Source organism: Coregonus clupeaformis, chromosome 26, assembly GCF_020615455.1.
Source record: "Coregonus clupeaformis isolate EN_2021a chromosome 26, ASM2061545v1, whole genome shotgun sequence".
Taxonomy (NCBI): Eukaryota; Metazoa; Chordata; class Actinopteri; order Salmoniformes; family Salmonidae; genus Coregonus; species Coregonus clupeaformis.
The window spans coordinates 28,511,622-28,643,307 of NC_059217.1; the positions used below are offsets into that span (position 1 = coordinate 28,511,622).

General features: G+C 45.2%; 2 long non-coding RNA genes across 4 annotated transcripts; one reads left to right on the forward strand and one right to left on the reverse strand.

Annotated features, from left to right (window-relative positions):
- Positions 1-4,400: 4,400 nt before the first annotated feature.
- LOC121540601 lies at positions 4,401-116,236 on the forward strand. 3 transcript variants are annotated; one of them, XR_005995515.2, is made up of 4 exons: positions 4,401-4,593; positions 54,911-54,970; positions 103,379-103,485; positions 114,985-116,236. It is a non-coding gene; the product is annotated as an uncharacterized LOC121540601 (long non-coding RNA). The 3 variants fall into 3 exon arrangements; XR_005995514.2 differs by having other exon boundaries at positions 103,379-103,481; XR_005995516.1 differs by lacking the exons at positions 103,379-103,485; positions 114,985-116,236 and adding an exon at positions 55,602-56,035.
- Positions 99,113-100,316, reverse strand: LOC121540602. The gene is made up of 2 exons (XR_005995517.2): positions 100,153-100,316; positions 99,113-99,938 (listed from the first exon to the last, which is right to left on the reverse strand). It is a non-coding gene; the product is annotated as an uncharacterized LOC121540602 (long non-coding RNA).
- Positions 116,237-131,686: the final 15,450 nt, after the last annotated feature.

Genomic DNA, 131,686 nt, shown 5'->3' on the forward strand with positions numbered 1-131,686 from the left:
GAGTGGTAGCTTTGTAATTGTGGCGCTGTCAACAGTCTCCTCTCCTAGGAGAATCTGAGAAGGTTCTGTTTACAAATAGGCATGGCTTAGTGTGACTGTGTATAGAGAGCCTCCAGACAGTTTGGAGTCAAAGCGGTCATTTAGACAAATATCTCACCATAGTTAACAATAGACCACACTACTTCTCCGAGCTGGAATTCACACAAACTCAATAGGCAAAAACTGGTTCAATCAACATTGTTTACACGTCATTTCGACAAAAACATTATATGTGATGACGTTGAATCAACGTGGACAACTGATCGGATTTTTTCACCCAACTTTTAATCTAAATACAATGACATGGTGACATTTTTGTTTGATTTCACGTTGAATTCAAGTTAGATGACAACTCAACCAAATGCAAATCAAAACTAGATGTTGAAATGATGTATGTGCCCAGTGGGAACTCTATTGAATAGATTTTCAGGGGGAAACTCTGAGGCAGTAAGTTGTAATCCTTAAACTAAATATCTAGTGGTTTTGCATTTTGATATGCAAGCATGTTGTGTCTGGCCTGTTAATTAGGCAGCATAAGAAGCTCATTGTCTATAGTTAGAGCTGCACAGCACATGGAACTAGGGGAAGCATGTGTCCATGCATTGGTAAGACAGGCTTTCTCTTCACCAGAATGATTGTGCAGCTGGGTTAACCATAACAGATATGCATTAGACCTAAATGCACATTTATTTCAATTTCAACATCAAGGAAATCAACAAGTTGGAAATCCTAGATCTCAATCTCCTTTCATTTTGTTCCGTACTTGGCGTTCATTTGTTCCTGCAACATTGACTACAAGGCTTTAATAGTGAAATAAACTGTCATTGAGGCTGAACTATTGATGTATAGCTGGAATCTTCTGAATATGCAACAGCATGTCCTATTGACAGCAGTGCCTTGGTCTGACAAAGTGCTCCACAGTTGTGTCTTTATTCTTCAGGATGGCTCCATGTCTGTATTGGATTGAGGGAGACATGTGTCTGTGGGGTGGGCAGGCTCATGGTGGGGCAAAGCAAAGCCTTGTGGAGCTTCCAAAGTAGACTTTCCCTGTGGAGCCTGTGTCAGCACTCCGTAAATCCATGCTTTCTCCCACCACATGTGTTCCTGGAGAACATGCCAGCATGGGCTAAGACTAGGGCTATAGGGCTTTAGGACTGGGAGACCCTCTTAATCCTGACCAGTGATGACGTGACGCCTCTAGTGTTCCTTCCTGGTCACTCCACCAAAGGACTATAGCACCCACCCTGCAACGTGCTCCCTCCCACCCACCCTGAGCACATCAACAACAACCTGACACATTAAGACACATTCATGCAGTTCTAAGAAAAAATAAAGCTATCAACAAAGGATTTCACAAGAGCATCAGAAATTGCGGCATTGGAATGATCCGAAAGCGATGATAAGCGAACTGTTGATTCCCATGTATTAATTTTTCATTATAAACACAGAGAGACAGAGTGTTCCTTTTAGAATGGCACAGGGTCAGGAATCCCCTACCCTCTAGCTCTGTAAGTCCTTACAGGAAAATATATATTTCTTTATACAGAGCACATGTAACTCTTGCCCGGAGTCCCTGGCCCGACAAACCCGATCACCCCGGGCCCGCCAAGTAATCCCCCACTCCTAAACTCAGTGATCTCATCACATGACCACGGGGCTGAACGGCTGCCTGCATGGGCAATCTGGAGAAAAGACGTCACCAACAAAGAGTCACACTCGGCCTGGGTAATCTCATTCAACCTTTTCTCTCTATGTCGCTGCTAGGGTCAACAGGGTTGTTGTGTGTCCTGCCCTGCGACAGCGGCAACCACTGTATGGCCTATGCTAGGCCAGCAGGATCAAAATCATCATGGATTTAAGTGCAGAAACATGAGTCAGTCAGTTCAAAGCAGCTGGGCGTGTTAGTATTAATAGCATCATGTTAGTTTTAATAGCATCATGTTAGTATAATTAGCATCATATTAGTTTTAATAGCATCATGTTAGTATTAATAGCGTCATGTTAGTTTTAATAGCCTCTTGTTAGTATTAATAGCATCATGTTAGTTTTAATAGCATAATGTTAGTATTAATAGCATCATGTTAGTATTAATAGCATAATGTTAGTATTAATAGCATCATGTTAGTTTTAATAGCATCATGTTAGTATTAATAGCAGAATGAAGAAGCAGCCTGAGTTGGTCTACACCCACTTCACATAGGAGGAAAACATGTCCTATACTGTACACTACTTTTGAAAGTAACCATTTCAGACCTAGCCTTGGACTTGTCCTCCTGCAGGAGATGTCAGCTAGGGCTTGTGTTTTCTGTCATTCAGGTCCCTGGTTAGATTAATGAGGCTGCTCATGCCGCACTATAGCCAGGTGTAGATTACTGTAGGCAAGGTGAAACTATCTGTGTGACTGTTCAAGTCTTCCTCTGAGCTCCCCTTGTCCACATAAGAGGTCCACCCGTGGTCATTTAGTGTGCAGTTTATTGGGTGTTTGAATTACATTGAATAATTGAATAATAGCCAGAATCATTTTAATTAAATCAATATGGCTACTGAAAATAGAATATTCAAACAATAAATATGTATTTTGTAAATAGTAGCAACCTTTTAAAATAAGAAGTATAATAGTGCATGTCCAAAGCTCAGAGTGGACAGCTCAGCTTGACAGTGGATATGATCCATGACAAATTCAATCTATTTGACAATAAAGTAGCCTAAAGTCACAGTAATAGTCACACCAATTATATTATCATAATTACCTAGTCTGAAATACTACTGTAGCTTACTGTGTAGTCATGGGTCATGTTCTTGAAACATTTGCAACATTTCAGACTGTCTGTGTATGTAGATTTTAGCTGTACTGTATTTGTGTCTCTAATATAACCATCTCTGTACCACATTTGCTTGGCCTGCCAGTCCTACAGTAATTGGTTGAGTTTGACATTCAATAAGTCTAATTGCTGATTCAGAAAATCTAATCAAATCTCAGGACCCTTGTGAGTAGGCAAGTCCTGGTCAAAATAGCTATACCAGAACTATTTCTCTGCAACTGCAACAGATTTATATCCATACCTTCACAAATAATTTTTTAAGCGTTCCCACTCATAAACCACATCAAATTATTCACTAGAGAGTTTCTGGGCACAAGGTAATGAAAATTGTGCTTTAATTTAATATAAGTGGTATGACACCATAGTCCCTAAAACAGATGTGTTTTGAAAGGGAGAGAGATCAATGATGTAAAAATAATCATGTATAGTCCTAAATAATAATGGTTTGGTTTATAAATGTATCAATTTGCCTAATAATGTTGAGGCACATGGCAGAATTAATTTATATTTAATAAATAGGCTAATAATAATAATATAATAATAATATAATAATAATATGCCATTTAGCAGACGCTTTTATCCAAAGCGACTTACAGTCATCTTATAGCCATTGTCATTAACAGCATTTTTAGACAGGATTTAGTGAATAGCCTAAATAAAATCTAATGGAAAAAGCTTTATGTACATATTTGATGTGTATGGTATCCAGGAGATGTAACAGGTATCCTATTATGTAAAATATATATGTATTGATGTTTTAAAAAGAAGGGAACAAGGATCAAATAAAAAGTCTGGACGTTTCACTGTTTATTGATCAGCCTCAAAGAGAAAAAATAGATGCTGTGAGAAGCATGTTCTGCAAAACAGGTGCAATATTCCCTCCTTTCAGTTTCACCTGCAGAACACTAAATGTGTCTCTTTTTTTGTTGCACTAATGTGTGTGTGTGTGTGTGTCTATTTTGCGCGGAAACTTTGATCTAATATTTTGTGTGCAGCTTTGCAACGGCACACATCTGTAGATGTCAATCAATGGCCAATTCATGGACAAACATAGCCTGGTCCCCTAGCCTAGGCCTACCATATGCATCAAATTAAAACGTTTTTTATTTTTTTTATTTTCTATAACTGTCGCTTTCATTCGGAGAGAGAGGACATGATCTTGCTCAGGTAGGCTACCCCAGCTCTCCTTTGGTCGTCTGATGATGTAAAAAATAAATGTTCCGTATCATGTGTGACTCTGTGTGCAGTGACCATAGATTGTAGGCTATATAAAGTGACTACAGCAGTTTCAGGCTATGATTCAGTTTCGCTAGCCCATGCATGATTCACTGCTCGTGGGCTATCACACAGAGTCCACTCCGCTAGACTGTGCACACAAAGCGGGATAGGAATAGCAAAGATGAGAAGCTTTCCCCGGGATTAAACCCCCGTTCTCTTAACAGGTTCCAAATCGTCGGTCGTCGTTAGTAGGTGTCAGTCACTTTGGTTACGTGCAGAACACACTGCTCTGCTGTGTCAAACGTCGCGAGGCAATGACAGGGCAATATGAGGCTGCAACACGACAAGACTGCTTTCGTTTCTCTACAGTGCTCTACACGCGCGAAAAGTCCTACAAAGCAAAACGACTTCAGCAATCAAGTACAATTATGTCCTTGACGTTTAAATAAAAAAATCGGTTTTCATTCCAGGTCCTTTTACACATGGGATACCTGAAAATAACAACGGGCAAATTGTAAGTTAATTTATTTTTATTTCACTTGCCATTGGACATTGATATATACTTTTGCATGTTTGCTAGTTAAATAGCCTAACATTTATAGGCCTACATTGTTTTATGTAGATGGGTTTTAAATACAGTGTTGCAATATGTAGATCTTTAGTGCTGAACCAAAGGCTTAGATATGATGGTGGTAGAATAACCTTCTCTCCTCATTTAAAATAATGTAGGCTATTATAATATATTGCATTATGACAATGGCAATGGCCTCTTGTCGAAGTGATTCATTAGTTGTTGTGTAAGGGTTGGTGTGAGGTGTGACCCAGGTGCGGTGCAGGATAGACAGTAGGCAGTAGGCAGAGATGGCAAAACAAGGATCTTTACTGATGGTCCCGAAGCCAGGATACAAAATAACGAACTTTACACAAAAAAGAAAGGAGGAGCAAATAAGACAACAAAAAACAGGCTGCCAGCCAAAATACGAAATACTAACTGTGACTGAAATAAAAATTAACAGGGAGAATACTTCTCACATACCTGTCCATAGGTCCCTTGATCAGACACTGATTAGTACTGCTTGGCATAGTGAAACTAGCAGAGAAAATGGAGAAAATGGAGCAAGGGAACACAGGGAAGTGAGGGCATAAATACACAGGTGAACAGGTAGACATAGGTGACACCAATAGGATCATGATTAGTCCAGACTGTGAGTGAGGAGGTGCCTAAGGTTGTCGGAGGATGGCACCTAGTGGGTGACTCTGGACTCCACGTGGAGGGGAAGATCCCGCGTAGAAAGCCACACCCTCTGTCCCGGGCGAAAGACTGGGGCCGGGCGACACCTGCGGTTGGCCTGATGTTGAGACCTGACCGAGGCCCGCTTAAGCGCCGCCCGTACCTGCCTCCAGGTGCGACGACAGCGACTGATGTGGGCCTGGACCGACGGGACCGCCGCCTCCTCCTCTTGCTCGGGGAATAGTATTGGCACTGGAAGGGGGACAGGCCGGTGGATGAGCAGAGAAGGGTGTTGTGGGCGTACTCCGCCCACGCCAGTCGTTGACTCCACGTAGCTGGGTTGCTGGAGGCGTAGCACCTCAGCACCCCCTCCAGATCCTGGTTGACGCACTCGTCTGCCCGTTTGACTGGGGATGGAAGCTGGAAGACAAGCTGACGGAGGCGCCGAGGAAGGTAACGAACGCCTTCCAGAACCTGGAGGTGAACTGAGGGCCCCGATCCGACACCACATCTTGGGGAAGGCCATGGACCCGGAAAACGTGCTGCACCACCAACTTAGCCGTCTCCCGGGTTGACGGGAGTTTGGGAAGGGGAATGAAGTGGGCAGCCTTCGAGAACTGGTCCATAACGACCAGGATGACTGTGTATCCATGAGAGGGGGGTAGGGCGGAAATGAAATCCAGTGAGATGTGGGACCAGGGGCGCTTGGGGATAGGCAGGGGTCGGAGTAGCCCTGCCGCGGGCTGACGTGAGCTCTTCGTGCGTGCGCACACCGGGCAAGCAGCCACGAAGGCGCGCGTATCCCCCTCAGCAGATGGCCACCAGAACCTCCTGCGCAGGAACTCCAATGTCCTGGCGCCCCCCGGATGGCTGGTGAGGTCGGACACGTGCGCCCACTGAAGCAGTCGCAAGCACGCCCCCTTGGGTACATACATCCTCCCTGATGGACCTCCGCCCGGATTGGGCTCCCACCGTAGTGCTGCTCTGACCAGCAATACATTCCCCACGAAACTGGGGCAGCAATCAGGGCATTGGGGACAATGGGGTTGTCCCTCTCCACCAGGTCCACTGGGTCGAACTGCCGGGAGAGCGCGTCAATCTTGTTGTTCTTCGACCCCGGACGGTATGAGATGGTGAACAGAAACCTGGTGAAGAACAACGCCCACCTGGCCTGGCACGAGTTGAGCCTCTTGGCCCCCTGAATGTAGGCTAAGTTGTTGTGGTCAGTCCATATGATGAATGGATGGGCGGCCCCCTCTAGCCAATGTCTCCACTCCCCCAGTGCGAGCTTGACCGCTAGCAGCTCACGGTTCCCCACGTCGTAATTCCGCTCTGCCGGGGACAGCCGACGGGAGAAAAACGCGCATGGGTGAGTCTTACCGTCCGTGAGGAACCGCTGGGACAGGATTGCTCCCACTGCAACGTCTGAAGCATCCACCTCCACAATGAACAGCAGATGTAAAGCGCCGCTTCAGCACATCAAATGTGTTTCCCGTTTCCGGGGTCCAGTCGAAGGAGCGTACGCTCGTCTGGGTGAGGGCTGTCAGGGGAGTGGCTAGGGAGTTAAAATTGCAAATAAATCGGCTATAAAAATTAGCGAACCCTAAAAACCGTTGTAGTTGCTTGAGGGATGAGGGCTGGGGCCAATCCAGTACTGCACTGACCTTGGCTGGGTCCATCCGTAGGTCCCCCTGGGTGATGATGAACCCCAGGAAGGAGACTGTCTCAGTGTGGAACACACACTTCTCCGCCTTGATGTAGGCAGTTCGGAGTTTTGGACCTGGTGAAGAGGTGAGGACTGGTAGGTGGTCTGGGACTGTGGTTTGGACTGATGAGTGGTCGGTGGAGACCGGAACAGGACAGAAGCGGAGCCTCCCTCCAGGATGAGCCGCCCCGTGGACCAGTCTATCCGGGGTTTGTGGGTGACCAGCCAGGGGTGCCCGAGGATGAGGGGACACTCCGGAGAGTCCACAATGAAAAACTGGATATCCTCCCATTCTCCCCCCCCGCCACCCGGACATGCATGGGGACAGTGCACCGGGTGATGAAGCCCGACCCCAATGGCCCATGACCGGAACCGGCTCGGAGAGGGAGAGTAACGGAACGCTCCACCCTTGGGCCAGCCCCGCGTCCATCATATTTCCCACGGCCCCAGAATCCACCAGTGCATGCGCCCGATGCGCAGCACGGGCCCACTGAACCCTGATGGGAGATACATCCGGGAGTCTCTGGAGTTGGGGTTTTCGGTTCCGGCTCGCTAGCACCCCTCCGATACTAGCAAGCCCTCCCGTTGAACCGGCTTCTCCGGGCTGATAGGGGGACGCGGAGGCGCGCCTTGCGTCATGCCTCTCTCGTGCGCCCTCTCACGACGCCGATTGTCTACCTGTACCGAGAGGTCGACGAGGCCGTCCAGTTGCTCAGGCAGCTCCCTGAAGGAGAGTTCATGCTTCATCCCCTCCGATAGCCCCTCAGCATAAAGGACGACCAGTGCGGCCTCCTCCCATCCTGGTTCTCGAGCCCGGGTCCGGAACTCCACGGAGTAGTCCGCTAACGAACGGTCACCCTACCAACAGGCCGTGAGCCGCCTCCTGGCCTCATGCCCCAACACCACCCGAGAGGTGTCGAACACCGTGCGTAGCTCCCCGGGTGAATAGGTAGGAATTGGAGCACGCCAGAGTTTGGCTCTCCCACTCCGCGGTAGCCCAGGAAAGGGCCCGATAATGTAGGCAACCCGGCCATGCTCCGTCGGAAAGGAGGAGGGTTGTAGGCTGAATATCAGGGAACACTGGGTGAGGAAAGCCCTGCAGCCTTCTGGACGTCCGTCGTACCTCTCCAGAGGTGGTAGGCGGGGTTCCCGCTGCCGCGGCTTCCGCTCCCCTGGCTGCCGGGGCTGGTCGGGTGTCCACCCGGCTCTGCACGGCGATCGACAGCTGGCGGGGATTCTCGGTGATCTGCTGCAGGCTGCGGTCGTGCTGGTTCAGCATGGCTCCCTGCGTTGCCAATGCGCTATGATACTGTGCTGCCTCTGCTGGGTCCATATTGTCTCTGGTTTTCTGTAAGGGTTGGTGTGAGGTGTGACCCAGGTGCGGTGCAGGATAGACAGTAGGCAGTAGGCAGAGATGGCGAAACAAGGATCTTTACTGATGGTCCCGAAGCCAGGATACAAAATAACTGACTTTACACAAAAAAGAAAGGAGGAGCAAATAAGACAACAAAAAACAGGCTGCCAGCCAAAATACGAAATACTAACTGTGACTGAAATAAAAATTAACAGGGAGAACACTTCTCACATACCTGTCCATAGGTCCCTTGATCAGACACTGATTAGTACTGCTTGGCATAGTGAAACTAGCCAAGCAGTACTATTGAGCAAGGGAACACAGGGAAGTGAGGGCATAAATACACAGGTGAACAGGTAGACATAGGTGACACCAATAGGATCATGATTAGTCCAGACTTTGAGTGAGGAGGTGCCTAAGGTTGTCAAGGGATCACACCTAGTGGGTGACTCCGGAACTGCAACCCTCTCCGGTCTTGCTTATTTCACTGGTGTCCATGATTCTGACTGTTAAAAAAATGTCAGTTAATGTAGCATATAATTGTTTCCATGACTAATTTCCTTAGTAAAATAGGCCTATAAGAAAATAATATGGCAACATTGTAAATCTTCATAATGTTCCTTCTCTGGTAGTTTATGGTGTATAGGATATGTTGTGTAACCAAACACAATATGCTGAGGTAGGCTAACTATGCTGTGTGCAAATGTAATGTTTAAAAAGTTTGAGGTGTGCATTTAGAATGTACAAGGCTACTGAAATTATGCATATATTTCATTTACTTAGTATTTCATTGTATGAAGCATGTGATGAAATATAATGTTAAAAGGACCTGCAACTTCACTTTGACCATTCCTCTGACTGAAGTACAGGATACAGGTTTGATATACAGTGTACAGGTAGGTATACATGGTGTACCTCAGCGCCAAATTACCGAACCGGGACACACAGGGCACATGCCCCGCGGCCCCCGACCTCCAGGGGGCCCCCAACCCCCCAAAACAAGTATAATTTAAAAAATAATACTTTGGGTTGGGGGCCCCCTTGAGGTCGGGGGCCCCCCAGATAGCATATGAACACGTCATAATAAGCATTTGAACACGTCAGTATAAGCATTTCGCTGCACATGCAATAACATCTGCAAGGTATGTTTACTCTACCAATACAAACTGCAACATTTTCTTTCAGCCTCATAGTAAAATGTGTAGAATAGCAGGACATTTGCTTTACAACTGCAACATTTTCTCTCATCATGGCAAAATGTGAAGAAAAGCATGAGATTAGTCATTTAGCAGATGCTCTTATCCAGAGCAACTTACAGTTAGTGAGTGCATACATTTTCATACTGGCCCCCCGTGGGAAACGAACCCACAATCCTGGCGTTGCAAGCGCCATGCTCTACCAACTGAGCTACACGGGGCCCAGTCCGGCCATGGTGTACCTTTGTCAAACTAAAGATGAGAAGGAAACCTGTCACATAAACATGTTACATATGGCCAGGAGTGCATTGGTAGATGTTGAATAATCTTAAGCTATATGGCAAGCTGTCAGTTTCCTGAATCACAGGACCTCTTTCTAAGAAAGCCTTAACATACAACAATAAACTTCTGCTGTGTACGGATGACCTGTTCTCCCCTGACACCTCCGTCTAGCATGCCGTGGCCAGGGTGGAAAGTGGAGGGAGACCGCATTGGGATTTATGTCCTGAGAATATTGCTGGCCGCCAAGACATAATAATAACAATAGCAATATTAAAACACACACATTACATTGCAAAGGGAAATATAATCAGTTCTAAACTGTCTATTTTTACATTGTGCACCCACCCCTCTCATGATCCTCATTTACCTTGGGAAAAGCTCTGGCAGACTCACATTTCAATTAACATTTACTGTATATCTGTGGCAACAGAGGAATGGGTGAGGGGAATCTGTTGCATAAAGAGTTGGACTCTTCATATAATTACAAGGATTATTCTCTCATGAACATTGAACTCACTTATCAACTGAGTCAAGACACATGTTGTCAAACAATTATCAGTCACTGAATTTAATTGAGTTGATGGCTAACTAATGTTAATAACTTTGGTGTGAGATATTGATATGCATATTGGTCCTCTGTAGTTCAATTGGTAGAGCATGCCGCTTGTAACGCCAGGGTAGTGGGTTCGATCCCCGGGACCACCCATACGTAAAAATGTATGCGCACATGACTGTAAGTCGCTTTGGATAAAAGCATGGAATAAAATGGCATATTATTATTATTATTATATTATTTCTACTTTGGCTTTTAACTTTCATAGCCATATAATATTATTTCCAGTAAGTCACATTCAACCTCTTTTCATTACTGTTGCTGCCCTTCAGTGGAGAGCAGGGACAGACAGACAGGTAGGCAGACATACAGGCAGGCAGGCAGGCAGGCAGACAGACAGGTAGGCAGGCAGGCAGGCAGGCAGGCAGGAAGGCAGGCAGGCAGGCAGGCAGGTAGGCAGGCAGGCAGGCAGGCAGGCAGGCAGGCAGGCAGAGAGACAGGCAGGCAGGCAGGCAGGCAGGCAGACAGGCAGACAGGCAGGCAGACAGGCAGACAGGCAGGCAGACAGACAGGCAGGCAGGCAGACAGGCAGGCAAACTTATTTTACATTTGTGTAGTTCAGTCCTTCAGCTGTTCTTGTCTAGTGATGTTCTGTATTATGTCATGTTCTATGTTTTGTGTGGGCCCCAGGAAGAAAAACAGACAGACAGAGCGACAGACCGAGCAGGTGAATAGTGTCAGGGAACATTGCCAGACCAGCACATAGACCAGACTCAGACTGTTGACTTTAGCTGACTGGTGGGGCACAACCTCAGTGCAGCCCACTCTCCTTTCCTAATGTCATCTGTCTCGGTGTTGTGTAATGTTAAATAAAATAAGTGTGGAAAGTCAATGCTCAGCACATACAGTAAGACTATTGGACGCTTAGATATGGCCATAAGTGTTACATTGGCATGGTTTTTACTCTGTGTGTTTTTCTTGCTGGGTATCCTTGTGGTTTTCCTATGACTTTGAAAATGGCTTTACAAAGTAGTGCATGATTATCTGAGTGTCTGTGTTACAGGCCTTTATGTGTGTGACCTAATTCTGCAGCAAGCAAAGAATCTGCAGTGAAGGCTTTCCTGTGTGTGTGTCTCCCTCCCTCAACGTTTCCTTGTAGGAGCCAGCAGAGAGATGGATGAGCTACAGGACAAAATACAAACCCTCCAACCCAAAAAGGCCTGTGGTGTGGATGGTATACTAAACTAAATGATAAAATATACAGACCACAAATTAAAATACGCTATTCTTAAACTCTTCAACATTATCCTCAGCACTGGCATCTTCCCCAATATTTGGAACCACGGTCTGGTCACTCGAATCCACAAAAGTGTGGACAAATTTGACCCCAATAATTACAGTGGAATCTGCGGCAACAGCAATCTCGTAAAACTCCTCTGCAGTATCATCGACATTTGGCTTCTTACCAAAATATCGAACGACAGACCACGTATACACCCTGCACACCCTTATTGAAAAACAAACAAAACAAAAGAAAAGTAATGCTTCTTTGATAAAAAAAAAAGCTTTTTGACTAAATTTGGCATGTGGGTCTGCTATACAAATTGATGGAAAGCAGTGTTGGCAGTGGCGTGTATTCATGGATGTCAAGGGAAGCCAGACTTCCCCCAAAAATGTACCAAGAAAAAAGAAAATAACATATAAACATAAAACGAGCACATATATATATATATAAATATTTTATCTTTCATCTCTCTGCGTTTCATAATTTTCAATGTGGCACCGTCATAGGATGCCAACTTTCCAATACGTCAGTTCATCACATTTCTGACCTGCTAGAGCTGCCCCGGTCAACTGTAAGTGCTGTTATTGTGAAGTGGAAACGTCTAGGAGCAACAATGGCTCAGCCGCAAAGTGGTAGGCCACATAAGCTCACAGAATGGGACCGCCGAGTGCTGAAGCGTGTAGCGCGTAACAATCGTCTGTCCTTGGTTGCAACACTCACTACCGAGTTCCAAACTGCCTCTGGAAGCAACGTCAGTACAAGAACTGTTCGTCGGGAGCTTCATGAAATGGGTTTCCATGGCCGAGCAGCCGCACACAAACCTAAGATCACCATGAGCAATGGCAAGCGTCGGCTGGAGTGGTGTAAAGCTCGCTGCCATTGGACTCTGGAGCAGTGGAAATGCGTTCTCTGGAGTGATGAATCACACTTCACCATCTGGCAGTCCAACGGGCGAATCTGGGTTTGGCGGATGCCAGGAGAACACTACCTGCCCGAATGCATAGTGAGTTGGAGGAGGAATAATGGTCTGGGGCTGTTTTTCATGGTTCGGGCTAGGCCCCTTAGTTCCAGTGAAGGGAAATCTTAACGCCACAGCATACAATGACATTCTAGACCATTCTGTGCTTCCAACTTTGTGGCAACAGTTTGGGGAAAGCCCTTTCCTATTTACGCATTACAATGCGTCCTTGCACAAAGCGAGGTCCATACAGACATGGTTTGTCGAGATTGGTGTGGAAGAACGACTGGCCTGCACAGAGCCCTGACATCAACCCCATCGAACACCTTTGGGAGGAATTGTAATGCCGACTGCGAACCAGGCCTAATCGCCCAACGTCAGTGCCCAACCTCACTAATGTTCTTATGGCTGAATGGAAGCAAGTCCCCGGAGCAATGTTCTAACATCTAGTGGAAAGCCTTCCCAGAAGAGTGGAGGCTGTTATAGCAGGAAAAGGGGGACCAACTCCATATTAATGCCCATGATTTTGGTATGAGATGTTCGACGAGCACATACTTTTGGCCATGTGGTGTATCTCACCGGAGAAAGCATCCAAGCAAGCGAAACATGCTCTCTGTATGTGTAGCCCAACTATCTAATGCTCTCTGGTCACAAAGAGTATGACATTGTTGCCGTCCGTAGCATAGATTTCAAGGGAAGCCAGCGAGCATTTGGCCTCGCTTGATAAAAAAGTATAAAATAATAGCCAATCAGCGTTGAGCTAAACTGAGTGAGCTCAACTGTGAATGGTCCTGGCGCACCAAGAAAAAGTGTCAAGGGAAGCCAGTTTGGATTTGGCTTCACACCTATCACATCACATCAAAACAAAACGTAATTGACAAAAAAAACTTGAATTGTTGCACCTCATTGTGTCATTGTCCAACGGTGGCTAGCTAGCTAGAGATTTGGACTTGTGGTTTTACTTAATTCTCTGTGCTGGCCAATGATCGTAACGGCGATTCTGATTCAACCATAAATTCATATATTGTGACCCTGGCCTGAAAGGATGGAAGTTCAATATGTAGCTAGATGTGGTAGGCTAATGTTATCTGGCTCATAGTTGCCCATGAAAGGAAGTTAGGCTAGCGAGCAAGCATTTTAGCCAGGTAGCCTAGGACAACAAAAACTAAAAAAGGGGCGGCAGGTAGCTTGGTGGTTAAGAGCGTTGTGCCAGTAACCGAAAGGTCGCTGGTTCTAATCCCCGAGCCGACTAGGTGAAAAATCTGTCGACGTGCCCTTGAGCAAGGCACTTAACCCTAACTGCTCCTGTAAGTCGCTCTGGATAAGAGTGTCTGCTAAATGTAAAAGCGTGTACATTAGACAGAGTCATAGGCCGTTTCATCAACATGAAAGAGAGGAGGATGGCATTGGCATTTCTCTACAAGTAGGCTGAGCCAATATGTTTTTTCTACTCACACACACACACACACACACACAAACACGCACAGAAATCAGAACCATGGATTTGATGATGTTGAAATGTTGAATTTGAATGGTGCCGGAATAGTGGAGGCAGCTCCTGTTTTCTTTGTGGTTCTAAATCAATAGTTGTTTAGTAATCCGAAAATGTCGGAAACATTAACTTGCTTGACCATGCTGTAGGTCATGTAGCTGTTTGTAACATACTATATGCTTTGTGGACTTCAGGTGTTACTCTTTGGTTTTGTGATGAAACAAAGGTGTGGTTGAATTTATTCTGCCACTGTGTCTTCTTATGGTCTCGGCCTTAGGCCTATATAGCACGGTGGCAAGGCATATGAACTAACAAGTTATAGAGCAAACAACGCAATTATCACAACACATAGGTTGTAATATGGCCTTCTATGCCATCAAAAGGAACATAAAACTCGACATCCCAATTAGGATCTGGCTAAACATACTTAGATCAGTTGTAGAACCCATATGGTTGTGCGGTCTGGGGTCCACTCACCAACCAAGAATTCACAAAATGTGACAAACACCCAATTGAGACTTTGCATGCAGAGTTCTGCGAAAATAAACTTTGTGTAGAACGCAAAACCCCAAACAATGCATGCAGAGCAGAATTAGGACTATACCGGCTAGTTATCAAAATCCAGTAAAGAGCTGTTAAATTCTACAAATACAGTACCTAAAAGGAAGCAATGTCCACACATTTAACCACAAAGCCCTCACCTACATAGAGATAGAGAAGAGTCCCCTCAGCCAGTTGGTTCTAGGTGTCACGGATTCAGCCGAGGCTGCCCCTCCTCCTTGCTCGGGCAGGCTTCGGCGTTCGTCGTCACCGGAGTACTAGCTGCTACCGATCCATGTTTCTATGTTCGACTTGTTCTGTCTTTATTGGTTACACCTGTTTCCCATTATGTAGTATTGTCTTCCCTATGTAACCCTCTGTCTTACACTGTGTGTTGTGTGTGATTGTTTTGTGTTTTCGGCAGTCATTAGTGTGCGGGTTGTTTCCCTCCCTGTGTGGAGGTTGTTGTATCTCAGAGTACCTTTGAGTAAAGTACGTTTTCTGATCAGCTCTGTGTCCTGCGTTTGACTTCGCCTACCGCATTTCACTGACGCCCTTGACAGAATCACACACCACTACATGGAGTCAGCAGGAGCAGCGGTGCCAGCCGGATTGATGGAGGAACGCGTACAACAACATGCGGCCATGATCCAGGCTCTCGGCACCGCCATGGAACGTGTGGTTAACACAATGGAGCGATGGGAGGAGGAGGTCTTCCTATACCTCCTCCGATTACACCACCACCATCATCGATACCCATCGCTTCACCTCCGGGGTCCAGTGGGATTCGGCTCTCGCTCCCGAGAGCGTATGACGGCACAGCTGCCGGGTGTCAGGGTTTTCTGCTCCAGGTAGAACTCTACCTGGCAACCATCCACCCGGCCCCCTCGGGATACGAGAGCGTGTCCGCCCTCATCTCCTGTCTGTCCAGTAAAGCGCTGGAGTGGGCCAACGCAGAGTGGGGGGGAATAGACGCCGCAACTGTCAGCTATGCGGAGTTCACCCGCCGCTTTAGGGCGGTATTCGATCATCCACCAGAGGGGAGAGCGGCGGGTGAGCGTCTATTCCACCTCAGACAGGGGAGGAGGAATGCGCAGGAATTCGCACTGGACTTTCGGACTCTGGCTGCCAGCGCGGGATGGAATGAGAGGGCCCTCATCGACCACTACCGATGTAGCTTGAGGGAGGACGTTCGTCGGGAATTGGCCTGCAGGGACACCAACCAAAGCCTGGACCAACTGGTGGACATGTCGATTCGGCTGGATAACCTGTTGGCTACCCGCGGACGTCCGGATCCGGGGCCGTCCATTCCATCCCCCAGCACCTCCGACCCTACCCCTATGGAGCTCGGAGGTGCTGCTATGAGGGAGACCAGTAGAGGGGCTGTCCCCTGCACCAACTGTGGCCGCAGAGGACACACTGCTGGTCGGTGCTGGGGAGGGCCTCCTAGGATTCGAGGCAGTAGGCAGCGCACTGATGAGCCGTTTCAGGTGAGTAGGCACCCAACTCACCCAGAGCTCCCTGTTGCGCATATGTGTATGAATGTTGTGTTTCCCGAGTTTTCTCCTCAGTCCCAGCATAAGGCGCTAGTAGATTCAGGCGCAGCTGGGAACTTTATCGATCGTCAGTTTACCCATAAATTAGGGATTCCTATTGTGCCAGTCGAAGTGCCCTTCCCTATCCATGCCCTAGATAGCCGCCCTTTAGGGTCAGGGTTGATTAGGGAGGTCACAGCGCCTCTCAGGATGAAAACGCAGGAGGGGCATGAGGAGATAATTAGTTTGTATCTGATTGATTCTCCTGCGTTTCCCGTGGTGTTGGGGCTTCCCTGGTTAGCTTCTCATGACCCCACTATTTCATGGCAACAGAGGGCTCTCAGGGGATGGTCTAATCAGTGCTTGGGGAGGTGTGTAGGTGTTTCCGTAGGGGCAACGACGGTGGAAAGTCCGAACCAGGTTCCCACCATGCACATTCTGCCTGAATATGCCGATTTGGCTCTCGCCTTCTGTAAATAGAAGGCGACTCAATTACCACCCCATCGACAGGGGGATTGTGCGATAAACCTCCAGGTGGGCGCTGCTCATCCCCGGAGTCACGTGTATCCCCTGTCACAGGAGGAGACGGCGGCTATGGAAACATATGTCACCGAATCTCTGAGACAGGGATACATTCGGCCGTTCACTTCCCCTGCGTCATCAAGATTCTTTTTTGTGAAGAAGAAGGATGGTGGTTTACGCCCGTGCATTGACTACCGTGGTCTAAATCAGGTCACAATAAAATATAGCTATCCACTACCTCTGATTGCTAGTATGACGGAGTCATTGCACGGGGCGCGCTTCTTCACTAAATTGGATCTCAGGAGCGCGTACAACCTGGTGCGTATTCGGGAGGGAGATGAGTGGAAGACATCATTTAGTACCACCTCGGGGCACTATGAGTACCTCGTCATGCCATACGGTCTGATGAATGCTCCTTCAGTCGTCCAAGATTTTCCGGGACCTGCATGGACAGGGTGTAGTGGTGTATATCGATGACATTCTAATATACTCCGCTACACGAGCCGAGCATGTGTCCCTGGTTCATCGGGTGCTTGGTAGACTGTTGAAGCATGACCTGTATGTGAAGGCAGAGAAATGTCTGTTCTTCCAGGAGTCCATCTCCTTCCTGGGACACCGCTTGTCCGCGTCAGGTGTGGAGATGGAGATTGACCGCGTTTCGGCCGTGCTTAATTGGCAGACTCCAACCACGGTGAAGGAGGTGCAGCGGTTCTTGGGTTTTGCCAATTACTACCAGAGGTTTATCCGGGGCTTTGGGCAGGTAGCGGCTCCCATTACAGTGGGGAAAAAAGTATTTAGTCAGCCACCAATTGTGCAAGCTCTCCCACTTAAAAAGATGAGAGAGGCCTGTAATTTTCATCATAGGTACACGTCAACTATGACAGACAAATTGAGAAAAAAAAATCCTGAAAATCACATTGTAGGATTTTTAATGAATTTATTTGCAAATTATGGTGGAAAATAAGTATTTGGTCACCTACAAACAAGCAAGATTTCTGGCTCTCACAGACCTGAAACTTCTTCTTTAAGAGGCTCCTCTGTCCTCCACTCGTTACCTGTATTAATGGCACCTGTTTGAACTTGTTATCAGTATAAAAGACACCTGTCCACAACCTCAAACAGTCACACTCCAAACTCCACTATGGCCAAGACCAAAGAGCTGTCAATGGACACCAGAAACAAAATTGTAGACCTGCACCAGGCTGGGAAGACTGAATCTGCAATAGGTAAGCAGCTTGGTTTGAAGAAATCAACTGTGGGAGCAATTATTAGGAAATGGAAGACATACAAGACCACTGATAATCTCCCTCGATCTGGGGCTCCACGCAAGATCTCACCCCGTGGGGTCAAAATGATCACAAGAACGGTGAGCAAAAATCCCAGAACCACACGGGGGGACCTAGTGAATGACCTGCAGAGAGCTGGGACCAAAGTAACAAAGCCTACCATCAGTAACACACTACGCCGCCAGGGACTCAAATCCTGCAGTGCCAGACGTGTCCCCCTGCTTAAGCCAGTACATGTCCAGGCCCGTCTGAAGTTTGCTAGAGTGCATTTGGATGATCCAGAAGAGGATTGGGAGAATGTCATATGGTCAGATGAAACCAAAATATTACTTTTTGGTAAAAACTCAACTCGTCGTGTTTGGAGGACAAAGAATGCTGCGTTGCATCCAAAGAACACCATACCTACTGTGAAGCATGGGGGTGGAAACATCTTGCTTTGGGGCTGTTTTTCTGCAAAGGGACCAGGACGACTGAACCGTGTAAAGGAAAGAATGAATGGGGCCATGTATCGTGAGATTTTGAGTGAAAACCTCCTTCCATCAGTAACGGCATTGAAGATGAAACGTGGCTGGGTCTTTCAGCATGACAATGATCCCAAACACACCGCCCGGGCAACGAAGGAGTGGCTTCGTAAGAAGCATTTCAAGGTCCTGGAGTGGCCTAGCCAGTCTCCAGATCTCAACCCCATAGAAAATCTTTGGACGGAGTTGAAAGTCCGTGTTGCCCAGCCCCAAAACATCACTGCTCTAGAGGAGATCTGCATGGAGGAATGGGCCAAAATACCAGCAACAGTGTGTGAAAACCTTGTGAAGACTTACAGAAAACGTTTGACCTGTGTCATTGCCAACAAAGGGTATATAACAAAGTATTGAGAAACTTTTGTTATTGACCAAATACTTATTTTCCACCATAATTTGCAAATAAATTCATTAAAAATCCTACAATGTGATTTTCTGGAGAAAAAAATTCTCATTTTGTCTGTCATAGTTGACGTGTACCTATGGTGAAAATTACAGGCCTCTCTCATATTTTTAAGTGGGAGAACTTGCACAATTGGTGGCTGACTAAATACTTTTTTTCCCCACTGTACCTCCTTGCTAAAGCGAGGGCCGGTGCGTCTGCAGTGGTCAGCAGAGGCGGACAGGGCCTTTAGGCATCTGAAGGACCTGTTTACTTCGGCTCCGGTGCTGGCTCATCCGGATCCTTCCTTGGCATTCCAGGTTGAAGTGGATGCGTCCGAGGCTGGGATCGGTGCTGTACTGTCTCAGCGCTCGGGAACGCCACCAAAACTCCGCCCCTGTACTTTCTTTTCTAAGAAGCTCAGTCCGGCGGAGTGCAATTATGATGTGGGGGACTGGGAGCTGTTAGCTGTGGTTCAAGCCCTGAAGGTGTGGAGGCATTGGCTTGAGGGGGCTAAACACCCTTTTCTCCTTTTGACTGACCATCGTAACCTGGAGTACATCCGGGCGGCGAGGAGGTGGAACCCTCGTCAGGCAAGATGGGCTATGTTTTTCACTCGATTTGTGTTTACTCTCACTTACAGACCAGGTTCCCAGAACGCTAAGGCAGATGCCCTGTCCCGACTGTATGACACAGAGGAGAGGTCCATTGAGCCCACTCCCATACTCCCGGCGTCGTGTCTGGTGGCACCGGTGGTGTGGGAGGTTGATGCGGACATCGAGCGGGCGTTACGTACCGAGCCTTCTCCCCCCCAGTGTCCGGAGGGTCGGATGTACGTGCCGCTCGAGGTTCGTGATCGATTGATCTATTGGGCTCACACGTCACCCTCCTCTGGTCATCCTGGTATCGGTCGGATAGTGCACTGTCTTAGTGGGAAGTACTGGTGGCCCACTCTAGCCAAGGACGTGAGGGTTTATGTTTCCTCCTGCTCGGTGTGCGCCCAGTGTAAGGCACCTAGACACCTGCCCAGAGGGAAATTACAACTCCTACCCGTTCCACAATGGCCGTGGTCCCATCTATCGGTGGACTTTGTCACGGACCTTCCCCCCTCACAGGGGAACACCACGATCTTGGTCGTTGTGGATCGGTTTTCGAAGGCCCGCCGTCTCATTCCTATGCCAGGTCTCCCTACAGCCCTACAAACTGTTGACGCCCTGTTTACACACGTCTTCCGGCACTACGGGGTACCTGAGGATATAGTGTTAGATCGGGGTCCCCAGTTCACCTCTAGAGTCTGGAGGGCATTCATGGAACGTCTGGGGGTCTCGATTAGCCTTACCTCAGGTTTTCAACCCGAGAGTAATGCGCAGGTGGAGAGAGTTAACCAGGATGTGGGTAGGTTTCTGAGGACCTATTGCCAGGACCAGCAGGGGGAGTGGTCGGGTTATATCCCCTGGGCAGAGATAGCCCAGAACTCACTTCGCCACTGCTCTCCTAACCTTACGCCTTTTCAGTGTGTGTTAGGTTATGAGCCGGTCCTGGCACCTTGGCATCAGAGCCAGATCGAAGCTCCTACGGTGGATGAGTGGTTTCGGCGCTCGGAAGAGACCTGGAACGCTGCTCATGTACACCTGCAGCGGGCTATCAGGCGACAAAAGGCGAGCGCCAATCGCCACCGCAGTGAGGCTCCGGTGTATGCACTGGGGGATCGGGTCAGGCTCTCGACTCGAAACCTGCCCCTTCGCCTGCCCTGCCAGAAGCTGGGTTGGCGGTTTGTGGGGCCATTTAAAGTCCTGAGGAGATTGAACGAGGTTTGTTATAGGTTACAACTTTCTATTAATTACCGTATTAACCCCTTGTTCCATGTATCTCTCCTCAGGCCGGTAGTAGCTGGTCCACTCCAGGAGTCTGAGGTACGGGAGGTTCCTCCGCCCCCACTGGACATCGAGTGGGCTCCTGCGTACTCGGTCCGTTCCATCTTGGATTCGAGGCGTCGGGTGGGGGGCCTGCAGTATCTCGTGTAGTGGGATGGGTACGGTCCGGAGGAACGGTGCTGTGTCCCTAGGAGGGACATCCTAGATCCCTCCATGTTGAGGGATTTCCACCAGAGTCATCCGACCCGCCCTGCTCCGCGTCCTCCTGGCCGTCCCCGAGGCCGGGGTCTGCGCACGGCTGGTGCCGCGCGTCAAGGGGGGGGGTACTGTTTAATATAATAATATGCCATTTAGCAGACGCTTTTATCCAAAGCGACTTACAGTCATGCGTGCATACATTTTTTTTTTTGTGTATGGGTGGTCCCGGGGATCGAACCCACTACCTTGGCGTTACAAGCGCCGTGCTCTACCAGCTGAGCTACAGAGGACCACATCATACTGTCACGGATTCAGCCGAGGCTGCCCCTCCTCCTTGCTCGGGCAGGCTTCGGTGTTCGTCGTCACCGGAGTACTAGCTGCTACCGATCCATGTTTCTATGTTCAACTTGTTCTGTCTTTATTGGTTACACCTGTTTCCCATTATGTAGTATTGTCTTCCCTATTTAACCCTCTGTCTTACACTGTGTGTTGTGTGTGATTGTTTTGTGTTTTCGGCAGTCGTTAGTGTGCAGGTTGTTTCCCTCCCTGTGTGGAGGTTGTTGTATCTCAGAGTACCTTCTAGTAAAGTATGTTTTCTGATCAGCTCTGTGTCCTGCGTTTGACTTCGCCTACCGCATTTCACTGACACCCTTGACACTAGGGCTCTGTTCATAAACAAAAACAGACCCCACAGAGCCCCAGGACAGCAACACAATTAGACCTTATCAAATTATGAGAAAGCAAAAAGATAACTATTTGACACACTGGAAAGAATCAGCCCAGCAAACCAAAATTGGTTCTGTGAAAGTTCCCAGAACATTCGTTAGGTCGCGGTAAATGTTCTTATAACACAAAAACTGTCCAGTCGTGCGGATGATTATACAATGTTTGTATAAAGCATTCTCCTGGTGTTACAAGAACGTTCCTAGAACACATCAAATCTGTTCTTTAAAGGTTCACCAAATGTTTCATTACGTTGTGGGAACCGTCTGGTGAGAACATTGTGTAGACATTACAAAATATATTTTCCAAAACACATAAACTGTCCAGTTGTGAGGATGATTCTACAATGTTTATTTTAGAATGCAAAAAAATTATAATCACCTGATGTTGCAAGAACGTTCCTAGAACACATTTTCTCTGTTCCTTAAAAGTTCCCAGAATGTTTCATTAGGTTGTGGGAACAGTCTAGTGGGAACATTGTGGTGACATCACAAAAGATATGTTCCCAAAACACTAAAACTGTCCAGTTGTGAGGATGATTCTACAATGTTTATTTTAGGATGCAAAAAACATTCAGCTGATGTTACAAAAACATTCCCAGAACACATTTCGTCTGTTCTTTAAAGGTTACCAGAATGTTTCATTAGGTTGTGGGAACAGTCTGGTGTGAACATTGTGGGGACATCACAAAATGTTCCCAAAACACCAAAACCGTCCAGTTGTGCTGACATTTAGATAATGTTTGTATCAGGGTGCAAAAAACATTCCTTTGATGTTGCAAAGATGTTGACAGAACAGCATTTCTGAGTTCCCAGAACATTTAATTAGGTTGTGGGAACAGTGTGGGTGCATTACAAGAAATAGGTTCCCAAAACACAAAATATGCTCAGTTGTGATGATATTCATACAATGTTGAAGCTAGTTTGCACAGGACATTCCTATAATGTTGTAAGAATGTTGACAGAACACCTGGTCTAAGTTATTTAATGTTTTTTAAAGTAATTTAAGTAATTTATGGGAGTTGTCTGGGATATTGCAAGAATATTCTTGTGATATTCACATACAGTGGGGAAAAAAAGTATTTAGTCAGCCACCAATTGTGCAAGTTCTCCCACTTAAAAAGATGAGAGAGGCCTGTAATTTTCATCATAGGTACACGTCAACTATGACAGACAAAATGAGGAAAAAAAATCCAGAAAATCACATTGTAGGATTTTTAATGAATTTATTTGCAAAATATGGTGGAAAATAAGTATTTGGTCAATAACAAAAGTTTCTCAATAATTTGTTATATACCCTTTGTTGGCAATGACACAGGTCAAATGTTTTCTGTAAGTCTTCACAAGGTTTTCACACACTGTTGCTGGTATTTTGGCCCATTCCTCCATGCAGATCTCCTCTAGAGCAGTGATGTTTTGGGGCTGTCGCTGGGCAACACAGACTTTCAACTCCCCTCCAAAGATTTTCTATGGGGTTGAGATCTGGAGACTGGCTAGGCCATTCCAGGACCTTGAAATGCTTCTTACGAAGCCACTCCTTCGTTGCCCGGGCGGTGTGTTTGGGATCATTGTCATACTGAAAGACCCAGCCACGTTTCATCTTCAATGCCCTTGCTGATGGAAGGAGGTTTTCACTCAAAATCTCACGATACATGGCTCCATTCATTCTTTCCTTTACACGGATCAGTTGTCCTGGTCCCTTTGCAGAAAAAACAGCCCCAAAGCATGATGTTTCCACCCTCATGCTTCACAGTAGGTATGGTGTTCTTTGGATGCAACTCAGCATTCTTTGTCCTCCAAACACGACGAGTTGAGTTTTTACCAAAAAGTTCTATTTTGGTTTCATCTGACCATATGACATTCTCCCAATCCTTTTCTGGATCATCCAAATGCACTCTAGCACGGGCCTGGACATGTACTGGCTTAAGCAGGGGGACACGTCTGGCACTGCAGGATTTAAGTCCCTGGCGGCGTAGTGTGTTACTGATGGTAGGCTTTGTTACTTTGGTCCCAGCTCTCTGCAGGTCATTCACTAGGTCCCCCCGTGTGGTTCTGGGATTTTTGCTCACCGGTCTTGTGATCATTTTGACCCCACGGGGTGAGATCTTGCGTGGAGCCCCAGATCGAGGGAGATTATCAGTGGTCTTGTATGCCTTCCATTTCCTAATAATTGCTCCCACAGTTGATTTCTTCAAACCAAGCTGCTTACCTATTGCAGATTCAGTCTTCCCAGCCTGGTGCAGGTCTACAATTTTGTTTCTGGTGTCCTTTGACAGCTCTTTGGTCTTGGCCATAGTGGAGTTTGGAGTGTGACTGTTTGAGGTTGTGGACAGGTGTCTTTTATACTGATAACAAGTTCAAACAGGTGCCATTAATACAGGTAACGAGTGGAGGACAGAGGAGCCTCTTAAAGAAGAAGTTACAGGTCTGTGAGAGCCAGAAATCTTGCTTGTTTGTAGGTGACCAAATACTTATTTTCCACCATAATTTGCAAATAAATTCATAAAAAATCCTACAATGTGATTTTCTGGAAATTTTTTCCTCAATTTGTCTGACATAGTTGACGTGTACCTATGATGAAAATTACAGGCCTCTCTCATCTTTTTAAGTGGGAGAACTTGCACAATTGGTGGCTGACTAAATACTTTTTTTCCCCACTGTATGTTGCACAGAATATTCCCACAATGTTGTCACAATGTTGCACAATTTCCAAATAAGTCAGTTTTTATGACGTTCATAGCATATTTGTTTTAGGTTTAACATAATATTCCATTGATGTTAACGCAATCTACATTTTACCTTCACTTGGAGGTCCTCAGAACATTTCAAGGACATGTAGAAAATGTTATTTTTTTTGTTTGACCACAACATTCACAGCATGCACATTTGTAGCTCCTTAACTCATAAGAAAGCAGTCCCCATTATGTTTCTCTCCAGATTTAATGGCAATTCGCATATGAGGACTGTATTGTAGGCCACTACAAGGTGATATACAGTGAGGGAAAAAAGTATTTGATCCCCTGCTGATTTTGTACGTTTGCCCACTGACAAAGAAATGATCAGTCTATAATTTTAATGGTAGGTTTATTTGAACAATGAGAGACAGAATAACAACAAAAAAATCCAGAAAAACGCATGTCAAAAATGTTATAATTGATTTGCATTTTAATGAGGGAAATAAGTATTTGACCCCCTCTCAATCAGAAAGATTTCTGGCTCCCAGGTGTCTTTTATACAGGTAACGAGCTGATATTAGGAGCACACTCTTAAAGGGAGTGCTCCTAATCTCAGCTTGTTAGCTGTATAAAAGACACCTGTCCACAAAAGCAATCAATCAATCAGATTCCAAACTCTCCACCATGGCCAAGACCAAAGAGCTCTCCAAGGATGTCAGGGACAAGATTGTAGACCTACACAAGGCTGGAATGGACTACAAGACCATCGCCAAGCAGCTTGGTGAGAAGGTGACAACAGTTGGTGAGATTATTCGCAAATGGAAGAAACACAAAAGAACTGTCAATCTCCCTTGGCCTGGGGCTCCATGCAAGATCTCACCTTGTGGAGTTGCAATGATCATGAGAACGGTGAGGAATCAGCCCAGAACTACACGGGAGGATCTTGTCAATGATCTCAAGGCAGCTGGGACCATAGTCACCAAGAAAACAATTGGTAACACACTACGCCGTCAAGGACTGAAATCCTGCAGCACCCGCAAGGTCCCCCTGCTCAAGGAAGCACATATACAGGCCCGTCTGAAGTTTGCCAATGAACATCTGAATGATTCAGAGAAGAACTGGGTGAAAGTGTTGTGGTCAGATGAGACCAAAATGGAGCTCTTTGGCATCAACTCAACTCGCCGTGTTTGGAGGAGGAGGAATGCTGCCTATGACCCCAAGAACACCATCCCCACCGTCAAACATGGAGGTGGAAACATTATGCTTTGGGGGTGTTTTTCTGCTAAGGGGACAGGACAGCTTCACCGCATCAAAGGGATGATGGACGGGGCCATGTACCGTCAAATCTTGGGTGAGAACCTCCTTCCCTCAGCCAGGGCATTGAAAATGGGTTGTGGATGGGTATTCCAGCATGACAATGACCCCAAAACACACGGCCAAGGCAACAAAGGAGTGGCTCAAGAAGAAGCACATTAAGGTCCTGGAGTGGCCTAGCCAGTCTCCAGACCTTAATCCCATAGAAAATCTGTGGAGGGAGCTGAAGGTTCGAGTTGCCAAACATCAGCCTCAAAACCTTAATCACTTAGAGAAGATCTGCAAAGAGGAGTGGAACAAAATCCCTCCTGAGATGTGTGCAAACCTGGTGGCCAACTACAAGAAACGTCTGACCTCTGTGATTGCCGACAAGGTTTTTGCCACCAAGTACTAAGTCATGTTTTGCAGAGGGGTCAAATACTTATTTCCCTCATTAAAATGCAAATCAATTCATAAAATTTTTGACATGCGTTTTACTGGATTATTTTGTTGTAATTCTGTCTCTCACTGTTCAAATAAACCTACCATTAAAATTATAGACTGATCATGTCTTTGTCAGTGGGCAAACGTACAAAATCAGCAGGGGATCAAATACTTTTTTCCCTCACTGTAGACACACAGCCTTTCAATTTAACTCATAGGACATTTGAACAGCATTTAATCATACAGACACTTCACATGTTTACAATCTGAAAATGTGTGATTTGAATCTGCACCACCAGGGAAGCTCGCTCATATTTTATTTTTTTCAGTATATAGCCATGGCATTATGGTAAATCAGGAATGTCATGCTTAGACATAACTAACCCAGGGAAATATTGGTAACTGGGTTATTCACAATCACTTCACCAGTGGAGTACTGGTGGGAGGAGCTATAGGAGGACAGGCTCTTTGTAATGGCTGGAATGGAATGAATGGAACAGAGTTAAACATGTGGTTTCCATATGTTTGATACCGTTCCATTTATTCCATTCCAGCCATTACAATGAGCCCGTCCTCCTACAGCTCCTCCCACCAGCCTCCATTACACTTCACCCATCTTCTTTCTACATTATGCTGCGTACTTCTGGGCCCATATTTACAAAGTATCCAAGACTATGAGTGCTGATCTAGGATCACTTTTGCTTTTCAAATCATGAAAAATAAAACGGGGGACCATATGAAGGATCTAAAAGTAGGAATTATATTGGGTGCGTTTTTTAAAGTTCATTAGTCAATGTTTACAAAATGTTAAATTTTTTACAGTTAGTTTGAATTCTATATTTCTGACTGGATTTATGGTTAAGGAATAAAACCTGCAATATTCAGCTCTGCAGTCAGAGCATTAACCCTCTGCGCCACCGGGGGATAACTGTGGGCTAATATGGTCAATCAGGACACAGAACACAAGTTATTAAAATGTTCTCATTCTATTCATATGCTGTGTACTTGTAACACTGTATTTTCTGATTATCTTTCTTCATCACGTGTTGAAAGACTTGTGAAATGTGATTTTAGTTGGAAAGAGCTTCCTTTAAATAACTTGTATTCTTGCGTATAGTCTAAAACAAAACTACTTTGAAACAAAAGTGTACACCTCACACACATGGTTATGGACTTACCATGTCAGATATAGAGTTAAAATGTATTCAATTTTGAGTTTGCATCCCAATATTACACTTTATATACATCACAGAAGACTGAAATATAACAAAATTGTTTGACATAGAAACAACAGATTTTCATCAGTTAAAAAATATATATATTTATTATACTGAACAAAAATGTAATCGCAACATGCAAGAATTTTAAAGATTTTACTGAGTTACAGTTCATATAAGGAATTCAGTCAATTGAAATTAATAAATTAGGCCCCAATCTATGGATTTCACATGACTGGGAATACAAACATGCAACTGTTGGTCACAGATACCTTAAAAAGGTAGGGGCATGGATCAGAAAACCAGTCAGTATTTGGTGTGACCTCCACTTGCCTCATGCAACGCGACACATCTCCTTCACATATAGTTGATCAGGCTGTTGATTGTGGCCTGAGGAATGTTGTCCCACTCCTCTTCAATGGCTGTGCGAAGTTGCTGAATATTGTCGGGAACTGGAACATGCTGTCGTACATGTCGATCCAGAGTATACCAAACATGCTCAATAGGTGACATGTCTGGTGATTATGCAGGCCATGGAACAACTGGGACATTTTCAGCTTCCAGGAATAGAATACAGATACTTGCGACATGGGGCTGTGCATTATCATACTGAAACATGAGGTGATGGCGGTGGATGAATGGCACGACAACAGGCCTCAGGATGTCGTCACGGTATCTCTGTGCATTCCAATTGCCATCGATAAAATGCAATTGTGTTTGTTGTCTGTAGTTTATGCTTGCCCAAACCATAATCCCACCGCCACCATGGGGCACTCTGTTCACAACGTTGATATCAGTAAACCGCTCGCCCACACGACACCATACACGTGGTCTGCGGTTGTGAGGCCGGTTGGACGTACTGCCAAATTCTCTAAAACGACGTTGGAGGAGGCTGATGGTAGAGAAATGAACATTCAATTATCTGGCAACAGCTCTAATGGACATTCCTGCAGTCAGCATGCCAATTGCACGCTCCCTCAAAACTTGAGACATCTGTGGCATTGTGTTGTGTGACAAAACTGCACATTTTAGAGGGGCCTTTTATTGTCCCCAGCACAAGGTGCACCTGTGTAATGACCATGCTGTTTAATCAACTTCTTGATATGCCACAGCTGTCAGGTGGATGGATTATCTTGGCAAAGGAGAAATGCTCACTAACAGGGATGTAAACCAATTTGTGCACCAAATTAGAGAGAAATACGCTTTTTGTGCATATGGTAAATTCGGGGATCTTTTATTTCAGCTCATGAAACATGGGACCAACGCTTTACATGTTGCGTTTATATTTATGTTCAGTGTAATTATGAAATTATAAAAAATATCCATAACAGTCCAAAGAGGGCGCTTTTGGTCATTGACTGCAGGAAAGGGCTACAGGTCCAATGCAGCCGTTTTTATCTCAATATCAAATAATTTCTGGGTAACATTTAAGTACCTTCCTGCGACTGTTTTAAATTAATCCTTCAACAGGCAGCTCGACCGGGGGTTTGAGCTAATTGTGACAAACATTTTTTTATTAAATTAATTATATTAATTTAATTTTGCATATTTTTATGAAGGAAGTTAGAGGTTGTTTCTCGAGCCAATTCTAACTAGCGTTTGCGCAATGACTGGAAGTTTATGGCTATCTACTAGTATGCTAGCAGATACCCATAGACTTCCAGTCATTGCACTAACGCTAGTTAGCATTGTCTCGCGAAACTACCTCTAACTTCCTTCATACTCGACGCAGAGACATAAAAATTGTATCCACTAGTTCATCTGACTCTGAGGAAGTAGATACATATCCTGAAAATCCTGAAAAATCCCTTTATGTCAAAGCTAGTGATAATGGACAATGGAGAAATATTGTTATGGGATTTTTAAATCTTTCATGTTTCACAATATCATGCAGTACATGTAATTTTACTTGTATTCGTAGCATATAAACTGTAAATGCATTAATTTACATGCATTTGAATATTCATATTTTGACACGCAAATTTATCATATTTAATTCATATTTGATATCAGTCCTCATTTAACTAGGCCTATCTTCCATTATATGTAAATGAAGCAGACAATTTAAATGAATACATAATTTGTTTGATGATTTTAAAAGTCTATGCAAATTCCAATACAACATTTGTTTACTCTAATTGGGCAACTCAAACGGCTGGTTGAGATGTTTGCGATGCATTATCTATCAAAGTTTAAGTCACACAAACAAAATTATTCATTTATAGCCTATACTGAGGCTAAATACTGATATTTTGCAGATTTTTTATTTCTTAGTGTGCCAGTTAAAGGGTTACATTTTTTACAAAAAAAACATCAAATACAGTGTTACAAATACACAGCATATGAAGAGGATTGGAACATTTTAAAACTCAAAAAAATTATAATATGTGTCCTGATTGACCATATTAGACTGAAAATACCCTGCAAGGCCACAGCTAGGCCCTGGTGGCACAGAGGATTAATGCACAGGTTGCTGATCTGAAGATTGCAGGTTCAATCTTTTGAAGAAAAAAACCCAGGTGAAATTGAGGCCCAGATACATTCTACTAAAGTAGAAGATGTCTTTATTTCGTTCAGATTTATAAATCCAGCCAGAAATGCAGAATTTACTGTAAAAAATGTAACATTGTGTAAAAACGTACTGTTTAATTATTATTATTTTTGCACAAAATACTATTCATACTTTGAGATGCTTGACATGGTCCCCCCTGTCTTATTTTTGATGATCTGAAAAGCAAAAGTGATCCTAGATCAGCACTCATAGTCTTGGATACATTGTAAATATGGGCCCTGAAGTACGCAGCATACAGTGGCTTGCGAAAGTATTCACCCCCCTTGGCTTTTTTCCAATTTTGTTGCCTTACAATCAGGAATTTAAATTGATTTTTTGGGGTTTGTATCATTTGATTTACACAACATGCGTACCACTTTGAAGATGCAAAATATTTTTTGGGGTGAAACAAACAAGAAATAAGACAAAAAAACAGAAAACTTGAGCGTGCATAACTACTCACCCCCCCCACCCCCACCTTTTGCAGCAATTACAGCTGCACGTCTCTTGGGGTGTCTCTATAAGCTTGGCACATCTAGCCACTGGGATTTTTGCCCATTCTTCATGGCAAAACTGCTCCAGCTCCTTCAAGTTGGATGGGTTGCGCTGGTGTACATCAATCTTTATGTCATACCACAGATTCTCAATTGGATTGAGGTCTGGGCTTTGACTAGGCCATTCCAAGACATTTAAATGTTTCCCCTTAAACCACTCGAGTGTTGCTTTAGCAGTATGCTTAGGGTCATTGTCCTGCTGGAAGGTGAACCTCCGTCCCAGTTTCAAATCTCTGGAAGACTGAAACAGGTTTCTCTCCAGAATTTCCCTGTATTTAGCGCCATCCATCATTCCTTCAATTCTGACCATTTTCCCAGTCCCTGCCAATTAAAAGCTTCCCCACAGCATGATGCTGCCACCACCATGCTTCTCTGTGGGGATGGTGTTCTCGGAGTGATGAGAGGTGTTGGGTTTGCGCCAGACATAGCGTTTTCCTTGATGGCCAAAAAGCTCAGTTTTAGTCTCATCTGACTAGAGTACCTTCTTCCATATGTTTGGGGAGTCTGTTTGCTTATTTTTTTCTTTAAGCAATGGCTTTTTTCTGGCCAATCTTCCGTAAAGCCCAGCTCTATGGAGTGTACGGCTTAAAGTGGCCCTATGGACAGATACTCCAATCTCCGCTGTGGAGCTTTGCAGCTCCTTCAGGGTTATCTTTGGTCTCTTTGTTGCCTCTCTGATTAATGCCCTCCTTGCCTGGTCTGTGAGTTTTGGTGGGCGGCCCTCTCTTGGCAGGTTTGTTGTGGTGCCATATTCTTTCAATTTTTTAATAATGGATGTAATGGTGCTCCGTCGGATATTCAACATTTCTGATATTTTTTTATAACCCAACCCTTATCTGTACTTTTCCACAACTTTGTCCCTGACCTGTTTGGAGAGCTCCTTGGTCTTCATGGTGCCGCTTGCTTGGTGGTGCCCCTTGCTTAGTGGTGTTGCAGACTCTGGGGCCTTTCAGAACAGGTGTATATATACTGAAATCATGTGACAGATCATGTGACACTTAGATTGCACACAGGTGGACTTTATTTACATTTACATTTTAGTCATTTAGCAGACGTTCTTATCCAGAGCGACTTACAGGAGCAATTAGGGTTAAGTGCCTTGCTCAAGGGCACATCGACAGATTTTCACCTAGTTGGCTTGGGGATTAGAACCAGCGACCTTTCGGTTACTGGCACAACGCTCTTAACCACTAAGCTACCTGCCGCCCATTTATTTAACTAATTATGTGACTTCTGAAGGTAATTGGTTGCACCAGATCTTATTTAGGGGCTTCATAGCAAAGGTGGTGAATACATATGCACGCACCACTTTTCCGTTATTTATTTTTTAGAATTTTTGGAAACAATTTATGTTTTTCATTTCACTTCACCAATTTGGACTATTTTGTGTATGCCCATTACATGAAATCCAAATAAAAATAAATTTTAATTACAGGTTGTAATGCAACAAAATAGGAAAAGCACCAAGGGCGATGAATACTTTTACAAGGCACTGGATGGGTGAAGTGATGGTGAATAACCCAGTTACCAGTATTTTCCTGGGTTAGTTATGTCTAAGAAGGCTAAAAGGTAAGCATGGAATTCTTGATTGACCACACTGTTAAGACTATATGCTGAAAAAAAGAACATGTAAAAGGTGGCACAGAGGATAAACGACCTGTCTTGGGAATCAAACATTGCAGGTTCAAACCCCACATGTGCAGATTGTTAACATAAACTGTGGTTGTGTTTGTGTGATTAAATGCTGTTCAAATGTCCTATGAATTCAATAATGTGCAGTTTGTCAACATATGAAATTAAAATGCTGTGTCTGTATTACCTTGTAGTGGCCTACAACACAGTCCTCATATGTGAATTGCCATTAAATCTGGAGAGAAACATAACGGGATGCAATTCCAATCTGCTTATTATGAGTTAAGTAGCTACAAATATCCATGCTGAGAATGTTGTGGTAATATTAGGTCAAACTTAAATATAACATTTTCTAAATGTTCTTGAAATGTTTTTAGGACCTCCAAGACAAGGTAAAATGTACATTGTGTGAACATCAATGGAATATTATGTAAACCTAAAACAAACATGCTATGAACGTCATAAAAACTGAGTTATTTGGAAATTGTGGAACATGATGCAACGTTGTAGGCATGTTCTGTGCAACCTTCGTGAATATCACAAGAATATTCTTGCAACATTAAGGGAACGTCCTGTGCAACCTAACTTAAACATGAATGTCATCACAAGTGAGCATATTTTGTGTTTTGGGAACCTATCTCTTGTAATGTATCCACACTGTTCCCACAACCTAATGAAATGTTCTGGGAACCATTAAATAACTCAGAAAGGCTGTTCTGTCAACATTCTTGCAACATCAAAGGAATGTTTTTTGCACTCTGATACAAACATTATCTGAATGTCAGCACAACTGGATAGTCTTAGTGTTTTCTGAACCTACCTCTTGTCATATCCCCACAATGTTCCCACAACCTAGAGAAACATTCTGGGAACCTTTTAAAGAACAGACGAAATGTGTTCTGACAACGTTCTTGTAATTTCAGGTGAATGGTTTTTGCACCCTAAAAGAAACATTGTAGAATTGTTTTTGTGTGTTTTGGAAACATATATTTTGTGATGTCCTCACAATGTTCCCACCAGACTGTTCCCACAACCTAATGAAACATTCTGGGAACCTTTTAAAGAACAGACGAAATGTGTTCTGACAATGTTCTTGTAATTTCAGGTGAATGCTTTTTGCACCCTAAAATAAACATTGTAGAATTGTTTTTGTGTGTTTTGGAAACATATATTTTGTGATGTCCTCACAATGTTCCCACTAGACTGTTCCCACAACCTAATGAAACATTCTGGGAACCTTTAAAGGACAGAGGAAATGTGTTCTGGGAACGTTCTTGTAACATCAGGTGAATGTTTTTTGCACCCTAAAATAAACATTGTATAATCGTCCGCACAACTGGGCAGTTTTTGTGTTTTGGGAACATATCTTTTGTGATGTCCCCACAATGTTCCCACCAGACTGTTCCCACAACCTAATGAAACATTCTGGAAACCTTTAAAGAACAGACAAAATGTGTTCTGGGAACGTTCTTGCAACATCAGGCGAATGTTTTAAACAAACATTGTATAATCATCAGCATGACTGGACAGTTTTTTTGTTATGAGAACATTTGCCATTCTGTGAAAGTTTTGGGAACTTTTTTTGGAACTAATTTTGATTTGCTGGGAAAGCATTACTGGTACATTATGTTATTACACTACCTGGAATCCTAATGAGAACCTTTGGGGAATGTTCTGTGGTGGTTGTTACAGATGTGCACAACATTTTAGTGAATGTTAGGAGAACATTCCAATGATATTTCATTTAAAACATAAAAAATGTATATACAGTACCAGTCAAAAGTTTGGACACACCTACTCATCATCAGGTTTTTCTTAATTTTTACTATTTTCTACATTGTATAATAATAGTGAAGACATCAAAACTGTGAAATAACACATATGGAATCATATAGTAACCAAAAAAGTGTTAAACAAATGAAAATATATTTTATATTTGAGATTCTTCAAATAGCCACCCTTTGCCTTGATGACAGCTTTGCACACTCTTGGCATTCTCTCAACCAGCTTCACCTGGAATGCTTTTCCAAGTCTTGAAGGTGTTCCCACATATGCTGAGCACTTGTTGGCTGCTTTTCCTTCACTCTGCGGTCCGACTCATCCCAAACCATCTCCATTGGGGTGAGATCGGGGGATTGTGGAGGCCAGGTCATCTGATGCAGTTCTCTGTCACTCTCCTTCTTGGTAAAATAGCCCTTACACAGCCTGGAGGTGTGTTGGGTCATTGTCCTGTTGAAAAACAAATGATAGTCCCACTAAGCCTAAACCAGATGGGATGGCGTATCGCTGCAGAATGCTGTGGTAGCCGTGCTGGTTAAGTGTGCCTTGAATTCTAAATAAATCACAGACAGTGTCACAGCAAAGCACCCCCAAACCATAACACCTCCTCCTCCATGCTTTACGGTGGGAACTACACATGCGGAGATCATCCGTTCATCCACACCGCGCCTCACAAAGACACGTCGGTTGGAACCAAAAATCTCAAATTTGGACTCCAGACATTTCTACAGGTCTAAAGTCCATTGCTCGTGTTTCTTGGCCCAAGCAGGTCTCTTCTTCTTATTGGTGTCCTTAGTAGTGGTTTCTTTGCAGCAATTCGACCATGAAGGCCTGATTCACACAGTCCCCTCTGAACAGTTGATGTTGAGATGTGTCTGTGATTTGAGCTCTGTGAAGCATTTATTTGGGCTGCAATTTCTGAGGCTGGTAACTCTAATGAACTTATCCTCTGCAGCAGAGGTAACTCTGGGTCTTCCATTCCTGTGGCGGTCCTCATGAGAGCCAGTTTCATCATAGCGCTTGATGGTTTTTGCAACTGCACTTGAAGAAACTTTCAAAGTTCTTGAAATGTTCTGTATTGACTGACCTTCATGTCTTAAAGTAATGATGGACTGTCGTTTCTCTTTGCTAATTTGAGCTGTTCTTGCCATAATATGAAAATAGGGCTATCCTCCGTATTCCCCCCCCCCCCCCACCCCCACCCCCCGTACCTTGTCACAACACAGCTGATTGGCTCAAACGCTTTAAGAAGGAAAGAAATTCCACTAATTAACTTTTAAGAAGGCACACCTGTTAATTGAAATGCATTCCAGGTGACTACCTCATGGAGCTGGTTGAGAGAATGCCAAGAGTGTGCAAAGCTGTCATAAAGGCAAAGGGTGGCTATTTGAAGAATCTCAAATATAAAATATAATTTGATTTGTTTAACACTTGTTTGGTTACTGTCACGCCCTGGCTCTGGGGACACTTGTATGTTGAGCCAGGGTGTGAGTTTCATTTGTTTTTATAGTAGTTATATTTCTATGTTGGCCAGAGTGGTTCCCAATCAGAGGCAACGAGTGTCAGCTGTTGCTGGTTGTCTCTGATTGGGAACCATATTTAGACAAGCTGTTTTCCCACAGTGGTTGTGGGATCTTGTTCCAGTTGGTTTGTGTTAGACCGTGGACGTCACGTTTGTTGTTTTGTTCGGGTGATTACCCTATTTAATAAAAGTTCGCAACTAACGCTGCGCATTGGTCCTCTGTTCCCGACGATCGTGACAGTTACTACATGATTCCATATGTGTTATTTCATAGTTTTGATGTCTTCGCTGTTATTCTACAATGTAGAAAATAGTTAAAATAAAGAAAAACCCTTGAATGAGTAGGTGTGTCCAAACTTTTGACTGGTATGTATATACAGTGAGGGAAAAAAGTATTTGATCCCCTGCTGATTTTGTACGTTTGCCCACTGACAAAGAAATGATCAGTCTATAATTTTAATGGTAGGTTTATTTGAACAGTGAGAGACAGAATAACAACAAAAAAATCCAGAAAAACGCATGTCAAAAATATATAAATTGATTTGCATTTTAATGAGGGAAATAAGTATTTGACCCCTCTGCAAAACATGACTTAGACAAGCTGTTTTCCCACAGTGGTTGTGGGATCTTGTTCCAGTTGGTTTGTGTTAGACCGTGGACGTCACGTTTGTTGTTTTGTTCGGGTGATTACTCTATTTAATAAAATATGTTCACAACTAACGCTGCGCATTGGTCCTCTGTTCCCGACGATCGTGACAGAAGATCCCACCAGAACTGGACCAAGCAGCGGGTCCAGGAGCCATCGCCAGGGAAATCTCTGGCGGATATCCAGCGCCTCCTCGACTGGGTCAAGCCGGGTGAGCAAGAGAGGGGCTTGACGTGGAAGCAGAAGGGCGAAAGGCTGGCGAAAAGAATGGAGACCTGGTCCACGGGTAGGAGAGAAGCCCAGAATTTTTTTAGGGGGGGGCTAACGCCGTGGACGACGGGGCAGCAGGAGACCGCGATAGAGCGGCCCAGCGGGTTGGCAGAGGAGGCCGCCAGGTTACGGGGGCCACTGGTCAAAGAGGGGAAGGAAGGTGTAGAGGCACGGCGAGAGGTACTGGGGTGTGTTACCAATCCGGTTCGGCCCGTTCCAGATCCCTGCGTAGGGCCAGTGGTGTGTGTCCCCAGTACGGTCCGGTCTGTTCCTGCTCCCCGCACCAAGCCAATGGTGCGCGTCGCCAGCCCGGCCCGTCCTGTTCCTGCTCCCCGCACCAAGCCAATGGTGCGCGTCGCCAGCTCGGCCCGGCCTGTTCCTGCTCCCCGCACCAAGCCTATGGTGCGCGTCGCCAGCCCGACCCGGCCTGTTCCTGCTCCCCACACCAGGCCAATGGTGCGCGTCGCCAGCCCGGTCCGGCCCGCTCCTGCTCCCCACACCAAGTCAGTGGTGTGCGTCGTCAGTCCGGCACGGCCCGTGCCTTTTCCCCACACCAAGCCAGTGGTGTGCGTCGTCAGTCCGGCACGGCCCGTGCCTGTTCCACCGGTGCCTGGTCCGGCACCGATCAGCTGCTTCACGCCGGAGCTAGAGTAATCCGCTCCACCAGTGTGCAGTCCAGCTCCGGTCAGCGGGGCCAGACCGGACCAGGGGTACTTTGGGGTGTTGGAGAGGGAGTGGGGATCAGGCCCGGAGATGGTACCGCCGCCAAGGCGGAGTGCCCACCCGGTCCCTCCCCTGTGGTATTTAGTTGGCGCGGTCGGAGTCCGCGCCTTTAGGGGGGGGTACTGTCACGCCCTGGCTCTGGGGACACTTGTATGTTGAGCCAGGGTGTGAGTTTCATTTGTTTTTCTAGTAGTTATATTTCTATGTTGGCCAGAGTGGTTCCCAATCAGAGGCAACGAGTGTCAGCTGTTGCTGGTTGTCTCTGATTGGGAACCATATTTAGACAAGCTGTTTTCCCACAGTGGTTGTGGGATCTTGTTCCAGTTGGTTTGTGTTAGACCGTGGACGTCACGTTTGTTGTTTTGTTCGGGTGATTACTCTATTTAATAAAATATGTTCGCAACTAACGCTGCGCATTGGTCCTCTGTTCCCGACGATCGTGACAGTTACTACATGATTCCATATGTGTTATTTCATACTTTTGATGTCTTCACTGTTATTCTACAATGTAGAAAATAGTTAAAATAAAGAAAAACCCTTGAATGAGTAGGTGTGTCCAAACTTTTGACTGGTATGTATATACAGTGAGGGAAAAAAGTATTTGATCCCCTGCTGATTTTGTACGTTTGCCCACTGACAAAGAAATGATCAGTCTATAATTTTAATGGTAGGTTTATTTGAACAGTGAGAGACAGAATAACAACAAAAGAATCCAGAAAAACGCATGTCAAAAATATATAAATTGATTTGCATTTTAATGAGGGAAATAAGTATTTGACCCCTCTGCAAAACATAACTTAGTACTTGGTGGCAAAAACCTTGTTGGCAATCACAGAGGTCAGACATTTCTTGTAGTTGGCCACCAGGTTTGCACACATCTCATGAGGGATTTTATCCCACTCCTCTTTGCAGATATTCTCCAAGTCATTAAGGTTTCGAGGCTGACGTTTGGCAACTCAAACCTTCAGCTCCCTCCACAGACTTTCTATGGGATTAAGGTCTGGAGACTGGCTAGGCCACTCCAGGACCTTAATGAGCTTTTTCTTGAGCCACTCCTTTGTTGCCTTGGCCGTGTTTTTTGGGTCATTGTCATGCTGGAATACCCATCCACGGCCCATTTTCAATGCCCTGGCTGAGGGAAGGAGGTTCTCACCCAAGATTTGACTGTACATGGCACCGTCCATCGTCCCTTTGATGCGGTGAAGTTGTCCTGTCCCCTTAGCAGAAAAACACCCCCAAAGCATAATGTTTCCACCTCCATGTTTGACGGTGGGGATGGTGTTCTTGGGGTCATAGGCAGCATTCCTCCTCCTCCAAACACGGCGAGTTGAGTTGATGCCAAAGAGCTCGATTTTGGTCTCATCTGACCACAACACTTTCACCCAGTTCTCCTCTGAATCATTCAGATGTTCATTGGCAAACTTCAGACGGCCCTGTATATGTGCTTTCTTGAGCAGGGGGTGTAACGATCCCGGCAGTCTGAGTCGGGTCCTGTCTGTGGACTAGTTTTTTCTGCTCGGGATCTCCAGTTTCCCGAGGGTTCTGGAACGCTCCGGGGAGCTCTCTTGATTTCCGCACCTGCATCCCATCAGCAATCTGCACACCTGGTCCTGATCATCACCCTTCTTAGGCTCTGGCCTAACATCCATTCCCTGCCGGATCGTTAGCCATGAACAGTAGGTTTATCAGAGTATCAGTCTTAGAGCGTCTAGCGTTAGTTTTGTTGTTTTGCACCTTGTTGGTTTGTTGTTTACTTACCTCCGTTTTGTTCCATCTGCAGTCACTCGTCCGGAACCTTCATCCAACCTCTGCCTGGTGGTCGGCGGCTGCCGAGCCATGATTGGATCAACCACTGCACCCCCAACAACTAATCAACGCCGCCCGCTCTGTTCCCTGGATTATTCAGCATCACTCTTGAATTTGTAAATAAACACTCACCTTCGTTTCAACTTACCTTGTCCTGGTCTGCTTCTGGGTTCTGGCTTTGTAACTCGTGACAGAACGATCCGGCCAGTAATGAACCCAGCGGACCTGGACTCTGTTCGCCATGCCATTACCCATCAGGAGAAGATGTTGGGCCATCATAGCACGGAGCTACAGGAGATCGCGTTGGCAGTTCGGAACCTTTCTACCGGTCTGACGGAGGTCCAGAACCAGCGCAAGTTTCCGGTGGAGGATCCACTACCGGTTTCACCCATCTCGCCTGCCGCGTCTGAAGCGGTGTCCTTCCGTGAGCCCAAGGTTCCGACGCCGGATAAATATGAGGGGGAGCTGGGAAGATGCCGTTCTTTCCTTATGCAGTGTGGGTTAGTGTTCGATCTACAGCCCTACTCTTATGCCACAGACAAGGCTAGGATAGCCTTTGTGATTGAGTTGCTGCGTGGTCGAGCGCTGGAGTGGGCTTCAGCCGTTTGGGAACGACAAGACCCCTGCATGGCTTCATACCAGGGGTTCACGGCCGAGATGAGGAAGCTCTTCGACCATTCCGTCCGAGGGAGGGACGCAGCTAGGCGCCTGTTTTCGCTCCACCAAGGAACTCGCAGCGTGGCCGACTTCGTGATCGAGTTCAAGACGTTGGCTGTGGAGAGTGGGTGGAATGAGGAGTCTCTGCAAGCGGCCTTTTACCAGGGTCTGTCGGAGCAGCTCAAGGATGAGCTGATCTCCTATCCGGAGCCTAGTGACCTGGACAGCTTGGTAGCCTTGTCTATTCGGGTGGATAATCGAGTCCGAGAGCGAAGGAGGGAGAAGCAATGGGGTCCGTCCAGTCGATCAGCTTCTCAGTTCCCAGTCGGGTCGGGTGGTGGACCAGAACACGTCGATCATTCTCCACCACAAAGGATTAGTGGAGAGGTCCTCTCTCCCGATTCTGAACCCATGCAAGTGGGGCGGCACGGGTTAACCAAGGAGGAGCGTCAACATAGACGTAAGACCAACTGCTGCCTCTACTGTGGTAGCTCGGGACATTACATCTCCACTTGTTCCCGGCGGTCGTCAAACTGCCCGGCTCGCTAAAGTTGGGAGGACTTTTAGCGAGCCAGTTTCAACCTCTCAGTACCTCTGTCAGACCCCGTTTCCCGGCTACCCTTGTGAACAGGAATCAGAGCTTAGCGATTAACGCTTTTATCGATTCAGGTGCCGATGGAAGCTTTCTTGATGCCGAGTTGGTGGAACAGCTGGGGCTTTCCAAGGAGCAATTGCCGGAAGCCATTGAGGCGACCACTCTGAACGGCAGTAGTCTGGCACGTATCACGATGAGGACTGAACCGGTTAAGATGCTGTTGTCGGGGAATCATTCGGAGATGATTTCATTCTTCATTCTGCCGTCTTCCCATGTTCCTCTGGTCCTTGGATACCCCTGGCTGAAGGAACACAATCCCACGTTCGATTGGGTGACGGGCAAGGTAACGAGTTGGAGCCTTGATTGTCATGCTAACTGTCTCAAGACTGCCTGTCCCCATTCGGTTCCCAGTCAGGTGATTGAGGCTAAACCCCCCAGATTTGTCCCTGGTTCCCGAGACATATCACGATTTGGGGGAAGTGTTCAGTAAGCAGAAGGCTCTGTCACTCCCTCCCCACCGACCATATGATTGTGCCATCAACCTGTTCCCTGGAGCTGTCTACCCCAAGGGAAGGTTATACAGTATCTCCCGCCCTGAACGTGAGGCTTTGGAGACCTACATCAAGGAGTCCCTAGCTGCTGGTCTCGTTCGTCCCTCGTCATCACCCCTGGGGCAGGATTCTTCTTTGTGGGTAAGAAGGATGGCTCTCTTCGACCGTGTGTTGATTATCGGGGGTTGAATGACATCACGGTCAAGAACAAGTATCCCCTGCCCTTGATGAGTTCTGCCTTCGACTCCTTACAGGGTGCTACGGTGTTCACCAAGCTAGACCTACGCAATGCGTATCACATGGTCCGGATCAGAGAGGGAGACGAGTGGTTGACGGGTTTCAATACACCGATGGGTCACTTCGAGTATCAGGTGATGCCGTTTGGACTGACCAATGCTCCAGCGGTATTCCAGAGTATGGTGAACGACGTCCTGAGAGATATGATCGGTCTCTTTGTGTTTGTTTACCTGGATGACATTCTGATCTTCTCGAAGGAACCTTCCGACCACGTCCAGCATGTCCGGCAGGTTCTGCAGCGATTGTTGGAGAATCGCCTGTTCGTGAAGGCCGAGAAGTGCGAGTTTCACGCCCACACGACATCCTTTCTCGGGTACATCATCTCCAGGGGAGAGATTAGGATGGACCAGGAGAAGGTTAGAGCGGTTCTGGAATGGGCCCAGCCCGGTACGAGATTGCAGCTCCAGAGATTTTTGGGGTTTGCGAATTTCTACCGCAGATTCATCCGGGATTACAGCCGTGTGGCCGCGCCGTTAACTGCCTTGACTTCCAGTATCAGGAACTTCAAGTGGAATCCGGAGGCGGATCGAGCGTTTCTGGATTTGAAGAGGCGATTCACCAACGCACCGATTCTCTCTCAACCGGACACGGCCCGTCAGTTCGTCGTTGAAGTGGACGCGTCTGATGTGGGAGTTGGCGCCATCCTGTCGCAGCGATGCTCCACGGACAGTAAACTCCATCCCTGCGCCTACTACTCTCGTCGCCTTTCGCCTGCGGAGAGGAATTACGATGTGGGTAACCGGGAGCTTCTCGCGGTGAAACTTGCCTTGGAGGAGTGGCGCCACTGGTTGGAGGGGGCGGAGCAACCGTTTATTGTCTGGACTGACCACAAGAATCTTGCTTACGTGCAATCGGCTAGACGTCTCAACTCCCGTCAGGCCAGGTGGTCGTTGTTTTTCGGACGGTTCAATTTTTTCCCTGACGTTCCGACCTGGATCTAAGAACGGCAAGGCGGACGCCTTGTCTCGGATGTTCTCCAAGACGGAGGAGGGTGGGTCCAAGACCGAGACAATTCTCCCCCGGAACTGCGTCGTGGGAGCTGTTAGGTGGAAGATTGAGGAGGAGGTGATGGCGGCTCTTCGGACGCAGCCCGGTCCCGGTAACGGTCCACCCGGTCGGTTGTTTGTGCCTGAGTCGGTTCGTCCTGCGGTCCTCAAATGGTCCCACGCCAGCAAGATGGCTTGTCACCCTGGCGTGGCTCGGACGATGGCGTTTCTTCGCAGACGTTTTTGGTGGCCTGCCATGGCCGAGGATACTCGGGGTTATGTTGCTGCCTGTCCAGTGTGTGCGCAGAATAAGGGTACCAATCGGCCCAGCTCTGGACTACTTCACCCCCTTCCTATTCCCCGGCGACCATGGTCGCATCTGGCCCTGGACTTTGTCACTGGGTTGCCCGCTTCTGAGGGGAACACGGTCGTTCTGACTATCGTGGACAGATTCAGCAAGTTCGCCCACTTTGTGCCAATTGCCAAGCTTCCCTCTGCCTCGGAGACGTCCGAGATCCTGGTTAGGGAGGTTTTCAGGGTCCACGGGTTGCCCAGTGATCTCGTTTCCGACCGTGGCCCTCAGTTTACCTCTGCTGTCTGGAAGTCCTTCTGTTTGGCCATTGGAGCTACAGTCAGTCTCACATCTGGTTTTCACCCCCCAATCTAATGGTCAGGCGGAGAGAGCCAACCAGAAGATGGAATCCACGCTACGCTGCCTGGCCTCTTCCAACCCCACCTCCTGGGTCTCTCAGTTGCCTTGGGTTGAGTATGCCCACAATACTCTCCCTACATCTGCCACTGGGATGTCTCCCTTCCAGTGCCTGTATGGCTACCAACCTCCCTTGTTCCCTTCTCAGGAGAAGGAGCTCTCAGTGCCTTCTGTTCAGGCCCATATTCGTCGTTGCCACCGGACCTGGCATCGGGCCAGAAAGGCACTCCTTAGAGTTTCGGACCGGTATCAGCTCCAGGCGAATCGTCGCCGGATCCCCGCTCCCACCTACACCATCGGAGATAGGGTCTGGTTGGCCACACGGGATCTTCCTTTACGGACTGAGTCTAGGAAGTTGTTACCGAAGTTCATTGGTCCGTTTGTGGTGGAGAAGGTGATCAACCCGGTGGCAGTTCGACTCAAACTCCCGAGGACGCTCAGAGTCCATCCCACCTTTCATGTCTCCTGCCTCAAGCCTGTTTTCCTCAGTCCTCTGTTGCCTCCTCCGCCTCCTCCTCCTCCTCCTCGGATGATCGGAGGTGGTCCTGCCCTACACGGTGCGACGCATCATGGATTCCAGACGGCCGGGGCCGGGGTTTCCAGTATCTCGTGGACTGGGAGGGGTATGGTCCTGAAGAGAGGAGTTGGATTCCGCGGCGACAGATCCTAGATGCTGACCTCATCCGTGACTTCTACCGCCTCCATCCTGGCGCTCCGGGAGTCCGCCCGGTGGCGTTCGTCGGAGGGGGGGTACTGTAACGATCCCGGCAGTCTGAGTCGGGTCCTGTCTGTGGACTAGTTTTTTCTGCTCGGGATCTCCAGTTTCCCGAGGGTTCTGGAAACGCTCCGGGGAGCTCTCTTGATTTCCGCACCTGCATCCCATCAGCAATCTGCACACCTGGTCCTGATCATCACCCTTCTTAGGCTCTGGCCTAACATCCATTCCCTGCCGGATCGTTAGCCATGAACAGTAGGTTTATCAGAGTATCAGTCTTAGAGCGTCTAGCGTTAGTTTTGTTGTTTTGCACCTTGTTGGTTTGTTGTTTACTTACCTCCGTTTTGTTCCATCTGCAGTCACTCGTCCGGAACCTTCATCCAACCTCTGCCTGGTGGTCGGCGGCTGCCGAGCCATGATTGGATCAACCACTGCACCCCCAACAACTAATCAACGCCGCCCGCTCTGTTCCCTGGATTATTCAGCATCACTCTTGAATTTGTAAATAAACACTCACCTTCGTTTCAACTTACCTTGTCCTGGTCTGCTTCTGGGTTCTGGCTTTGTAACTCGTGACAGGGGGACCTTGCGGGCGTAGTGTGTTACCAATTGTTTTCTTGGGGACTATGGTCCCAGCTGCCTTGAGATCATTGACAATATCCTCCCGTGTAGTTCTGGGCTGATTCCTCACCGTTCTCATGATCATTGCAACTCCACGAGGTGAGATCTTGCATGGAGCCCCAGGCCGAGGGAGATTGACAGTTATTTTGTGTTTCTTCCATTTGCAAATAATCGCACCAACTGTTGTCACCTTCTCACCAAGCTGCTTGGCGATGGTCTTGTAGCCCATTCCATTCTTGTGTAGGTCTACAATCTTGTCCCTGACATCCTTGGAGAGCTCTTTGGTCTTGGCCATGGTGGAGAGTTTGGAATCTGATTGATTGATTGCTTCTGTGGACAGGTATCTTTTATACAGATAACAAGCTGAGATTAGGAGCACTCCCTTTAAGAGTGTGCTCCTAATCTTAGCTCATTACCTGTATAAAAGACACCTGGGAGCCAGAAATCTTTCTGATTGAGAGGGGGTCAAATACTTATTTCCCTCATTAACATGCAAATCAATTTATAACATTTTTGACATGCGTTTTTCTGGATTTATTTGTTGTTATTCTGTCTCTCACTGTTCAAATAAACCTACCATTGCAATTATAGACTGATCATTTCTTTGTCAGTGGGCAAACGTACAAAATCAACAGGGGATCAAATACTTTTTTCCCTCACTGTATATATATATTTTGTTATCAAAACGTTTTTGGGAATGTTTTTGGGATGTTATCATCCTAATGTTAGATAACTAGATTTCATTGGAATCTTTGCTAATGTTCTGGGAATGTTCTCGGTTTGCTGGGAGCATAAAAAACTAACTGGAATGCTATTTGGCCATAAATTGAGAGTACACAGTGGCAGAATACCTGACCACTGTGACTGACCAAAAATTATGAAAATCCTTGACTATATACAGACTCAGTGAGAATAGCCTTGCTATTGAGAAAGGCCGCCATAGGCAGTCCTGGCTCTTGAGAGAAGACAGGCTATGTGCACACTGGCCACAAAATGAGGTGGAAACTGAGCTGCATTTCCTAACCTCCTGCTAAATGTATGACCACATTAGAGACACATACAGAATTTTCCACAGATCACACAAACTCCCGTGTCTGTTAGGCGAAATTTCGCAATGTGCAATCACCGCAGCAAGATTTGTGGCCAGTTGCCATGAGAAAAGGGCAACCATTTGAGCACAAACAACATTGTAAATACCACCAATACTTATCTGTTTATTTATCTTCCCCTACTATTCGTACTACAAGTATTTGCACATTGCTAAGACACTGTACATAGCTGATAATATAACACTTGAAATGTCTTTGTCTTTTGGAAACCTTTGTGATGTTGTTCATTTCTAATCGTTTTTATGTTCCTTTTGTTTCTTTTCACTTCTGTTTGATGTTTATTTCACTTGCTTTGGTAACAAATGTTTCCCATTTCAGTAAAGCGACTTTGTATTGAATGGAAATAGAGAGTGGGGGGAGGTTAGAGCGAGAGAGAAATAGAGAGAGAGAGGGGGAGAGAGAGCACACGAAGTTCATCTGAGGACAGGGAAATGCGCTTCTTTCCAGTGTGAATCATTTTGGAAAAATTAGCCTCTGGGCTGAATTGCCCCAGCAATTTGGCATGTTTCTCCATTCTGCTTTCTTGACTATTTTGGCTGAACTCACAGTTATTTGTTTTACTGCCCAAGAAAACTTCAGGTCCTTTAAAGATACAGCAGGCAAAGCCAGTTCCTGAGTCAGCCATGCCCTGTAAACAAATAAAATAAATCTCAGTAGAATGCTGCCATAGCTTCCTGTTTAGCTCTGAATTCCAAGGGAAACTGAGCTAGTTCTCTGAGTCTGCATCCATCCAGCGCACAGGGAGAATTCGTCAGTTGGAGTTTGAGAGGCAGTTTGAAGAATACCCTTTTTTAAAGGATTTAGATGTTTGTAAAATGGACGTTACATGTTTAATACGTGGTGTGGGTTTAGGTTCTGATTTTGTATTTTTGATAAGTGAATTTCCACAATTAAAGAAGTTGCCTTTGAATTCAGAAAGAACCTTGGGGCCATCGGCTGCTCATGTACTTATCAGTCAAGCAGTTTGGAAAACAAATGTCTGCAGTACAGTGGGAAAAAATAAAGTGTGAGAAAGGAGCAGTATGAGAGCGGGGGTAGAGAGAAAGGGAGAGGGAGAGACAGGGAGGTAGAGAAACAGGGAGTGATATGGGAGGGGGCAGTGGTGGAAATAGTACCCAATTGTCATACTTGAGTAAAATAAAAGATACCAAGTAAAAGTGAAAGTCACCCAGTAAAATATTACTTGAGTAAAAGTCTAACAGTATTTGGTTTTAAATATTCTTAAGTATCAAAAGTAAATGTCATTGCTAAAATATACTTAAGCATCAAAAGTAAAAGTAAAAATATAAATCATTTAAAATTCCAGACGGCACCATTTTCTTTGTTTTCTTTTTATTTACGGATAGCCAGGAGCACACTCCAACACTCAGACATAATTTACAAACAAAGCATTTGTGTTTAGTGAGTCCTGCCAGATCATAGGCAGTAGGGATGACCAGGGATGTTCTCTTGATAAGTGCATGAATTGGACCCTTTTTTTGTCCTGCTAAGCATTCGAAATGTAACAAGCACTTTTGGGTGTCAGGGAAAATGTATGGAGTAAAAAGTACATTATTTTCTTTAGGAATGTAGTGAAGTAAAAGTAGTAGTAAAGTACAGATACCCCCAAAAAACTACTTAAGTAGTACTTCAATGTATTTTTACTTAGTTACTTTACACAACAGGGAGGGAAGAGAGAGGGAGGTAGAGTGACAGGGAGGTGGAGAGACAGGGAGGTAGAGAGACAGGGAGGTGGAGAGACAGGGAGGTAGAGAGACAGGGAGGTGGAGAGACAGGGAGGTAGAGAGACAGGGAGGTAGAGAGACAGGGAGGTAGAGTGACAGGGAGGTAGAGAGACAGGGGGGTAGAGAGACAGGGAGGTAGAGTGACAGGGAGGTGGAGAGACAGGGAGGTAGAGAGACAGGGAGGTGGAGAGACATGGAGGTAGAGAGACAGGGAGGTGGAGTGACAGGGAGGTGGAGAGACAGGGAGGTAGAGTGACAGGGAGGTGGAGAGACAGGGAGGTAGAGTGACAGGGAGGTGGAGAGACAGGGAGGTAGAGAGACAGGGAGGTGGAGAGACAGGGAGGTAGAGAGACAGGGAGGTAGAGTGACAGGGAGGGAGAGAGTTTAATTTTGCAGTCAGCCCCTTCTCCCACCACACAAACAATGCTGCTGTCTCCCCCCCTGAGAGAGGAGAAGAGACAGGGGGAAGAGGGAGGGAAGGAGAGAGAGGGAGAGGGGAGAGAGGGATTGGCCTGTGTTGGGGTTTGGATGAGTCAGTGGTGAGCCCAGTCAGCAACAGCTGGGTCTCTAGTGTCACTTTGTCTCCCAGCCAGTCCCCATGCCCAGCCCTCCAGCCTTGCAGCCTCCCAGCTTCCAGCCTCCCAGCCTCCAAACTTCCAGCCTCCCAGCTTCCAGACTTCCAGCCTCCCAGTTTCCAGCCTCTCAGTTTCCAGCCTCTCAGCCTCCAGCCTCCCAGCCTCCAGACTCTCAGCCTCACACCTTCCAGCCTCCAAGCTTCCAGCCTCCCAGCCTCCAGCTTCCCAGCCTCCAGCCTTCTAACCTTCAGCCTCCCAGCTTCCAGCCTCTCAGTTTCCAGCCTCTCAGCCTCCAGCCTCCCAGCTTCCAGCCTCCCAGCCTCCAAGCTTCCAGTCTCCCAGCTCCCAGCCTCTCAGCTAACAGCCTCCCAGCCTCCCAGCTTCCAGCCTATCAGCCTCGCAGCCTCTAGCCTCCCAGCCTCCAGCCTCCCAGCCTCCTAGCCTCCAAGCCTCCCAGCTTCCAGCCCAGTCTGAATTATGACAGCTCAGGGATGGCAAGCAGCTTAATTACAATGGCTGATTGCCTCTCTGTTGGCATTTCTTACAAGGTGATTGTCATGTGAGTGAGCAGATCTGGAGACCAGGAGTATGAGGAAAAGGGAGGCTTTTCATTGGCTCGCCTCAATTCCTTTGGACAGAAACAGATGCAGATTCAGAACTGATTGGTTCAGGGCAAAGAGAAGGTGTTTTTTTTATGCCATTTGGCCAGACAGAACCAGTGTGAGGAGGCTAGAAGCCAGGTGATTTTATTGCACAATGGTAGATTATAGCTGTTCAGTCTTTGGCGCTATTACATTTGTGAGTTGTATTAAAGTAATATCACGTAGGGGACAGACTGGATTATGAATGAAATTGTCAGATTTCTTGCACAGTATAATTTCTGAAGTAATTGATCTTGAAACCATCTTATTTTGCTTTCCTGAAAAGGTGGTGACTTCTAAGCAGCAAGAGAAAAATGAATATCCATAGGAAGCCTTTTAGAGGGTATCCAGGCTCTGTCGTAGCCGGCCGCGACCGGGAGACCCATAGGGCGGCGCACAATTGGCCCAGCATCGTCCAGGGTAGGGGAGGGAATGGCCGGCAGGGATGTAGCTCCTGAGTGGCGCAGTGGTCTAAGGCGCCGCATCGCAGTGCTAACTGTGCCACTAGAGATCCTGGTTCGAATCCAGGCTCTGTCGCAGCCGGCCGTGACCGGGAGACTCATGGGCGGCGCACAATTGGCCCAGCGTCGTCCAGGGTAGGGGAGGGAATGGCCGGCAGGGATATAGCTCAGTTGATAGAGCATGGCGTTTGCAACGCCAGGTTTGTGGGTTCGTTTCCCACGGGGGGCTAGTATAAAAAAAATAAAAAATATATATGTATTCACTAACTGTAAGTCGCTCTGGATAAGAGCGTCTGCTAAATGACTAAAATGTAAATGTAAATGTAGCTCAGTTGGTAGAGCATGGCGTTTGCAACGCCAGGGTTGTGGGTTCAATTCCCACGGGTGGCCAGTATGAAAACAAATTATAATAATAATGTAATCACTCACTAACTGTAAGTCGCTCTGGATAAGAGCGTCTGCTAAATGACTAAAAATTAGTGTATTGAAATGAGTGCAGAATTATTATTATTGAGCATATTTCTTGTCAAAAGGAGAGAAGTAAGGCCTTGAATTGCCCATTCTTATGTCAGTCAGTCAGAGAGACCACTGTGAAGTGTGATGTGTGTGTTAAGTGGGAGCTGGTTTGGGTTGGTCTGGACGGCTTTGTCTACTGCTTTGGCTTTTGTTCCTTTAGTAATGAATTGTGGAGGCCTTGGCTTGAGTCGGCCTGTCTCATAGCAACTAAAGACAGAGTGCTGGCGAGGCGAAGGGAGAGAAGGGCAGAGAGGATCATGGCCGTATGTTTGTCTCTCTGGGGGCAGACAGACAGACAGACAGACCACGCCGGGTCAGTCTAGCACAGTAAAGAATACTTTGTTTTGCATGCAAAGAGGATATAAACTTATTTGCTTTGTATAATATTATCTATTTCCTCCAGATAACTCGAAGATTGACCACGAAGATCACAATCTTTCCATTCACTATAATGAGGGATCCTGTTTTCTGCTAACAATGCCTGCAATACCGCGGTCAGCGTTGAACTTCCGTGGCTTCAATGAGAGGGGGCAGTTGTTCTCTCCTGAGCTAACCTGATTAAGCAGAGGTTGACGTTACTAAATCCTTTTGAACATCAAGTCCTGTTGTTGATTCATGGAAAGCCTGTTCCCCTGTATATGTCCCCTGTAGCTCAGTTGGTAGAGCATGGCGCTTGCAACGTCAGGGTTGTGGGTTAGTTTCCCACGGGGGGCCAGTATGAAAATGTATGCACTCACTAACTGTAAGTCGCTCTGGATAAAAATGTAAAAATTTATATTCATATGCAGACCACTGCAGCCTAGCCATGTTGACCCTGGACCCAGACACTACCTGTCTTTTTTATTTTATTTCACCTTTATTTAACCAGGTAAGCCAGTTGAGAACAAGTTCTCATTTACAACTGCGACCTGGCCAAGATAAAGCAAAGCAGTGCGATAAAAACAACAACACAGAGTTACATATGGGGTAAACAAAACATAAAGTCAAAAAATACAACAGAAAATATATATAGTGTGTGCGAATGTAGTAAATTATGGAGGTAAGGCAATAAATAGGCTATAGTGCAAAATAGTTACAATTTCGTATTAACACTGGAATGATAGATGTGCAAAAGATGATGTGCAAATAGAGATACTGGGGTGCAAATTAGCAAAAATATATAACAATATGGGGATGAGGTAGTTGGGTGGGCTAATTTCAGAATGGCTGTGTACAGGTGCAGTGATCGGTAAGCTGCTCTGACAACTGACGCTTAAAGTTAGTGAGGGAGATAAGAGTCTCTAGCTTCAGAGATTTTTGCAGTTCGTTCCAGTCATTGGCAGCAGAGAACTGGATGGAATGGCACCCAAAGGAGGTGTTGGCTTTGGGGATGACCAGTGAGATATACCTGCTGGAGCGCATACTACGGGTGGGTGTTGCTATGGTGACCAGTGAGCTAAGATAAGACGGGGATTTGCCTAGCAGTGATTTATAGATGACCTGGAGCCAGTGGGTTTGGCGATGAATATGTAGTGAGGGCCAGCGAACAAGAGCGTACAGGTCACAATGGTGGGTAGTATATGGGGCTTTGGTGACAAAACGGATGGCACTGTGATAGACTACATCCAATTTGCTGAGTAGAGTGTTGGAGGCTATTTTGTAAATGACATCGGCGAAGTCAAGGATCGGTAGGATAGTCAGTTTTACGAGGGCATGTTTGGCAGCATGAGTGAAGGAGGCTTTGTTGCGAAATAGGAAGCCGATTCTAGATCTAACTTTTGATTGGAGATGCGTAATGTGAGTCTGGAAGGAGAGTTTGCAGTCTAACCAGACACTCAGGTATTTGTAGTTGTCCACATACTCTAGGTCAGACCCACCGAGAGTAGTGATTCTAGTCAGGTGGGCGGGTGCAAGCAGCGTTCGGTTGAAGAGCATGCATTTAGTTTTACATGTGTTTAAGAGCAGTTGTAGGCTACGGAAGGAGTGTTGTATGGTGTTGAAGCTCGTTTGGAGGTTTGTTAACACAGTGTCCAATGAAGGGCCAGATGTATACAAAATGGTGTCGTCTGCGTAGAGGTGGATCCGAGCGTCATCAGCAGCAAGAGCGACATCATTGATATACACAGAGAATAGAGTCGGCCCGAGAATTGAACCCTGTGGCACCCCCATAGAGACGGACAGAGGTCCAGACAACAGGCCCTCCGATTTGACACATTGAACTCTATCTGAGAAGTATTTGGTGAACCAGCCGAGGCAGTCATTAGAGAAACCAAGGCTATTTAGTCTGCCAATAAGAATGCGGTGGTTGACAGAGTCAAAAGCCTTGGCCAGGTCGATGAAGACAGCTGCGCAGTACTGTCTTTTATCGTTCGCGGTTATAATATCGTTTAGGACCTTGAGCGTGGCTGAGGTGCACCCATGACCAGCTCAGAAACCGGATTGCATAGCGGAGAAGGTATGGTGGGATTCTAAATGGTCGTTGATCTGTTTGTTAATTTGGCTTTCAAAAACTTTCGAAAGGCAGGGCAGGATGGATATAGGTCTGTAACAGTTTGGATCTAGTGTCACGCCCTTTGAAGAGGGGGATGACCGCGGCAGCTTTCCAATCTCTGGGGATCTCAGACGTTACGAAAGAGAGGTTGAACAGGCTAGTAATAGGGGTTGCGACAATTTCGGCGGCTAATATTAGAAAGAAAGGGTCCAGATTGTCTAGCCCAGCTGATTTGTAGGGGTCCCGATTTTTCAGCTCTTTCAGAACATCAGCTGTCTGAATTTGTGTGAAGGAGAAGCGGGGGCATGGGCAAGTTGCAGCGGAGGGTGCAGAGCTGGTGGCCGGGGTAGTGGTAGCCAGGTGGAAAGCATGGCCAGCCGTAGCAAAATGCTTGTTGAAATTTGGATTTTGGAGTTAGTGCTACAGGGTGCAAATTTCTGTTTGAAAAAGCTAGCCTTTGCTTTCCTAACTGATTGTGTATATTGGTTCCTGACTTCCCTGAAAAGTTGCATATCGCGGGGCTGTTCGATGCTAATGCAGTACGCCACAGGATGTTTTTGTGCTGGTCAAGGGCAGTCAAGTCTGAGGAGAACCAGGGGTTATCTGTTCTTAGTTCTGAATTTTTTGAATGGGGCATGCTTATTTAAGATTGAGAGGAAAGCACTTTTAAAGAACAACCAGGCATCCTCTACTGACGGAATGAGGTCAATATCCATCCAGGATACCCGGGCCAGGTCAATTAGAAAGGCTAAAGTGTTTTAGGGAGCGTTTGACAGTGATGAGGGGTGGTCGTTTGACCGCGGACCCATTACGGACGCAGGCAATAAGGCAGTGATCGCTGAGATCCTGGTTGAAGACAGCAGAGGTGTATTTAGAGGGTAAATTTGTCAGGATGATATCTATGAGGGTGCCCATGTTTATAGATTTAGGGTTGTACCTGATAGGTTCGTTGATAATTTGTGTGAGATTGAGGGCATCTAGTTTAGATTGTAGGTTGGCCGGGGTGTTAAGCATATCCCAGTTTAGGTCACCAAGCAGTACGAACTCTGAGGATAGATGGGGGGCAATCAGTTCACATATGGTGTCCAGGGCACAGCTTGGGGCTGAGAGGGGTCTGTAGCAAGCGGCAACAGTGAGAGACTTATTTCTGGAAAGGTGGATTTTTAGAAGTAGAAGCTCAAACTGTTTGGGCACAGACCTGGATAGTACGATAGAGCTCTGCAGGCTATCTCTACAGTAGATTGCAACCCCACCCCCTTTGGCAGTTCTATCGAGACGGAAAATGTTGTAGTTGGGGATGTACATTTCTGAATTTTTGGTGGCTTTCCTAAGCCAGGATTCAGACACTGCTAGAACATCAGGGTTGGCGGAGTGTGCTAACGCAGTGAATAACTCAAACTTAGGGAGGAGGCTTTGGATGTTAACGTGCAAGAAACCAAGGCTTTTACGGTTACAGAAGTCAACAAATGATAACGCCTGGGGAGTAGGAGTGATACTGGGGGCTACAGGGCCTGGGTTAACCTCTACATCACCAGAGGAACAGAGGAGGAGTAGAATAAGGATATGGCTAAAAGCTTTAAGTACTGGTCTTCTAGTGCGTTGGGTACAGAGAAAAAAAGGGGCAGATTTCCGGGCGTTGTAGAATAGATTCAGGGCATTATGTACAGACAAGGATATGGAAGGATATGAGTTCAGTGGAGGTAAACCTAAGCGTTGGGTAACGATGGGGGGTGGGACAAAGGAGCTATCTAAGGCATGTTGAGCTGGGCTGGGGGATCTACAGTGAAATAGTACAATAAGAAATAACCGAAACAGCAATAAGCAAGGCATATTGACATGGGAGAGAGGCATAAAGCAATCACAGGTGTTATTTGAGAGAGCTAAGACAACAGCTGGTAATGGCGACAAAGTTTGGGCTGAGGCTAAACATAAACAGGATGCGGTACCGTATAAAGGAACAGTCCAGCAGGCATCAGCTGTATAGCTGAGTTATCATAAGGTCCGGTGAACAGCAATAGGAGAGTTCGGAGGTAGTTCTGGGGCTGCTATAACACTGGCAAGCAAGAGGCCATGGCTTGCGTGTGCTAGCGGCCGGGGCTAGCAGATGGATCTTCGTGGTCGACGTCGTAACGGGAAGCCTGTTGAAACCACATCAGACGATTTCGTCGGCAGACCAGTCGTGTTGGATCGGCGGGGCTCCGTGTCAATACTAGGAGGTCCCGTCTGGTTGACAGAGAGGTACATAGCCGGGAGATGGGCCTGGCTCGAGTCTAGCTCAAGGCTGATTAGCCAACAATAACATCCATTTGGTTGCAGCTAGTTAGTTGCGATGATCCGGTGTTAAAGGTCCAGTGATTCAGTGATTCCGGCAGAAAAACCGATATGTTCTGGGTTGATAACGCGCTGTGCAGACAGTGCAGACTGGCCGATAATAGTCCAGGCTAGAGCTGGCTGGTAGGTAGTGCAGGCCACGGACAATGGTGAAAAACCGCTAACGGTGGCTAAATAGCAAGTAGCTAGTTAGCTGGCTACTCCCGTCCGGTAGACAGAGAGGTAGATAGCCGGGATATGGGCCTGGCTCGAGGCTAGCTCAAGGCTAACTGGTGCTTGCTTCGGGGGCAGTGGTGATTAGCCAACAGCAACATCCATTCGGTTGCGGCTAGCTAGTTGCGATCCGGTGTTAATGTCCAGTGATTCAGTTATTCCGCCAGAAAATCCGATGTTCTGGGATAAAACCGCTAACGGTGGCTAATAGCAAGTAGCTAGTTAGCTGGCTAGCTAGTTTCAACTGGAGATTCTAGATAAAAGGTAAGTCAATAATAGAATCCGTTCCACATTGAGTGAGGCGGGTTGCAGGAAAGTATATTTTGTAGAAGGATGAAAAGTGTGATAGGGAAATATGTATGAAAAATACAAAAAAATACAAAAAACTGGCTATTTACACAGACACACAACAAAGAACACGACTGCACTGCTACGCCATGGTTACAGGGATGGAGCAGGTTCAGGGGCCTGACTCCAGGGATCACTTTGCCTGCGTTAACAATCAGCATTGCACCCTCACGGCAGTAAAACAACCACCCTGCTGCCCCACGGGCCAGGAGAGACCAGGACACATTAACCCTGGTGCCCTGATGGCTGTCCGGCCTAATTACTGTGGTGTCAGTGAGCATCTCTCCCTTTGTGATCAGTTTCACTTGGAGCTGTTAGCCCTTTTAAATAAAAGAGCTCTGTGAACACTGGGTGTCTGATAACATTTGAAAGCGCTTCTTTGGTTTGCTATGGCCTAACGAATTGGCCCACAGTATGAAGCATTGTGCTTTGTTGTGAAGGGAAAATATCTTGTCACTTTGCGCTGTTGTATTTCATCCGATGGATTGTTAGCACTGACTTTGTTGTTCAAAGGAGTTTGTGCTGTGACTTAGATACCATATTTAATGATTTGTATTTTTTCCCCAGTGTTACATAGAGTGGCCAGGATGAAGAGAGAACTGATTCAATGGACTTGAAGAAATGCAGGTAAGCAAATCATGCAAATTAGAACATTCTCAGTCTTCCTCATGCTGCTTTCATAAACAAACAATGGTTTCACCTGTTGAAAGGGGTGCATTTACCCCCATTCTGTAGGAAGAACAGGGCATGCTGGCAATGTAGCATTGCTTAATTAAATGTGTGTGTTAGCCTGAAACCATCAGATGGCACTAGAACCAGTTCTCTCTCCCTCTGAATGAATCACTGAGCTGGCCAAACCAGAGACCATATCTTGGCTCTGCCTCATATCCACATATCAAACCTCACAGTTTCACATTAGCCTATTGTTTGTAACAGGGACAGAAAACGATTGCCACCCCATGTCCAATAGACATAGCTTTATTTGCCGCTTATGCAAAGGACCTGGACCTCCTGATGGTTCTTGTTGTATGGACTGGAGCAAGGTTGGCCTTGTGGATATTCTCGTTACAAATTCTTTGACCACTGATTGTCATTGACATTTCTTTTACTTTGGTGACCATTCACTGCCGTTTCTTCTTGCTTCAGTTTCATAGTCTGGCAAAATGGCTAGAATGCTCTGCAGTTTGGATACTCTAGGACAGATTATGGTGATTTAGAACATTTGAATAGGCCTCTCCCTCTCTCTTATTCTCTCCAGTGACTTGCACTGTTGCAGGTGTCCACCAGATGCTGCATGCAGACAGAGAGGCAGGCAGGCAAGCAGAGAGGCAAACAGACTGCACTGTCTCAGGTCTTGCCAGGAATGGCACTGGATGGAGATGAAATATCCACTTCTAATCAAAATCCTGTGGGCAGAGTTGGAACAACAAGGGGCTCTCCAGGGACAGTACAGACTGTAGGATTAAAAATGATTTATGTCTTTGTGCGTCATTCAAACCAATCACTTCTTGCCCAGTGGCATCACAATTAAACATAATTAACATGCAGTGGCATTGCTGGCTATGCTATGTGGGAAGTTACTGGTGTAGCCCTTCACACTCGTATCTTTATACGGGTGGAAAATGGCAGATTTGGGCACTGATAAATGCCTATATTGGAACATAGTGGCTGTACAGTAACATGCTATACATGACGTCAGAGCTCTTGCTCTGCGCTTCACATTGCTGTATGGGTTTTGACTGACAGCTGTTCTGAACTTGAGCAACACGCGCGACAAGAAGTTGTCCCCATCCCTCCTGGTAATTGGGCAACTTTAGCAAATGTTTTGTCTGAGTGAGGAAAATGCTATAAATTAAGAGGACTCAATGTGTTTTGAAAGATGAGACGTTAAGGATTATAATAAATACAGCCTTGATCGCATACAAGCAAGCCAAACACCCATGAGTCCCAATGTGCACTTCACATCTCACTTCACAATTCATGTCATATACAGTGTCAATGTTTATGATCACTATGTTTGATGTACAGTTACAAGATGACATGTCGTCATACCCTGGGTTGTTCTGAACAGAATGAGCCTATGTTAGTCTATTGTGAAGAAAATACGCGGTGGCACATGCACCTGAATGCACTCATGACTCCTTTCTATGCGCCCCAACGTTTATGATCTGTTTCCCTGAATTGCATTGTGAAAGTCTAATACTAAGATCGTATTTTATAACTTAGCTAGTCATGTTAGCAATAGAACAAGCTTTCAAACGATGCCCACCTGACCCAGATTGTGATTTATAATGGACCGTTTTTGGATTGCGTAAACAACAACAGTAATTGTGTGATGGCGGGGATGCAGGGTTGTGTTCCAAACAAAACAACTACAAGTGTGCTTGCTCTAGTTCCTCAACGGCACTGCTAGGAGAGCTTAAAAAAATACCTTATAGTTGAAGACTCTTCTTTGAGTCATAAAAGTGCATTAAAATGACTTATGAACTGTGTGCACTTTGGAGAGGTGTGTGGCCACTTGGAGACACCAGTTAGTCCTCTCACTCAAACCCTTGTCATTTTTTTATTTTATGTTGCACCTACCACACATTTTCAAGGAATATTATTATCATGTTACTGAAATCCAGAGTATTTTCAGATTTCATTGTCAACAAATGCGGCGAAAAATATTGTAAATCTAAAATGCACATAAAATCAACAGTGTAATATTTGGATTCAGTCTTGTGTCAGGTGAACTGTTGTCCTCACCTTTGGTCTAATACTTTTCCAATAATCTCCAAACTGTTCCCTTTCAATTGCTAGCATGGTTATGCAAATGTTTTTCATATTTCTTCTGTAAGAAACGTTTCAATTTAGCCTTATCCATATAGGCCAATTCCCATGAGTGTAAAGGATTAACATTAATTATTAATTTGACTATAAACTTGTTGTCAACTACATTATTATAGTCTTACTTTCACTTGTCAGTCCTTATTTCCTTAAATAGAGATCCAAACCGTGTCCATTCATGTGCCTTTGTATATGTGTGTCAGTGAATATTTTGTGTGCTTTCTGTGTCTGTCTAGTATGTACTGTAGAACTATCTGTATTAGAGGGTGAAGTGAAAGGGTCTGTCATGTGGTGAGTCGAGTTGAGCAACTTAAAGGCCAGCGCAGTCAAAAACTAGATTTTCCTGTGTTTTATAGATATTTCCACACTGTGAGGTTGGAATAATACTGTGTGAAAATTATGATAATGCAATTTTAGTGTAAGAGCTATTTGAAAAGACCGCCTGAAATTTCATTCTGTTTTGGTGGGATGGAGTTTTGGCCTGCCTGGCGACATCAACAGGCAGCATAAGTTAATAGACCAATAAGAAAGAGAGTTTCAATCCTCTCTGCCATAACAGCAATTTTTTTAGGTTACATATCCCTCCCATTAGGCTCGTCCAATTAGGCCTTCACTCAGACCACTGCCAGACAGTCCTAGCAAATTTCTTACTTGAGAAATTGGTCTTTGCACAGAAGCAATTATTTTATTCTTTTTTTATAATTTTAATTGGGAAACAATAACAGTAAGGTACTTAATTGTTAACCAGAAATTATTTGATATTGAGATAAAAATGGCTGCATTGGGCCTTTAACAGTTAACACAGGGACAAAGCCAGGTCTGCGCAATGCATGCTGGGAAGTTTGGCTGCCAGAGACAGTGCCTGCTAAGTTCCAGCCAGCGTGGCTGAAACCCTTGCTAAGGCTGAAAATGAAGTTTGAGAGTGGAAATGAGAGGAGCAACAAAAGAGAGAGAGCGGGAGAGAGTGAGAAAAAGAGAAAGAGAGAGAGTGAGAGTGAGAGCGAGAGAGAGAGAGAGAGCTAAAGTGCTCATGGCTGTAGGCTCAGCGTGCTCTTAAAGAGATATTACCAAAACATTCCTGAAGCATTGAGAGAGAATGGGACAGTACATTATAGCACAACTTAGCAGTATAGACAGCATTTAGAACCTTGGTTTACTGCTTTTGTTGGGGAATAATTTTGATAGGGATATTTTCACTATTCTGCATTTTGCCTTTATCCGGATTTGACAAGTGCAATTTTGTATCATGTCAAGATGAAATAAGAACACAATACACGGTACTCACGAGACCAACGGACATGGGACAATAATCGACCAGGACAATGGGAACAGAGGGCACATATATACACATACTAATCAGGGGGAATGGGACCCAGGTGTGCGTAATGAGACAAGACAGTCCGGAGATGGTGGTAATGAACCGGATCAGTGACGCCTAGAAGGCCGGTGATGGAATGAGCAGCAGTACCGGGGGGATCCGTGACAGTCCCCCCCCCAACGCGCTGACAGAGCATGACAAAAGACACGCCACATAGGAATGGTCCTATTACTTTTTTTTTTGTGGTTAGTTTAGTTGTCAAACCGAACTTTATTTTCTTCTTAAAACACATGCATCCAGGATGTCCACCGCAGGAACCCAGCACCGCTCCTCTGGGCCGTACCCCTCCCAGTCGATGAGGTACTGGAGACGCCCCTCCCGACGCCTCAAATCCAGAACTTCACGGACCAAGTACGCCAGACCTCCCTCGATGTCCAGAGGAGGAGGCGGGGCGTCACTGGGTCCAGCCTCAGTGAGGGGACCAGGCACCACTGGCCTGAGGAGAGACACATGAAAAGTCGGGTTAATGCAGTAATCAGCAGGGAGTTGCAAACGATACGTTACCTCATTAACCCTCCTCAGGACTTTAAACGGCCCCACAAACCGCAGGCTCAGCTTCCAGCAGGGCAAGCGGAGGGGCAGGTTCCGGCTGGAGAGCCAGGGGCCTCACTGCGGTGGCGGTCGGCCTGTTCCTTGTGCCGACGCACAGCCCGCTGGAGACGAGTGTGCGCAGCGTTCCAGATCTCCTCAGCGTGCCGAAACCACTCATCCACCGCAGGGGCCTCGGTCTGGCTCGAATGCCAAGGTTGCAGGGCCGTCTGATACCCCAACACGCACTGGAAAGGAGTGAGGTTAGTGGAGGAATGGCAGAGGGAATTCTGCACGTACTCAGCCCAAGGTAGAAAATCCGCCCACTCTCCCGGCCGGTCCTGAGAGTAACACCTCAGGAACCTGCCCACTGCCTGATTGACCCTCTCCACCTGCCCATTAGCTTGAGGACGGTACCCGGAGGTGAGACTGACCATGACCCCCAGGCGTTCCATGAACGCTTTCCATACGCTTGAGGTGAACTGAGGACAATGGTCTGACACAATGTTCTCCGGGATCCCGTAGTGCCGGAAGACCTGCGTAAAAGGAGCCTCCGGTTTGCATGTCCGACGGGAGCCCAGGCAGAGGAAGGAGGCGACAAGCTTTGGAAAACCGGTCCACAACGACGAGAACGGTGGTGTTCCCCTGGGAGGGGAAAAGGTCAGTGACAAAGTCCACCGAGAGGTGAGACCAGGGTCGTTGTGGAACCGGCAGGGGAAGGAGCTATCCATAAGGGAGGTGTCTGGGTGTCTTAGAGTGGGCACAGATGGAGCAGGAAGAGACGTAAACCCGGACGTCCCTAGCCAAGGTGGGCCACCAGTACTTCTCAGTCAGGCAGGCGATGGTACGGCCTATCCCAGGATGACCCGACACAGGCACTGTGTGCCCCCAGGAAAGGAGGTAGTCCCGCACACCCATGGGCACGTAGGCGCGGTTCTCCGGGCACTGTGCAGGTGCGGGTTCCGTAAGCAGAGCCCACCTCCATCGGCTCTGGACATGGAGCAGGTGTAGCCATGGGCTCCGAATTCCGCGCAGGTCTGATGAGCTGGTCGAGTGACAGGTTGTCATCACGGCAAGCTAACTCCATCTGTACCTCCTCTTGTAGTCCATTGCGGAACACGGTGACCAGAGCCGACTCGTTCCATCCGGTGGAGGCCGCGATGGTCTGAAACTCCAGGGCGAACTCCGAGGCGGTCCTAGATCCCTGGCGTAGTCGGAATAGACGCTCACCCCGCTCTCGGCCCTCCACAGGATGATCAAACACCGAGCGGAAGAGGAGGGTGAAGCGCTCGTAGGACTCAACCTCGGGTCCGCCCGTTTCCCAAACCGCGGCACCCCAGTCCAGGGCCCGTCCGGTCAGTGCCGAGATGACTGTGGCAACCCTATCTCTCCCGGAGACAGCCTTGCCGTAGTGAGCGAGGTACAGGTCGCATTGCAGAAGGAATGCCTTGCATCTCGCTGGCGCGCCGTCAAAGCACTCCAGGAGGGACAGGGGTATTCCGCGGACCGGCTCAGATGGAACGGCGGCAGATAGTGGTGGTATGGGGGCTGGTGCCGGAACCAGTGCTGGAGACTGGAGGGACTGCACTTTCCCCTCCAACCGCAGGATGGTTGCTAGCACGCTGTCCATGGCGCTGCCGAGTCTGGAGAGACAGTCCTCGTGATGCTGGACTGTCTCTACGATGGTCGCCAGCTCTGCCTTTGCCACTGTCTCCATTTTATGGGTTGATTATTCTGTCACGTTGTATAATGATTAGAAGACAGGAACAGGAATACGTATTAGGAGTTTTATTTACTCCACCCAACACAAGGTACATCATGGAAAATGACGGGGAAGAAGCCCAAAACAAACACGTATATATACAGTTGAAGTCGGAAGTTTACAAACACCTTAGTCAAATACATTTAAACTCAGTTTTTCACAATTCCTGACATTTAATCCTAGTAAAAATTCCCTGTTTTAGGTCAGTTAAGAATGTGAAATGTCAGACTAATAGTAGAGAGAATTATTTATTTCAGCTTTTATTTATTTTATCACATTCCCAGTGGGTCAGAAGTTTACATACACTCAATTAGTATTTGGTAGCATTGCCTTTAAATTGTTTAACTTGGGTCAAACGTTTTGGGTAGCCTTCCACAAGCTTCCCACAATAAATTGGGTGAATTTTGGCCCATTCCTCCTGACAGAGCAGGTGTAACTGAGTCAGGTTTGTAGGCCTCCTTGCTCGCATACGCTTTTTCAGTTCTGCCCACAAATGTTCTATAGGATTGAGGTCAGGGATTTGTGATGGCCACGCCAATACCTTGACTTTGTTGTCCTTAAGCCATTTTGCCACAACTTTGGAAGTATGCTTGGGGTCATTGTCCATTTGGAAGACCCATTTGCGACCAAGCTTTAACTTCCTGACTGATGTCTTGAGATGTTGCTTCAATATATCCACATAATTTTCCTTCCTCATGATACCATCTATTTTGTGAAGTGCACCAGTCTCTCCTGCAGCAAATCACCCCCACAGCATGATGCTGCCACCCCCGTGCTTCACGGTTGGGATGGTGTTCTTCGGCTTGCAAGCGTCCCCCTTTTTCCTCCAAACATAACGATGGTCATTATGGCCAAACAGTTCTATTTTTGTTTCATCAGACCAGAGGACATTTCTCCAAAAAGTATGATCTTTGTCCCGATGTGCAGTTGCAAACCGTAGTCTGGCTTTTTTATGGCGGTTTTGGAGCAGTGGCTTCTTCCTTGCTGAGCGGCCTTTCAGGTTATGTCAATATAGGACTGGTTTTACTGTGGATATAGATACTTTTGTACCTGTTTCGTCCAGAATCTTCACAAGGTCCTTTGCTGTTGTTCTGGGATTTATTTGCACTTTTCGCACCCAAGTACGTTCATCTCTAGGTGACAGAACGCGGCTCCTTCCTGAGCGGTATGACGGCTGTGTGGTCCCATGGTGTTTATTCTTACATTTACATTTTAAATTTTTGTGATTTAGCAGACGCTCATATCCAGAGCGACTTAAAGTTAGTCAGTGCATAATATTTTTTTCATACTGGTCCCCCGTGGGAATCGAACCCACAACCCTGGCGTTGCAAGCGCCATGCTCCACCAACTGAGCTTGCGTACTATTGTTTGTACAGATGAACGTGGTATCTTCAGGCGTTTGGAAATTGCTCCCAAGGATGAGGATGTGGAGGTCTACAATTTTTTTCTGAGGTCTTGGCTGAGTTCTTTTCATTTTCCCATGATGTCAAGCAAAGAGGCATTGAGTTTGAAGGTAGGCCTTGAAATACATCCACAGGTACACCTCCAATTGACTCAAATGATGTCAATTAGCCTATCAGAAGCATCTAAAGCCATGACATCATTTTCTGGAATTTTTCAAGCTGTTTAAAGGCACAGTCAACTTAGCGTATGTAAACTTCTGACCCACTGGAATTGTGATACAGTGAATTATAAGTGAAATAATCTGTCTGTAAACAGTTGTTGGAAAAATTACTTGTGTCATGCACAAAGTAGATGTCCTAAACGACTTGCCAAAACTATAGTTTGTTAGCAAGAAATTTGTGGAGTGGTTGAAAAACTAGTTTTAATGACTCCAACCTAAGTGTATGTAAACGTCCGACTTCAACTGTAAAACACAGGGATGTAACCCAAGCAAAAGAGCGAGATGTAACCTCTACACAATACACGGAACGAGACCCGTAAACAACAAAAGTACAATACACGGTACTCACGAGACCAACAGACATGGGACAATAAGAACAGAGGGCACATACAGTGGCTTGCGAAGGTATTCACCTCCCTTGGCATTTTTCCTATTTTGTTGCCTTACAACCTGGAATTAAAATTGATTTTTTGGGGTTTGTATCACTTGATTTACACAACATGCCTACCACTTTGAAGATGCAAAATATTTTTTTGGGTGAAACAAACAAGAAATAAGACAAAAAAACAGAAACTTGAGCGTGCATAACTATTCACCCCCCCAAAGTCAATACTTTGTAGAGCTACCTTTTGCAGCAATTACAGCTGCAAGTCTCTTGGGGTATGTCTCTATAAGCTTGGCACATCTAGCCACTGGGATTTTTGCCCTTTCTTCAAGGCAAAACTGCTCCAGCTCCTTCAAATTGGATGGGTTCTGCTGGTGTACAGCAATCTTTAAGTCATACCACAGATTCTCAATTGGATTGAGGTCTGGGCTTTGACTAGGCCATTGCAAGCAGTATTCTTAGGGTCATTGTCCTGCTGGAAGGTGAACCTCCGTCCCAGTCTCAAAGAAAGTATATATCCACCTGTTCTGAAAGGCCCCAGAGTCTGCAACACCACTAAGCAAGGGGCACCACCAAGCAAGCGGCACCATGAAGACCAAGGAGCTCTCCAAACAGTTCAGGGACAAAGTTGTGGAGAAGTACAGATCAGGGTTGGGTTATAAAAAAATATCAGAAACTTTGAACATCTCACGGAGCACCATTAAATCCATTATAAAAAAATGGAAAGAATATGGCACCACAACAAACCTGCCAAGAGAGGGCCGCCCACCAAAACTCACAGACCAGGTAGGAGGGCATTAATCAGAGAGGCAACAAAGAGACCAAAGATATCCCTAGAGCTGCAAAGCTCCACAGCGGAGATTGGAGTATCTGTCCATAGGACCACTTTAAGCCGTACACTCCACAGAGCTGGGCTTTACGGAAGAGTGGCCAGAAAAAATACATTGCTTAAAGAAAAGAAATAAGCAAACACGTTTGGTGTTCGCCAAAAGGCATGTGGGAGACTCCCCAAACATATGGAAGAAGGTACTCTGGTCAGATGAGACTAAAACTGAGCTTTTTGGCCATCAAGGAAAGCGCTATGTCTGGCGCAAACCCAACACCTCTCATCACCCCGAGAACACCATCCCCACAGTGAAGCATGGTGGTGGCAGCATCATGCTGTGGGGATGTTTTTCATCAGCAGGGACTGGTAAACTGGTCAGAATTGAAGGAATGATGGATGGCACTAAATACAGGTAAATTCTTGAGGGAAACCTGTTTCAGTCTTCCAGAGATTTGAGACTGGGATGGAGGTTCACCTTCCAGCAGGACAATGACCCTAAGCATACTGCTAAAGCAACACTCGAGTGGTTTAAGGGGAAACATTTAAATGTCTTGGAATGGCCTAGCCAAAGCCCAGACCTCAATCCAATTGAGAATCTGTGGTATGACTTAAAGATTGCTGTACACCAGCGAACCCATCCAACTTGAAGGAGCATACTGCTAAAGCAACACTCGAGTGGTTTAAGGGGAAACATTTAAATGTCTTGGAATGGCCTAGCCAAAGCCCAGACCTCAATCCAATTGAGAATCTGTGGTATGACTTAAAGATTGCTGTACACCAGCGAACCCATCCAACTTGAAGGAGCTGGTGCAGTTTTGCCTTGAAGAATGGGCAAAAATCCCAGTGGCTAGATGTGCCAAGCTTATAGAGACATACCCCAAGAGACGTGCAGCTGTAATTGCTGCAAAAGGTGGCTCTACAAAGTATTGACTTTGGGGTGGTGAATAGTTATGCACGCTCAAGTTTTACGTTTTTTTGTCTTATTTCCTGTTTGTTTCACAATAAAAAATATTTTGCATCTTCAAAGTGGTAGGCATGTTGTGTAAATCAAATAATACAAACCCCCAAAAAATCCATTTTAATTCCAGGTTGTAAGGAAACAAAATAGGAAAAATGCCAAGGGGGGTGAATACTTTCGCAAGCCACTGTACACATACCAATCAGGGGGAATGGGAACCAGGTGTGCGTAATGAGACAAGACAGTCCGGGGTTGGTGGTAATGAACCAGATCAGTGATGCCTAGAAGGCCGGTGACATAGACTTCCGGAGCTGGTGAACGGAATGAACAGCAGTACCGGGGGATCTGTGACAATGATAAAGTTTAAACATGTAATAATAATGTAATTCCATTTAATAATGTCTCCTATCAACACTGGAATTTTAAAGAAAGATCACCAAAGTTGAACTTGAATTTGAACTTGGAACTTCCATCACAGGTTGTGATAAAACACAGAGGTAATTTAAACCACGAACAACAGTTCAGCCGTTTCCACATAGAATACACTGTTCAGTATTATATTTTATTATCAGTATTGTATTATAATTAAAATCTACAGGTTTTGCTACCCAGTTGCTATATATTTTTGTCTCCATTCTAAAGGACCTTCATTTGTCTGTCAGAATGGTGTGGCCGATCCATTAATAGGCTGTCTGTGAGTGAGTGTGGAGACGTGGACGTTGAGCTGTGTGTGTAATGATGGGAGCAGCAGAGAGACGAGGCTGAATGCAGAGACTGGCACCTCTGTGGCAGCCAGGCAAGGCAGCCTGGTAAGACTCTCTCTCTGAGTCTACAGACTCTTTAGCCCCCCCCGTTTGGCTCTCACACATTGTGCCATTCAGCCCCAGACCGTATATTCACCCTGTTCTGAGACTGGGCAGCCTGCTATTGTGCGAGTGTGCTAATTTGAATAGCCTTCAGTATTTTGTGTGAGCAAGTCAGCGCTATTTGCATTTCTTCCAGTCACAAAGGTTTACAGGTCAATTGAGGCAGGCTGGAATAATCGTACATGCCAAGGAGAATGTTTTTCTTCTTCTTCTCTCTTTCTGTCTCTCTCTCCAGCTCTCTCTCTCTTTTTCTCTCTCTCTCTCTCTCTTTCTTTTTTCATCTTCCTCATCTTCTATGGTTGTCAGGCACCTCATTATGCAAACTGCACCCCTCCCTCCATCTTTCGCTCCCTCAGACACAAAAACAGCCCCCCCCACCCCCCACACACACACACACTCTCCCCTCTCTCTGTTGATTATATGGTGCTAAGGGTCTGAAATACCTTTGTTGGCATCCGGAGTGCCAGCTGGGGATCAGATAGTGGAGAGAGGGTTGTGTGGTGTGCCAGCCTTTCATTCCTGCACTGTTGACTGAACAAATGACAGACAGACAGGCAGGACAGACAGACAGGCGGATAGAAAGGACATACAGGCAGACAGAAAGACAGACAGGCAGACGAAGAGACAGACAGACAGGCGGACAGACAGGACAGGACAGACAGACAAAGAGACAGACAGACAGACAAAGAGACAGACAGGCAGACAGGCTGTACATGGTTGGTAAGGGAGGCTGGTGCCAGGCCAGCAAACCAGGACAGCACTCAGACAAAACACACCTCATTACTTTACCTACCTCTTTGGGCTCTCCATTATGTGTGTGTGTGTGTGTGTGTGTGTGTATGTGAGTGCGTGCGTGTGCTACGTTTGTGCGTGTGTGCTGTGCGTGCGCATGGGGTTGCCAGACACAGATAAAATGTTTGAGCGTGTTGGTGTGTTCTCCATCTGTCTGCTGTAGTCCAGCCCCATAGAGTCCAGAGTGAAGAAGCACTGTGCTCTGTATCACATGGTGTGCTGACAGGATAGGGCTGTGTCTGTCTCTAGCACTGTGCTGTGCTGTGCAGCGTGTGTTCTGTGTTTCTGTGTGTGTTGGCGTCTACGTTTGTGTATGTGTGTGTGTTGGTCAGTGGTTGGATGATGCTGAGAGGGTGGGCATAGCACAGGGAGGATGTGATGTCTTCTCAGCAGACTGTGTGACAGTGGGAGCTGCCCCATCTCTTGGGAGGATGATGAGCGTTTTTCTTTAGAACAAAACACTATTTGCAGACTGACATGGGACCAGAATCTTCTACGTGGTAACATTCTGAGGCTCGACAGTAACTCTGTTGAAATAGAATATTCAACAGGACTGGAGGACCATTCACATGTCATATCTCCATTACCCCAAATCAAATCACATTTTATTTTTCACACGCTTCGTAAACAACAGGTATAGACTAACACTGAAATGCTTGCTTACGGGTCCTTTTCCAAGAGCCAGAGTTAAAGATAAAAAAGTAATAAAATAATTACACAAGGAATAAATACACAGTGAATAACGAATAACAATAAAGAGTAAATATAACATGGCAGTAATGATCAATTAGCTGATATAGCAACTATTGAATCCAATTTGTAAGTTGTTCTGGATAAGAGCGTCTGCTAAATGATGTAAATGTAAAAAAATTTTAATGAAACAGGGGAATTACTATCAGAACCCAAATTAATCAATCAAATATTATCCTGCTTCTATAAAGAACTGTAAACCTCTGATTGTAAATCTACACCAAGCCAGACTACTGTAAGTCCTTTCTAAAATAATTAAGAACTCCTCTTCTCTCAACAGAGGAAGCCACCTTACCGGGAGCCCAAATCTCTCTCAATGAACTCAAAAGGGAATTTGATAGCATGAATAAAGGCAAATCACCTGGATGGGACAGTATTCTTCCTGGAATCAATTATCCACTATTGCTCAAAATTATTAATACAGCCGTTCACAATAGTTCATTTGGGAGAGATGTGAATACAATCATTTCGCTTTTATCAAAAAAAGGAAAGGATGCCACCCAGTGTTCTCACTATCGCCCCCTATCTTTGATAAACACAGATATTCAAACATTAAACTGTTTTTCAAAATGTTGTCGTCCCATCTCGAGAGTGGGATCTACACGGACCAAAGTGGGTTTGTTAAAAAGCATTTATCCTCGGATAACCTCCGACGACTGTTACATGTCTTCGATGCTTCATCAGAAACAACCGCTCCTTGGGCTGTATTATATCTCAATGCAGAAAAAGCTTTTGATAGACTAGAATGGTCATATCACTGGTCTATCTTGGAACATATGGGAATTGGCTCCAATTTCATTAATATGATTAAAATACTATATGCCAATCCCTCAGCCATAGTTATAACAGGCAATATCTGCTCTGATCCATTCAGAATCACTAGAAGCAGTAGACAAGGCGATCCAATTTCACCTCTGCTATTCTTATTATCCATGGAACCCCTGGCCCAGGCATTTAGTCAATCGAAGGAAATAACACACATTTCTCTCAAATCTACTGACCACTTAATCTCATTATACGCAGACGATATTTTACTATATCTAGACAATGTATCTCAAATGCTCCCAAACGCATTGAAGATCATAGATAAATTCAGCTTCATTTCAAGATAAAAAAGAATCTAACCCAATCAGCCCTACTGCCTCTCAAGACCCCGATGGAGGACTCCATCTCCACTTATGGAATCCCAATCATTTACCATTTTAAATATTTGGGAGTAGATATATTTCCGTCTTTAGATAAAACCATTGCCAGAAACTTTAACAGAACGCTCAAATCAATTCAACCTGACCTCAGTAGATGGAATAATATCCCAGTTGCTTTAATTAACCGGCAGGATATCTATTGTCAAAATGAATATATTGCCATGGCTGAATTTCTGTAGTTCAATGCTTCCCATGGCTCCCCCTTCTGGATATTGGGATAAAATTCATAGTGCGGTTTCAAAATGTATATGGCAAGGTAAACGATGCCGGATATAATGTACACATTTACAATGATTGAAAGACATAGGAGGACTATCCGTACCAAACTTTAAATTGTATTTCCAGGCACTCGCATTTTGCCCCTTCCTAAATTGTTTTAGACATGATTATTTGTCCCCTGGCTGAGTATAGAGAGAAATATGGTGTCTCCTATTGCCCTGGAAGAGGTGGTCTTCACTGATATATCCCTTAAACAATGTAAACTACGCGTTGGTCCTATTATTTCTCACACAATTTCTATTTGGCGCAAAATTGAAAAACAATGTAACTGGGAATCAAAATGGCATGCCCATACTCCCATATTTCACAATAATGCCTTGCGATCTGGAGGGCTGCCTTTTGCATCTCCCAAATGGTCCAAATGTGGAATCCGTACCCTTACCGATATCATGGACAGCAATGGTTTGAGAACATGCCAATATTTCAAAGATACATACACATTACCAGGCAACTCCTTTTATCTATATTTACAAATTAGGTCAGCTATGCTGGCCTATGGAGTCCCTTGGGAAACCCAACTACCAAAACATCCAATGATGGGATTTATAAATACATTATCTGGGCTCCCGAAAGGACTGATCTCTATAATATATAAACAACTTTTGGAAAGCTCATATGCTAGCCATTCAAAAAGTATGGTCCAAAGATCTAATTGAATCTGAACCACCCTTTAACTGGAACAGATTATGGCAAAAATATGACCTTGACATCCCGTAATCCGAACCACCAATTTATACATTTTAAGTTTGTTCACAGACTCTATTTACCACCAAGGAAATGTTTTACAATTAAATTGGCCCAACTCCCAACTGTTCACTGTGTCCCCTAAATCAGGTAGGCACATTCCTTCGTATTATGTGGGAGTGCCCTGCAGTTAATGAATACTTCTGAGGCAAAGTTTTATTCCAAATTGATTTTGAAGGGCATGAATATAAATATTCAATGTTTTGCATCTATTATGTTACTTAACGATAATTGCACCTTTAACTTCTGTAGCTCAATTGGTAGAGCATGGCGCTTGTAACGCCAGGGTAGTGGGTTCGATCCCCGGGACCGCCCATACGTAAAAATGTATGCACACATGACTGGAAGTCGCTTTGGATAAAAGCGTCTGCTAAATGGCTTATTATTATTATTTCTCAATCAATCCGAGAAGTTTACTGCTGGCAGGCAGCACTGTTGAATTATTATTTTTTGACTCTAAAATGGCAACCACCTCACTCTCTCCCATGTAACCAGTGGATACAGTTACTATTAGAAGTTATAATATAAATATTATCGACAGCGAGAATGAATGGTGCTAGTTAAGAAATAATTGAGTCCTGGACAAATATACAGTACTTGACTCTATAAAGAACAATCTCAGCTAAAGCCCCACACAAACATACCAATTATATACTGTATGTTTATTTAGACTTGCTACTTTCTTTCCCTACAGGGACTGAGGAGATGAATGGGTTTGGGTTATCTTTGTATGCATTTATTTGATTGTTTTTGTACGTGTAACCCCCCCCCAAAAAAGAAATTTGGTCACAAATAATAAAATATATACACTGCTCAAAAAAATAAAGGGAACACTTAAACAACACATCCTAGATCTGAATGAATGAAATAATCTTATTAAATACTTTTTTCTTTACATAGTTTAATGTGCTGACAACAAAATCACACAAAAATTATCAATGGAAATCAAATGTATCAACCCATGGAGGTCTGGATTTGGAGTCACCATCAAAATTAAAGTGGAAAACCACGCTACAGGCTGATCCAACTTTGATGTAATGTCCTTAAAACAAGTCAAAATGAGGCTCAGTAGTGTGTGTGGCCTCCACGTGCCTGTATGACCTCCCTACAACGCCTGGGCATGCTCCTGATGAGGTGGCGGATGGTCTCCTGAGGGATCTCCTCCCAGACCTGGACTAAAGCATCCGCCAACTCCTGGACAGTCTGTGGTGCAACGTGGCATTGGTGGATGGAGCGAGACATGATGTCCCAGATGTGCTCAATTGGATTCAGGTCTGGGGAACGGGCGGGCCAGTCCATACCATCAATGCCTTCCTCTTGCAGGAACTGCTGACACACTCCAGCCACATGAGGTCTAGCATTGCCTTGCATTAGGAGGAACCCAAGGCCAACTGCACCAGCATATGGTCTCACAAAGGGTCTGATGATCTCATCTCGGTACCTAATGGCAGTCAGGCTACCTCTGGTGAGCACATGGAGGGCTGTGCGGCCCCCCAAAGAAATGCCACCCCACACCATGACTGACCCACCGCCAAACCGGTCATGCTGGAGGATGTTGCAGGCAGCAGAACGTTCTCCACGGCGTCTCCAGACTCTGTCACGTCTGTCACATGTGCTCAGTGTGAACCTGCTTTCATCTGTGAAGAGCACAGGGCGCCAGTGGCGAATTTGCCAATCTTGGTGTTCTCTGGCAAATGCCAAACGTCCTGCACGGTGTTGGGCTGTAAGCACAACCCCCACCTGTGGACGTCGGGCCCTCATACCACCCTCATGGAGTCTGTTTCTGACCGTTTGAGCAGACACATGCACATTTGTGGCCTGCTGGAGGTCATTTTGCAGGGCTCTGGCAGTGCTCCTCCTGCTCCTCCTTGCACAAAGGCGGAGGTAGCGGTCCTGCTGCTGGGTTGTTGCCCCCCTACGGCCTCCTCCACATCTCCTGATGTACTGGCCTGTCTCCTGGTAGCGCCTCCATGCTCTGGACACTACGCTGACAGACACAGCAAACCTTCTTGCCACAGCTCGCATTGATGTGCCATCCTGGACGAGCTGCACTACCTGAGCCACTTGTGTGGGTTGTAGACTCCGTCTCATGCTACCACTAGAGTGAAAGCACCGCCAGCATTCAAAAGTGACCAAAACATCAGCCAGGAAGCATAGGAACTGAGAAGTGGTCTGTGGTCACCACCTGCAGAACCACTTCTTTACTGGGGGTGTCTTGCTAATTGCCTATAATTTCCACCTGTTGTCTATTCCATTTGCACAACAGCATGTTACATTTATTGTCAATCAGTGTTGCTTCCTAAGTGGACAGTTTGATTTCACAGAAGTGTGATTGACTTGGAGTTACATTGTGTTGTTTAAGTGTTCCAATAATTTTTTTGAGCAGTGTATATATACAGGGAGTACCAGTACCGAGTTGATATGCAGGTGTACGAGGTAATTGAGGTAGCTATGTACAGGATCCGGCACCTCTCTGTTTTGGACTGTTTCGTTATGGGACCTATTTGGTCAGATCAGGTACCTCTCTTGGCATGAAAATTAATTTTCACTTTTTGCAATGTAAATATTATAATAAAAGCGATCAAAGTTAATTCGAGTTGCCTCTTCAAAAAGTTGATTTTCAGCACGAGCCTGATATTCTAAGAGTTGATTCGGGTTGGGTTGGCCCGGGCTTATGGTTTGCATAAGATTGAAACTTATGTTTGAGACCAACGCCATGGCTTTGTGAGTAGCGGACCTGTATCTCTCACATAACTAGAATGAGATTCACTTTCTATGATCTCTCTCCCTCTCGCTGCTCTAATAGACATGAGCCTGCAACTCTCATCTCTCCAGCATTGAACTTCATCATTTATTTATTTATAGAATCATAGCCACTTGAAGGGTTTTGGAGGAGCTGCAGCACCCCTGATGAATTGAAATACATTTGTCAAAGTTATTGAATAACTGCTGTCTGTTCAGAAATAATTGAAATAATTCAGAATGTCCTACTACACCATGAAAATGCCCATAATTTTGCCACAGAGGATCAACAGCTTCTTTTTTTAAAATTGCATAGCTGTGGATTGTGTGTAGCCCAATAACAAGGCATAGCCTACAGTCAGGAATGCGCAGCAAATCTGTCAGTGGTCCAGGGTAGGGTTCGATTCCCACGGGGGGCCAGAATGAAAAAAAATATTATAATAATGTTGTTATGATTTAACTGGATAGAACCCAAATGCAGACAAGTACACCAAGCCAGAGAAGTTTTAACAGGTTTATTATAATGTTCAATAGTCCAGGTTTCCAATAAATGGGGAAGAGCAAGTCCAGGTTACAGGGAGGGTACAGATCCAGGTCAGGGCAGGTGTGGTACCGTAATGTCCTAGTGTCCGTGGTGAGTCCAAAGGAGAGGCCCGATAGTGGAGAGCAGGATGGTGGTGGCAGGAGTGAAGCGGAGGCAGGAGTCAGGTTCCAAATATCTGTGGCACAGGAGAAAAAGTAAATAAACAGTCCAAAAAAACACAAGAGCGAAAACAGACAGGTTGAGTCGGCAGCGAGACTAACATGGTTGTCTTGACTATGATCTGACGATGAGTGGAAAGTTAGACCGGGTCTTAAAGGCTGAGGTGATTATGGTGAATGAGCTGCAGCTGGAACCCTGACTCCTGCACACCAGACTTCACTCCTGCAATCAAGGACAGACAGAGGGGAGGGAGAGAGCAGAGAGAGAGCTACCTAGCAGCAGTAGGCCTAACAGTACCCCCCCCTCTACGGACGCCACCTGGCGGCCGACAGGGTTTATCAGGATGTAACCTATGAAACTCACGAACCAGAGCAGGATCCACAATGAAGCTCCTGGGCACCCAGGAACGTTCCTCAGGACCATAACCCTCCCAATCCACCAGGTACTGGAAACCACGACCCCGGCGGCGAACATCCAGAAGTCGCCGGACAGTGTAGACCGGACCCCCCACCCACGATCTTGGGCGGAGGAGGGGGACGAGAGGGCGGGCACAAAGGGCTAACCGACACAGGCTTAATCTGGGAAACATGAAAGGTGGAATGAACCCGTAGGGAGGCAGGAAGCTGTAGCTTAACCGCGCAGGGGTTAACAATAGACAGTATCTTGAACGGTCCTATAAACGAGGCGCCATCTTCTTCGACTCCACCTTCAATGGAAGGTCCCGTGACTTCAGCCATACCTCTTGACCAGGAGAGTAACCGGGAGCCTGGGACCGGTGACGGTTGGCTTGCCTCTGCATGTACGCCGAAGCTCGGGACAGAGCTACCCTGGCCTTCCTCCAGACCTTGCAGCAGCGGCGCATGTGGGACTGCACCGAGGGTACCGCAAGTTCCCTCTCTTGGGAAGGGAACAGGGGAGGTTGATAACCCAGAGCACACAGAAAAGGAGACAAACCAGAGGAAGCGTTAGTCAAGGTGTTATGAGCATATTCCACCCAGGGGAGCATGGAGCTCCATGACCCAGGGTTAGACCCAGTGACACAGCGAAGTGCGGTCTCCATCTCCTGGTTCGCTCTCTCGGCTTGCCCGTTGGTCTGGGGGTGATATCCAGAGGACAGGCTGGATGTAATGCCCAAAGCTTTACAGAAAGCTTTCCACACCTGGGAGACAAACTGGGGACCCCTGTCAGAGACAATATCCGTGGGTAGACCATGAGAGCGGAACACATGTTCAACCAAAATATCAGCCGTCTCTCTGGCAGTGGGCAGTTTAGGTAGGCCCAAAAAATGAGCGAACTTAGAAAAACGATCAATCACCGTAAGAATGACAGTCTTACCAGATGAGGGGGAAGTCCAGTGACAAAATCCATAGCGATATGCGACCAGGGCCGGCTGGGTATAGGTAGAGGTCGTAGATGACCAGCGCTGGCCTGGGTGGAGTTTTTACTTCGTGCACATACCGTACAAGCAGCAATGAAGGCTCGAGTGTCCGCCTCCATCGTGGCCCACCAGAACTTCCGTCGCACAAAGTCAAGGGTCCGCGAGACTCCAGGGTGACAGGTAAGGGGAGACGAGTGAGCCCACTGAAGTACCTGGGAGCGAGCAGACTCAGGGACAAACATCCGGTTAGGAGGACCCCTCCCAGGGTCAGCTTGATGATGTTGAGCCTGTCTAACAATCCCCTCGATGTCACATGTGATGACTGCAATACTGCAGAGGTAGGAGGCAAAATGGGTTCAGGGTTACTACCAGTATCAACAGCCGAATGAACACGAGACAGGGCGTCAGGCTTGACGTTGCGTGACCCAGGACGGTAAGACAGAGAAAAATTGAATCTCCCAAAAAATAGTGCCCACCTGGCTTGACGGGGGTTGAGCTGCTTCGCTGACTGGAGGTAAGCCAGATTCTTATGATCCGTCCAAACGATGAAGGGTTGTTCCGCCCCCTCCAACCAATGTCGCCACTCCTCGAGAGCCAGCTTAACGGCGAGCAGTTCACGATTTCCAACATCATAATTCCTCTCTGCCTGAGAAAGTTTCCTTGAGAGAAAAGCACAGGGATGCAGTTTGTTATCTTCAGGAGAACGTTGTGACAACACTGCACCTACCCCAGTGTCGGATGCATCCACCTCCACGACAAACTGGCGGTCGGGGTCCGGCTGCATCAGAATGGGAGCCGAGGCGAAGCGATGTTTCCAGTTCTTCGAACGCTGATTCGGCCCCCTTCATTCCAAGCGAACGGTCGTGAGATGGAGGTGAGAGCGGTGAGTGGCGCCGCAATGCGGCTGTAGTCCTTGATGAACCTCCTATAGAAGTTCGCAAACCCCAGGAATCGTTGAAGTTGTTTGCGGGTAGAGGGAGCTGGCCAGTCCGTGACAGCAGAGATCTTAGCTGGGTCCATCCGCAGCTCCCCCTGAGCTATGATGTAACCCAAAAAAGAGGTCTCAGACACATGAAATTCACATTTCTCCATCTTCACAAACAGTTTGTTCTCCAACAACCTTTGCAACACCTGGCGCACATGCAGTTCATGTTCCTGGGAGGACTCTGAGAAAATCAAGATATCATCCAGATAGACAAAAACAAACCGATTCAACATGTCCCGAAGGACATCATTGACTAGTGCCTGAAAAACAGCAGGGGCATTAGACAACCCAAAAGGCATAACCCGATACTCAAAATGTCCCAAGGGTGTGTTGAAGGCAGTCTTCCATTCATCACCCTTACGAATGCGCACCAGGTGATACGCATTTCGTAGATCCAGTTTCGTAAAGATGGTAGCACCATGAAGGAGGGGAAAAGCAGAATTAATCAAAGGCAGAGAATACTTGTTCTTAATGGTGATGTTGTTAAGTCCACGGTAATCAATACAGGGTCTGAGGGTCTTATCCTTCTTAGCAACAAAAAGAATCCCGCTCCTACAGGTGACGAGGAAGGACGCATAATACCTGCCGCCAAGGAGTCCCGAATGTAGTTCTCCATAGCCTCCGTCTCCGGCCGGGAGAGATTGTACAGGCGACTGCTGGGGAGCGGGGCTCCTGGCTGGAGGTCAATGGCGCAGTCGTAAGGCCGGTGAGGAGGAAGAGAAGTAGCTCTGTGTTTGCAGAAAACGGATGCCAGGTCATGATACACGTCAGGAACAGCAGAAAGATCCATGGACTCCAGTGGAGGTTGAGGCACAGTACTGGCAGGAGTCTGAGCAGAACACAAACAATTCACATGACAAAATGTGCTCCATGAAACAATGCTACCTGTCACCCAATCAATGTGTGGATTGTGTTTTATGAGCCAGGGGATACCAAGGACCAGGGGAGTCTGTGGGCAGTCGATAATATGGAATTGAATGTTCTCCTGATGATTTCCCCGACACTCTAAGACAAACAGGAACAGTCTGATGGGTAATGCGGGTCAACAATTGTCCATTTAGACCCTTAGCCTGCAGCGGACAGTCCATAGGAACAGTCTCCAAATCCATTTGTTGAGCCCACTCTCTATCCAAAAAGCTTTCGTCGGCACCAGAGTCAATCAGCGCACTAACAGAGAAATTCTGGGACTGCCACTGGAGGGATGCCTGGAGCAGAATGCGGGGAGAAGAGGAAGAATCCGCTGCTCGGCTCACCAAAACTTCTCCCATAAATGATGAGCCGGCCCTTTTCCCGGACGAACTGGGCAGGAAGGAACGAAATGACCAGCTTCTCCACAATACAGGCAGACCCGAGCCTGAATACGACGTGCACGCTCCTCTGAGGACAACCGCACGACCCACCTCCATGGCTTCGGGTTCAGTGCTCCTCGTATCGACTCGGGAAGACACGGCTCTCTCCGTAGGGACGATGCAGGAAGGAGTTTGTTGATGACAGACAGGTTGCTTGGAACTAACACTCCTCTCCCGGCGGCGCTCCCCGAATCCGGTTATCCAACCTGATAGTGAGTGAAATAAGATTATCCAGCGTAGGCGATTCATCATATGACACCAATTCATCTTTTAAAGTCTCAGACAAAGCATTGATGAACACTCCTTGTAATGCCTCGTCATTCCAACCACTCACTGCTGCTAAAGTCCGAAACTCCACTGCCATCTCCGCCACACTACGAGCCCCCTGCCGAAGAGAAAACAACCGTTTCGCAGCCTCCTTGCCTCGTACGGGGTGGTCAAAACCTTCCTCATCTCCGTGGTGAAGGCCACGTAAAGCGTTGCAAATGTCCGACTGACTCTCCCAGACCGCGGATCCCCAGGCACGAGCGGAACCGCTAGTAGAGTTGATAAGGTAGGCAATACGGGCTCTTTCTGAGGCGTAGGTGAGGGGCTGTTGTTCAAACACTAACGAGCATTGAGTCAAAAATCGCCACAGGTTCCCATGTTCCCGTCATAGCGCTCTGGAGCAGGAACAAAAGGCTCTCTGATCTGGGCTGAAGGGGTAGTAAGAGCAGACACTTGATTGGTGAGTAATTGAACCTGATTAAGCAGCACCTGACTGTCCTCAGCAATCGTCTTAAACAGGGTATCATGTTGGCCAAGTAGAATGCCCTGATTGGCTATGGCAGTCCAAATTTGAGTGCACTCTGGGGTGGTATCCGAGCTACTGTCTGCTGGGTTCATGTTGGTCAGATCATACTGTTATGATTTAACTGGATAGAACCCAAATGCAGACAAGTACACCAAGCCAGAGAAGTTTTAACAGGTTTATTATAATGTTCAATAGTCCAGGTTTCCAATAAATGGGGAAGAGCAAGTCCAGGTTACAGGGAGGGTACAGATCCAGGTCAGGGCAGGTGTGGTACCGTAATGTCCTAGTGTCCGTGGTGAGTCCAAAGGAGAGGCCCGATAGTGGAGAGCAGGATGGTGGTGGCAGGAGTGAAGCGGAGGCAGGAGTCAGGTTCCAAATATCTGTGGCACAGGAGAAAAAGTAAATAAACAGTCCAAAAAACACAAGAGCGAAAACAGACAGGTTGAGTCGGCAGCGAGACTAACATGGTTGTCTTGACTATGATCTGACGATGAGTGGAAAGTTAGACCGGGTCTTAAAGGCTGAGGTGATTATGGTGAATGAGCTGCAGCTGGAACCCTGACTCCTGCACACCAGACTTCACTCCTGCAATCAAGGACAGACAGAGGGGAGGGAGAGAGCAGAGAGAGAGCTACCTAGCAGCAGTAGGCCTAACAAATGTATGCACTCACTAACTGTAAGTCGCTCTGGATAAGAGCGTCTGCTAAATGACTAAAATGTTAAATGTAAGTGAACAGCATGCAGACAAAACAGACCTTTCGCAATATTTCAAATACAATCGTGGGAAAACACAGGTTGGAAACCAAATGGGTCCTGCTGAAAAGAGAAGACTCTAATAGGTATTTTTTATTGATATCAGATTCTCAGTTTGTCAGTGTCAAATTAGCCTGTCATTTCAATCATTTGTGCAGTATTAAAAAAGATTCTGTCAAAGTCTCCAGTCATGTAAAATATTATTATTATTATGTAAAATGATGTAGAATTGCATGAAATGCGTTCATAAAAGGCCACATTTTTCCCGAACAATTTTTTCCCGGACCCTAGGCTACTACAATGTTCCCCATGTGTAAATGCCGCTACTGTACTGCTCTATGCCACTATGCAAATGCGATGAAATGCATGCAATGCTTTATTATTATAAATGTTTTAAGTGTTCCGGTACCTCAGAGCTCCCCAGGTCACCCCCCTCTCGCATTCACTTTTTGTTCCGGCACCTCCCGATTGATCCTGATTGACAAATTAAGCACTGGCAATGTACATATAGGTAGGAGTAAAGTGACTAGGCAACAGGATAGATAATAGACTGAGCTGTAACAACAGCATATGTGGAGCAGTAGCAGAAGCGTATGTGGTAAGTGTGAAAGTGTGTGTGAGTGTGTGTGTGACTATGTGTGTGGCGTCAGTATGCATGTGTGCCCATGTAATGTGTGTGGGCGTTTCTAGTGTGTGTGTGTGTGTGTGTGTGTGTGTGTTGGGGTGTCAGTGTAAGTACAGTGCCTTGCAAAAGTATTCATCCCCCTTGGCGTTTTTCCTATTTTGTTGCATTACAACCTATAATTTTATTTTATTTTATTTGGATTTCATGTAATGGACATAAACAAAATAGTCCAAATTGGTGAAGTGAAATGAAAAAAATAACTTGTTAAAAAAATTCTAAAAGATAAATCACGGAAAAGTGGTGCGTGCATATGTATTCACCCCCTTTGCTATGAAGCCCATAAATAAGATCTAGTGCAAACAATTACCTTCAGAAGTCACATAATTAGTTAAATAAAGTCCACCTGTGTGCAATCTAAGTGTCACATGATCTCAGTATATATACACCTGTTCTGAAAGGCCCCAGAGTCTGCAACACCACTAAGCAAGGGGCACCACCAAGCAAGCGGCACCATAAAGACCAAGGAGCTCTCCAAACAGGTCAGGGACAAAGTTGTGGAGAAGTACAGATCAGGGTTGGGTAATAAATAAATATCCGAAACTTTGAACATCCCACGGAGCACCATTAAATCCATTATTAAAAAATTGAAAGAATATGGCCCCACAACAAACCTGCAAAGAGAGGGCCGCCCACCAAAACTCACTGACCAGGCAAGGAGGGCATTAATCAGAGAGGCAACAAATAGACCAAAGATAACCCTGAAGGAGCTGCAAAGCTCTACAGCGGAGATTGGAGTATCTGTCCAAAGGACCACTTTAAGCCATGCACTCCACAGAGCTGGGGTTTACGGAAGAGTGGCCAGAAAAAAGCCATTGCTTAAAGAAAAAAATAAGCGAACACGTTTGGTGTTCGCTAAAAGGCATGTGGGAGACTCCCCAAACATATGGAAGAAGGTACTCTGGTCAGATGAGACAAAACTGTTGCTTTTTGGCCATCAAGGAAAGCGATATGTCTGGCGCAAACCCAACACCTCTCCTTACCCCGAGAACACCATCCCCACAGTGAAGCATGGTGGTGGCAGCATCATGCTGTGGGGATGTTTTCATCGGCAGGGACTGGTAAACTGGTCAGAATTGAAGGAATGATGGATGGCGCTAAATACAGGTAAATTTTTGAGGGAAACCTGTTTCAGTCTTCCAGAGATTTGAGACTGGAACAGAGGTTCACCTTATTTCCCCTAATACCCGCTAATAACCCCAGTGTTTCCCCTAATATCCCCCTACTAACCCCAGTGTTTCCCCTAATATCCCCCAGTGTTTCCCCTAATATCCTCATAGTAACCCAAGTGTTTCCCCTAATATCCTCCTAATAACCCCAGTGTTTCCTCTAATATCCCCCTAATAACCCAGTGTTTCCCCTAATATCCCCCTAATAACGTCAGTGTTTCCCCTAATATCCCCCTAGTAACCCCAGTGTTTCCCCTAATATCCCCCTAGTAACCCCAGTGTTTCCCCTAATATCCCCCTAGTAACCCCAGTGTTTCCCCTAATATCCACCTAATAATGCGTTTCCCCTAATATCCGGTCCTGGCAATAGGACCTCAGAAACCTACCCACATCCTGGTTTACTCTCTCCACCTGCCCATTACTCTCAGGGTGAAAACCCGAGGTAAGGCTAATCGAGACCCCCAAACGTTCCATAAACGCCCTCCAGACTCTAGAGGTAAACTGGGGACCCCGATCAGACACTGAGTAAACAGGGCGTTGGCTGTTTGTAGGGGTGTAGGGAGACCTGGCATCGGAATGAGACGGCAGGCCTTAGAAAACCGATCCACAACGAACAAGATCGTGGTATGTGACAAAATCCACCGATAGGTGAGACCACGGCCGTTGTGGAACGGGTAGAGGTTGTAACTTCCCTCTGGGCAGGTGTCTAGGCACCTTACACTGAGCGCACACCGAGCAGGAAGAAACGTAAACCCTCACGTCCTTAGCCAAGGTGGGCCACCAGTACTTCCCGCTAAGGCAGTGCACCGTTCGACCAATACCCGGATGACCAGAGGAGGGTGACGTGTGAGCCCAATATATCAGTCGATCACGGACCTCGAGCGGCACGTACCTCCGCCCCTCTGGACACTCTGGGGGAGTAGGGTCGGTACGTAACGCCCGCTCGATTTCCGCATCGACCTCCCACACCACCGGTGCCACTAGACAAGACTCCGGAAGTATGGGAGTGGGCTCAATGGACCTCTCCTCTGTGTCATATCGCCGGGACAGGGCGTCTGCCTTAGCGTTCTGTGACCCTGGTATATACGTGAGCTTAAATACAAACCGGGCAAGAAACATGGCCCACCTAGCCTGACGAGGGTTCAGTCTCCTCGCTGCCCGGATGTACTCCAGGTTACGATGGTCAGTCAGAATGAGGAAAGGGTGTTTAGCCTCAGCCGACCACTGCAAACACACCGGGCCCCCCTTTAGCAGGGAGGTGATGGGAGCTGCTACCTGTCCAAAACCCCGGATAAACCTCCAGTAGTAATATGCAAAACCCAAAAACCGCTGCACCTCCTTAACCGTGGTGGGAGTCTTCCAATTACGCACGGCTGAAACGCGGTCAATCTCCATCTCCACCCCTGATGCGGACAACCAATGTCCCAGGAAGGAGATGGACTCCTGGAAAAACAGGCATTTCTCCGCCTTCACATACAGGTCATGCTCCAACAGTCTACCCAGCACCCGACGCACCAGGGACACATGCTCGGCTCGTGTAGCAGAGTATATTAGAATGTCATCAATATACACCACTACACCCTGTCCATGAAAATCCCGGAAAATCTCGTCCACAAATGATTGGAAGACTGAAGGAGCATTCATTAAACCGTATGGCATGACGAGATACTCATAGTGACCCGAGGTGGTACTGAATGCTGTATTTAATGGTAATCTGATTGAGACCACGGTAATCAATACACGGGCGTAAACCCCCATCCTTCTTCTTCACAAAAAAGAAACTCGAGGACGCCGGGGAAGTGGACGGCCGTATGTATCCCTGTCTCAGAGATTCGGTGACGTATGTCTCCATAGCTGCCGTCTCCTCCTGAGACAGAGGATACACATGACTACGAGGAAGTGCAGCGCCTACCTGGAGGTCTATCGCACAATCCCCCTGTCTATGAGGTGGTAATTGAGCCGCCTTCTTCTTACAGAAGGCGAGTGCCAAATCTGCATACTCAGGAGGAATGTGCATTGTGGGCATTTGGTTCGGACTTTCCACCGTCGTTGCCCCTACGGAAACACCTATACACCGCTCGACACACTGATCAGACCATCCCTTGAGAGCCCTCTGTTGCCATGAAAGGGTCATGAGATGTTAACCAGGGAAGCCCCAACACCACGGGAAACGCAGGAGAGTCAATCAAATACAACTGTATAATCTCCTCATGACCCCCCTGCGTCTTCATCTTAAGTGGCGCTGTGACCTCCCTAATCAATCCCGACCCCAAAGGGTGGCTGTGTAGGGCATGGATGGGGAAGGGCACATCAACTGGTATAAGAGGAATCCCTAACTTATACGAGAAACAGCGATCGATAAAATTCCCAGCTGCGCCTGAATCGACTTGCGCCTTATGCTGGGAGTGAGAAGAAACCTCGGGAAACACAACTTTAATACACATGTGTACAACAGAGAGCTCTGGGTGAGTTGGGTGCTTACTCACCTGGAATGACTCATCAGTGCGTGGCCTACTGCCTTGATCCCTAGAAGACCCTCCCCAGCACCGAACGGCAGTGTGTCCTCTGCGGCCACAGTTGGTGCAGGGGACGGCCTCTCTCCTGGTCTCTCTCCTCTTCACCAGCACCCCCGAGCTCCATAGGGCTCGGCTCGGAGGTGCTGAGGGATGGAATGGACGGCCCCAACTCCGGACGTCCGCGGGTAGCCAACAGGGTATCTAGGCGAATCGACATGTCCACCAGCTGATCGAAACTTAGGTTGGTGTCCCTGCAGGCCAACTCTCGGCGAACGTCCTCCCTTAGGCTGCACCTGTAGTGGTCGATGAGGGCCCTCTCATTCCATCCCACATTGGCAGCTAGAGTCCGGAAGTCCAGTGTGAACTCCTGCGCGCTCCTCTTCCCCTGTCTGAGGTGGAACAGACGCTCACCCGCCGCTTTCCCCTCTGGGGGATGATCAAAAACCACCCTGAAGTGGCGGGAGAACTCCGCATAGCTGACTGTAGCGGCGTCTATTCCCCTCCACTCGGCGTTGGCCCACTCCAGTGCCTTGCCGGACAGACAGGAGATGAGGGCGGAAACGCTCTCGTATCCCGAGGGCGCCGGGTGGATGGTTGCCAGGTAGAGTTCCACTTGGAGCAGGAAACCCTGACACCCGGCCGCGGTGCCATCATAAGCCCTCGGGAGCGAGAGCCGAATCCCACTGGACTCCGGAGATGAAACGATGGGTGTGGCTGATGGTGGTGGTATCGTTGGAGGAGGTGTGGGCAAACCTCCTCTTTCCCATCGCCTCAAGGTGTTCATCACCCCTTCCATGGCGGTGCCAAGATCCTGGATCATGGCCGCTTGTTGGATAACGCGCTCCTCCAGTGATCCCGTTGGCACCGCCGATCCTGCTGACTCCATGTGTGTTGTGTTATTCTGTCACTGGCGACGTGTATGCGGTGAGCGAAGTCAAGCGCAGGACACAGAGCTACTGGCAGACGTACTTTACTAACCAGTAAAAAAACATACAAAACAAAACCTCCTAACAGGGAGGAAACAAATACACGCATACGAAACCGCAATGCCGACCTTACGGGAAACAAAACAATAACACACAATTTACCAAACGAGAGACAGGGGTATATATAGGGACTACAATCAAACATAATAGCGAACAGGTGTAAACACTCAAGACTAAACAAGACAAACACCGAAACATCGATCGGCAGCAGCTAGTACTCCGGGGACGACGAACGCCGAAGCCTGCCCGAGCAAGGAGGAGGAGCAGCCTCGGCAGAATCCGTGACATATACGAACCCCCCAAAAATCCATTTTAATTCCAGGTTGTACGGCAACAAAATAGGAAAAATGCCAAGGGGGGTGAATACTTTCGCAAGCCACTGTACAGTATGTGTGAGGATGTGCATAGAGTCAGTGCAAGAGAGTAAAAACAACTGTCAATGCAGGATGTCCAGGTAGCCATTTGATTAGCTGTTTAGTAGTCTTGTTTAGCAGTCTTATGGCTTGGGGGTAGAAGATATTCAGGGTCTTATTGGTTCCAGACTTAGTAGCAGAGAAAACAGTCCATGGCTTCAGTGGCTGGAGACTTTGAACATTTTGGGGGCCTTTCTCTGACACCGCCTGGTATAGAGGTCCTGGAGAGCAGGGAGCTTGGCCCCAGTGATGTACTGGGCCGTACTCACAACATTCTGTAGTGCATTGCAGTTGGGTGCCTTAAAGTTTGCCGTACCAAGCAGTGATGCAGCCAGTGAAGATGCTCTCAATTGTGCAGCTGTATAACCTTTTGAGGATCTGAGGGCCCATGCCAAATCTTTTCATCCTCCTGAGGGGGAAGAGGCGCTGGGTGTGTGTGGCCCATGTTAGTTCCTTAGTGACCTCCACTCTATAGGCTGCCTCATAGTTGTTGGTGATCAGTCCTACCACCGTTGTGTCGTCAGCAAACTTGATGATGATGTTGGAGTCTTTGTGCAGCCACGCAGTCATGGGTGAACAGGGAGTACAGGAGGGGACTAAGCACACACCCCTGAGGGGCCCCTGTGTTGATGGTCAGCGTGGAGGATGTGTTGTTGCCTTCCCTCACCGCCTGGGGCCAGCATGTCAGGAAGTCCTGGATCCAGTTGCAGAGGGAGGTGTTCAGTCCCAGGGTCCTGAGCTTGATGATGAGCTTAGAGGGGACAATGGTGTTGAATGCTGAGCTGTAGTCAATGAACAGCATTCTTACATACAGTGAGGGAAAAAAGTATTTGATCCCCTGCTGATTTTGTACGTTTGCCCACTGACAAAGACATGATCAGTCTATAATTTTAATGGTAGGGTTATTTGAACAGTGAGAGACAGTATAACAACAAAAAAATCCAGAAAAATGCATGTCAAAATGTTATAAATTGATTTGCATTTTAATGAGGGAAATAAGTATTTGACCCCTCTGCAAAACATGACGTAGTACTTGGTGGCAAAACCCTTGTTGGCAATCACAGAGGTCAGACGTTTCTTGTAGTTGGCCACCAGGTTTGCACACATCTCAGGAGGGATTTTGTCCCACTCCTCTTTGCAGATCTTCTCCAAGTCATTAAGGTTTCGAGGCTGACATTTGGCAACTCGAACCTTCAGCTCCCTCCACAGATTTTCTATGGGATTAAGGTCTGGAGACTGGCTAGGCCACTCCAGGACCTTCATGTGCTTCTTCTTGAGCCACTCCTTTGTTGCCTTGGCCGTGTGTTTTGGGTCATTGTCATGCTGGAATACCCATCCACGACCCATTTTCAATGTCCTGGCTGAGGGAAGGAGGTTCTCACCCAAGATTTGACAGTACATGGCCCTGTCCATCGTCCCTTTGATGCGGTGAAGTTGTCCCGTCCCCTTAGCAGAAAAACACCCCCAAAGCATAATGTTTCCACCTCCATGTTTGACGGTGGGGATGGTGTTCTTGGGGTCATAGGCAGCATTCTCCTATACAGCTCCTATACAGCTTGTTGATTGCGGTCTTAGTGCCAGCATCAGTTTGTGGTGGTAAATAGACAGCTACGAAAGATATAGCTGAAAACTCTCTTGGTAAATCGTATGGTCTGCAGCTCATCATGAGGTATTTTTACTCAGGCGAGCAAAAACTTGAGACTTCCTTAACATTAGAGATCGTCCACCAGCTGTTGTTAACAAAGAGACACACACCTCCTCCTTTCGTCTTACCCGAGTCTGCCGTTCGGTCTTGACAATGCATCGGAAAACTAGCGAGATGTATATCGATGTCCTCGTTCAGGCACAGCTCTCAGAAACAAGTTGAAGTTTACATTTTCGTCCAAATCGAGGTTAGTGATCGCTGTTCTGATGTCCAGAAGATGTTTTCGGATCAGCGTAAAAAAACACACAAAATAGCAGAATTGGTTAGGAGCCCGTGAGATGGCTGCTATCCACTGCAGCGCCATCTTCCATCAGACACACCCCCTGCTGTGTGTGCAATCAGAGTGAATACGTGATTGCACACATAGATAGTATGTGTGCAAAGATAGTATGATTAGTGAATATATATGAGCTCAGATGCAAAGTAGAGCATGCATGAGTCTCTACCAGTGTTTCCCCTAATATCCATCTCATAACCCCAGTGTTTCCCCTAATATCTTCCTAATAACCCGATTGTTTCCCCTAATATCCCCCTAGTAACCCCAGTGTTTCCCCTAATATCCCCCTAGTAACCCCAGTGTTTCCCCTAATATCCACCTAATAACCCGTGTTTCCCCTAATATCCCCCCAGTGTTTCCCCTAATAACCCCTAATAACCCCAGTGTTTCCCCTAATATCCCCCTAATAAGCCCAGTGTTTCCCCTAATATCCCCATAGTAACCCAAGTGTTTCCCCTAATATCCTCCTAATAACCCCAGTGTTTCCCCTAATATCCCCCTAATAACGTCAGTGTTTCCCCTAATATCCCCCTAGTAACCCCAGTGTTTCCCCTAATATCCACCTAATAATGCGTTTCCCCTAATATCCCCCCAGTGTTTCCCCTAATATCCCCCTAATAACCCGTGCTTCCCCTAATAACCCCAGTGTTTCCCCTAATATCCCCCCAGTGTTTCCCCTAATATCCCCCTAATAACACCAGTGTGTCCCCTAATAACCCCAGTGTTTCCCATACTATTCCTAGTAACCCCAGTGTTTCCCCTAATATCTTCCTATTAACCCCAGTGTTTCCCCTAATATCCCCCTAGTAACCCTGGTGTTTCCCCTAATATCCACCTAATAACCAGTGTTTCCCCTAATATCCCCTTAGTGTTTCCCCTAATACCCGCTAATAACCCCAGTGTTTCCCATAATATCCCCCTAATAACCCCAGTGTTTCCCCTAATATCCCCCTACTAGCCCCAGTGTTTCACCTAATACCCCCCAGTGTTTCCCCTAATATCCCCATAGTAACCCCAGTGTTTCCCCTAATATCCTCCTAATAACCCCAGTGTTTCCTCTAATATCCCCCTAACCCAGTGTTTCCCCTAATAATTGGGCTCCCGAGTGGCACAGTGGTCTAAGGCACTGCATCTCAGTGCTTGAGGCGTCACTACAGACCCCCTGGTTCGATTCCAGGCTGTATCACAACCGGCCGTGATTGGGAGTCCCATAGAGCGGCGCACAGTTGGCCTAGCGTCGTCCGGGTTTGGCCGGTGTAGGCCGTCATTGTAAATAAGAATTTGTTCTTAACTGACTTGCCTAGTTAAATAAAGGTATAATTAAAAAATATATATACAGTGGAGGAAAACAGTATTTAGTCAGCCACCAATTGTGCAAGTTCTCCCACTTAAAAAGATGAGAGAGGCCTGTAATTTTCATCATAGGTACACGTCAACTATGACAGACAAATTGAGGAAAAAAAATCCAGAAAATCACATTGTAAGATTTTTAATGAATTTATTTGCAAATTATGGTGGAAAATAAGTATTTGGTCACCTACAAACAAGCAAGATTTCTGGCTCTCACAGACCTGTAACTTCTTCTTTAAATGGCTCCTCTGTCCTCCACTCGTTACCTGTATTAAAGGCACCTGTTTGAACTTGTTATCAGTATAAAAGACACCTGTCCACAACCTCAAACAGTCACACTCCAAACTCCACTATGGCCAAGACCAAAGAGCTGTCAAAGGACACCAGAAACAAATTTGTAGACCTGCACCAGGCTGGGAAGACTGAATCTGCAATAGGTAAGCAGCTTGGTTTGAAGAAATCAACTGTGGGAGCAATTATTAGGAAATGGAAGACATACAAGACCACTGATAATCTCCCTCGATCTGGGGCTCCACGCAAGATCTCACCCTGTGGGGTCAAAATGATCACAAGAACGGTGAGCAAAAATCCCAGAACCACACGGGGGGACCTAGTGAATGACCTGCAGAGAGCTGGGACCAAAGTAACAAAGCCTACCATCAGCAACACACTACGCCGCCAGGGACTCAAATCCTGCAGTGCCAGACGTGTCCCCCTGCTTAAGCCAGTACATGTCCAGGCCCGTCTGAAGTTTGCTAGAGTGCATTTGGATGATCCAGAAGAGGATTGGGAGAATGTCATATGGTCAGATGAAACCAAAATAGAACTTTTTGGTAAAAACTAAACTCGTCGTGTTTGGAGGACAAAGAATGCTGAGTTGCATCCAAAGAACACCATACCTACTGTGAAGCATGGGGGTGGAAACATCATGCTTTGGGGCTGTTTTTCTGCAAAGGGACCAGGACGACTGATCCGTGTAAAGGAAAGAATGAATGGGGCCATGTATCGTGAGATTTTGAGTGAAAACCTCCTTCCATCAGCAAGGGCATTGAAGATTAAACGTGGCTGGGTCTTTCAGCATGACAATGATCCCAAACACACCGCCCGGGCAATGAAGGAGTGGCTTCATAAGAAGCATTTCAAGGTCCTGGAGTGGCCTAGCCAGTCTCCAGATCTCAACCCCATAGAAAATCTTTGGAGGGAGTTGAAAGTCCGTGTTGCCCAGCGACAGCCCCAAAACATCACTGCTCTAGAGGAGATCTGCATGGAGGAATGGGCCAAAATACCAGCAACAGTGTGTGAAAACCTTGTGAAGATTTACAGAAAACGTTTGACCTGTGTCATTGCCAACAAAGGGTATATAACAAAGTATTGAGAAACTTTTGTTATTGACCAAATACTTATTTTCCACCATAATTTGCAAATAAATTCATAAAAAATCCTACAATGTGATTTTCTGCATTTTTTTTTCTCACTTTGTCTGTCATAGTTGACGTGTACCTATGATGAAAATTACAGGCCTCTCTCATCTTTTTAAGTGGGAGAACTTGCACAATTGGTGGCTGACTAAATACTTTTCCCCCCCACTGTATATATCCCTCTAATAATATAATAAATAATATGCCATTTAGCAGACGCTTTTATCCAAAGCGACTTACAGTCATGCGTGCATACATTTTTTTGTGTATGGGTGAACCCCAGTGTTTCCCCTAATAACGCCAGTATTTCCCCTAATATCCCCCTAATAACCCCAGTGTTTCCTGTAATATCCCCCTAATAACCACAGTGTTTCCCATAATATCCTCCTAATAACCCCAGTGTTTCCCCTAATATCCCCCTAACAACCCCAGTGTTTCCCGTAAAATCCCTCTAATAACCCCAGTGTTTCCCCTAATATATTCCTAATAACCACAGTGTTTCCCCTAATATCCACCTAATAACCCCAGTGTTTCCCCTAATATCCTCCTAATAACCCCAGTGATTCCTCTGTATCTGAATATCTGAACCTGACTGGGGCAGGAGGGCAGGGCTACCCAGGTTGTCTTTACTACACAACCACGCCCCTTCCTTCCCCCTGGCCGGCACGTTGATGGCACTCGATGCCAGATCCACCCATTCCTCTCTCACGCCCTTACTCCTCCTCCCTCCCTCCTTCCCTCCCTCCACCCCAGGCAGACCCAGGCATGGGATCTCCGTTTGTGCACAAAGGAGCCTCCTCTATCTGCATACGCTGCACATAAAAGAGCCTTTTATTATGGGCTCCGCACACATGATCGTCCGCCTTTCACCCCCTAGAAAAAAAGACCACTCTCTCTCCGCCAACCAACTCCACCCCCAATCCCCCAGGCTCCCCAATTCTCTCCAGCCCTCCAACCACACTCCCTCCCTGCCAGAGTTTTGTCTGTGGCAGAACCTGTTAAACACTAACTTTTTTAGAAATAAAGAGAGGCATCAATGAGCTATACCTCCCTTATTACTGTTAAGTGATTTTCAACATCATCAAAATGCTAGTCAAGTCTTAATTTCTAGCTTTATGCAGCTCGAGTTTTGCTCTCTCCCCCTCCCTCCCTTTCTCTCCCCCTCCCCTCTCTCTGTCTCTCTGTCTCTCTGTCTCTCTGTCTCTCTCTCCCCCTCCCTCCCTCCCTCCCTCTCCCCCTCCCTCTCTCTCTCTGTTTATCTCTCTCTCCCCTCTCTCTCTCTCTCCCCCTCCCTCCCTCTCTATCTCTGTTTATCTCTCTCTCCCCCCCTCTCTCTCTCTCTCTTCCCCTCCCTCCCTCTCTCTCTCCCCTTGGCCCTTGTGTGCAGCACTCACAGTGAGTCACAGTGGACTATATCATCTGCTGTCCTAAAATATGAATGTGATCTCGTTTTTTGTTCTCCTCTCCCATTTAAGTGAATTGAATGGGTCTTAGTGGTTGGTACCATGCCAGGTTATCACCCCTATTACTGTGGCAAAGGCAGACTGTCTGAGAGCTGCCGGTTTTCACACTGTCATTGTGGAGCCGTTTGTCTTTTCATCCTCCTGCCCTGTAGGTCTGACGAACAGCAAACTGCTATGAACCTGTCAGAACGGAAGACAGTTAGTGCCATTATGAGACTGCAGTCTGCACTCCTTGCTTCCATGTACTTTATTGATAAGCTTTCATTTACATTTTACATTTGAGTCATTTAGCAGACGCTCTTATCCAGAGCGACTTACAGTTAGTGAGTGCATACATTCTTTTTTTATCTTTTTCATACTGGCCCCCCGTGGGAATCGAACCCACAACCCTGGCGTTGCAAACGCCATGCTCTACCAACAGAGCTACATCCCTGCCGGCCATTCCCTCCCCTACCCTGGACGACGCTGGGCCAATTCTGCGCCGCCCCATGGGTCTCCCGGTCGTGGCCGGCTACGACAGAGCCTGGATTCGAACCAGGATCTCTAGTGGCACAGTTAGCACTGCGATGCAGTGCCTTAGACCACTGTGCCACTCGGGAGGTTTCGACCTAGGTCTGAACTAATGAAGACCAAAGGGGTTCAAAACATAAAGTGTATCGGAGCATATAGATTGCGGTGTGCTGAGGATACTGAGGATTCTTTTTAGAGTCTCTTTTGACATTTTGGTTTTGATCTCCAGCACCTGCTTAGAAACATTGAATGTACTTAATACTTCATATTTAATTTAGTCCTATACTTGATGCAAACATGGCCGTTCAGCAAAGGTGCTTTACTGTAGTTCTGTCCTCCTGAGTGCGATGAGCTGTATTTCTCAAGAATTGAATCCAGTGGCTGCCATTTTGGCAGTGAATGATGACAGAGAGATATTCAGTTGGGAAGAGTCAGAGTCGGTTGGGGAGGGGGAGAGAGCGTAAGTAAGGAGACAGGTGTACCACACACTGTCGAGTGCACAGGTCATAAAAAATGCTCTCCTCAGCAGTTCCTTTGAAACACACACTGACTTTCTGTCCAAATAAGTGTGGATTTTGGAACGCTCCTCCAGCCCGTCTTGCTGTCGCTGCACAGCCTGTGCAGGAGTGGAAGGATAAGACTTCTCCTCCGTTGTCCATACTGCACAGTGCCATGACCTCTCCCTGACCCCTGTGGCATGAGAGGTCAGGGGCTGTCATGTAGTCGGCTGGGATGGCCTGACCACAACTCTACCCCACACCCTGATGGGAGGGCCAGGGAGTCGTCTCTTTTCCATCGCAGACAGACAGACAGACAACTCCCTGCTTAAGGTCTACCGAGACATGAGTGGCTTAGTTTACACTCAGTATTTGTCTAGTGGCTTAATTAACAGTGAGTGTGAGACAAGTTACAGGGTACATTTTGGGGTGATACTCTAAAATGTGGTATGGAGACTTCAGCAGAGCAGCTCGGCTTATAAATGGAAATGTTGTTGTTTAGTTTAATTTGATATTTTTGTTTTTCTCAAAATGTATGTTAATTATACCCATGAAGGTTGCCGCACATAAATTGTACACCATAGAACCGTAATGCAAAATGTTATGATATTTTAATTTACCATTATATATTATTGGACAACAATAAAATAAAACGTACTGTGACGTAATGCAATAGACCAGTAGTTAATAATAAACACTGTTTATTGAACTGCTCACCAAAACATTGCCACATTTCCTCACGTGGATTTGCATCCAACAGTATCATTCTGTAAATCTATTGTGGTACAGAAATCAAACAGTCTGATCCATTTCAACTGCGATTTTCCCTCAATGAAATGACCTCATTCTGGAGGTGTTGTTAACACTGGAGTAATGTTACTGCTGTAGTTGTTTCCACTGCCACAGTAGAACCAGTGCTCAGTATTGTTAGAGCAGCAGCTGGTAGAAACCTTACTGAAACAGCAGCTACACTGGACCGGCTGCTACAGTTTCTTATGCATGTGTTAGTTTCATTAGTTTCACTGGTGAGAGTGTGTCTGGGATCAGTCCTGTTCTGTGTCCCAGCCCTCTGTACTGTGATGAAGCCACGTCAGGTTGAGAGAGCGGGAGTGTATCTGCCAAGACAGTGAGTGATTGAGGCTTTGTTAGTGTCCTAAGGAGACAGTAAGCACAGGGTGTGTGTTATTAGATAGAGAAAGAGCATGAAGAGTGTGTGTGTGCATGGTAAGAGGTGTGTGTTATGAAGCAGAGACAGCAAACAGGGAGTGTGTGTGACTGAAGTAGAGAAAAAGCACATGGAGAGTGTGTAAAGTAGCGAGAGAGAGTGTGAGGAGCGGCGATTAGGTGTGCAGGGTTCGCCTGGAGCCAGGAAATCCTCTCAGAGTCTTCTCGCCCCAGTCCATGCCGGTAAAGGCACTGTGACGTCGCACAAAGGCCCCTACAGCACCAGGCTCGTCCGCTCCTGGCACACAGGAATAATAAAAGTGAGTGGCCCAGGCTGTAGGCTGTGTGAAGGGTGTACTAGCAGCTAGCAGACCTCTCCTCCTCAGAGGACCACAGCAGGCAGAGGGGGAGCTCAGGTATGTAAGAGCCCATGGTCCTATTTTACCAAGAAGGAGAGTGATGGAGTGCTGCATCAGATGACCCAGCCTCCACAACCCCCCGACCTCAACCAAATTGAGATGGTTTGGGATGAGTCGGACCGCAGAGTGAAGAAAAAGCAGCCAACAAGTGCTCAGCATATGTGGGAACTCCTTCAAGACTGTTGGAAAAGCATTCCAGGTGAAGCTGGTTGAAAGAATGCCAAGAGTGTGCAAAGCTGTCATCAAGGCAAAGGGTGGCTATTTGAAGAATCTCAAATATAAAATATATTTTGATTTGTTTAACACTTTTTTGGTTACTACATGATTCCATATGTGTTATTTCATAGTTTTGATGTCTTCACTATTATTCTGCAATGTAGAAAATAGTAAAAATAATAAAGAAAAACCCTTGAATGAGTAGGTGTTCTAAAACTTTTGACCAGTAGTGTAAGTTAAGGTTGGTTGAATTGTCTTTGTAAGATTGCGCATTATCTTTGAAATATACATTTGTATATGTGTTATATTGCATCATATCAACGATTATCACTGTTACATGTTGAGATTTAGCTGAGTATGGGCAACAAGGCCTAATATAATGGTAATTTGAAATTATTCTAAATTCCGGTGATATTTCAAATCATATGAGCTTAGATCACATTTAAACAAAATAGAATTGGATAAAATAACAATGTTATCTTCATTGTGAAAACCTAACTCATGTCTATCCATTTCAATGTAATACTACTGAAGAATTGAACATGCAACTCATGTAACAAAGGCAGTATAGGGCATTTCTCAATTAAAATTTCACTTTAACCGTTCTGCTCAAGGTCAAGATCAATTCATTTTGAACTGACCCCTGATATATTATAGCCCTTTTTATGGTGAGGAGCTCTGATTCTGACCTCTGCTGTAGTGGTGTGGGCGCCATACATAGGCTCTACTCTCCACACAACATGCCTGCTTACTGAAGGGCCATGAGAAGTAGTCCTGACTCGTTAGTTGCAATCTGGGTGTCGCCCCGTTTATGAAGGTTGTCCATTCTGAGGTCTGATATCGGATAGGGTCCATTTTGTATTGCAAGCTCCCAAGCTTTCTCTCCCACCCTCCCTCTCTCTTTCTCTCAGAATCCGGTGAGACACCGCAAGGTGAGTTTAGCTCTGATAGAATATGATATCTATTTGTCTTGTTCTTACATATTGAAAACCACCTACTTTACATTCAGTCAATGTGTTTATTTGTGTGTTTCTATGTTTAATTATACAATAATATGTATGTAAGATGTGATGGTATGTATTAGAGGCTCCGTATTAGCTTCTGATTCAAGTTTTTGCATACGAAAGTGACTAAACACCAGCAAAATGCTACTGAAGTTGGATGATGAATTGGCAATCGACAATATAGTCTACAATATAATGTTTTTGTAATAGTGTACAGGTGTAGGATCTTAATTTGATCACCCTGTTGCAGGCTTTCCTGTAATGTGTATTTGAGGTTTAAAAAGGCTTCTGAAGTCTGTAATTTCCACAAATTTCAGATTTGATTGTCCCTTACTAAAAATGTATCAACTCCTACAAAAATGGCCATTAATTATAATCCACATAATAATTCACATTTCCTGCTGTTGCAGGATTATTTTCCTGCTGTAGCAAACTGGCTAAAATTAAGATCCGACATCTGTAAGTACTTGCATATGATATAGATTTAAGTAAAATTACTTATCTTAAATATTTCCCTGAAAACAAATGGTAAAATAGTTGAATTACTATACTCCAAAATACTCAATGCATAAAAACAATAACAAGATGACATTCATCTTCATGACTCTTGAATCTTGATTCTTGTTACCACATACTTTGACCTTGACCTCTCATTCGAAACTTCAAATTTATGAAAAGCATCTCTGTGTAAAGAAAGCATCAATACAATGTTTGATAATTACAAAGCTCATTGTTTAATGACTATAGCATATTGGTTTGCTAGAATTTCACAGCTCAATACATTCAGATATAAAGATGTAGAGGTTAAAGTGTTAAATGTTACTGATAAAAGGTTAATACATTTTATAATAATAAGTGAATATGTATAATTTGCAGCCTTGCTTACTGTGTCAAATGGTACTGTGCATTTCATTTTCATAAATTCAATGATTGTTTTCTACTTGTTAATGTTTTATTTAAATAAAAGAGGGTGTTACTTGTTGCTTAGCAGGTGCGTTGGAAAAGTGAAACAGTTATTCTAAGAAAATAAGTTGGCATGGAAGTAAATGAGTGATACATTGAGTGGTGTGCGCTAGCTTCTTTCCTTTGAATACATTTTTTATTGGAAAAATATGCTATTTTGACATTTCAAAATCCTCCTTAAATGTTCCCATCTTTTTTGAAATTCTGATCATGGGAAAATGCTGAACCTTTTTGTTGCCAGGCAAATTACTTATGACTTCCAATTTAGCTTTAAAAAAATGTAAATCACAATATTTCATTGTAGATGAAGGACTTACTATATGACAGTTTATAATTGCATCATTTGTTACAATTACACACAGATGCACCTGATTTTAATTCTACATGTGGTTGACAAATTTGAACAGATTCTTTTGAAGTTTTAAGTTATTTATTCTTACCCGGTTGATATTCACTCTTGATTTGTAATATCAGTTGTTATCTAATCAATACACTTCCAATGATGGATTCATTCTATATTAATCATATAGTAAATATAAGCTCTTTGTGGTAAAAAGTTCCACATTTTGCTATTGAGGTATGTATACAACATATTATAGTAACTAATTAATTGTATTATTCATTGCTATAGATACATAGTTATTTGTTATGTTTTGATATTCTTTCCAATAACCTCTCATTATATATATATTGAAAATTGTATTGACATTAGAAAGACATTATCACTTCTATTTTCAATTCAAATAGATACTATACTTATGTTGGGCTGTGAACCCATTTCTAAAAAGAAAAAATATGTGACTAATAGAAAATATTTCACAAATACAATTTTCTTTAAGATTTTATAATATTCAAGTGTAAACATGTACAGCAAACCAACATCGTAATTCTTAAACATCACCATCTCAGAAATTATTTTCCTCAGACACATAATAATCACATTTCGTATTTGTTTTTCAGAAGAAAATGTTATCATGACATTATGAGGTATTGACATTATGAGGTATTGCATATAACAGTATGGACACCCAATGAAATTAAACCATGCTTGTTTAGTTTCAATAATGAATATGTATGTGTAATCTGTCAGGAGATATAGGGTTAAGTCAGCTTCCACTTTTGCACATTGACACAATTCATTTACGTCACCCACTCAATACATAAGTAATAATTGAAAACAGAATGTGTGAATAAGCATGTGCTGTTGAAAGGATCTATCATATTGTGTAATATTATCCATGATATCCACATTGCGCATGTCTTCTGTCCACCATTTTGTGATCAGAACTTTATCTAAATGCCCCCATTTTATGAAGTGCCGTGGAACACTTGCAGCTCAGTAATAAGGAGGATCAATTTGAGGGACTATTGAATCTATTGTTGTGTAGGGTGTAAATACATTCCTTGACTCATGATCATTGTGAAATTAAATGTCAAACATTTGCTAATCATACATAAAAGGAAGATCTTGAAATTAAATAGATATTTTGTTTCTCATGGCAAAACTACTATAAAGTATTACTGTTTGTAATTTGGAATTGATACTCAGTAATTGTAGTGATTGTAAGAACACATATTACTTATTTTTTCAAGCAACGTTGCACCCATCCCTACCACCCTCTTGTAGTGTGTGTGTGTGTGTGTGTGTGTGTGTGTGTGTGCGTGTGTGTGTGTGTGTGTGTGTGTGTGTGTGTGTGTGTGTGTGTGTGTGTGTGCGTGTGTGTGTGTGTGTGTGCGTGTGTGTGTGTGTGTGTGTGTGTGTGTGTGTGTGTGTGTGTGTGTGTGTGTGTGTGCGTGTGTGTGTGTGTGTGTGTGTGTGTGTGTGCGTGTTATCCTTACACATAGACAGAGACGGAGAGTGGCGGTCGCACGCGGCTGCCTGAGGTGGCGGGCCAGAGGTCAGAGGTCAGGGGTGTTAATAAGACGTGATGTGTAGACCCTGAGAGTGACGTCCCTCAGGGATAATCCCCTATTCAGCATTTGTTAATGTGTTAGTCATCTTTACCTTCTTAAAGCAAACAGCACTGGGCCCTCATTGGGCCTCCCGTATAACACTTTTGACCCCAGGGTCATGGCCTTTGTTCCCTGCTCGATGGGTAGTGCCCTCAGAGGTTGGGTGTAATAGAGAAGTTGTTTAGACACGTGCCGGGTTGAAGCAAGACCACCTCATAGACTCACTCGGCCCCTGTTCCTAGAGAGGGAGTCCAAGTCTTTCATCCCTGCGTACGTAGGGCCAGCCGGCCTTGTGGGTTGGTGCTATCCTCCTGATTAGCTTCCTTTAAAACAGGGGTCCCCAATTACATTCAGTCATGGGCCGATTTTTCCTTGAGTGGATGGTCGGGGGCCGGAACATAGTTATAAATAATTTCTACACTGCAAATTGACCGCAAGAATCCCAAACAGATATAGTATTTGACAAAAACAGAATCATTTCAAACCTTGATTACATTGGGATACGATCACATATGTCTCTCTATTTATGCGTGGGAATACTTGGGAACAGATTTCCTAAATTAAAATAACTTTAAGCTGATTTCATGGTGATTTTACAGTCTTTTATGTCCAACAACGAAAATTATATATTACATTTTTTTTTTATATATATGTATTTTTTTATTTATTATGTTTTGCTCAGAAAACTTGGGGGACCAAATAAAATCCCAGGAAGGCCGAAGTTGGCCCGCAGGCCGCCTATTGGGGAACCCTGATATAGAATATAAATTGTTTCTGTGTGATGTGTCAGCTGTATGTGCCTGGTATCCTGATACATTGCAGTTGCTGATCCTGCACAGTCAGAAATCTGGCTTGTACTCCTGTTGGTGGTTAATGGGTAAAGGAGTGTAGATCATGTTTGCCTATGTGGAGCTACTGCCCACTGCAATTTCATATTCCCGGGCCTTCCTTTCCTGTCTGTTTCCTGTGTTTCTAGACACTAAAGAAAGCAAACAGGCTCCTAATCATGTGTCCTTGACTCTCCTTATGTGACCTACATGGAATACCAAGTGTTCGGTATTACAGTTTTAAAAAATGGTGTACATAGACCTTGTGACTGTTACTCTGTGACTCCAAATTATGTATAAAAATGATGGATCACAAAATGTTTTAGAGTGAGACAAAAAAAAATACATTTCAATAAGATAAATCAGAGAATGCCATGATTATGCCCCTGTGCAGAAAATAAAGATGTAGTGTTGTACATAGGTCTATCTTGTCGAACTTTTGCATAGATTCTTTGTTGCATTTAGTTTGATCTTCCCTTGGCTGACCCTTTTATTTAGTTATTGTCTTCTCTGTGTGTTTAGCAGTGTGCATTTGATAATTACTCATAACACATGAGAAAAGGGATAAGTGAGAATCCAACAGCCTACACTTTGCATGATCAGGAATTCTTATTATCCCAAAATAATACTATCAAAAGTTAAAATTTTCTGTAGGACCAGTTAGAGAAAGTTATATTTGCATGATCTGTTTTTACCATATATACTAGTGATATACTACTGGGTTAACATTGAATGTAGTTATCGGTACAGCAACTACATATGAAATTGTTGGATACTATTTTAATTGTTTTGTCATAGATTTTAAATTATCTAAGACCACACAGCAATTTTCATATTGATTGTGCGTAATATTTTCTGTTGAATTCTGAGTTTGTTATTCCAAACACTTCCTTACAAATGTATAACCAGCTTGTCGATTAAGAGTTAAAAGACAAGACAGAGACAAAATATGTGATGATTTTTCCTGGAGTCGTTATAGTTTGCTTTTTACAAAACGTGTAGTACATTTTATTAAGCAAGGTTAAGTTTTGAATGTATCACAATGCTTTAAAATTCTGTATGAAGCCTGCATATGACATGGCGGCGTCCGCCATTTTGTTTAACATTTCCTTGAATGTGACTGAATGACTGAATCTGTATTCCCGTGTCGATAGCTAAGCCACATTTACTGATGTGTCAGTTAGCTTACTACTCTGATCATTCTCTCCTTCACCATCCACTGTGGTGAGTTATGTGGATTTGTAGCATTTCAAAACCAGGAACATAGCTTTGACTAACAGGTTGGATATTTACTTTAAACTTTATTAACCATTTTAATCTATTGTGATATTATCTAAAGATTCTAAAAGTTCATGCTGACTGAGATACATAGCAGTCCGTAGCATTCCATAATTATTAAACAATAGGGTTAAGAAATCCCTTCAAATATACTACAGAAGGAATAGTTACATTTATCTCCCTGTCCTCCCTCCGAGCTTTTTTCTGTTGTACTAGGACGTCGTTTTTTAAAGCGGTAGTGTTTGCCAAAGTTCTTACGCACACCTGTGTAAGAAAGCATTCCTTAAAATATATCTAAGTTAAAAAATAACTTTATGGAAACGTGGCATCTTAAAATTGCTTAATTTATTATTTAAAAGGTGTTTAAAGAAAGCATGGTTAAGGTAATTTACAATTATAAAACACAACGTAAAATATAATAATTACATATATAATTACATATATAAATAAATGTATCAATATAATTCATTACAGACAAATGCAACCAGAGTAGAGAAGAGGGGAACGAGGTAGAGGCACACAGTCGTAAAAGTTGGCATCCTCCCAAAACCAAAACCCTATCCTCAAGTGAACTTCTTGCAAATGCTGCGCTACATGCACACTAAGCTAAATGATTACTACAGACCGTTCCAAACCAACATCTAAAACAAATTCATAGTTCCATGTCCATTTCCCCCACTGTATGTCCTCTACTGAAACTGAGCAGGTTTGTGCATACAAAAAATACAGATTCTTAATATATATCTACAATATCCACAAACTGTATGTTTAAACCTATATGTTTAAACGCGAAGACGTGAGTTTTTCAATTGGTTAAAACACATGGCGAGATGTGACGTGAGGCTGCAGTGCTTTGGATTGGGTTCTAGGGTTCTAGGGTTCTAGCTCATTCCAAAGCAGACACATCCAACCCATTTTGTGTCGTTTTTTAAAAAGAAGACTAGAGAGACTGTTAATAACGCCCTAACTTGGTTGCACCATTTCTTCAGTAAGTAAACACAAACAATGTTTTTTTCACCCTGCTAGCCGAAGGTCCATTGTGAATGTGGCCACCTGTGTCTTATTGAACCTTGTCATGAAGAGAGGAGGAGAGGGGAGAGTCCTCGGAGTGAGCAAGCGGAGGAGCCACCGGTCGGTCGGTTGTTGCTGTGCGGTTCTAGCGAGGGAGAGAGAGAGCCAGCGATGAAAGGAACGGGGTGGCTGCGTTAGGAAAAGTGCCCCTCACAGACACACTCCGCAGAGGAGACGGAAACCCTGCAGCAGCAGCCATGTTGGGTAGTTCTGTCTGAGCTAACCTAACAGCACAAATGTACTCCACAAACCAACAGAAGGTTACACAGTAAAATAAGCAAAATTAGAGTTTTCCCCACCTTTATTTTCTGCTAGGCATGCAGTCCTCTGCTCTCCTCCTTTACTTCTCATGTGGCATTAAAGACACAAGGCATCCAAATAAGTCCTCAAGAGGAGACATGCAGAGATTTGACAGTTTTCCTTTTTCTGTCTTTCTCTCTTTTTAGAGCTCCTGATACTTCGGGGGTGGAAGCGTGTGAGCCCAGCCTTTGCCGTTTTTGGAACCAGAGCCAAAAGACGCAGGAAGTTGTTTTACAATAGCGTTACAGTAATCTGCCACAAATGGGAAAAGCCAAATGCTGGTGGCAGAGTGGAGAAGGTGGCAGGACAGAGAGAGAGAAGCAGGGAGAGAGGATGGGCGAGAAGGAGTATAAAAAAGACTGAGATAGGCAGACAGACGTGAATGAAAAGAATAATCAGTATGAACTAAGATGGAGGACTGGTCTGCCATGTTGTTTTGTAGTCCTGTAGTACATAATTGTGTGTATGTGTGTATGTGTGTGTTTGTGTGTGTGTGTGCGCACGCTCAAACAGCAGGGTTTAGGGAGGGTGGAGTGCGTCACGATGCAGGACTCTAGACGATTCCAGGGTAAGGGATAGTTTAGACCCAAATACACTCAACAATCTTTTCCTATTGGTTTCAAATATGATACATTTTTAGTCAGTACAGCTATAGTTCCTGGGTTATTTGGATAAGCTATCCTCTGCCTTTTTACCCAGGACAAATCAGAACCACTCGTATTTTCTATGAATTCTCTATTGTAATCACGGCAGCTGTTTTTCTTCCAGAAAAGCAGTGAGGTCTCATACAAAATGGTTATCAGGCTTTTGACTCCTTGCCAAAATAGCTGTAAGGGTCGTGCAATGTTTAGCCCCTCGGAGTGACCGAGCCAGGGCAGGAGGAGGAGGGTCTTGCTGTACTGTAACTCTACTAACCCTGCTCTCTGCCCTGCCACGTGCTACACTACAGTATCATACGCAAGTAGCTTATGTTTTTCCGTGTGTGCTTTTGTCTTCTCCATGCTGCTTTCACGCTAGCTGCTGTGGCATGCTAAAGAGTTAATACTCTGTCTGTGAGTCGTGGCTGGCTGCAGAATGTGATCCAGACAGGCTGTTGCAGCTTGACGAGAGAGAGAGCTAAGAGTACTGTACTGTACTGTACTAGATAAAGTTAATAATTGAACCTGCTCTCAGAAGTGTTGCATATTTCAAGTTCCTTATCCACTTTGAGTGTTTGTCTGTTCTCTTTTCTCTCTCTCTCTCTCTCTCTCTCTCTCTCTCTCTCTCTCTCTCTCTCTCTCTCTCTCTCTCTCTCTCTCTCTCTCTCTCTCTCTCTCTCTCTCTCTCTCTCTCTCTCTCTATCTTTTCTCTCTCTCTTTCTCTCTCTCTTTCTCTCTCTTTCTCTCTCTTTTCTCTCTCTTTCTGATCTTCTCTGTAGTTGATTGCCGGGGTGTAGAGTGTGCTAGTATGGCGTGCGTCTGCGCACTGCCGGAAGAGTGGATTTCTGTGTCATTCTTCCTCCTCTACCCCCTCCCACCCTTGCCTGCTTTCCGCCCTCCCACTCTCCCCTCTCTCTCTCTCTCTCTCTCGCTTTCCGTCTCGGCCTCCATCTCCCTCCCTTCTTTCTCTCTCCCTCCCTCTCGCTCTCTCGAGTGCAAATACAGTTCCTTGCCGTGTTGGACGTGTGATCAAGAAGTGTCTGGCTCTCGCGCTCTGCCGCACCTCCTATTTCATCATCAGTCGAGCTTTTCTCTGCTTCGCTCTGTGCTTGTTCTCTCCTCCTCTCCTCTCATCTCTTCTCTTCTCTTCTCTCGCTCGCTCTCCTTCTCTTAGCTCCAGCTGCATGCGAGGGAGAGACTCTGGCTCTGTGGGGAGGAAAAAAGAAAAAGAAAATAAGTCTGCTGCTATTTCTCCAGTCAGGGCCTCCCCACAGCCCGCCCTTCCACAGAGGGACATTTTTTACTACTAGCTGGATTTTAACCCTCTGCCTCCAACTGTATGCACAGTGGCTCTGCAAAAACCTGGCAGCAAGATGCTTTTTGGGGGCCTTTTCGTAGTTTTGCACGCCGTTTTTTGCGGCAGTTTGTATCTTGGTGTTATTTATCCTATTTTGTGTTATTTTTTCATCTGCATTGTTACCCAGAGTTGTGTATTCTTCTGTGAAAGAGTTGTGTTGGCGTTTATTTTAAATATCTTCTTATTTTTGTCGTCATTTTGTCGTTTTTGTCTCACGCCACATGAAGGGCCTTCTTCCTCCTGGAGATGTGTGCGTACGGGCGCCATTCCATTCCTGCTGGGTTAAGCCCTCTTCTTCACGCTCTTCCTCCTAGTGACTGTCTGTGGGTGACAAGCAGGAGAACGTGTCCAGTCTCTGAGCGTGTTGCACATCTGCGTGTTAAAGACATGCTCTTCATGAGCGCCAGCAACTCTCTCGCCTAGAAGTACTGCACCTCCCTCTTCTTCCTTGCTTTCCCTGTGTCTCTCCCTCTTGCTCCCTCTCTTTCCCTCCCTCGTTCTCTCTCTCTCTCTCTCTCTAGCTGACTCTTTCTCCCGATAGGGGAGTGAATGCTGTGTTGGGCTGGAGCTCGTTCTGGGACAGGTGCCTCCCCTCAAAAAAGACAGAAAAAGGCAATGACAGAAAATGCTGATTAATTTGTTTTATTTTTTTGCAGCAAAAACATAAGAAGTGACCGTTGTTTTGCGCCACCGATGCATGTTTGAGTTAAGTATTGTAACTGATTTTAGGGGCTGAGACAGCTTGGGAAATGGAGGTTTGAATACTTACTGTAACTGCACTTAGTCTGGTAGCGAAGGCATTCGAGTTGGAAAGACGGAGGGAGGGAGGGAGGGAGGGAGGGGGGTTCCTTTTTCAGACTGCTGAATTATTCGTGTGGGCAGCCAAGGCTGTGACTGGACTGGTTGTGCTATTTGCATGCATCAGACATGCTGTTTGTCTGTTTGCTAACATTCCTCATTCAAAGACTTGTTAACTAGCAGACGGCTTAGCTGGAGCCTTCCAGACAGCCTCATGGCCTCCTATTGTTGCAGGCACGCCAGGCCTGGGCCCAGTCCACGGCAGCCAGGCGAGGTAGCAGCAGCCGTGGGCTTGGGCTCTGGGCTGGGGCTTGGCTGGGCTGCGAGGGGGACTGCCTGGAGAGTCACTGGGCCTGCCTGCTTGCCTGGCTGGCTGCTTTACCAGAGCTGCCGGGGACACAGAGGCTGATGGATTTCTGTTCTCCTCAACAGATATGTGGATCCCGCAGGAAAAAAAGAGAGGAAGAGAGAAGCTGCTTAGAATTTCACCTCCGGATTCGTAACGTTTCGGAATCGCCTCTACTGTGGAATATCTGTAGGTAATACCTGTTTCTCTATGTGTGTGTGTGTGTGTGTGAGTCTATTCATTGTGTACATGTGTTGAATTCCCTTTAGTATAATTTAAGTGTATTACTCTTTGTTCTCTTTGTACAAAATAGTGGACTTCATACGCGCTACAGTTTTTATCGCAATCGGAAGCCATTACATATAGTTGTGTATTGCACAAATTACTTTATATCGGTTATAAAATTGTTTAATTCATGGCAAATTACTATTTATTACTACTCAAACTCAAAAAGTATAATACTGTGACTTCCGCTCAAAATCTAGAAAAATCTGTGTTTTTCTTCAAACCAGAGGGATCCGTTAATAGTGCGTTGATTACTGCCAAGTTAATCTGATTTCGTGGTAATCATTGGGTCTGTGGAAGGCCACATTTGTGGAGATATTTAATGTGAGTGATGCGGTTTTGGGTTAGGTGTGTGTGGAGTGATACATCGTGGCACCCAATTTGGTCAAAAATCGATGTAAATTAGGGTTGGGTTGAAATTATGAGTTATTCCAATTTTGTCGTATTCACAGGCGTATTTGTTGTTCGTCGAAGACCTGATTTAAACTGATACGATTTATTTATTCTGCATGGTAATTTTGAGCAACAGGAGAAGGCACGTGACTGGCTCCTATGCCTTTCTCATATTCCTTATATTTCTCTGCACAGCAGCATACATACCTACAAAAAACATACACTTTCAATACACAATCGCAGTTATAATACAAATAGTAACAAGTCACGTCCCTGCAATGCACAGACATTTCCCTCTGATAAATGATCCTCTCTTTACAGATCTTAAGCTAATATTGAAGCAAATAAGTCAATCTGACAATTATTTCCTTGTAATATAAAATGTCTTATTCAGTGTGTCAGGATCTGCTCATTATAATAAGGTTGCTGTCATTTTGTGATACATTTAGCAGCTCCAAAATAAATGAGAACGGAATTATCTAGCGATAATAATAATTCATACTAGATATTATATGTTGTTGGCACAAAATGTAGTTTTAGCAGATTACACTCAATACCCATGTTTTCCCCAATACCCTTAAATTGTAAGTAATTATGATATCATGAGAACCTACGATATTTCACTTAATGGACAATCAAACTGAGGATACAAGCTTTATACTCAATGATGTGAAATGCCTATCTGTGAGGTAATGAGCAGTATTTCATGGTTTTCATGAAGAAGAGGAATTAGGCTACATTAGACGTTGAACTTGCACTGTTGTTTAGTGAATTTGTTGATTGATAACACAGTGCCACCGATGGAGGATAACACAGTGCCACCGACGCGGCCCACTACCAAGGACTGTGGGCTCTCCTTCTCCGTAGCCGACGTGAGTAAGACATTTAAGCATGTTAACCCCCGCAAGGCTGCCGGCCCAGACGGCATCCCTAGCCGCGTCCTCAGAGCATGTGCAGACCAGCTGGGTTTACGGACATATTCAATCTCTCCCTATCCCAGTCTGCTGTCCCCACATGCTTCAAGATGGCCGCCATTGTTCCTGTACCCAAGAAAGCAAAGGTAACTGAACTAAATGACTATCGCCCCGTCTTTGAGAGACTAGTCAAGGATCATATCACCTCTACCTTACCTGTCACCCTAGACCCACTTCAATTTGCTTACCGCCCCAATAGATCCACAGACGATGCAATCGCCATCACACTGCACACAGCCCTATCCCATCTGGACAAGAGGAATATCTTTGTAAGAATGCTGTTCATTGACTATAGCTCAGCATTCAACACCATAGTACCCTCCAAGCTCATCATTAAGCTTGAGGCCCTGGGTCTGAACCCCGCCCTGTGTAACTGGGTCCTGGACTTCCTGACGGGCCGCCCCCAGGTGGTGAAGGTAGGAAACAACATCTCCACTTCGCTGATCCTCAACACTGGGGCCCCACAAGGGTGCGTGCCCAGCCCCTCCTGTACTCCCTGTCCACCCATGACTGCGTGACCAAGCACGCCTCCGACTCAATCATCAAGGTTGCAGACGACCCAACAGTAGTAGGCTTGATTACCAACAATGACGAGACAGCCTACAGGGAGGAGGTGAGGGCTCTGGGATGGGGAAAATAACCTCTCACTCAACGTCAACAAAACAAAGGAGATGATCGTGGACTTCAGGAAACAGCAGAGGGTGCACCCCCCTATCCACATCGACGGGACCGCAGTGGAGAAGGTGGAAAGCTTCATGTTCCTTGGCGTACACATCACTAACAAAGTTAAATGGTCCACCCACACAGACAGTGTGGTGAAGAAGGCGCACAGAGCCTCTTGAACCTCACGAGGCTGAAGAAATTTGTCTTGGCATCTAAAACCCTCACAAACTTTTACAGATGCACAATTGAGAGCATCCTGTCGGGCTGTATCAACGCCTGGTATGGCAACTGCACCACCCGCAACCGCAGGGCTCTCCAGAGGGTGGTGCGGTCTGCCGAAAGCATTACCAGGGGCAAACTACCTGCCCTCCAGGACACCTACAACACCCGATGTCACAGGAAGGCCAAAAAGATCTTCAAGGACATCAACCACCCAAGCCACTGCCTGTTCACCCCGCTATCATCCAGAAGGCGAGGTCAGTACAGGTGCATCAAAGCTGGGACCGAGAGAATGAAAAACAGCTTCTATCTCAAGGCCATCAGACTGTTAAATAGCCATCACTAGCACACTTTAAGAAATGGAACACTAGTCACTTTAATAATGTTTACATATCTTGCATTACTCATCTCATATGTATATACTGTATTCTATAAGTCGATGCCGCTCTGTCATTGCTTGTCCATATATGTATATATTCTTAAATTCGATTCCTTACTTAGATTTGTGTGTATTGGGTATATGTTGTGAAATTGTTAGATATTACTTGTTAGATATTACTGCACTGTCGGAGCTAGAAGCACAAGCATTTCGCTACACCCGCAATAACACGTGTATGTGACGAATAAGATTTGATTTGATAGACAAATCTGCTTTATAAAAAGCATAGGCTTACTTATTAGCTCCTATCCGCATTTTCAAATAATGAGCGGGAGGCCTGTACTGACAGGCTTCTATAGTTGTTTGTATTCAGTCTATTACATATATGGAACTTCATGGTCATGGAGGTAGGCCTGATTTACCCATGGATATCCTGTATGTGCCCACTTGCTAACCCCCAATAGTGCATGAATTTGGCTGGCAGTTGAATGCGCTACCCCGCCCCTAAGGCCTTTTGGCGGGGATGGCAGTCTTCCAGGGGTAGCTAACACCATTGCATGTGGAGGGGCAGATGGTTTGCAGTATTTTTTCTCTCTCTCTCTCTCTCTCTCTCTCTCTCTCTCTCTCTCTCTCTCTCTCTCTCTCTCTCTCTCTCTCTCTGTAACACTATACCTGCCCAATCATAGATCCTGGACAGCCCTTACTTCACATATGGGCATTGTAGTCCAGTATACTGTACGGTAGGTACACACAGATACAAAGAAGAATTTGGGCAGACTCAGCACACAAATGTGCGCATGTACTGTACACACACACACACACACACACACACACACACACACACACACACACACACACACAGACCGGTAAAAAATTTAAAGCTGCACTGAAAATGTCAAAATGATTCTTTCCTGTCAATTTCTAATAATTAACCATTGAATAAATGTTGCTAACTTGATAGTTATCTATCTTGCCTTATTACTGTGTGTGTATACTGTGAACTGTATGTAAGCATGCCCCCGGTGTAAAATAGGCAAGTCTATGTATTTGTACTTGAGCATTAATTTGAATTTGTACTTAAACTTGCATTTTCACTGGGTTTGCTTTTTGATTGACGTGTAGTGATGCTGGTCCTACAGATGCCATAGCATTTCAACATCATATCTGTTTTTGCAGGGAAACCAAACTGAGGAGTAGTTTATTATAGTGCTGTCCCACTGGGACAGACGTCCTTTCAACGTCTAGTTTTGGTTTGCATTTGGTTGAGTTGTTAAGTAATGTGAATTCAACGTGAAATCAACAAAACATGTCACCATGTCATTCGATTTAAGTTAAAAGTTGGGTAAAAAAAGTTTAAATTCCCTTACGTTGATTACTTTTTTCAAATCCAATCAATGTTTTTGTTGGAATGACATGGAAACAATGTTGATTCAACCAGGTTTTGCCCAGTGGGATGTGGCTTGTAACAGTTATTGAAATCAGGTGATAGGATTATATATGAAATATTTGTTTATAATGCCCCAACCTTGATGTTTGGTTTTCATTCTTTTCATAGCTATACATAATAGGTCTACTGTGTTATATTTTCATTACAAAGAGATATTTTGACAAAATGTTATATAAATTGATTACCGTTAATGCAAGGTGCTTTGAAAGTATAGTAATAAGTAGCCATTTCCTTCTTTTTTTTAAAGAAGAGTTACATTTACATTTTAGTCATTTAGCAGACGCTCTTATCCAGAGCGACTTAGAGTTGCGTCTCATATACTGTATTGTATATCACTAGCTACCAAGATGCTGTCCCATGTTATGTACAGTCATTCAAATACATAAGAAATACAGGGCAAATAGACACATCCAATGCAGCTGTGACGGTATGCTGCTGGAATGCAAAATGCTGCTCTATGTACGGTGATGCTAAACGTAATAACTGAAAATGCCGGTAGACATTTGATCCTTGTTGAATACAGATATTGTGTGTGTCCCCCCCTTCCGGGAAAATAATTTTGTAGAAGGACTGTGAGAAGGTAATTTCTGGAGACTTTTTAAAATGACATTCTACTCCAAAAAGAATGAAAATAAAATTATGTTGACATCTATAATCCCCCCCCCCCCCAGAGATGGAAAAAAATATTTTAGGGATAACTCTTTTACCATAGTCTATACATGGCACCATACTAGAGTATATTACCAGGCATGTGTGCTATTAGAAATAAGCAAGTTTTTTTCTGGATCAAAAATGTGCTATATTTATAGAATCCTACAATTCCATGGAGCTGAGAGGGGAAAAAAAGCGTAATTTTAAAGCACATTTTTCAGCAATTCAACACATTTTGCCATGGCTAATTCTATGGTCTTATGCTGAAACATTATAACAAAATCAATTGTGACCCCAAGCATGTGCCCTGCGTGCCCGGTCAGTAATCCCGCCATGCCAAATCGTTTTTAGCTTTTATTTCTAGTTCTCAAAGATTATATTATAGAAAAATATATATGTAAATGATTTTCAGTTCACACTGAAAGTGTTTTTTTAGTTTTGGGTGTGGGGCCATCAATTCTTTGGTGCACCACTGCTAAATGAATACAGGGGAAACAGTGTGATCCCCTAAAACATTCAGTATATTATTATCCCCTTTTGTTATTATATTGTGTTTAATTTTGATACATTTGGGGAAATTACATAGATCAATGCTATTTCACAGAATTGTAAGATAAAAATTATGTGTGTGTGTGTGTGTGTGTGTGTGTGCGTGTGTGAGAGAGACTCATTACATGGTCATTACAGTCATTACATTTATATATATATTTCATAATCACAGTCTGTTAGCTTTGTTCCTCTCTATTGGATCATCTCATATTTCTCATCACAAAAATCATTTGGACAGAGTTTCTCTTCTGAGTAGTTAGAACGAGTATGATCAACCCAATCATTTGGACAGAGTTTCTCTTCTGAGTAGTTAGAACGAGTATGATCAACCCAATTATTTGGACAGAGTTTCTCTTCTGAGTAGTTAGAACGAGTATGATCAACCCAATCATTTGGACAGAGTTTCTCTTCTGAGTAGTTAGAACGAGTATGATCAACCCAATCATTTGGACAGAGTTTCTCTTCTGAGTAGTTAGAACGAGTATGATCAACCCAATCATTTTTAACTGTTAATAATTCACAGTCATCACAATTTTGCTTGTCTATCATTAGTCAAATATGTATATTTCTCTGTTTAAATTCAAATGGGTCTTTAGCAGTAACTCTGGTTCGGAAATGTAGACTACTGCATATTGCCTCCCACATTTCAGCTAATAATATTTAATTGTTGCCTATAGATTTTAAATTCTTACTCAATTTAGTTGTCACAATAAAACCATTAATTCTCAGTTAATTAAATCGATTTTGGTGGAAGATAGAGATTAGCCTCTTGTTTGGCATCGCAAGCCTAGAGCAATGCGTACATTGTTAATTAATGTAAGGAATAGGCCTACTGTACAATTCTGATTCATAATTCATACGACGCTGGGAATCATAATTCATTTCAACACATAACGTTTTGGTTATTGAGAAATATGTATTGATCTGAAAACGATGTTTGTCCTGAGCAAATTGGATTGATGCTGAATGGCTGAATTAAATTTAACCCTGTGCTTACAGTAGGCCTACATTTTGTCCACAGTAGCTAGGTTTCAGCATATGAAGTGTATTTTTACGCAAATGGTCTGTGGTTTGACTCATGTGACACACTGTTCAATGTTTTCTTACCAATGCTACTCATGCTGAAAGTGAATCATCCACCAGCACAACATAACCATAAACCACCAGTACTTTGCTTAATTTGTTAAATGGAGAAATTGGTATTTAGAATAATTTGATTTCTGTTCATTACAGAGGTTGTAGTATTAGTGATTTCCATCCAATATTTTTCATTCCAGATGTTAAGCACATATCTGAGGATGGTGGCCATCATTGAAACAAAATGCTCACCACAAATTCAATTTCTACAATAACGAAGCTAGAAATGATGCGACTGATTCAACTAGCCATTACTCCTTTTCAGGGGCGCAACTTTGGTTTAGAAGGGGACATTATTTGTATTTATTTTTATCCAGTCAGATAAACACTCCAAACAGCCAAAGCACACCGTTGCCTCGTTTTGTATCACATTCCAATGATAAAACTGGGGGGGGGACAAAAATGCAATTTCAGAATGTGGGGGGGACATGTCCCCCCCCCCCCGTTCCCAGTGAAAGTTGCGCCCCTGCTCCTTTTGACATTTAGTGCACTGTATTATTTTTAAAAGGTTTTCTTTCATCTAATCAGCAGACCAGTAAGCCTAAATGCAGTCTAGTGTTTAGTGTCATTTTCAATCTAGGCTTGAATTATTTTGTTTAAGGATTTCTGTAATGTACTGTATCTATTAGATTACAAAAAAATTACATCACTTTTTGAGTTACGAATATAAAACAATGTAGCTATTAAATTGGCCACGCATGCTGTGCTGGGTAGAGCTTTATTTAGGTTTTGGCTAGCTGTTGGTGTTAGCTTTGGCAATATTGACAATGTCTTTTGCAGCCGTGTGCATGTTTCCTCAGCTAGATATGAGTACAGTATTTGATATGTGTATAGATATGACTACAGTATGATGTACAGTATTTTACTTTGCAGGATTTGTGACGATACTTAGGCCTAGATATTTAGACTGTATTTTTTAGAAGAGTTAACTCTGTACTGTATATAGGCATATATGCCCAGACACATAGGAATATGATGAGCTTGCAGTTCCACCTAGCCAGTTTGTATGTCACTGACAGATTGCATAAGTCAACACTGTGGTTCGTTCATGATCAGCTCAAACAAGTCACTACTAGTTGGAAGAATCTAAATGGACTTAGATGTTCAACTCTTACTATTATGACATTTAGTTGATAGGAGGAACAACCGTGGTACTTAGACCTGCATCATACTGACCAGTGAGTCACAAGGGACGACCAGTATTTAGCTATTAAATACACAGAATCCAGCAGTCAACAGTGTTCCTAAATGTATGTTCTTTGTTTGTTTGTTTTCAGTACCATTTATGTTTTATTAATCAGGCAATTCTAGAGTTCAATTGTATTCTGCCATGTGAATGAATTCATTTAACTTGGTATGTTTAAGGCTGGGCCGCCGGCTCAGTTATAGATTGTGTAGACTAGCTTGCCAGGCTTACAGCCCTAGGGTGAAGGAGACTATAGACTAAAGAGTGGGTAACAGTGGCCACTATAGGTCCTCTAGTCTCAGTGTAAAGCAGGATTCTATACAATACACTGGGGCCAGAGAAGGCCGAAGCAGAGCAGAGACTGTGAAGGTTTCCCCTCAGACCCCCTACCTCTCCTCTCCTCTCTCCTCACACATGGAAGCCATTAGCCCATTACACCGCTCAACACTGAGAATTGGGGGCCATTTCATTCTCTCTGCGTTTATCGGGATGTCAGCTGGGACGTCACATGCGATTTATCCATGAAACCACACGAGCTCTGCAGAGACGCTGAGCACAGTAATAATGACATAATATTGGACTGGGGGAGAGTTTGGGGATGATGTAGATTTTCCTCCCCTAACGCTATAAGTCCCCCATGTAGGCCTTTTTGGCTTAACTTTGAACTGCACGCGATCAGTTTACCTCAGCAGACCTAATGAGCAAGGTCAAATGAGCGAATCAAATCACCAGCAAAATAAACTTGTGTGCACTTAGTTTCTTGCAGTTGGGCTAGTTTCAGATAGTAGATAGTCATGTTTTAGAGAGTTTGTAATTGGTTGTGTACCACATCCAAAGGGCCCCTACCATATGCATGGTTTGGATGGATACTTGTTTTATGTACCTGCCAGTCTGAGCGATATTCCAGATAGCATTCAGGCTGAGAGCCTCTCCTAGCTTTTCTTCCAGCACTCATATATTATCTCCCTTTTTTGGCCTCAGTCGTCGCCATGGTGATTTTGTCATAGACAAATTGCAGACTCTGCAGAAGTGTAAAGTTAGAGGTAGGCTACTGGAGCAGAGTGTCGGAAGGCTTTTCCAGAAATCTCCCCCTTGCTATTTTATCCACTCCATTCCCTCTCCTCTCCTCACCACCATTTTCTCAAACTAAGCAGCGCTAGTAGAATAGTGAATTGAATGAGTGTATTTACTAAGATCAAAACATCTGTAAATGTAATGTAATGTCTTGATTAGCTCAGTTGGTAGATCATGGCGCTTGCAACGCTAGGGTTGTGGGTTCGATTAACACGGGGGGCCAGTATGAAAAATGTATGCACTCACTAACTGTAAGTCGCTCTGGATAAGAGTGTCTGCTAAATGACTAAAATGTAAAAATGTAAATGATAGTGACATTTATGTAATTTATTGCAAAAATAGTTCATATTTGTATAGTAAAAGGTGTTGTGGAAATGCATGTAGTCATAGAAAAAGTGAATACCCTCTCACAAAGAAAACCAATATGGACTAATGTTCTTCCTTTCAGTTTGGAGAATACAATTAAAGTAGTTTGGCATTATTTGTGAAGCCTTTATAGCTCAAATGGTTGTGTATTACTGTGCCATCATACACAGCACACATACAATGAGTATACAAAACATTAGACTGACCAGGTGAATCCAGGTGAAAGCTATGAACTCTTATTAATGACACTTGTTAAATCCACTTCAATCAGTGTAAATGAAGGGGAGGAGACAGGTTAAAGAAGGAATTTTAAGCCTTGAGACAATTGAGACATGGATTGTGTATGTGTGCCATTTAGAGGGTGAATGGGCAAGATAAAAAATGTATGTGCCTTTGAACGGGGTATGGTAGTAGGTGCCAGGTGCACCGGTTTGTGTCAAGAACTGCAACGCTGCTGGGTTTTTCACGCTCAACAGTTTCCCTGTGTATCAAGAATGGTCCACCACCCAAAGGACATCCAGTCAAGTTGACACAACTGTGGTGTTCCTTATGTTTGGTGTAGTCAGTGTCCCCTGTCCTCTGCAGTCGGCACCTACTTCTTCAAGCCCTTCGACTCGTCAACACACACACACACACACAAATCAGTACCATGGGCAGCCACATGATATTTAGCAACATAGATTGGACTAAATTGTTTTTTGGTATCTTTAAGTTTGTTTTCAGTGTATTAAACTAAGCATATATAGCCTTGTTGATTTGATGTTTAAATGTTTATGTTGAAATGGTGCAGGAATAGCGGAGGCAGTGCTCCTGTTGTCTTTGTGCCGACTTGCGGTAACTCTGTGGTTCTAAATTAGTAGTTGTTTAGTAAACTGTCAAACATTTAGTTCCACTGTCTCTGCTCCACCCATGTTTCTCCGTGGTCACAGGAGTTGGGTTACTCACAGCAGGGCCATAAACATGCACTGGCGTAGAACCAGTTCACTCAGCTGTAATTACAAACGTTAAAAACAATATATAAAAGACCCCTGGCTGCCTTGACAAGACTACGTACTCCAACTGCAAGTAGTGCCCTTGTATAGAATGATCACCATTCAGCAGCACGGCTAAGTGGAGGCTGGTAATTGGTGCTCCTCTCCTCCAGTCCAATAGGGACAGCCGATGCTACCACAGGAATCCTCTTCTCCTCCTAGCTTTGTGGAGAGTTGACTATGATGTTGAAGTAACTACCCCTATCCTTTCCCCTTTTCACCGCCACACACTCGCTCTCACATGGGAGATCTGTAGGCACACTCACACACACACACACACACACACACACACACACACACACACACACACACACGCACACACACACACACACACACACACACACACACACACACACACACACACACACACACACACACACACACACACACACACACACTCATATGCAACGAGTTGGTGACATAACACAATACCAGGCTGTGGACACGCTGGGTCCATACTTACGAACTCCATGCATTTTAGAACTATATTAGCTGTTAGCTTTTCCCATAGGAAAACATGTCACAATTAGCTGCCTTGCTACCACGAGTCACGCGTGCGCACTTATATTTCCGGGAACAAATAACGCATCAACCAATGAACGAACTAGACGGTAGCAGCGCACCAACCAATCAAAGTTCTTAATATAGGTCAATATGCGCTATAGAGAGAGATAGAAAATCATCCATATTCAAAGTTTAGCTGTTCCACAAGGTCTCGTGGGAGCAAGGCTGGCTAATTGTGATATGTTTACCTATGGGAAACGCTAACAGCTACTTTAGTTGTTCTAAAAATTTTACACAGAGGGTTAACTCAGAGTTTAGTATGGACCCATTGAGGCCGGTGTGGTGGTGTGGGTGTTGGTGTTAGTCTTGGAGTTGTTGTTGGCATTAGTGTTGGTATTAGTGGTGTTGTTGTGGTTCCTGGGATTTATGTTTGTGTTGGTGCTCGTGCGGATGCAGGTTTTTGTGTTGGTGTTGACTGGTCATGCGGCACAGAAAGTTGGCGTGTGTTCAGTGTTCAGCGGAGGGAGCAGAGAGGGTGTGGTGTGGTACATGCTCCACTAATGAATTTCCTTAGCCAGGCAAGACAGTGGGGAGACCATGGGGAGACCGTTGGGAGACCTTGGGGAGACTGTGGGGTGAGCTTATTTGTCAACAGACTACAGAGACTGGAGGCCCTGCAAACAGACTGATCTCTCTCTCTCTCTCTCTCTCTCTCTCTATCGCTCTCTCTCTCGCTTTCTCTCTCTCTCTCTCTCTCTCTCTCTCTCTCTCTCTCTCTCTCTCTCTCTCTCTCTCTCTCTCTCTCTCTCTCTCTCTCTCTCTCTCTCTCTCTAGGCTGCATGACTTAGACCTCGGCCGATGGCACAGGACTTTTGGCCAAGCAGAGAACCCCATGGTCAGACAGATGGCCCTAGCAGTAAGTAACATATTGTAAGCTATTTTATATTATATCATATGTTATCTCTATCCTATCTCTCTGCTGTGCCTGGAGCCGTTACAAAATGGCGTCCGCTCTCTACCTCCAGCTCCCTGCAGCTCTCCTATCCATTTTGTGTTCCTCTGCCAAAGTAGTCAGATAGCAGGATGAGAGGAGAGGGAGAGAGAGAGGGAGAGTTCAAGTGAAGGGATAGGTTAGGCTAGAAAGGACGTAGAAAAGAAGAGGGCACTAGTCCAGAGGTTACTGGGGGGGGGAGAGGGGTGTTATTGTACAGCGACTGGAAGCTATACAGAATCTGGTCTTTCTTATTGGAGGTTTAATTGTTGCTGACTGACTGACTGACTGCATACAAACAAGAAGCCTTGCAGGCAGCGCTTCTGGACCCTTCCCAGCTCCTCTTCTCAAAGAGCTGACCTTGGGCAGACGCCATAAACTGTTATTTTCTACTGGCCCAAAATGTGCTGCAGCCTGCAGCTGCACAGACCTATGCCCCCCCACCCCAGCCCCCTCTGTACCTCGCCCCGACTCCCCCAGCAAGCCTGTGCCTGGCCTGGCCCGTAACACAACCTTCCTGTCATGCTTTCAGTGCAGAAGAGCAGGAGCAGGGGCCGCTCTAGCTCTATCCAATGCCCCTAATCGTTTCCCCTATGCCCTAGCTGTAGCTGCAGGCCCCAGCCCTAGCTCCAACCTCAACCTCAGCCCCAGTTCCAGCCCTATGCCCCATACCCCATCCTCAGCCAAGCCCCCAACCCCAGCTCCGAACCTGACCCCAACCTCAGCCCCAGTTCCAGCCCTATGCCCCATACACCATCCTCAGCCAAGCCCCCAACCCCAGCTCCGAACATGACCCCAACATCACCCCCAGTTCCAGCCCCATCCTCAGCCAAGCCCCAAGCCCCAGCTCCAAACTTGGCCCCAACCTCAGACCCAGGCTATCCTTAGACAGTACTGCCCATGGCTCTAGAAGTCTGCACATGCCAGGCATTCGATTACACAGGCATATGGTGTATAGATCCCATGCTGCTTAGCTTTAAGATCTAAGGTCAGACCTAAGATCCCTAAGACCACGGCTATAGGGAACCACACACCTCCTTATCTGATCTCTTTCGCAATGTGGGAAACAGCTTCAAAGACCCATGGGGGCCATACTTGCGAACATTAGAAAAAGTTTAAGTTCAAAGTTACGTTTAAGCATCAGCCAATTAAAATCGTTGACGTAGTTGCACGTGATTAGCTGTTCCCATTACATAAGCTTGCACATTTAGCCCTAGGCTAACCTCAGCAAGTGGCCGTGATTATTTCCTGTAACAATATCAGCCAATTAAAATCGTCAACGTAGTTGGACATGTTCCAACACTTGTTCATGGAAGCGTCCTTAACATAATTCCAACAGCACTTTCTGATAATCAAAGCAACTACATCACATTTGACTGACTGGTCAAATACATTTACATTTTAGTCATTTAGCAGACGCTGTTATCCAGAGCGACTTACAGTTAGTGAGTGCATACATTAATTTTTAATTTTTCATACTGGCCCCCCGTGGGAATTGAACCCACAACCCTGGCATTGCAAACGCCATGCTCTACCAACTGAGCTACATCCCTGCCGGCCATTCCCTCCCCTACCCTGGACGACGCTGGGCCAATTCTGCGCCGCCCCATGGGTCTCCCGGTCGCGGCCGGCTACGACAGAGCCTGGATTCGAACCAGGATCTCTAGTGGCACAGCTAGCACTGCGATGCAGTGCCTTAGACCACTGTGTAGAGCCTAGCTCCACATAATTGTCCAGATTGTGGCAAGGGTTTAAATCTCACATGAGTTTTTTCTCCCTTTGAAATGTAGAATTACATGTATTGTGTGTTGAAAAGCCAACAGCTTGAAAATGAAGATTAAGAATGAATTTAATAAGGAGCTACCTCGTTCTTCAGTCTTGCAGACAAACACACTTCTATGGCCTAATAATCATATTGCATAGGCTATATTACATGGACGTGTACACCTAAATGTAGGTCTACAACGTTTTATATGCATTTGTGTAATCATCTACTTTGTCACATATGTGTTATTTGACTCGAAGACAAGCATTACAAAGTGTAATACAGTTGGATTACAGGTTGCACTCTCATTAGCGTCCTACTGATGCAGTATTGTAGTTATTTTAAAGACGTTTATCGTGAGTCCGAATACGTTTCATGAGGAGCTTCACGTTGGAGTCCCTCTTGCAGACCGACATATAGGCTCCTGACACTGCTACATAAATAATCAATGCTACTGTAGTATAGGCTATATTACATAGACGTGTAGGCCTACACTTACATGTAAAATGTTGTATATGCATTACCAGCAGTGAACAGTGTTTTCCTTAATATAAAACAATTAATTGAAGTGAGGGGTCTCGAACCCATGGTTAATGAGCACTGACGTTTTCGAGTCAACCGCTTTAGCTTTGTGTGCCACAAGGAAAACAAGGACAGTTACGGTACATGAAACGGATAAGCACCAACATGGGATTTTGTCATATATGCAAAAACATAACGTCAGTGATGCTGCATTCGTAACCAAGTGAGAAGTGGGAATTTACCACATACGAATAGGAAAAATCCACTTGAACGGCCCTCCAATTGGTAATTCCTAGTGGGAAACTCATCTATCATTCTGAGCTCCCACTTCTCCCACATGCTGACCTCTGACATCGATAACTGTATTTTCAGCAGTTAAATGCAACAACAAAACATTATTTATAAAAATCTAATATGGTTTTTGAACACTATAATTTGTTTACAAGCATGATAGCTGTACTTTTGGTTCATGGTTTACCAAGCTTGTTGGTCATTAGCCAATCGGAATTTCTCAACGAGTTCAAAGTACATGAATGCATCCAACTGGTATTTACGACTTCACAACTGGTAAATTTCTGCCTCCCACTTGGTTACGAACAAAGCATAAGTATCCTAGTCAAGGATGCGATGATCATGCGGTATTGGCACTCTACACTTCAGACATACCAAGTGAAGCGGAACAAAAGTAAACCTTGAATTTGGAAGTTTAAATGTATCCCTCTGGTGGCGAAGTTGACCTATTTTATGAAATGCCATTGGTTTGTCAAGAAAAAGTTTAAGATCTTTGATAGGCTGATGAGCAATTTGTTACAGGAAATAATCACGGCCACCTGCCGAGGTTAGCATAGAGCTAAATGTGCAAGCTTATATAATGGGAACAGCTAACATGTAACCTTTGATCACGTGCAACTACGTCAACAATTTTAATTGGCTGATGCTTAAACTTAACCTTGAACTTAAACTATTTCTAATGTTCGCAAGTATGGCCCCATCATCTATGCTAAGATAACTAATGTTAGCAAACTCAGATGGTGCTCTCTTTTTAGTAATGTGGGAATCTATAGCCTATAGGCTACTGCCTGCATAGACTAGAGCCACATAGACTAGACACAAGCCTGTGTTCGGCTGTTGAACACCCTTCAGACACCCCCATAGCTCAGTTATTTAGTCTGTTCTCGATCTCTTTACTCTCCTTCCTCTAATCTGCTCATGGGCTCCAGTATGGCACAGAATGGCCTCCATATTGTGTTTGTGGAATGAATTATAAATATCGCATTAACCATGCCTTATCTGTGTATCATCTACCCAGAGACATAAGCATGAATCCATTTCCCCATGCATCCAACCCAGACCAGACCTTGTGGAAATTATACTGTGAAGCTGCCTTGCCTCTGGTGGGCCTGTGTCTTTATGGTTATACAGAGCAGATGGCCACGCAACATGGTCATATATCTCACACTAACACTCGCTGGCACTGCCATATGCACACACACACACACACACACACACACACACACACATTCAGCCATGCATGCACGCACACACACACACACACACACACACACACAAACACACACACACACACTCACAGGCCTGAGGAACAATCAAGTTGGACTCAAGAGCTTTTTATTTGATCTCTGATATACATTAGACAGGAGCATTAGTCTGCTTTATCAATGCATTTTATGGTTGTCCTGTATGACTAATTCTACAGACACTGTGAGTAGCTAGCTGGCATTGATAGCAATGGTTTACATGGCAGACCTTATCCTGGCAAGAGCTTGAACTGTACAATAGTTAACTGTAGCTAACTCTATGGTAGCTAACTGTCGGCTATAGCTAACCATAGCTAATTGTATAGCTAGGTGTACAGTACAGTAGATAACTGTACAGTAGTAGTTAACTGTATCATAGCAAACTGTACAGTAGCCTACCGTCCTAGCTGCTAGCCTGTTCATCAAGGTTACTGTATATACTGTAGTAAACCCCGTCTGCCCACTCTGCCAGCCAGTGGTCCAGTAATGTTCAGAGCCAGGGAGAGAGAGCAGAGGAGAGGTATGTGTCCCACCCTCTATTAATAGACCTACGACAGATGCAGCTTTGTGTCAGCAGGGCACTCCACAGCAGGCGCTAGCCTCGTCAGATGGCCAGGGGCTGGGGCACCGTCAAACTGAGGGAGGCAGCCGGCAGGCAGAGGGGTGGACGTTTCAGAACTGTTGACTTAATGGACAAGGGGCCCTCTGGGTCACCAGGAAGATGCATGGGTAATAGGGTTAGGGTTTTAGCATGGTGGCTTATGGGTAGTAGTGGGACTGTGGCCTTTACACTGTGCATGCTTGTGTGCATACGTGTGGGTAAAGCTCCCTCCTCTGGGTGACCCCAGCTGCATGCCTTGTCATTGCAATGACTGAGGCCATTGTTCTTCTCTAAAGATGAGGCTGGGGCTAGATCAGCTAACTGGTGCTAGATCAGCTAACTGGTGCTAGATCAGCTAACTGGCGCTAGATCAGCTAACTGGCGCTAGATCAGCTAACTGGCGCTGATCAGTTTACTGGTGCTAGATCAGCTAACTGGCGCTAGATCAGCTAACTGGCACTAGATCAGCTAACTGGCGCTGATCAGTTTACTGGTGCTAGATCAGCTAACTGGCACTAGATCAGCTAACTGGCGCTGATCAGTTTACTGGTGCTAGATCAGCTAACTTAATCCTGCTTCCATACAGGCCATATTAACGGCTCTGGGTGTGAGAGTGAGGATTTGCTATGCACTGGATTGCGCTGATGTGATTTTTAATCATACTGTCAACATGTATAGCGGACTATCACTCCACGGACAGACACAAATGCAAAGCACACACCAGGACGCCTCGCAAGGCCCATATCAGCACCAGAGGTTATAGGGAGGTCAGCCTGTCTGACTTTGACCAGATTCCCCCCCCCCCACCTCCTCCCAGCCATGTGTAACTGGACCTGGCCTGCCAACCCTCTCCCTGCTCTCTGCTCTCCCCTCTCTGGGCTGGTATAAATAGATGTCCATGCCTGCTCCCTCCCTTAACCCAGGGGGCCAAGAAGCCATGCTTCCCTTTTTAAACACTCTGACGTGTCTGTCTGGATGCCTCCTGTCTGCACCTGGTTACCTCTCTGGACTACACACACAAACACCAATAGACACACACACCCACACACACACATCACACACACAAGCACACACACACACACACACATACACAGACACACACACACACCAGTCTACAGAAGCTCTGTGGCAGGGGGAGTGCAGACAGGGGTGTACGTTTGAGGAGAGGGGCTTTAGTATTGACTGTAGAGACGCTGCCTGTCTTTAACCGACCATGTAAATGTCCCACTGGTGACCTGGCCTACACACTGAACTCTGACCTGTGTCCAGGCACTTCATGCCCCCCAGCTCAGGTTTCCACACAAAACCGGTCAGTGAAATTCAGCTTTACTGTACTAATATTGATTGATATACTGCATGAAGAGTTTCATTCCAAATCGCTATATATCCATTTGCAGAAATGTTGGTAAATTTGCTTTTATTGTTTAAAGAAATTATGAAAGAGATTGTTGTGTTTTTTTCACTATCTAATTATGGCATAGTGTTGTTCAATGACAGACTGATGAAAAAACACAAATGTGAAAAATTGGTGGATATAGCGTTTTCGAAAATAAACTCTTCATGTTGACTGTGGGCGTTAATGCTCATTCACCTTGTCTTGGCGTACTGATAGCATTATGGTGGACAGCTAATATAGCAAGCAGGTCTGTAATCCTCTGCCTGTAGACAGACAGCTAATGGATGAGGCAGGTCTGTGATCCTCTGCCTGTAGACAGACAGCTAATGGAGGAGACAGGTCTGTGATCCTCTGCCTGTAGACAGACAGCTAATGGATGAGGCAGGTCTGTGATCCTCTGCCTGTAGACAGACAGCTAATGGAGGAGACAGGTCTGTGATCCTCTGCCTGTAGACAGACAGCTAATGGAGGAGACAGGTCTGTGATCCTCTGCCTGTAGACAGACAGCTAATGGATGAGGCAGGTCTGTGATCCTCTGCCTGTAGACAGACAGCTAATGGAGGAGACAGGTCTGTGATCCTCTGCCTGTAGACAGACAGCTAATGGAGGAAGCAGAAGGAGACAGAGGAGGGATATCCGTTACAGATGCTCCAATTCAAATCAATTGTTATTTGTCACATACACGTGTTTAGCAGATGTTATTGCGGGTGTAGCGAAATGCTTGTGCTTCTAGCTCCGACAGTGCAGTAATATCTAACAAGTAATATCTAACAATTTCACAACATATACCCAATACACACAAATCTAGTAAAGAATGGAATTTAAGATTATATACATATATGGACAAGCAATGACAGAGCGGCATGGACTAAGATACTGTAGAATATTATAGAATAGAATACAGTATATACATATGAGATGAGTAGTGCAAGATATGTAAACATTATAAAGTGACTAGTGTTCCATTTCTTAAAGTGGCCAGTGATTTCAATAGGTAGCAACAGCCTCTAATGTGCTAGCGATGGCTATTTAACAGTCTGATGGCCTTGAGATAGAAGCTGTTTTTCATTCTCTCGGTCCCAGCTTTGATGCACCTGTACTGACCTTGCCTTCTGGATGATAGCGGGTGAACAGGCAGTGGCTCGGGTGGTTGATTTCCTTGATTATCTTTTTGGCCTTCCTGTGACATCGGGTGCTGTAGGTGTCCTGGAGGGCAGGTAGTTTGCCCCCGGTAATGCGTTCAGCAGACCGCACCACCCTCTAGAGAGCCCTGCGGTTACGGGCGGTGCAGTTGCCGTACCAGGCGGTGATACAGCCCGTTTGTTTGTGAGGGTTTTAGGTGCCAAGCCAAATTTCTTCAGCCTCCTGAGGTTGAAGAGGCTCTGTTGCGCCTTCTTCACCACACTGTCTGCGTGGGTGGACCATTTCAGTTTGTCAGTGATGTGTACGCCAAGGAACTTGAAGCTTTCCACCTTCTCCACTGCGGTCCCGTCGATTTGGATAGGGGGGTGCACCCTCTGCTGTTTCCTGAAGTCCACGATCATCTCCTTTGTTTTGTTAACGTTGAGTGAGAGGTTAAATATAACATGTATTTTGATTTGTTTAACACTTTTTTGGTTACTACATGATTCCATATGTGTTATTTCATAGTTTTAATGTCTTCACTATTATTCTACAATGTAGAAAATAGTAAAAATAAAGAAAAACCCTTGAATGAGTAGGTGTGTCCAAACCTTTGACTGGAACTGTATGTGTGTGTGTGTGTGTGTGTGTGTGTGTGTGTGTGTGTGTGTGTGTGTGTGTGTGTGTGTGTGTGTGTGTGTGCGCGTGTTTGTGTGTGTGCGTGCGTGCGTGCGTGCGTGCGTGCGTGCGTGTGTGTGTGCGTGTGTGTGCGTGCGTGTGTGTGCATCTCACTGGATGTTGTCAGCTGGCCCAAGTTCAAAGCAATTCCTATACCAACACAACTCTGGATCATAACTATACAACCATCTGCCATATTAGAAGATAGTGCCCAGTCAGAAAGCTAAGGTCAAGTGTATTCACCTTGTGAACCCAGAACTCTCCTTTCCAGTAAACATTTATTAAAGTGTATGTGTGTGTGTGTCTGTGTGTATGTGTGTATATATGCCTGAGTACGTTTGTGCGTGTGTGTGTGCGTGTGTACCTAGAAGCCAAGCCTCCAGTGATCCACATCCCAGAACAGTAAGCAAGGCTATGTTTAATAATGCAGGCAGCAGAATACTCCTCACTATTGAGCAGACACAATGGTCCTCTCAAGACAAACTGTACTGTACTACTGTACTGCTGTACTGCTGTACTACTGTACTGTGCTGCACGACTACTGTACTGTACTGCTCTACTACTGTACTGCTGTACTACTGTACTGTACTGCTGTACTACTGTACTGTACTACTGTAGTACTGTACTACTGTACTGCTGTACTGTACTAATGTACTACTGTACTGCTGTACCACTGTACTGTTCTACTGTACTACTGTACTGTACTACTGTACTACTGTACTACTGTACTACTGTACTAGTGTACTACTGTTGTACTGCTGTACTGTACTACTGTACTACTGTACTGTACTAGTTTACTACTGTACTGCTGTACTGTCCTACTGTTCTACTCTACTGCTGTACTAGTGTACTACTGTACTGCTGTACTACTGTACTGTACTAGTGTACTACTGTACTGCTGTACTGTCCTACTGTCCTACTCTACTTCTGTACTAGTGTACTAGTGTACTGCTGTACTAGTGTACTACTGTACTACTGTACTGTACTACTGTACTACTGTACTACTGTACTGCTGTACTACTGTACTGTACTACTGTACTACTGTACTGTATTGCTGTACTACTGTACTAATGTACTGTACTACTGTACTGCTGTACTATTGTACTACTGTACTAATGTACTGTACTACTGTACTGCTGTACTACTGTAATAGTGTACTTGTGTACTACTGTACTGCTGTACTGCTGTACTGTACTGTACATAGCATCGGAGAAGCACCATCCAACAGGATTATATGAGTTAACAGCAGGCAGTGTGACAGTGAATGAGAGGATGTGTGTGTGTGCTTGGGCGCTTACTCATGCATTAACACACAAATTGCATTTTATTTTCATTTCACCAGGCAATTGATTGAAAACATTTGGTTGCAAGAAGGCAAAGCTCGTCGATGTTTTCCCTACAACTAACAGATTTTTGCTGTTGGGTCCTTTCAGACGGAGCTACCTGACAAGCTGCTGTGAGCATGATGGAGGGAGGGGGAAGAAGGAGGAGGAGGGAGGAGGAGGAAGGAGGAGGAAGAGGGAGGAGGAGGAGGGAGGAGGAGGAAGAGGGAGGAGGAGGAGGAAGAGGGAGGAGGGAGGAGGAGGAGGGAGGAGGAGGAGGAGGAGGGAGGAGGAAGAGGGAGGAGGAGGAGGGAGGAGCAGGAGTAGGGAGGAGGAGGAGGAGGGAGAGGGAGGAGGAGGAGGGAGGAGGGAGGAGGAGGAAGAGGGAGGAGGAAGAGGGAGGAGGAAGAGGGAGGAGGGAGGAGGAGGAGGGAGGAAGAGGGAGGAGGAGGAGGGAGGAGGAGGAGGAGGGAGGAGGGAGGAGGAGGGAGGAGGAGGAAGTGGGAGGAGGAGGGAGGAGGAGGAGGAGGGCGGATGAAGAGGAGGAGGGAGGCGGCAATAGGCCAGTGTTTTCCTCTCTCTCTCTGCATGTTAAGGAGCAGGTGAGAAACATGAACAGCAGCAGCTGCACTGCTCTGCACATGTGGTTCAGGGCATGAGCTAGTCCACCCCACTGTCTGTCTGTCCACCAGTGTAAACGCACTCCTCTCTGGGATAGTCCTAGTGTACACCAGTTACCAGGAAGACATTTAGTAAAGGTTTCCCGGACACACATTAAGCCCAGTCCTGTACTAAATAGCTCTTTAAATGGAGATTCTCTATTAAATATGCTTTTTACTCCTTAAGCTTTTAGGCTTAATCTGTGTCTGGAAAGATGTCCCATTGAGTAACTAAGAGTTACACTTCAGACAATCCCAGTATCTCTGTGTCAGACTGGTTAGAGGTGAATGAATCTGTGATTCTGTATTTATGTTTAATCCTGTATTAAAAAGAAAGAAAGAAAGTTCCACACTCTATGTATGCTCCCAACAATGTAATGGGTAAACATAACCTATGTTTCAGCACGCAGTGCCCTCTTCAGAGTTACAAAATTAATGCTTGAACCAGGTTGCTTTTCACTATGTTTCAATCCTAACAATTTTTCTGTGTCTAATGAGGTGTGTTGAAGCTGTCTTCCTGATCTGGCTGACTGGGTCCAAGGTACTGGAGGACCAGAGTAGACTGACGGGTCTATCACTGTCCTTTGGGGTGAGGTAGTAGGTTGTATAGTTTTAGGGTCATACCCTTCCTGTCAGATAACTATACAACTTACTGTCTTTCCTGAGGTGGCTGTACTATCATCCATCATCTCTGCAGAGCTCTCGTCTCCTGGACCTCGATGGGAATATGGATTATGTGCTGATTCAAGTTGATAACATGTTTGTAATGTCATTCATATGGTATCTATGCATCATTTGGTTCTATTCTGGCTCTTTGTATGCTATATTTCTTATTTTGCCATGAAACTGCTCTGCCTCTCTGATGTTCGCACGGGGTGAGGTAGTAGGTTGTGTGGTTTCAGGGTAGTGATTTTGCCCCATCATGAGATAACTATACAATTTACTGCCTTCCCTGAAGGGCAGCAAGACTACACCAGACAGCAGCAGAGGCCACCGTTGGCACCACATGATAATCTAGCATCGAAAATAGGTAATCTATCTGTTATTCAGCTCCAGAGGACACAGGAGCATTTCAGGTAAAGTCTACTGACAATCTAGAATTACCATGTAGCTAACATGTTAATGGATAACTTTGAAATTGTATGTATTCAAATGAGTAATACAAATTATATTATTTTATAAATGTCAACTGTCCGTACCTTGTCTTTCTTTTTGCTGTGTTTGGATTTGTTAAATGATAATATTCAAAAGGCACTCGCACATCTGAGCTATCTTTTTTGCAGGTGCATGGATAAGTTGAATAAGATGAGAAAAAACCCTATTCGATGCATTGAACGGATGTGGGTGGAGCTATGTCTACCTAAGGGTGCTAATTAAAAATACTCACAAAAGCTCTGACAAAGGCCTTGAGGCCGATACGTAAAGCTAATTGTAGAGCAGTGATACTAGTAAGAGCAATGATACTAGCAAGAGCAGTGATACTAGCAAGAACAGTGATACTAGCAAGAGCAGTGATACTAGCAAGAGCAGTGATACTAGCAAGAGCAGTGATACTAGCAAGAGCAGTGTGCAGGTTTCTTATTTTTTCTTCATCTTAAATGACAATATGAAAGTCTTTAATGTGCATCAAATGAGGATAAGAGGGACCTTCTAAATGACCCAACAAAAAAAAATATTGCTTCAGTAAAGCTCATCAAAGCTCCTTCATAACTGAAAAAAACAGCATAGTGAAGTATAATTTACCTCATCAAACAGGAGGTCAAGTACAGATTTGAAATGTCTGGCTCACCAAGGGTTTCTGATCGCAAGTACATGTGCCAGTAAACTACTCAGACACAATTTGCATTGATATAAATAACATACTCCGTCCCCCAAATGTATGTGTGTAGTTTCTCACTCCCTCAGTGCAGCGTAGATTAGTACGGATGCTACACCTCTTCCCAGTCCTCCCACCGGCCACCATATTGAATTGACCTGATCCGTGGCCCTCGTGACGAAGGAGAGGGAGCTGAATGCTAAGACACATGAGACAATGGCTCTCTGTCTGTTTTTGTATTTGTATGTATTATGGATCCCCATTAGCTGCGTCCAAGGCCAAGGCAGCAGCCACTCTTCCTGGGGTCCAGCAAAATGAACACAGTTATATATTTTAAAAACATTACAATACATTCATAACAGATTTCACAAAATATTAAGTGTGTGCCCTCAGGCCTCTACTCTACTACCATATATCTATAACACAAAATCCATGTGTACATGTGTGTATAGAGCGTATGTTATCATGTGTTTGTATGCAGTTGTCTATGTTTGTGTTGCTTCACTTCACTCTGTCTCAGGGAGACACTGAGCATCTAGACTACATTATTCATTTTCTGTAGATAAAGTGGTACCAGTGACTGCCTGTGGGATGAGGTCATATCAATCCTACCGTGACTGTGTCTTCATCTGCACCCTTATCAAGGCATTCGTTGAAAAAAAGGCAATAAATGGGTGTCCTCTCACACCGCCATCTGAAATATTACTTTCCCCTATTATAAACATACTCTTATTTAGTCACAATCTGCATTTGGATAAATTGTATTACACTTTAATACTTGAAACACAATTTACTGGGATGAACAAGCTCTACTCCACCTTATTGAAATCCTCTTTGAATTCAGAAAGGTGATTATATCGCCATCTAATGCCTGCTTGTAGACCAGAGCCACTCAACAATCACACAATAACATACAGTATCTACATTGCTCCTGTATATATATGTCCCTAACTGCTAAACGATGTCTCAGAACTATCTATTTTGCAGTTAAATTAGATTTTAGAGTGCGTCTGAATTTCAACACATTTAAGTCAATTGAATTGTGATGCACAGTGTGCATTTCATCAGCAGGTGGGGGTAGAGGGCCATTTTACTGAGTCCAGACCCATGTACAGACCAGTAGTCCAGACACTGATATTTCATTGATATTGATTGATATTTGATCTCTACTAAAACATGTACCAACTTCTATGCATAAAGCATAAAGACATTACTCCAATGTGTGAACAGTTGAAACTCGCTGAATAGTAGAAAGCAGGTCATTCAATCGACGTTCCTACCGGTCCTAGACAATGGAGACATCCTCTATATCAGGGATGGTAGGCCCGCTGATCTTTTTTGTTATTGGTTAGGGCTCCCAAAAGCCTGAGGCCGGCTCTGACTGTGTGTGAAGGGTATGTATGTGGGTACTCCGACCCGCCGAGCCACTGCAGCCCCTCATGATGCGTTCAGATTTTCTGTGGCCCCCACCCCCATCATTGTTGCCCATCCCTGATCTATATGAATGCAGCTGCCACTTCATTAAAACCGTTAGATACAGTTTACCATAGCGCACTTCGCTTTATTAAGGGTGACAGGTTCAGTACACATCACTGCATTCTCTACCAGAAAGTAGGCTGGCCCTCTTTGAAGTCACGGAGGTCAATTCATTGCTCTCTTTTTATTTATAAAGCTCTCTTACAAAAACTCCCACTGTATCTAACTTCGTTAATAACCTTTAGGCATACGAGTTACCATTCACGGTCTCAGGGATGGCTAACTCTGGAAATCCCTTTGGCCTCCTTAGAGTGAGGTAAATCTGCTTTCAGTTTGTTTGCACCACATGTATGGAACAATCTACAGAGTTCCCACAGCTGGATGTTCTGGTGCCTCTCTGGCAGTTCAAACTGTTGATTGGGGCCCTCTTTGCTGATTAATATAATTGTTTTTCTTGAATGCATTTGTAGATTTCTATTACAAATTATGTGTATACAGGGCTCACTTGTGAAAGAGAGCTTGGTCTCAATGGGACTCTCTGTTAAAATAAAGGTAAAATAAATCAAATAAAGGATGACAAGAAATAGAAAGTGTGGGATTCAGTCTGACTCCAAAACAGCCTGCCGTGGTTTGAGGGTACCTTTATGGTAGGCATTTATGAGCAGTTTGTAAGCAAATATGTGTGCAAAAGGATAATAGAGTACTGTATCTCATCTCCTCATACTGATTCATGATCCTATGAATTTATGGTCAGGAATATCTGATCACAATCAGATCACAATGCATATTTTAATCGTATACACCTGTCTAAAAATGTGGGCACAATCAGAATGCGGAGAAGATCAGGATTAAAGATGCATTCCAGGTATAAACAGTTGTTTTGGGGCAAAATGAGGTGAATGAAGTAGGCTTTAGTAAGTAGGTTCAGGACATGGTGCCATTCTGTCTCAAATGGGAGTCAATGGGTTTTTCCTCAATGAAGGAGCTGTGGGGAAACATTCTGTGTCCATCCCCAGATTCAGATTGTGAAACCAAACAAAGAGGTGCAGACAGAGCAACTTTAAATCCAATGCTGGACACACTTTTTTGACAGCCCCTCTGAAAAGTGTTGAAATGAGCCCTATCTTTTAATGTTCCTTTGCTCACAGTGGGGAACCTCCAGTGCAATAGCTGGTGTCTGGGGCCTTGGAGCCGCTCCAGGGAATGCAGAGAGCTGCCGATTACCGCTTGTCATGAGGCCCTGTGTGTGTGCATGTGCATGTGCGCGTGTGTGTGCGTGTGTGTGTGTGTGGGCGGGAAGAGGAGGAGGGTATCTGGGCCAAGGTCTGATGGAGCAACACACAGCACTCTGCCAATGGCACTGGACACAGTGTGATGGAGTCCAGACCAGGAACAGAACATGAGGAAAGAGGCTGCAGGAGAAATCAGTGGAGGGTTGTTGCACACTCAGCACCTGGCCAGGCCAGTACAAACACAAATGGTCCATTAAAGGAACGTTTCCTTTTTTACAACCAAATTGACATTTTCTATATAAATTGCATGCTATGAAAGGGTCCAGAGACCTTTTTTGTGATTTCACATGTTTTTGAAAAATGTACCCCAAACAGCAAATCACGTCCTCATCCTCATTGTGTAGTATGGGGCCCCTGAAAAAACATGAACAAAGGCTCCAAAAACACCCAAATATATCCTTTTAGAAATGGCAAAGCTCTCAGTATGGTGATGCAGGTCTTAAGATTTTGTACACATCTCATTTTATCCGCAACGTTATAGGCCTATTCCATTTTGTTGCGACTCCAGCGATGCCTCTCCGGCCATTCAACGTGTAACTGCCAAAATAAAGGAAACGCTTGAGTAAAGGATACCAAGTGCTGCTGCCAGCTCTCACATCAGAATTAGGCTTTCATCAAACGTCAAATTTCAAAGTTTTTCCAAAAGTCAAATTTCGAAGTGTTTAAGGTTAAGTTTGGGCATTAACTCCACATTTTTAAGGTTAGGGTTAAGTTCAGGCATTAACTCCAAATTCTTAAGGTTAGGCATTAACGCAGAATGGTTAAGGTAATGGTTAAGGTTTGGGATAGGCTTAAAACAAAAATATATCAAAAACTATAGCTGGATTTGAACTTAAAACCTTTAAAATCAGAAGTTTACACCCATTCACCATCCCAGTCCACAACACCCTAGCAAAACCGAGACCTACTTGAAGGTAACAGCATTCACTGTTGCCCCGAGTGGCCGGTTTCCACGTCATCGCCCAATGTCCTCAGACATGGATGGATGGCGAATACTGACTTGCATCATGGGTGACCTGGCTGCTTAATAGGGCGTTGGGCCATCATGAGCCGCCAGAACAGCTTCAATGCACCTTGCCATAGGTTCTACAAGTGTCTGGAACTTCCTGTGTGGAAGCACCCCATGCTTTCCACAGCTAAGATGCTTTATGTTAGTGTTTCCTTTATTTTGGCATTTACATGCAGCAGCAGGCTATGCGGAAAATGGAACCACAGAGTTTATACTGTCTTTGATGGAACAGCTGGATAAGGGAAACGGCTTGAGTTGCGCAAAAAGGAATATAACATTGCGTATAAAGTTCGGAATGACACAATTTCATGTGTACATCTTAACATCTGCATCACCATACTGAGAGCTTTGCCGTTTCTAAAAGGACGTATCTGGGTGTTTTTGGAGCCTTCATGTTTTTTCAGGGCCCCATATTACACAACGAGGATGAAGAAGTGATTTGCTGTTTGGGGTAAATTTCTCAAAAACATGTGATATACAAAAAAGGTGTCTGGACCCTTCTATAACATGCCATTTACATCAAAAATAGAGATTTGGTTGTAAAAAAGGAAACTTCTCCTTTAATGTGGAACTTATTGCAGCAATTTATTGGAGGCCTTCATGGCTTGGATAGCTGTCAAATTGAAAAGCAGAAAATGCAATATCCATATGTTATCATGTTCATTTAGCATTATCTGCTAAGTCAGCTAAACTGTGGGTAACTTAATAAACCACAGCATTCTTCACAGTGATACTGTATTGGCTGGCTTTCAGATTTTCCACAGAAGCGTGGGCCAAGAATTTAGGCTACATGAAAACAGTTATTTTAAGTGTTTTATACAAGCTGTTCTTTGACAAGGTCCTCCTGCCCTGCCCTGGTATGCCTGTGTTGTTTGCACAGTAGGCTATGATATGACCTTGTCATAAATGCTATGGGCAGGTAGCCTAGCGGTTAAGAGCGTTGGGCCAGTAGGTCGCTGGTTCGAATCCCTGAGTTGACTAGGTGAAAAATCTGTCTATGTGCCATTGAGAAAGGCACTAAACCCTAATTGCTCCTATAAATCAATATGGATAAGAGCATCTGCTAAATGACTAAAATGTCAATGTAAAATCAAGTCCTATCCTCTTGGGCCAGTGGTGAGCTGCGGAGGCAGAGGGGCATGACACATGACACATAGAGCACGGCGCTTGTAACGCCAAGGTAGTGGGTTCGATCCCCGGGACCACCCATACACAAAAATGTATGCACCCATGACTGTAAGTCGCTTTGGATAAAAGCGTCTGCTAAATGGCATATTATTATTATTATTATTATTACTAGGGGGCACGTGAAGTGTGTGTGTGATGACATTTCAGGGGTTGTCTGAGGACAG